Source organism: Erithacus rubecula, assembly GCF_903797595.1.
Source record: "Erithacus rubecula genome assembly, chromosome: 1".
NCBI classification, from domain to species: Eukaryota; Metazoa; Chordata; class Aves; order Passeriformes; family Muscicapidae; genus Erithacus; species Erithacus rubecula.
The window spans coordinates 104,360,392-104,503,852 of NC_136658.1; the positions used below are offsets into that span (position 1 = coordinate 104,360,392).

General features: G+C 44.6%; 2 protein-coding genes across 4 annotated transcripts; both read left to right on the forward strand.

Annotated features, from left to right (window-relative positions):
• Window positions 1-12,354: 12,354 nt before the first annotated feature.
• On the forward strand, window positions 12,355-108,171 carry TSPAN7 (tetraspanin 7). The gene is made up of 8 exons (XM_079327383.1): window positions 12,355-12,816; window positions 90,068-90,256; window positions 92,973-93,047; window positions 94,388-94,483; window positions 96,175-96,330; window positions 101,103-101,186; window positions 106,657-106,729; window positions 107,030-108,171. The coding sequence occupies exons 1-7, from the start codon at window positions 12,736-12,738 to the stop codon at window positions 106,723-106,725; spliced, it is 750 nt and encodes a 249-aa protein (XP_079183509.1). The 5' UTR covers window positions 12,355-12,735; the 3' UTR covers window positions 106,726-106,729; window positions 107,030-108,171.
• A 30,982-nt stretch (window positions 108,172-139,153) lies between these two features.
• MID1IP1 (MID1 interacting protein 1) lies at window positions 139,154-140,838 on the forward strand. Of its 3 annotated transcripts, none has more exons than XM_079310222.1 (2): window positions 139,154-139,287; window positions 139,619-140,838. In XM_079310222.1, the coding sequence occupies exon 2, from the start codon at window positions 139,746-139,748 to the stop codon at window positions 140,238-140,240; it is 495 nt and encodes a 164-aa protein (XP_079166348.1). In that variant the 5' UTR covers window positions 139,154-139,287; window positions 139,619-139,745; the 3' UTR covers window positions 140,241-140,838. The 3 variants fall into 3 exon arrangements, with proteins under 3 accessions (XP_079166348.1, XP_079166350.1, XP_079166349.1); XM_079310224.1 differs by lacking the exon at window positions 139,154-139,287 and adding an exon at window positions 139,364-139,468 and having other exon boundaries at window positions 139,616-140,838; XM_079310223.1 differs by lacking the exon at window positions 139,154-139,287 and adding an exon at window positions 139,364-139,468.
• Window positions 140,839-143,461: the final 2,623 nt, after the last annotated feature.

A 143,461-nucleotide genomic window follows, 5' to 3' on the forward strand; every position in this document is an offset into this window, starting at 1 on the left:
AACTAATTTACATTAAGTGGTTTTCTTAGTCATCTGCCTGTTATGTTCCCATCTGGATATAATGCCACACCACGGACTGGGCTTTTTCTGTGGATTGGAAGTGGCTCATCATCACTCTGGGAGCTCACAACTGAGGTACCATTGAGGTCACAAAAACCACAGAAGGTTACAGCAACAATTACCACACCTCCAGTTATTTTAATTGAATTGTCCATGACATTCCCAACACACCTCCATGTGCTGTTGTTTGCATGTGCTAGAAATGATACTGCACTTTTCATAACCCAATAGCAGAACTGTGGTTGCTGGTTATTTCAGGCAGCATTGTCTCTGATGTTAGTCCTCAGTTTCCTTCTCAGCAGTTGTCATGGTGGACCTGAACATGATATTCTTCTTGGTCACAAGGTACTTGGCAATGAAACTGGTTAAAGCTGGCTTCAGTCCAAAGTAACTTTTCATAAAAAAAGCTCTTTTAAGCAAAATCAATGGGAAAGCATGTACTGGTTAAAGAGAAAAATGTAAACTGAATTGAAAAGCAAAAGCTAAGAGGAGAGGATATTCAGTCAAGACCTGACACACCCTGTGCCTGATCTGTGCTTTTCTTCACCACCTTTCTCTGGATAGGAAAAAGTGATGCACTTCTTGCTGTACCACCTGCACGTTACTCAGGGAGATAAAATTCCTCAATAAAAAATAAAATGCAAGGCTGTACACTTTCAGAGCTAAGCCTCATTTTTAAAATTCAAACTCCTCACATCTTCAAGCAAAATAGTATGCAGCATTTAATCTACAGACTTCTTATTCCTGTGTTTTGAATTAATATACCATGAACAATTCGACTGGAAGAAAAGACTGAACACCAGTGTTGCAGAATACACTCCTGGATGTGTACAGGTTTCTGAAGAGACTATCAGCATTTCCTTTTCTTGTTTTATTGTGCCTAACTAGAGGAAACCCCCCAAAATCAGATAAGCCATAAACCATACAGCCCTAAACTTCCCTTGTTATCTACTTTCCAAACCTAATTTTTCTCTGCCCTTTGGAACAAAGCAGGGCTTTAATAAGTGTTGATTACAAAATGCCCTGATCCCATCCTGCTTAGATTGCATGAATGGCCTATTGCTAGACTGTTCCAAACTTGACCCTCATTCTGCATCCAAATTCAGTGATACAGTCATTCATCAGCTTGATTTTGGCAGTGTTATACATGCCCTCTGAAACATTATTTTTGGCAGGCTCTCAAAGCACGAGTGACTTTCAGCATACAAATCTCATTTGCTGCATCGTCTCCTTCATGATCCTTGATCAGCAGGAGCTCAGGACCTCGGCTGACTAGCACAAAGCCAAAAATAGGGTGTTTGTCAGGGCAAGTCTGAATAACTATTAATATGTCACCTCAGTGACAACAGTTGGTGTGTGCATCTGTGCTGCTGGTTGTTGGTATGTGCTCTGTGGCTGCTTTTCTCCACCTGTGTTCATGTGGGCTGGTCAGCAGGAGGAAGGTGCCCTAAAAGCCCTTGCATCTGCTCCCTAAATGAAGCAAATGTTGCAGTAAGTTGATTTGTCCCACCAAGGATTGTCTGGAGATGGTAACTACAATCAGGCCCCTAAATTAAGGCCTTTTTTTTGGTTAGTAGTAATGACTCTGTGTATTTTTTTAAGCTTTGGAAAATTTTAGAAGCATTTCTATTGTTTTTGATGACCTGGAGTTGAATGTTAGTTACCCCTGTGCTACCTATAGGGAAAAGGCAGCACAAAACAAGCCTGGGGATCTCCTTGCCACTCAGATTTTCTTCTTGCAGGGCCAGTTCTCAGGCTTTTTCTAAGATTGCTGGATCTCACCCCTGTAAGTTCTTAAAGCCTGCAGCAAAAAGCACAAGGTGCCCTGGGTTCCCTGTGTGGATGGTGTGAGTGTCCCTGCAGCAGCTCTTTGGGAAAGCAGAAGGAAGTGTTTGACTGCTGCAGTGCCTTATGTAACCCAGCAATACTCACACACAAAGGCATTGATTCCCCCTAAGGGAAGAAATGGGGGGATCTGCTCAAGTCCACTGAGGCACAATAGACACCACTGCACCCCAAACACCCCTCTTCAGACACTCCTGCAGGGAAAAACCTGGAGGAGCTGCCTGGACCCTGGCACTGTCCTTTACTCCCCCAGAGGAAAACCTGAGGACAAGAAGTGATTCAGCAGAAGGGGATGCAGTGCAGGAGTGATTTGCTTGGCAGAGACCCCACTGCAGGTCTGAAGCTGCTGTTCTACAGCACCTCTTTCACTGAAAATCAGTAAAACCAAAACTTCTGCCTCTCACAGAAGGCAGACACCAAACACAAAGCCACATAGCATTGCTTGCTCTTAGATAATATCCCAGCCTAGCAAGCAGGAGTCAGATTTCACAGCTTTGCTCTTTCAGCCAGGCTCACTGGTGCTCCTCAGTGCTCTGAACCCAGCCCTTGCCAGAGCAGGTCTTTGTGCCCTTTAAATGACAGAAAAAAGAAGCACTCAGACTGCAAGTGTGATTCTTCACTGAGAAGTGCATATTTCATGCCAGTAAATAACTGTAGCAAAATCTATGTTCTAAGCCAGTAAAATCTATTTTGTGATGATGAGGGATCATGCTCAGTAAAACGTATCCAGAAATTAAACAAGTAAAACAGAGCAAACAGCTCTGCCCTATCAAGGTAATTTATATCCTGTTAACCACAAGAAAAAAAAAAACCAAAAAAACCCCAACCAACAAGCACAAGAGACATCTGGAAATGAAAATTAACTAAAACCAGACTAACGACATAAACAAGAGAGAAATACAGCCTCCAGATCTGTGTAGCTGAGCCTGATGTATATCAAAAACTAGATTGCTTGGGGTTTTTGTTTTTACAAGAACACAACAAATCAGGGAGGAAATTTTCCATTTAAAGCCATAACTTCTCAATTCAGACATTTGTGAGGGCATAAAAGACAGAAGCACAGAGGAAAAAAAATCATCTGCCAAGAGCTCTACATGCATGTTGGTCCCAGAACTAATTGAATAACAATAACCATCATTTGAGAATCATTTTGGTTGCCAAAATTGACAAATAATATTATTTACAATCTGGTATATTATGTATGTAAACCTGCAGATTTAACTGAATTTAAAAATACATACTAGCACATACACACATAAATTTGGAAAAATAGTTTTAATTTCAATTTAAATTTTAAAAAATGACAGTTAAGCAAGCACAATGTTTCTCTGTTGCAACATTGTCTTACACTAAAGGCATTTACCCCTCATTGTGAAAAAAGTTTTGGGTTTGGTGCATTTCCTCTAAATGTGTGAGAAGGCTGTACATGCTCCAGCTGAAGCAAATCTGGGCATGGTTTTCACCTCATCACTGACCTTGACTATTCTCTTGCCTATCTAGCTATGAAATCTTCATCCAAACTGCAGTGGGATCTGCCATCTGTTTGATTCCCCTGCAGATCTGGGCAGAGCAGTTTTATGATCTGTTTCCATGCCTATGATAGAGTTTTTTATAAAGATGACAAATGCTACTGGTTAAAAAACTAGGGGGATGTTGGCTTATTTTTTTTATTTTCAACATTTGAAAAACATCATTATGGAACTTTCATTAGCTCAAATTACCCAAAATCCCACCAAAACCAAACATTTGCTAAAATAATGGTAAGCTCAGCAAAGCAGAAAGGTTCAGGTTTTGAATTATATACCATTACATCTTAAACAATGCTGCCTGCCAAGTCCAGAGTCCACATCATTTTCAAGCATACAAGTAATTTTCAAATACCAGGCTAGTTTTGTAGTGCTGACAGACTAAAATTATCTCCTACTTCACTTAGAAGTTGACCCAGTTTGACAGAAAAATCTTCAGGAGAAAGCAAATGTAGAATTTTATATTTTATTTGATATTACTTTACTGACTACAGAAAAGCTCTGAAGGTCAGTAATGATATCCAGGCACTAAATACAAAATCCTACATCAAAACACATCCCAGGAAGATGTGCCTGGTTCTTTTATTCCTGCCTGGAAATGGTGAAGTCTTTCCTTATGGCACCCCTTCCATGGTGCACCCACCCCATGTCTTTATTGTCCTGCTCCTGCACAGAAATAATAATGTGTCAATAATTCCTAAGGATTATAGGGGCCCTTGCTGTGCTTGTGAAGTCACCAGAACCCAGGAAAAGGCAGTCTACAACCCAGATTGGGTTTGTGTGGCTTGTGCAGTCCTTGTAGCTCCTTTACTTGTGTACATCATGGAACTGCCCCATGAAACCTTCCCAAAGGTGCTCTGCAGGACAAAAGATCCTGTGCAGGTCTGCAGGCTGGGCTGGGGCTTGGAGAGCACTGTAAAATGCAAGGTAGAAGGAAAACACTGAAATGGAAAAAGAGTCAGAGAGACCTCATATTCTAAAGCCTGTAGGCTCTCAAGCACCACAGTGATGAGTGAGAGACTTCTGAGTTCTTCTTCCCCACCACAGGGACATTTCAAGTGTCACTGAGATATCTGCAGTGACCCCCAGGGACTGAGGGGATGTTATAGTGCTGACCTGTGATTCTTGGGGCAGAAGCCCCAGGAAGAGCTGGAAAACATAAGGAGATCTTCAGAGATTGTTCCCACAGTGTCTTCTTGTGGTGAGGTTCATGCAGCCCTGTTTTTATGTTCCCTTTTGTCATATGAAATTGAGTATTGAATACAAGTGACATCATTAAAAATATTTAAAATTAGTAAATAAACTATTTATCTCAGTTCCTAATACAGGTATATTTCTGGGGGTTGTCCAAAAAAAGAATAAATTTTAACAAATACATACAATTCAGGACAAATGTGGACACCACACATTTGAAAGGCAATAACCCAATATAAATTCTATCAGCCTCCACAATGCATGCTTAAAACAGAAAGCCCTAGTTGATTCCCTGTTAATTAAAAACCTGTGTATCCCTAGTCTGAGCCTGGATGCAGCAGGGCCATTGACAGGCCAGCAGTGCAGGCACCCTTTGTGCCAGGAGAGAGGAGAGGAGAGGAGAGGAGAGGAGAGGAGAGGAGAGGAGAGGAGAGGAGAGGAGAGGAGAGGAGAGGAGAGGAGGAGAGGAGAGGAGAGGAGGAGAGGAGAGGAGAGGAGAGGAGAGGAGAGGAGAGGAGAGGAGAGGAGAGGAGAGGAGAGGAGAGGAGAGGAGAGGAGAGGAGAGGAGAGGAGAGGAGAGGAGAGGAGGAGAGGAGAGGAGAGGAGAGGAGAGGAGAGGAGAGGAGAGGAGAGGAGAGGAGAGGAGAGGAGAGGAGAGGAGAGGAGAGGAGAGGAGAGAGGAGAGGAGAGGAGGAGAGGAGAGGAGAGGAGAGGAGAGGAGAGGAGAGGAGAGGAGAGGAGAGAGGAGAGGAATCACTGAATTATCCACTGGTGCCCATAAGGAGGGGGGGAGCATGGAGCAAGATGTCCTGGAGACTTCCCTGTGCACCTCCCTTGCCCTTCTGCTCTCAGCTCCCTGTGCCTTGGGCTGGTCCTTTGGCTCTGGCTGCTCGAGCATATGTGCTGTGCTGCCAGTGCCAGGGAGGCTTTGTGAGCAAGCTGTGTGTGCTCTTGCATTCCTGGACCTGAGTCCATCTCGGGTGGGTGGCCAGCCTGGAGCACAGGCATGGCTGCAATGTGGCTGCAGCACTACCAGGAGAGTGCCCAGCCCTAACAGCACCTCCAGAGACAAGGGCAGCCCTTCCACCTCCACCAAGGCTTCTCACAGTGTTTTCCCAAAGGAGCAGAGATGCTGAGGGTCAGACAGGTGGTGCTTGGCAGGCTGGCACAAACTGAGACACTGCCCTTTGCTGCTCTGTAATGGGGTGGTGTTTTGCACCACTTAATGAGAGGTTTGTCTGATGTTTTTTCTGTCTTCACTCAGAGCCAGGATTAAAAAACATGGAGATGGATTTTCTCGTGTTTGGGCTTGGTTGTTTATTAAATTTTATCTGAAGTACAGAGTTCAGCAACACTCCTTGCTACCAACTAGAAGAAAGCAAAATGGAGGAGAATCCAGCTGCTACAAGGTCTCTTAAAGCTAAACAGTCCAATAGAGAATTAGCACCTATATTATTTATACTTTTGACCCAATAACCTGTGACCCTCAATGCAGCACCAACTGTCCAACCAGAAATTACCACCTGAAAGCATGAAGAAGGAAGCAGAACACCGAAAGGAGACAACACCTAAAATCCTCCATCTTGCCCCATATCTATTACTATATTATAAAAACCTCAAATCAAAAACCCTTCACCATGTGAAATCACACACATCTTTTTAACTACACACTTGTGACTTTACCTCCATCAGTCAAATTTGGAAGCCCTTTCCAAGCTCTCAGGTCAAAAGCAGTGTTCTCTAGGGGGTCAGTACCAGAAAGCACAGAAAGCTCAAAAAACCCACATTTCTGGGATCCAACCCTGCTCCTCCACTTCCAGGAACAGAGTTCCTCACCCAATGGCTTAGGGACCTGCAGGATGGCTGTGGAGGAAACGAGGCTGCTCACTGAGGGACCCTGAGCAGTGAGTGTCTCCAGGGAACAGACTGCTCCTCCAGAGGGAAGGGATGTGGGCACCAAGCAAGAAAATCCTCCACAAGGGAGAAAGAGCTGCTCTCGTCCACCTCCCAGCTCATCTGAGAAAAAAAGCAGGGTCTGAGTGAGCAGTTCATGTCTGCTCCATTCCCAGCATCACAGTCTGGGGTCTGCCCCACAATGAGCAGCTGGGCCTCTCAGCTGGAGCCAGAGATTTTGAGTGCTCATGTAAGTGGTACCTGTATGCAACATGCAACAAGCTGTCCTTGAGAAACAAGGACTTTGCCTATTCTGGCACAAGTGGGCACAAGATGTGCTCTAAGCATCAGTCTTGTTTCTTTGGTTTTTAAGATTTGTTGTCATACACTTTACCCGTAATGAATTGTTTTTTAAAATGTTATTGCTTTATATGGTGTAATTCTATTTACTAAAACATGCTAATATTTTGTTGTCATTTTTTCTCTTTTCATCACTAGTATATTGTTGTAAGATACATGGCAGCTTTAAAAATCAATTATCTTGTCTTCTGAAGACAAGAAGAGGAGCAATTGTTTAGAGGAGGAGAAGGAAAACTAGACACCATATAAAGAGAAAACACATTGGATCAAAATCCATGCAATTACCTCAAATTCTTTCCATTATGTACATGATCTAATTTTACCATGAGCATGTGTTGCCTTTAGCATCTTTCACTGAAGAGCACTTGGTGTTCCCATAGCCTCTGTGGTGCTCTTCACACTGTCCCTTGGAATATCACATTCCAGACCTTAACCTCCCTCAGCAGCATCCATGTTGTCCATGGTTCATCACACCTGAGCTTTCCCCATCCTGCTGTCCACAAGGTGAGGACATCCAGATTTCCCTTTCTGCTCAAACAGCTGCACAAGACTTAGGTTATGGTTTCCTTTCCTCTGGAACTAGACCTGAGAGGGATACAAGGAAAAGCGAGGCTCAGGATAAAATGAAATTTTCTCAAACCTGTTTCCAAACTGTGACTGGAGTGGTCTCTGCTGGAAGTGTGTGAACACAAAAAAATGCAGAGTCTGCAGCTGGGGCAACAAGAGCAGAAGCACCCCAGGCAAGAGCTGAGGGTTCCCCCCCTGCACCACCTGTGATTGCTGTCACAGACAAGGGCCAGGGCCTGGCAGGTCCTGGCAGGTGGCCAGGCTGACCAGTGCCTTACCCAGCCCAGAAAACACCACACAATATGCAGGCAGACACTCTTATGTCAGCCAGGAGCCTGCATCTGTCACACTGGGGGTTGCTGCAGAACAGAAAAGCTGGAATTTGCTCTCCTGCCCCTATTTCTTACACAAACACCCAGAGACCAGCAGTTACAATGGGTAACTTCTGCCAGCACTGGAGAAGAGGCTGAGATCCTCAGTTCTGACTGCATTTGCTTCAGGGCACACAAAAGAGAAATCTAGTGGAAACAAATCATGGCACAGAAAGAAAGGAAAAGGAGGAAAATGCAAACAGGACTGAACACTTTGGTGTTCTCAGTTCAAGGTGCAGCCCAACCACACTTCTCGACAGAAGTTTAAAAACAGAAAACCGAGGAGAAGGGGAACCTCATAGATATTTGTTGGTCCCACACACTGACCTTTCCAGAAGAAGAAATTATCTAATTCCTCCAAGATTATTGTTAATTATCTACTGACCTTAAGAAGTATAGGTATTCCATGGACACACAGGACAGAATCTGGTGTTGTTATTCATAACTGCAAGGAGAAAATACAGTGTGGCAAACCAACTTGAGTGACTGGGCAAACGTGCAGGGTTAATTGTCACTTTATTGCTAAAGATGAAGATAATAAAATCGTATGGCTCCATTCTTCTTGCTGTGTGTAAAAACTCTCATCATTTGGAGATGTAATAATGCTTCTCCTGAAATAATATAGACCTGCTCTTTGTATATTTATATGTCCTTCATGTATTTTTCTGCTTTCTGACCTCTTATCTTTTCCAAGTCTCCACCCTCCCTTTGTAAATGTTGGTGGTCTGAATTTATCCTGTTGTGGTAGTTATGCTTAGTCACAAATGTATCTCTGTTCCATTCCCTTCAAGGGGACACTTTACAAAGCTTTGGAATAATCAGGAAAGTCATCACAGGCCATGAGAATTACCTGCCTACAAAACAGCTATAAACTTCCCTTTGAAATCAAGGAATTTCCTGAGAAATACAAAGAGTAATGAAAAGCTTAATTGTATCAAAGTTACTGACAAGAGCCAGATATTACATGCCTACTCTGAAGGGAAATGGGATAAAGCACATCTCTCTTTGGCCTAACTTAAGAGCATAAACTGAGCATAATTCATCAAGCATGAGGTACTTCCTATAAAGCATCCTAAAGACCTTCCTAAAAGGTTTAAGAAAGTTTCCTAGCATTACTCCTTTCTCTGCAAACATGTCCTGCTGCCCATCAGGGTAAGCACTATGATCTCAATGCTGCAGAGCCATCCCAAGAGCCCTTTTTGCTGAATCTGTGTTGAATATGAATTTCATCCTAACTCATACCTGCTGCCAAACTGCTGAAGCTGATGTCTGTATTTATCCCTTATGCCTGTGCTGCAGGAGACTGGGCCTTTATTTCCAAGTTGTGGTAAATGGAAATATCTTGGTTGACTTGGTCAACACAACATTCATCTCCTCTACAGGACCTTTTCTGGCAAATTGTTCTCTGGCACTGGTTTTGTAAGCTCATGTCTCTTCCTTGGGAACCTATAAAACCTGAGGCATCTTCAGAAGATACATTTTGGGGTATGGGCTGGCAGCTTGGTCCCCACTGATGCATCTGCCAAAAGCAGGCAGCCACCAGCCTTGTGACAAACTGGCTGCTGTGCAAGAGCTCTGCCTTTGAAAAGCTGAATTATGATGCAGAGGTGTCAGTGGGACCTGCATGGAGTTACCTGTGCCCTGTGAGTGCAGCAAAATTATCAGACACTTGTTTTTCTTCCTCTTCCCTGCATTTTGCCACAAAGCTTGTGGTTACTCTGCAATGGACTGATGCAGGCTGTGGGCTCTGCCAGCTGAGGACAGTGCTGGCAAAATTCAGGAAATCCAGGAAAGGCCATGAAGAGAACAAAGCACACATTTTTCATCTGCTATAATTGCAGAAAGGTGTGAGACCTTTACATTTTTACACCAGAAAGTTGCTATTTAACCATCAAATAGCCAAGATCAGCTTCATGTAAGGATGGAACTCCTCATTTTCACTTTCCATGGTACAGTGCTCTGCCATGGGATGAAGGAGCTCCTTCTAGACAGATGCTTTGCAAACAGACTTACTAAGACAGAGGATATTCCCTGTGCATTATGAAAAAAATGGAGCTTACAGATGAAGAAGAATCCCCTGCAAACTGCCAGTGTTTCTAAGAAATATTTTTCAAATGACACATTTAGGCAAAAATGTCCTGTTTTGAATAACTACAAGAATGTTCTCTCTGTGGGGAGATGTGAAGAACAATTTATGTTCCCAACTTTGCAAACAAGGCTTACAGGACTGAAAATGTGTTTTGTTTTAGAAAGGCTCGCTTTGATTTTGTTCAAGTAATACTTGAGAGACTGCCCTCCCAAATCTGCAAAACTATGATAAAAATAATTTTAAAAGGTAGATGTCTTTCCAAGCCATACATAAAGGCTAGCAATTGTTTGGTAATTCCACTTCAGCCTAAAATGTTTGATGGCTCAGTGCTCTTGTCATATTCTAATGGTATTTGCAGTAATCAGGCAGATTTTTGTTCACCTCTGTTCACACATTCTCATTTTTAATCCAAAATTTGCATCTACATCCTATAAAATATATGCTCCTTGACCGTATGCCAAAAAGCAACTCAGAGTTCCTCCAAAGACAGCCTCATGGGGAGACTGTAGGTTCAGGTGGAGATATCATGGAGCCTCACTCCTCAGGACATCCCCTCCAGGGCCTGACAATTGTGAAGAAAGGAGCTGTATTTCCTGATGTGGACTTTTCTTCTTGCACCACCTCTGTTTTCTCTCTGGTTCCCTGGTGCAAAATCCTATGAGTTTTACCACACTGCCAAGGGAGGCTTTGTAGGCACTCGTGCAGGTTAGATCCCCAACACATCCTTCTGAGAAGACTCAGGGGACGTATCTCAAATTAGGCACTATGGGACAGAGTGACCTAAAATCACATGCTATAGGCAGAAAATGTGAGTCTTTGTCAAAATCAGCATCTACCAAAATATCCATTCTGATTGATATTATAGTTTGTTTCATGCTTTCTTAAAAATAACTGAAGGGGAGGGGAAGTATAACCATAGCTTCTGAAATAAATGGCTGCTGTTCCCTGGGCTGTGACAGCAGCATTTATCTTTTCTACAGCCTGTGTGTGAGGGGAAGGAAGAGAATTCTCCAGCTCGTAGCTATTTTCTGTCAAAAATCTTAGTGTAATTTTTGTACAGTGAATATTTATAACTGTTGTTAGTGTCAATACAATTTTTTGCAGTTAGTGCACTTATTTACATTTTAATGGCCAAGCCAATAAAGATTTATGCACCTGTCATCTGAATTTTCCACAAAAGTGGTGATTGCTTAAAAAAACCCCAACATCTCCTGCAGAATACTCCCTCTCCAAGCATCATTTAGATGCCTTCATTGTTTTGGGAAACAGTAGGCTAACAGCTCTAAAAGTCATAAGTTAAACCCAGCAAAATCCTGCAGCAGTCTTCATGACAAAACTTCTGCATATTACAAAAGAACTGGCTCAGGAACCATTTTTTTCTCACTGTTTTTCAAACACTGTCTCTTGAATGACAAAGGCTGTTTCATCACTTTGATGTATCTCAACTGCACAAACTACATTATTTTTGTAGCTTGAGGAGATTGGCTTTTTAGCGTTGACCTTGTTTTGATTTTAACGCAGTTAAAGCCATAGTTCAGATCCCTGCTTTGTGGGGCATGCAGGCACACCACTCAGTGTGCAGTGCTCCAGCATCCATCCCCTGCACACAAAACCTCCTCCAAAATGTGAACTACGGAAAAAACACCCTGAAGGCTTCCCCTCTGTGCCTGCCCACAGCAGCCTGGGCTGCCAAGGCACATGTGTGCCCTCATTGTGGCCGTGCTTCTCCTGCAGGCAGCCAGCCCACCATTCCCACCACGCCATTTATTCCCACCCAGAATGCTGGTGAGACCCAGGGCAGTGCCTGGCTGCCAGGCTCTGCAGGATCCATCCCTGCCCATCCCAGACTGGCAGGGCTGTTCCCCTGCTGTCCATCCTTGCTGCATCTCCCACTGCCGGCGGCGACAAGGAGGAGAAGCAGGTTCTGTCTGGAGCTGTCACTCCAGGCAGAGCTGAGCCAGGTCCGAAGCTGAGGGTCTCAAAGATAGAAGTGAGTTCTGATCAGTTCAGCTGGGGTTCAATGTCCACTTTTAGCAGAGACTTGGCTGACACGAAGCCAAGGCCAGGGGCCAGGCCTCAGCAGCACCTCAGCTTCATGACCTGCTCTCCTAAGGCACCGTTCATAGGTCACAGCTCTGACTCCACAGCCGCCTGCACCCGAGCTGCAGAACCACAGGAGGCACGGGGAGCTGCAGGAGCCACAGGAGGCACGGGGAGCTGCAGGAGCCACAGGAGGCACGGGGAGCTGCAGGAGCCACAAATGGCACGGGGAGCTGCAGAGCCCCGGTCGCCCAGGAGGTTTCGGTGCAGAGCTCTGTCCCTCAGGCACAGCCCGGCTCGGCCACACTGTGTGTACCCACAGCACCGTCAAACCTGTGCTGCTCGCCCCTCTGTGGTCTCAGTATCTTTGCAGCTTTTAATCGTGACACTGAAAGATATTTTCTGCCGCACGTGCAATTCCCCCGGCAGCTCCGACCATGCAGCGCCTCCATGCCCACGACCCTGAGCAGCCCAAGCAACGCTTCCGAACACCTTCCCCAGAAAAGGGAGGGTGTTCTTTCACCTCATCTTTCACAGCCTCAAGCTTCCCTCGCCCCCGAGACATTCCAGTGAATGTGAGCCGGGCCGGTGATGCTGGAGCCCCTGTGCCCGGCCCTGGGCGGGGGTCCCCGGGCGGCATCGGCAGCAGCAGCGGCGGCAGGAGGCGCGGCGAGCCCGGCCGGGCGCTGAGCTCACCTCCCTCCGCCCCCCCGCTCCCTTCTCCCTCCCCCTGCCCTCCCTCCTCCTCCGCCTCCTCCCGCGCCCAGCCTGCAGCCGGGATCTCAGTATTATGGCATCGAGGAGAATGGAGACCAAACCCGTGATAACGTGTCTGAAAACCCTCCTCATCATCTACTCCTTCGTGTTCTGGGTGAGTGCGGCGCGGCGCGGCGCGGGCACACGGGGACCGCTGGGTACCCCCGGTACCCTCCGGTACCCCCGGTACCCTCCGGTACCCCCGGAAACCCCCGGAACCCCCCGGTACCCCCGGCTGGCACCGCCGGGCGAGCGGCACGGGGCATGTCCGCCGGAATATGGATCTGCACGCACGCACACATCTATATGAGCTCACACATATATACACACACGTATAAAAAATGATGGGTTTTGCCTCCTCTCGCGGCGAGCACATCCCCCCGAGCCCCCTCGGGGGAAAGTTGCGGGGTGTCCCCCAGAGCCTGTCCCCTCTCCGCCCTGGCCCGTGTCCCCGCTGCCCGTCCCTCCGCCCGAGCCCGCTACCTGCGGGCTGCGCTCGCCGCGGCCGCGGTACCCGCGTTTCGTAACCGCGCTCGGGCTCCCGCAAACCATTCTCCTGACCCAGATGCATTAATTGAGCCGCCGCGATTGCCTGCCGGGCAGCCCGGCCGTGTTTTTCGGGCGAGCCCGGGGGGCTGGAGGTTTTGGCGGCGCCCCGGCCTGTTAGTCAGCAGATCCGCGCAGGAGCCGCGGATCGCGGCGGCGGTGGCAGGTCGCGGACCCTTGGATGGCACACGGTGGCAGCGCACGGTGGCAGCGCACGGCGATGGCCCCGCCGTGTGCCGCCGGGACCGGCTCGCACATCATGGATGCTGCGCTCCGCTGCAGCGCGTTTGGCGCTTCCTCGCCGGGGGAGCTGCTTGTGCTCCCTCGGTTTGGTGGCTTTGTGCTGGGGAAAGTGTCTGTGAAACACAGTGACTCAAATCTTCATCTTTCTGCTTAAAAGGGCATTCGAAACAAAGAATTGCTTATTCATGGCAATAACGTTTGACATCCTTACCGAGAACGTAGTATTTCAACTGTTTCAACTTCATAGGCTTTCTTTATTTTATTTTTTTAAGCATAACCAAAACACATTTTGCTTATCCATACTTAGTACTTCGGTGTTGTTAGCCCCCTCGAACCTCCCCATATTTAACATAGACACCCCCCCCCACACTTATTTTTAAATAATTTTGGTGGCATCAGATGTGTCTGATGACTGAAACAGACAGAAAGCCGGAATCATCTGTTGAGTTTTTTTTGTTGGCAAGTAGATCCTTCACATTAGTCTCAAGGAGGTAGGTGGCTAAGTTTATATACTTAACACAGTTTCAAGATTCATCCTTTCCAGTCCTCAGTTCTCAGTGGATCTATAAGGAACCCCTCTTGATCCTGCGATGAATGAGCAGCTGCAGGAGCTCAGGCGAATTCATGGTATATTTCAAAATTGCTTTTTTGTTTATTTTTAAAGTGGTCGTTGTATCTGCCGTAGCCCGAATAAACAGAGGACATAGATCAGCATGCCCGTTGAGCTAGCACATTTCACCAACGCTAATCTCATTTAAAAAGAGAGAATTGTGCACTGAGCCAAGCAGCTGGCTGAGGGCATTTGTGCCGTAGGCTGTCACGATGCCAGGCCAGGTTGACAGCTGGGACCTCATAGGGTAAATAAATAAATAACACAGCTGAGCTCTGCTTTGGGCTCCAGCAGCACGGCTGTGCTGGTGGGATGCTCTGCTGCAAATTCTTTTCCTCTGAACCATGGGTCAGGCTCCTGTGTGTCTGATCTTCTCCAAGGCCATGGCTCACTATTCCAGCTACTTAACATTTGATGGTCGCCAGAGTCTGTTTGTCCTGTTCCTTGAGCCTGGAAAAGGAGCAGATCAGTGGTTGGGCACAGAATCCTGCGGCCATGATCAAAGGAGAATGAACAATCACGCCTGCTGTTGCATCTGGGTTCTCGAGGCACCAGCCTAGGGACACCTAGGCAGTCTCAGTGGGAGAAGACAGCAAAGGATTTGGTAAAGGTCCAGAGCATTTGACAGCAGATCCTAAATCTTTATCAGTTTTCAATGCTAAAAGAAAGAACAAAAACTAATTCACATTTTTGTCCCCTTTCTGGGTTCTGAATGAATTTAGGATAAATTGGAGTAGGATGCAGCTATTTCCACAAGGAGAGCAAAAACACGGTGTGCTCTGGCTGCATGTTAATTTTCTTTTTTTCAGGCAAGTTTGAGAGCCGAGAGGTGCATGAACTTGCCTCAAACACCTCCCCCTCCTTCCCCCCCCACCCCCCATTAAATTCAGGGGTGATTTTTGTACTTTTAGAGGCTGCTGGCTCCAGAGTCCGTGTAACTCAACTCAAGATCTTGTGAATTCTCAGAGCTGAAAATATGGGAAGGATTCTATTGGAGGAACTATTTTAAAAATTTGTTTCTTGGACCGATCTAAATACCAGAAGGAAACCGTGCCAGCGCCACAAATGGCTGGTTTGTAAATTTCTATTCTGACGGCTTCCCCACATTTTTTGGAAAGGTTGTAAGCTGATTTCTGAAGGAGAAAGCTCTGCGTTGCTTAGCTGCAGTTTGTATGGGGTTTTTTCTAGCTGTGGGAAGGGAGCTGCAATACAACACAGGGCAGAAACCCGTCCTGTGGCAGGGTGGTGTGTGGTGGCAACCCTTTGCCTGTTGGGTCAGGTGTTTACAGATGTGAGGGAGTGGGGAGAAGATGCTTCTTTGCATCCACTGAGCTGTTCTGAACCATCATGAAGGACTTCTGTGTGTTTCACATTGTTTATAAAATAAGAGAATCTGTGTACGCAGCATGTTCCCTCAACAAGGGATTTTTTTGTCATGGTTAAATATGAATTGCATTTGTATCTGTGGGACAGATGTGTATAGGTGAAGGCTTTTAGCACAAGCATTAAGTGAGGCTGCACGGGTTTCATGGGAGCTGTAGGACCATGATGAGACACAGTTCATTCAAATTTCATATTGCATAGCTTATTCCTCTCCAAAGAGGTTTTGTTTAATGTAACTTGTTATTGTGATAGCTTCCTCTCCTCCCCCTCACCATACTTCCCAACTTCTTTCCGTAAATGTATCAACATGGTAAAAAAAAATCCATAAACAGAGATAACAAGCTTTTTGTGTGCTCATATGTATTGTTATTCATAGAACACATTAAATGCCTAAGGTTACCACTTTTGGTTCTTAAGGGATGTAGTAATAAAAATTCAACAGCCATTTTTTTTCTAATCAGAATTCCGTACTGAATGCATCTGGCTTGGAACTAGTAGATTAAAAAAGGTGATAAAAGCTCTGCTTGGCTGTTAGCTATTTTTATTTTTTTCCTTTTGGGTATCATAAATTGCTTGCATAGAAATCCGAGCCTGTCATGTTTTTAAGAGAAGAAGAATTTTGGATTTGAATTCTAAGTGAATTTTTAATAGGAGAAAGAAACCTTGAAGCACCTCTCACTACTACCTTGTATTTCTCTAGTACTTAAGTAACCTTTGGTCTTAAAACATGTGTATAATTAATATTTCACTATAGCTTTCTAAATATATTTTGTTTCTAAATTAACTGCCTCCCTCTATGTGTTTTGGGAGGGAGCTTTAAGGCTGCATGCACTTGTCCTTAAAGTTATATGGTTGAGGAAAATGGGTTTTGCCTTCCATGCAAAGCTTGCTGTTGCCCCAAATAGGCACCATAGCAAAGTGATTACTGTCTGATCCTGGGCCCTGTGAGACACTTGGCACTCAAATGAGTGCTTTGTGTGTGCTGTCCTGCTGGAACTGGGTTTTCTTGCTGTCAGTTAATGTAATGAAAGCATGTAAGTAGAGTTTCCATTCAGATAATGTTCCAAGGTGTGTCACTGATCTAAAGAGCATCTTCTGAAATTTTTGGGGACTACATTCGGTTCTTAGAACTTGGTGTGTCTTTGGCTGTGTGACAAAATCAGAACTTAGGTAGCTACTCATAGTTAGTGGTAGTTTGGTTTTATGAGATTTTGTTGCTTTGAAAATAGACCTGTGCATCCTGGTGGGACCCCTTGGAAGTCAGCAAGTGGCAGGAGAGTGTGGGGCAGGTAAGTGTTGTTGGGCTGTGAGGCCACACCAGGACTGTGATTTTAAAAAAGCTTGAAATTGTGTGTTTTCATATGGTTCCTCTTCTTTTAGCCAGTTTCTCTGGCAATGTGGTGTCACTGGTGTGGAGATCAGGGGGTCTGGACATGCCCCATGGAGGGTGCTGGGCTCAGTGCCCCTCTGGCACGGGAGGTGTGGAAAGTCTTGGTGAGTGCTTTGAAGTGCCTCCCCCCATTTCCATCTTCTCAGAATTCCCCCAGAAGGTCACCTGTGGTGCTGGGAGTGGCTCTGCTGTTGGGACAGGCACCTCCTGGCAGGGGGGTGGAGGGAGAATTCCCCCACCATTCCAGGGGCTCACAAAGCTGTTTTCCAGGAAATGATGGAGACAAAGAGCAAGTGTGGCAGCCTGCTCTGGAACACAGATTTATGGCTCAACTCCTGACCCATCCTCAAATGCAGCCATCTGAGCTGTGCATTATAATGTGGGATTAAATATTCGTGTCCCTTTGAGTTACTAGTGGCATTAGTCATCTCCCCTGTAAGTGTCCAGCTGGGTTGCTGAAATAACTGGTTTTCTCCCCACATATTCTTCCCAGTGCTTCTGCATTTTGCTGGTCTTTTTAATACCTCTTACCATGCCTCTATTTCTTTTCTTTTAATTCTTTTAAAATATATGTTAGCAGATGGTTTTAAAGGAAATATTTTGGGAAACTTTTAGCTTTCCCATGTGGCTTAGATTGCTCAATCTCTTGGTGGTTCCATTTGATTGCAAAGTCAACATTAGTATACTTTTAGAAGGAAGTGTTATTACTCTTATGTAGTTACTTGAAATAAAAAAAAAACAAACAAAAAACCCCCAAAAACCAACAAAAAACAAGCTCTCAAAAATGCACAGTAACCCCCCCATCATGACAGATTTTAAGTGCTCCATTGTTCAGGCACAAACCTCATGCAGTTGCCTCTTTAAGTCAGTTTCCTGTTCTGTTCTCATAATGTTATACATGAAAGATTAAAGATAATGGTGTTTTATGGTAAGCATAGCCCAAGGTGAATTCTGTTGGATAAATAAATAGCTGGATTTAAGGGGGGAAAAAAAAAAAAAAAAAAGAAGAAAAAAAAGGCTAGATGGTGTTTGAAACCATAACTCCAGAATCAGCTTTCTGAGTTCCTTCCTGGGATGTGTACCCAGCTTGGCTTAGTTTGGTGGGGTTTCCATTGGGATTTTCACATTCTGGAAGTTGTGTGGTTTTGGTACAAATTAGCATTTTACACCTCATTTAATGGAATAATTGACTTTGCTGTTGGCTTGCTTTCTGTTTGTGGAGCTGTGCTTGCATCTGGGCAAGTGCAACCCCTTGACCTTGGAGCTGTATCAGGACAGTTTTGGAGTTTGAGAATGGTGGCATTTTCCCATTAATGGGTCAGTCTGGCCTGATGAGGGGGGACAGGGGTGACTGGAAGTTGTTTCAGTTGTGTTTGGGAAGGCATGGGATGCATTCATAGCCAAGCAGTGGCAGGAGCCCTTGTTTGTCACAGGGAAGGGGCTGAGTGCCACTGTGTGTGTAGTAAACATTTGGCTGTTCAGCATTCCCTCCTGCTCTGAGCAGCCTGTTGTGTGGCTTAAACAGGGGAAATAGAAATTCTAGGGAAAGGTGCTGGGGAGTCTTATTAGCACTTTTCCATGAAAACAGCAGTAGAGCCCTTGGATGCTGGTTCATCCCAGCCTTGCTTGTCAAGGAAATGGAAGGCAATTATCGTAGGTAAACCAAGGGAATTTAAAATGGATCCAATAATCTGATTTTATCTCTGATTCTGTGACTATTTATCAATTCCCTATGCTGTCAGGGAGGGAAATTAGGTTACCTGGTACCGTTAGTTGTCTCCATCTCTGGATTTTTATCATCATTTCTCCTGTTGTTGCAACTGTCCTACAAATTTACGTGCCAGTGAGTTAATAGATGAGTATCTAGAAAGGCTCTTTGTGCATGTGAGCTTGCAGAAACATCTCCCTCAATCTTTCACATGCTGTTTAAGCCCAGTGATGCTTGTTCCAGAGAAGCTGCCTTTGCTGTAGTGCTGAGTCTCTTCTGCAGCCACCAAATTTGCATTTTGCAGCCCTATGATCTCAGTGCCTTGCAAACCTCAGTGAGTGGAACTTTAGAATAAAATGCAGGATTCCAGAAGGGACGGTGGAGAGCACATGCCAGATAGTGTACGGCCATTTTCATTTGCATAATGTTCTTCTTTGAGCTAATTTCTATTAATTAGCATTTAATAATGTCTCAGGGAAGAGGTTCTTCACACGAGCAGAGCAGGCTTCTTTCCATTTTAGCTCTCTCTCACAGGGGTGGGCAGAGGTTCAAATGTTCTGTCTCTATTACAGTTCTGGGTTAGGAGAGGGAAGCATTTGAATTTCCCTTGCACTGAAGGGACTCTGAAGCATGGCACACTTGTGTCTTACTGGATTATTGTTACTTCATAGCTGAGCTGGTACTTTGAGCTCTGGGAGAAAGAAACAGGGTTTTTAGGAGCTATAATAAAAGAGGGGAAGTTAATGTTGTTAATACTAATTTTGTTGTAATTTCCACGCAGTGTTTTGCAAGATGTTTTCCAGATGTGCTTTTTCCATCTCTGTGTTTCTGGGGACTGTATTAAAACCTTTAAAAGAAGCAAGCAGCCCCCCTTCCCTCTCTGTTTCTTGTTTTTCCCATCTCCCACAATTGCTGTGCTGAGTTCACTTGGTGGCTGGTCACTGTGTGATGCTGGCAGTGATTCTCTCCAAAAACCAGGATTCACCACATTCACCAACAGCCTGGGCTGAGCAGAAGGTTGAAATTTTGTCATTCCATCATTTATTGCTGGGAGATATTTGCTGAGAGCTTTAAGGAAAGGTTGGATTTGGTTTGGGCTGAACGTGGATTTGGATGGATCAAAATGAAATGTTATTTTTTTTCTTTTTATATTCAAAAAGGGTCTTTTTTAAGAGTTTAATTGCTAGGAGAATGTGATGGGGGGAATAATGACGTGATGGATTTCATCTGCAGAAGCCTCTGGATTTTGGGAGCGAACCTAAGGAAAAGGTTGGCATGCTTAAAAGGTGCTGCAGTGAATTCAGAGAGGAGAAAAGAGAGTGAAACCCTCTAAATATCATAGAAAGAGAAGCACTTACATTTCCTTAAAACTGGGAAGAGAAGGAGGCCCCTGGTATCTGACCCACATAACCACTCAGAGCCTTAATGCCTCTGAACAGAAATATCAGCTCAGACCTGCTGCTGCCAAAGCACTGAAGCTACCAGTGAACTGACAAATTCCTCAGGATTCTTCCTGCCTGTGTTCCAGGCACTGCTTCAGAGAATGCAGTGCACAGGAACAGCAAATTGCACTGAATGCCACCAGCAAAGCATGTCTGCAACTCAGCACACGGGAAACTTACTGTAGGGACCTGACCACACCTCCTGCAACTGAAAATTCAGCTGGGCCATGCTGACTTAGTCATTTGAAAAGTTTTAAAAACATCATTTGGATGGAGTTTCTCATGGGTTAGCCTCCATCTGGAATGACTTTTAGGTGTCTGGAGAACTCCTTTTGGCACTTTTTGGCAAAAGAATATGAAAAATTTCTCATTTTGTATGTTTCTGAAAGTAAATGGGAGCTATATCAAAACCTGACATTTTTGATGGAGGTAGTGTTCTCAATGATAAAAACTTTGGGAAATTGCAAAAAAAAAAAAAAAGAAACTTTCAAAGAAATGAGAATTTCCTGAATATGCCAAGTAGCACAGAATTTTTTTTTTTTTTGTTTTTGTATCTGGACTTGAAACTGAGGCCAGTTTATGGCATCATAGGTTGTGTCATGGCATGTGTTGCATCATTGCAGTTGGGCAGTAACAGGTTGTGTCTGGGGCTTGAATCCCAGCCACAGGTGAGAGTCTGTGGCAGGGATGGGCACCTGGGGTCTGCAGATCCATGCAGCCTGCAGGGATGTGCACTGCACTGGGATTTTTGTGCATGCTTGAAGATAATACAGAGGTGCAGGGCAGTGTGCAGCTTGCTTGGACTGTACAGATACTCTGCTGTGACCTCTACCAAAGAAAAGGTGGAGGACATTGTAAACAGATTATGGAAACATGTCCAAGTCAATTCCAAAAGCTATTTGAGATGGAGGATTGCTGCAGATTTCCTGCAATGGAGAACCCATGTTTTTTTGTTGTCTTCTCTAATAGTCTCCTACCCAAAATATTTTTAATATAACTTGTTTTGCTCACCACTGAATCAAAAGACAGTCAACACACCAGAAATGTGTCACACAAGTTATGCCTTTTATTCTTGGGAGAATAGGTTAAGATAGAAGACACTTTCCAGGTATGCATTAACAGAAGAACAGATAGAAACTCAATCCTGTTTCACTTCAATAGTGCTTAACATCTAACTGGCTCTAATTAGGCTTGGAATGGGAACATAATTAAGTGCATGTCTGTTTCCCTTTGAAAACAAAGGAAAGAAACAAATACAGGTGGGTTACCCTCAGTACCTTGATGCTCTCCCTGATGGCTGCATCTTATGGCTGGGTTCATTTTCACTGGTGCATCTGCCCTGTGCTGGATGCAGCATTTATTGCTCTGTGGTGTGCACTGATTGCAGACAGAGCATGATTCAATTTACCTGCAAAATAATGTCTTAGAGGAAACCAGCAGCTGATATTACGATATGTTTTTGAGATTTTTTTTTTCAAATTTCCTCTGTTTTCAGGTCATTGATGCTATGCTAGAGCTTCTTTTTTGTACAGCTGAATCTTTGAGTCAGTTAAAGCTGATTCACTGTGCAGTTGTTGAGTGTTTCCTGGAATTGAATTCTTCTTTCCAGTATACTTCAGGAAAACTGCTAAATTAAATTGTGTGGGTTAAATAATCTAGAGGCTTAAATTGATCTCTGTTGTCCCAGGATAACCTGTAGACCATCTGTGTATCACCTGCAGTCTTCAGGGCTTTGGTTTTATTCTATGCAAGTGTGATCTAAAACTGCCTGAAGAAAGAACCAGAACCTCAAGATGCTGGAGAGCCAACTCTCAGGAAAGTTTCCCTATTATTTTCTGGAACATACAAGCCAACCCTCGAAACATTCCTTGCTTCGTATTCTCACAAAACAGGAGCTGATGCAAAGGGATTGAATCAGGATTTTCCAACAGAAGGTCGCACCATTTAAAAAGAAAATAATGTAGTTCATGGAGATGATCTTACAGGTTTATTTCTGTCATGGCAGGTGGGACTGGGACACATAACAGCCTTTTAGGGAGGCAGCACGACCTTGCTGCATTTTCTGAATATGTGCAGGATGTCTGTGCAGCTTTCAGAGCACTCTGCAAAATTCTTACTGCAGGATGGGGCAGCTGCTGGTTTTGCCCATGGCCTTGTAGATAAATAGTTCCTTATGAAAAAAACACTTCTTTTTAAACCTTTCCCTTTGCAACTTCCAAGTGATGCTTTCACTGCATCCTCCTAGCATGGAAAGGGCAGCTCAGTGCCCTCTGTGCCCTGCTCAGCACTGACTGCACCCACCCTCAGCTGTGTTTATGGCATTCTCACCACATAGATGTGCAGGACAGGGCCATTGGTCCTTGTCCCATCCAGGGAGGTCCCTGCCACAGCCAGGGCACAGCCAGCAGCCTCCTGGCCAGCAGGAGAGCCCTGCCAGGCAGCTCTGGGGTGGGCTCTCCCTCTGTGCTCACCAGCCAGTGAAATTGCAAACTGCAGGAGATGTGCTGGACCAGCCAGTGCTGGTAATAAACAGCATTTCATCCAGCACTTGTGTAATTTTCAACCGAAACTAGCAACAAAAATAAAACCTCCCACTCCCAGCCAGGACTTTTGTGTTTTGTAAGCAGCAGCTAGTTGCTTTGTGACAAGGTGGTTTGTACTCAAAATAGGTATGTCTGTGGTAGAGAGAATTTTCATCTCATGGAATTGATCAGAATGATATGGAAAAGTTGCCTCAGTTTCTGTTAGCTAACATGATATGCATGTAATACTCTTTAACACAAAACAAACTGGTTCTTGTTGTGCAGAAACATGAACATGCTGCACCATAGCTGTTTTTTAACAGAAGTATCAGATTTAATGTGTTCCCTTCCCTCCTGCTCACTGACCTCAGATTGCTGGGGGACCAGACAGGATTAATCCCTGTGCCATGAAGAATATCCAATATTAAAGCAAGGAGCCTGTTGTTTCCTAGAGCAATGCAATCCCCAAATGATAAAGAATATAAGTGAACCAAAACCACTTAGTTGATTTCTTCTCTCGATTTCACTTAATTTCCAGTGTCATACCAGGTGTTAGACCAAAATTAATTTCTATTTTTTACAGCATTATTGAATATGAAAAATATTTGAGATTGCAGACCTCTAAATCTGAAGGATATAGAGAAGAATTTTGTGCTAAGTCTTAGCTCTTAGGCAATCAATCAAGTTACTAATGATATCAGTGAGGAGCAGACAATTACCCAGTTTTTTTTCTAGTACCATTAACCAGTTTATCAGTTGCACCCCAAGCCTGAGTCTGTATGCACTAAAATTCTCATTTTGAAAACATATTTGCTCTAGATCATATGTTGTGCTATACTGGTAAGCAAAAGAACATGAAACAAAAAGACATATCAAAAAGAATCATATCAGCTCTGGTTGATGGGCACGTGGGTGGACTCAGCTTGGTCCATATGAAAGGTGTAAAATGTCTTTCAATAAAATCTTGCTCTCCTTAAATTCAGTGGGAAGCAAATATGACCAAATTGTCTTATGCAGTCAGGCAATGGTTTTTGAAACTCGCCTGTGCTTAATATTCATGTTGAGTGAAACAGAGAGTTACTTTGGCTTGGATTCCACAAAATTCTCATGGAATGTGGTTGGAAGTGTTTGTCATTCATTTGTGTGCTGGATATCTCAACAGGAAAAACTTTCTTTCCCTTCCTCTGTCAAGTTAAGTTCTGCCTCTGGTCTCCACTCTTGCTTTGGTTGCCTCATGATTTTGCAGCACAACATCATTTTACAAGAAGATATGTGATCCTCTGGTGTGGTGGTTCCACTGAAGCTTAGATGGACCCTAAAAGAGGTAAAGTTGTGTTTGAAATTTTGCAGCTTCTGTGAAAACTAAGCCTAAACTAAAAGAATACAAGAGCAAGAGACTTATCTCTATGTTGATGAGATGGTGTAGTGTGAGACCACATGAGTCAGCTGGTGGAAGAATAAATGCTGACTGTTATGGCTGGCATTAGAGGACATGACAGAGTGCATATTGTTTGGATTAAATTCATAAAAAACAGACTCTGGATGCACCCTGTGTGTTGATAAGATGGGAGGTTTTTTTCAGCATTGATAGCTGTATGTTGTATTTTCTCTGTTCTTAAGAACCATTGTGTATTTACTTATGGCAGCACTAAAGGTTTGATTTATTTACCAGTGGTAGTCCTTAAAAAATAATAGTTGGCATGTCCATTTGATAAGACACTTGCAGTGATGCAAGTCAAGCATCTTAGTACATCTGTGCTAAGATGTGGCACAGCTGTGAGTTAGTTATTTTAAGTCCCTAACTGTAATAATTATTATGTTGTAGCATTCACTTTGACATCTTACTTCAATTGCAGGAGTAGCAAGCTGAAATAAAAATTAGGGTTACCTGAGGTTTCTTGTAGAGTATGGGAATGCTTTTGAGAAGTTTAATGAATACTGCTTGTGGAGACAGATTAAGATGGAGCAGCTGGCTGTATCTGAGCTATGAAATTGATACACCATGATACTTCTTTATTCTGAAGATGCATAGGCAATGCTCTGAAAAAGCCTTTCAGGGAGAGGGAGTGGAGCTGCTGTGCATGGGAGCAAGCCCCAAGGTGAGTGGGCTGGGAATGATCCACACAACTTCCCTGGCTTCACAGACCAGGCAAGCCCTTTTGTGGGGGGAAAAAAATCCTGTCACACAGGGTGTAAATGGGATAGTTTTTCTTCAGGGAAAGAGCTGCACATTCCTGTAGATGGATATCCACCTTTATTTTGGAAGATGTTTTGGCTGGGGCACAAGCATGCTGACACACTTCCCCATGGAGAGGAGACTTGGTGTACCTGCTTAGGAATGTCCTCATCCTCTCTGTGCTGAGTGCCAGTGATCTGTTATCTCCATGGTATGTTCCAAGTGTGGCAGGCAGGATCAAATTTAAGTGGTGACCTCCAGAAAAAGGTGGTTGACAGACATGAAGAGACACAGAAAGGTTGTGCTAATGGGGGGTTCTGGTTAAAGACCAGTATGCAGAATTTTGTGATTTGTGGGTTCTGCCAGGTTTTGTGGGTGGGATTGTCACGTGCTTCTAGGAACTGGACTAACTTCTTATCTCAAGAAGGATTTCTCTCTGGTTTATTTGTGCATTGGGTATGATGACAGCTGCAAAGAGTTGTTGGCAGTTTTGTTTGATGAATTGTAATCAGGCAGCTGAACAGCATTCTGTGTAGGGATGCAGCTCTCAGGACTCTTAGCACAGGAAGAGAGCACTAGCACCTGCTGGGGCAGAGGCTGTGCTGGGAAGGACAGTGGGGGCTGCCCAAGCTGTCATTTAAGGCTAGAACATGTTACAAGGAAAAGGATATCAGGTAATTTACTGCTCGGAGGAAACTTTTGATTTGGGGATTTCTTCAAGTAGAAGGGAGTTTGTTCATGCTGAGAACCTATTTTTGTGCTTGTGCTTTCTCCCACTCCTCAGTGAGACCCTTCTGGAAGAAATGAATGCTGGCTGCTCTTGGTTTTGTGTCAGAGTTAAATTAAGGCTTTCCACTAGCCTGGATTAAGGTGTATTTTGGTGTTTGGTGGGTGTAGGCGGTGACAGCTCATGGAAAGATGTGATCATTCATCCTAGCATGCATCTTGGATCTGAGTGGGTGAATGACAGGCTGGGTGTCTTCTGATGGCCCTGTGCAGTTCTATCTGAAATCCCTTGTAATGGCTATTGCCCAGCTGGTCAGGCTGAGAGCAGAGCAGAATGGCTTAGAGCAGTCACTGCTTTGTTCTTATCCTCTCTGTGGCTTGGTGAACAAGAGGGCAAAGGGCTCAGCAGGGACTCAGCAGAAGGTAATTAATTTCTCTGGCATTCCTGGACCATGCTGCTTTTAGGCAGAGAGAATTTTCAGGTTAGCCACAGCATGATTTCTGTTTCCCACTTCTCCTTCCCCCTGAGTGGGTATCATGTAGGGACAGAGATTGCTCTGTGGCTTAGTTCATGCTTTGTTTTCTTTTATCACCTTATGTGGTGCAGTTTAAATTACACTTTTCAAATGGTAAATTGCTTAGGAAAGACTTCTTAATGCCATTTTTCCTGGCAGTTTATTTCATACTTTTCATGCAAGTCGTACCAATCAAGTGTCTGGCGGGGCTGCCTGCTAAGCAGTAACAGATGGCCTGTGCTAGTGAGGACAGGAAGGATCACAGGGTAGGAGCCAGTGTTATCTATATGTGTGTTTTGGATTGCATCATGAATGCTTCCCAGGAGGAAGCACAGCTGGCCCTGGAATTGCAGAGATGTGATTTTTGATATTCTCTATTCCGAGTTTTGGCATATGTGAAAATCAAGTTCATGTCGGGATAGATCAATAATATTGAAATTATGCCTCTTTTTTTTTTTTTCTTTTCCTTATCCTCTAATCAAAATACTGTGTGAGAAAATACACAAAAGAGAGCAGCCAGGTCCATGATACAATTTTGCTTCCATGTGTGCTCTACCACAGGATGGCCTGAAAATGAAGCAACTAGTGTGAAACTGAAGGAAGAAAACCAGAATTAATCATAGATGGTTTGACCAGTATTTCCCCCTCTGGCTTGCTCTGGCACTAAAATACTTGGGCACCATGATAGGCAAAAGGCCAAAGTGGAGAGGGGATGTGTCAGAAAGTGGCTGCCTTGCAGAGCTCCTCTTCTGGGAAAGTCTCTTCCTCCTGCTGGGCTGGCAGCATCCCCTGAGCTTCAACTTGCTTTTCATCTGTAGCAGTGGGCACATCTCCAAGGGGGCAGGGAAAAAGCATGAATGAAGAAAGCTGTGATCTTAAACACAGCCTGTGGAGGCCAAACTTTGATTCTGCTAAGGTGGCCAGGGCTTAGCCATAGCCACCTTGGCTTTGAGTACTGTATTATATTGGATATTTGTCCAGGTGCCAGCAGGAAAAGGCCAAGAGATCCTAGACATAAGATTTGGCACATAAGGCCTTTCAGAGGAATCTTAGAGTCTATATTGGTACCTGTCTTCTCTTGACACTAAAACACAACATGAATAAAAATGTGAGAAACTTCTTACAGAAAAATTCATTGTCAGACAGTCATGGGAAATTCATTATTTTGTGGTTTGGTTTTTTTTGCTTTTTGTTGTTGTTTCTGTCCTAGAAGCTTTCAGTTTAGAAGATAACATTTCATTTGGTTCTGACATTTAAATAATTTTTCTTCCCCTGCATAGACAGAGGCTAGGCAGTCCGTGCTTTGTGTAAGGCAGCTAGAGCTTGTGTCAGTCCTGGGGTCATGCAATCATGGAATCACAGAATGGTTTGGATTGGAAGGAACCTGAAAGATACTCTGGTTCCAATCCCCCACTGAGGGCAGGGATGTCACCTGCTCGACCAGGTTGCTCAAAACTCTACCCAGCCTGGCCTTGGACTCTGGGGCAGCCACAGTTTCTCTGGGCAAACTCTTCCAGTGCCTCTACTCCCTCTGACTTCTATTCCCACCAGCAGGACAGTAACCTGTAGTAGGTAAAACACATTACAACTGCCCAGAGAATGATGTGGAAGATGTGGGGAAGATAACCTAATGCAGTTATGTCAGGATATGCCTTTATCCTTGGGCAGCTGGGCAAGAGGAAGATCCGAGGGGAAGATCCTTCTTGTCAGCCTGGCCTGGAAGGATTTGTCTCACAAATCTCTTTGTCTCTTGCCTTATGAATTTTGCACTTTCCTAGTGCTACATCACTGTGTTGACCATGGTTCCTGCTGTCTTGATGTGTGTCTTTTGAGCATAAGCAGAAGATGTTGGCAATGTGTCAGGAAAAAATCCATGAGAAATGCCTCTAAAATGCCCTGGGAGAGAAGAGAAAACCAAGTAAGGTGATGAAAATTCCTCTTCTCCCCCTGGCCCATGTACACAAACTTGCTTGGGTCCAGGGTCAAGCCAGATTCTGCATTCACTTAAAAGCTTTTCCACCAACAACTTTGTGTGTGGAGACAGGACTAGAAGCACACTGCTGGTCATTCAAGGGAAGGAAAAATAATTTTATCCCCACTTTCTCCAGGAGACATGGAATACATGGCTGTGCAGGATGGTCAAGTAAGTTCATTTACCCTTGATGGAGGTGGCAGCTGGGTGTTCCCTGGTTCTCCTGTTCCCTCTTAGCTCTGGAGTGGAGTCCCATGGAATTCCTTGTGGAGGACAGCAAAGGAGGGAGCACCTGCTTTTGTGCATAAGCTGCTGAAGGGATCAGAGTACTTAATGATAACTCTCCCTTGCACTTCCCTCCCTTAAGCTCTGTTCTTGAGAAACAGCTCATTAATTTGTTAGTGGCTTGATGAGAAAGGAGGGGGTGGAAAGCCACTAACAAAGGCTTTGGTCTAGGTCAGGTCTCTCTATAGCAGGAGGAACCTGCTCTTTCCCCCCTGGTTCCAGGGGAGAGATCAGGAGCTGGATGGTGATGAAGTTGTTTCCATTATTATTCCATAGACTAGTTTGGCTGCTGCTCATACACAGACTGCTATATATAAAATTTCTTCTTGATGGATATGACAAGTTACCTAAGAAATGATGTAAGGGCTGTAGAACTTCCACAGATTCCAAAGTTAACTGCCACCTTCCTCCCAAAACTTCACACCAGACTTCAAATGTGGAACCTTTCTATCCTTTTCAAATATCTGTGTGTATATCACAAGTCAACAGGCAAAAAAAAAAATCTTTATCATAATACTTTGACCTCAAAAATCAGTCTTGCAGACAGATAGAAATTGACAGGTTGCTTTTGTATGGGATTGGCAGGCTCTGCTAGAGGAAAAGGCAGTTCATTAACTCCTTAGGAAGGAGAATATCCTTGTCATAACACTATCCATTGCTGGCCTTGTCTCTGGCTCACTGTTGCAATAAACCATGAATTTTTTACCTTTTACTTTGAAACTGGCAAGAAAACCACAGAATGACTGTGAAATATAAATGTTTGTACTTGGTTCCTGTTTTAGGAAGGCATGGATTTTTACATTACATATTTCAAATTGGTCAGAGAAGGAGAGGAGGCCTGTAGAAGATTTTACTGTGCTTTCTGTTAACAGCAAATATGTGAAAGATGATTAATATATAAAAGTTGGAAGAATTTAGGTAACTTAATCTGATGATGTCAGTATTTGAATGAAGAAAAACTCTAGCATTGTTTGTTTTGAAACTCTCTTTATGAAGGGACATAGTTGCTCACAAGTATCACACTACTGAAGTTTTATATGTCTTTATATGTCAGGCTCCTGACAGACCTGCCAGTGTTTCTACAGCACACATGGGTTGCAAGCTCCCATCTTTAGGAGTAGAAGAAAAATGGTGAACAATTTGTCTTGAAACACTAAATGATAAAATGTATTTGTGTTTATATCTAACTCAAATACTAACAACAGAAACAATATTTAACATCCTGGATGTAATCCCAAAGTTCAGAGTTCACTCTGCTTCTGATACTTCTAGCAGAAACAGTTATCCCATTTTTAATATTTCTCTTTGGCTAACCAGCAGGTTCCCTCTGATTTTATGACCTGCTCCACAGGGAATGCCTCATCCTACACACCGTGTGCTCTTGCACTTTTCCTTTATTTAAAAATCTGATTAAATAATCTCTCTCTTGTTATTATTCCTCCCCTCCACCCCACAGTTTAAAGGTTTACCAAGTGTTTTTGGTTTAAAAAACCTTGTCTTTCCCTTTGAGGTCTCCCTCTATTTGCAACTCTACCTAGCTTGTCAGAAGTCCATATGCTGGGACTTTCAGGTTGTGATACAGTCTGGGGATCCAAACCCTCACTTGCAGGCTGTTTTCCCTTTGCTTTTGTCCTTGTTCAGCATTCTGGGAGGGATCTGCCTCTTGGGAACTGCTAAAACAAGAGAGGGGGCAGCTGCACTGCAGTGGCAGGGGATTCAGCTTCAGGGCATGGAGGGGTTATACCAGTGCTGAGTAGCACAACCACACTAAATCCATCCTGTGCCAGCTGTATCTGGGATTTTTAATGCTCTCCCAATGAGGCTGCAGTTATTTACTGTGAGGCTGACTGCCCTGCCCTCATCAGCACCTGTGCCCTGAGCAGCATTGCACAACCTGCACACCCTGAACACCCTCCTGCTCTGCCCGTCAGGGGTGTTGGTTTGATGTTTTTCCTTCATCCAGCAGTGTGCAGGGAAAAGAAGGAAAAAAAATGAAAGGAAGAAAAGGCTGCATTTCACTTAAAAAAAGGAGAGGAAGGAGTGAGAACTGAAAAAATGGAAAATAAAAGCATGAAGTGAGGTGCAAAAGCATAGACCTTGGTGCACTGTGTGCTGACACAGAGGGGAATGGCATCAGGTGAGGCACCAGCATGCAGAGATGTCAGGAGTGCAAATTGGGCTGCACTCCTGACATCTCTGACATCTCATTCACAGCCAACCCCCGACAGCACAGTCTCCCTGTGCATAGATGAGCTCTCACTCACTGTGTGATTATTGGCAGCAGCACCCAGGTATTCCCCAGAGGTGCTGGGCAGGCTGCCTGTGGCTCACACCCTAGTGTTTTTTGGCATCCAAGCATCTCCCCCTGTGCCCAGGCAAGGCAAAGCTCATTTTGAAAACAAACAAGTCGAGGCCAGGGCTGCCTTGTGTGCTCCTGTGTTATCCTCCAGCAGGCAGGGAATAGGGAATGCTGCTGGTCTCTCTGCCAGGTGGCTCTGGTGGGGCAGCAGCCCTTTGCTTGCCCCCTGTGCAAGGTGGGAGCCAGGCTGCATCAGGGATCCCTGCCCCTCAACCCCTGATGCCATTTTCAGACTTTCCCTAAGGCCATAATAGCATGTAATGCCTTTGGGTAGGAATTCCTCCTGCCTTTCCTTTGGGCTTTTCTTCCTTCAGGCAGCTTCTTCTGCCATGAGTGTGGGTGTTGGTGCTGATGGCTGCCTGTTTCTAGCTGTGTGAAATGTGGGCAACAACAAGGGACTAAATTTGGTTGTACAGGCAAAGATGCCACAGCAGAAATGGTGTGTTAACAGAAAAAGAGAAGGGAGAAAGAGAAGGAAGGCAGAAGTTAATGGAGTAGGGCAAAGGGAAACAGGTAATTGAGGCAACCAACCAGTCAATTGTTGGCCAGTAAAATAAGTGGCTGGGCAGAATAAATCAGGAAGGTGAAAGAGGAGATAAGGCTGGCAAGGCCTTCTGTTTTATGGCTCTGTTCACTTTGCTTTCTGGGGCATTTCACTTCTGTGTCAAGGGGTTTGGTGCTTCACTGTGGGGCCTATTTATGCCTCTGTCTAATCCCCCTTTGGCTCCTTGTGTCTCAGGGTGAGGAGCTGCTGCCCCACTGCCCCACTCTTTGGTGGGGGGAGGAGAAGGGGAAATGGTGTGGGAGCAGGATGGTTTGTGAGATTGGTACATCTCAGGGGTTGTGCTGGGAGAGAAGAACCCTGGGAAATGGATAGGGGAACACATCCCTGTGCTTCTTTTCCGCTTGCCCTCATGGCATAAAACCCCTTTATCAGGCTTAGTCTCTGCAGCAGAACCAGAGGGGCTGGTGGGAGGGGAGGCAGCATGGCACTGAGGGCAGGGAGGGAAATTCCCCGTTGGGTGATGCAAAACTCCTATCAGTCCCTTTCCCAAACAGCTTCCTAATGTTATGGAATCAAGATTCACAGTGTTTTCACCAGCAAATCAATGATGCCAATGGCACTGGCCATGAACATTGTCACTACAAGGGCACCTGTGCCTTGAATCCTGCCCCACACCTTTGGATATGTCTGTGTGGCTGGATTTCAAAGCTTTTTGTGCATGAAAAGGGAGTTCATATCAAGGACACTTAGGAAACATCTCTGGCTGGAAGAACTTATATCATCTTCTGGGGGACTCATCACAAAGCCAGCTACAGCAACATCTTTGTCCATCAGTCACATTGCTGTTAATGAGTGTGAGCCCTGAACCCCCCCAATGAGCCAAGCACTTCACTGCCTGCTCCTCATGTGTCTGTTCCATGTGCTGAAGGTGTTTGTGCAGTGGGACTGGGGCTTTAGTGCAGTCCTAAAGCCAAGGGGTTCCACATGTCCAGGCAGCTGTGCAGGAGAGCAAGCTTCAAGGGTCTTACTTTCTATTCCTATCAAAATTCAGTCTTCTCCCACTTCCTTTTCTTCTACTGAATTAAAAAGCCAGTATCACTAATAATCCTATTTTTAAATATAAATTTCAGAAATTCATGAGCTGCCTGAGTGGGATAGAGCATCTCTTTTGTTTACAGGTGCAAATCATTAGATCTTTGCCAGACCATGCCTGATGTGGAGTAGCTTAAAAAGACTTTTCTGGTGACATTGAGGCACAGAATATTGAGACACCCTACAATAATGGAGTTGAGCTTATGGTGAGCAAGTCTGTGCTCAGAGAAGAGGACTGCTTCAGAGCATTTGTACTAATGAACTTTCTTTGTGCTCTGCTTGTTTGTCTGCTTTGTTCTCTTAAATGATGGTGCATTACTGGATAATTTCCTCTGCTGGTGAGCTACCCCCATCAAGTTGAAAGTTGTCTATTTTTAAAATGCCAGCTGCCTCTTGGATAAAAAAGCCAGTGCTGATGTACCGTTGCTTGCAATGCATTATTCAAAGTCCTTTTTAGACTCTCTCAAATAAAGAGCTTCATTAATATTTCAGCGGTCGCTGTGATTCTCTCCAAGGGGGCTCCATTCCTTTCTCTCACTTGACACCCCTCTATTTCTCTGTGTAGTGAGGATGATTGGATTTCGAGTTGCTTTGGTAGAGCAAACTCATCGTTTTCTGGGAGAAGTGGATCTTAAAAGGAAATTTGACCTTGAGATTGGTGCTAAGCAGATACTTGGCATAGCCAGAATCTTCTCAGAGCCCTCAGGAATGGGAGTGGTTTGGGAGTGGAGGGGCTGTTTTGTGTACTAAACACCAACTGCTGTGCACCATCATTCTGATCATTCTAGCTGGCTTTGCTAGCTTAGAGGGGAGGTGGGGAGGGGGATTGGAAAAGGAGAATCACAACAGGTTGGATATCTAGGCAAAGATTTACTTAATGAGGTTTTCTTATTTAAATATTAACTGCATTTGCACTGATTTCACAACCACACTAAGTGGTTGGGTTTTTTTTCCCTCTGTTAGGTTCAGAACCTGTGATAAAGCTCGGCTTTTGACCAAGAACAAAGTGATTTCCTCACTGGAGGTAGTGATGGAAAATTGGTAGCAGGCAGGTCTGGAAAAAGTGGGTTTAGCTCTAAAGAAGAAAGGCTGAGACAGAAAATGCCAACTATTCCAAACTCACTGCAGTGAGAGCAGTTTTCTTAATTTATAGGGCTCTTCTTTCCTTGTGATGCCACAAATAAAGATTCCTTTGGCTTGATTGTTTTGATGCTGGGAGGTGGGGATAGTGATACAGAGCTGCGTAATAATTTTAAGAGGTAGTTTCTCAATACATCAAGCAATTAAGTGTCTGAGGGGAAGACAGGCATTCAAAGCTGCTGCTCACACGTGAAACAAGAGCAGGAGAGAGAGAATGGGTACTGGAAATCAGCACTGCATCCCCTGATTGCACAGGAGCTGCAGGCTGGGGTCTCCCCAGTGAGTGGAGGCACTGGAGGAAGGGATGATGAAGAGGTGGAGGCAGGGGAGGAAGGGGTGATAATCTAAGTAGGGTGGGGATCATCAGTTATCAAAGAAATAAAACAACCACAAGCATAGAGGGGATTCACACTGTGGATACCTGGACTCTGTGTTGGCTGCCTTCAGCATGCCTGGTTTGCATGTCAGGAGCTCTTTCACTGTCAGAGCTCTTCTCAGGACACTGGGAAAGGGGAATCCTGTGGCTTTGCTTGCAAAATACTAAAAATGCTGCAAGCTGCTGTTGCTGAGCATCCAGAAACTTAAATTCTGCTTTGCTGTTGAAGAAAATGACTGTGACCAGGCTGGTTAAGAATAGCTTGATGTTTCTGCCCTGATTCAGCAGTAAAGTGATATTCTGGACAAGAAATAAGTCTTTGGTTTGGGGGGGGTTTGTGTTTGGGGTTTTTTTCTGTGGGTACTGCTGTGTTTTGAAATACTGTAAAATTCAATTTCCTTTAGTTTCATGAGGTGAACTACAGTATCTAAAAGTCGCGATTCTGCTTTCCCAAAATATACAGAAGGGTTTCTTGTTCCTTTAGGATGCAAGTAGCAGCTGCTGTTCTCAGAAAATCAAGATTTCCCCACTCCCCTCAAGACACACTTCAGTGGGATCATTCATGACTTTTCTGATATAATTTGTTTAAGATTTTAAAAAGGATCTTGAAAAGGATCTTGGTTTACAAGCTGTTCAGAAGGTACAGGAGGTACATGTTGCAGGTTATGAGTTTGACCCTCACACAGGGCTCCAGTGTATTTTGTTGGTTTTTTGGGTTTTTTTAACAGGGTCGAGATTTTAATTAAATGTTTGAGATGGGATTTCTTGTTCGGACTCAAATGTTTATTAATTCTTGTTTCTATTACAGTGAGTTTTACAGCACTTCAAGGTAATGAGCTAAAAATGGAGATGTATCTTTTTCTCTACAAGGCCTTTTAAGAGCCAACTGTCCAACTAAGAAAAGCTACTTAAATTATTTTTATTTTTAACTTATTAAATAATCACCTGTGGCTTGCAATGCAGATTTTTTTTTATTCAAGTAAACAAGATCACTTAGACGTGTGAAGAAGAAGGTGAAGAAACTTTCACCCTAAAATTTAATTTTGCTTTACATATATGTTAGCATATTCTAAAACCTTAAATTTTTAGTTTTCTACTTTTACACACTTCTATTTAAACTACACACTTGTGATTCCAGTTTTAACATTTAATTTTGGAAGCTTTCTACACAGCCTCAGGTCAAATGCAGTGTTTTCTAGGGGGTCAGTGCCTGTCAGCACAGAAAGTCTAAAATTTTCAGTTTCCAGGGTTCCAACAGTCCAGCACCCCATGGAGGTCACACCATGGAGGATTTGTGCCATGTCCCTGTCACAGCACAGAGATGCTGTGGGGCAGGACAGGATTTGTACCATGTCCCTGCCATAGCACAGAGATGCTGTGGTGCTGTGCAGGACAGGATTTGTGCCGTGTCCCTGTCACAGTGTGGTGGTGCAGGACAGGATTTGTGCTGTGTCTCTGTCACGGTGTGGTGATGCTGTGGTGCAGGACAGGATTTGTGCCGTGTCCCTGTCACAGTGTGGTGATGCTGTGGTGCTGTGCAGGACAGGATTTGTGCCATGTCCCTGTCACAGTGTGGTGATGCTGTGGTGCAGGACAGGATTTGTGCCGTGTCCCTGTCACAGTGTGGTGATGCTGTGGTGCTGTGCAGGACAGGATTTGTGCCATGTCCCTGTCACAGTGTGGTGATGCTGTGGTGCAGGACAGGATTTGTGCTGTGTCTCTGTCACAGTGTGGTGATGCTGTGGTGCTGTGCAGGACAGGATTTGTGCCGTGTCCCTGTCACAGTGTGGTGATGCTGTGGTGCAGGACAGGATTTGTGCCATGTCCCTGCCACAGTGTGGTGATGCTGTGGTGCAGGACAGGATTTGTGCTGTGTCCCTGTCACAGTGTGGTGATGCTGTGGTGCAGGACAGGATTTGTGCCATGTCCCTGTCACAGCACAGTGATGCTGTGGTGCAGGACAGGATTTGTGCTGTGTCCCTGTGCAGATTATCCTGTCACGCGCTCTCAGGCTGACCTTAATCTGCCTAATCCGGGCTCGCTGTCCCTGGGAGGGACAGGGACCATCCCCGGTGTCCCTGATGCTGCTGCTGATGCCATAACCGAGCCCGTAGCTCCGTGAGGAAGCGCTCGCAGGGCACTGAGACACACAGGATGGAAAGAGTGCCCTGGGGAAAAGGAGAGATGGGACTGCTTCCTAATTTCCCTCCTGTGTGTCCATCAGGGCTTTTGGAATTAATCTGGCTGCTGGAAGTTACTCCTTCTAAGAGTGCTTTTCCTGGGTGAGACGCCTTTTCCCCATTACAGCAGAGCTCCCGAGGTACAGCTGGCTGCTGTTTGCTCTTTTAAATCTCTGCAGATCTCAGCTTCTTGTTCCCTGTTCCAGGAAGGAGGGAGAACATCTCTTCCCTTTGTGTCCTGGCCCTACTACCACTGCCTTTCCCTCACAAACTGTTAATTACAATTAAATGCCTGTTACCAGTCCCTGTGTAATAATAGATGATTTACTTCTGCAAGAGTTGCAGAAGGGTCCCAGCCCAAGGGACCTGTCTGAATGGTGTTTGGAGCTGATGCTCCCATCTGGTTGTTAAACATTGGCACTCATTATTTTACCTAAATGGTGGCTGCTGGAGAAACTTGGGCTGGTGTGTTCAAGGACTGACTGATGGGGGAGCAGATGCTCAAAGGGAAAAATGGGTGCTTGGGCCTGCCTGACCTTAGAAATGGCTTATCTTGGGAAACAGGAGCCAAATCTCTTCCAAAAGTCTGTAACATTTGCTAATAGTGAATCTTTTTTCCAGCATGGGAAGCAAACACTGTGTGTAGAAGTGGGGAAAGGGCAGTGACCAAAAAGCAGAACTGGAGCCCAAATTGCCCGGGCAGATTTTTGATCTGCAATTTTTTTTGATCCAGTGTCTTAGGGGATCAGGTTAGCGCATAGAAATGCCTTTTTGTAGCTTTAGCCACTTACTTTAGTTGTGAGTTTTCTGGAACAGATTTCAGTGTGCTACAACATTCAATATCAGCTCTGATTAGCTTCACATACCACCCAAATTTGGAAGGCTGAGATTTACATAGAGGGACAAAGGTTTTATGACTCTTAATGATGTCATGCATGGTTTCCTGTCCATTTTCCTTTCCTTCTTCCAAGCCATTTCAGAAAAAGGTCTCCAGGATTGCTTTTTTTCTGTTTCTTGGTGTTTTGGTTTTTTGGTTTTTTGGTTTTTTTTTATTTTTGGTTGAATCCCCCTCCCACTAGGAAGAAGACTTTCTGCAAGCCTCCTGACTCCTATTTGCTCAGAGAGAGACCAGGAGATTTAGTCAGAAAAGCTGGTGTGGTTGGAGGGCAGCCAAGCAAACAGACACTCACACAAATCAGTGCTGCTGATAGAGTGAGGCTCTGCTAGAAGTGACTCAGAGGAATTGGCTAATATGTCCTGCAGCTACAAAGAAGTGCTCAGAGCAGAATGTTGTTGTCAGCAGAACGTCTGATGATGCAGTAGGTAAACTTGTTTTTAATGGAAACTGGGAAGTAAAGCTTGGAAAAATGTCAGGGGCAGCCTTGTAGGTAGAAATTGAATGCTGTATTCTTGGATGTTTGCAAGACTGTAATGATTCTTTAAGAGAGTAGAAAGTTAATTTGTTAATTAAATGTTCTGTCATCTTGCTCCTCAGTGCCAGCTTGTCTGAGTCACCACTTATCAGTCCAGCCTCCCTTCCTACAAGTGTCAAAAGCTTCATTTTTTACCACAGCTTGATCTTCATGTACTAGAAACTGCACTCTACTCGTTTAAACCTGTGCAAATATAAATGTTGCCTGTACCATACCCAGTGTGGTTAAAATTACCTCTTTTGTGGGAGACATGTCAAAATTGGCTTTGATTTTCTTCTGGGAACAACGCTGATGGCACTGCAGAAACTCTGTTGGGTTGTACCAATGGACAAGCAGAAAAGGAAAGTGTTGTCAGGGTTTGCTGGGTCTTTGGGAGCCCCAGAGAGCCCAACTGCTGCAGTGTGAAGCAGAGAAATGGCACATCACAAGTGTCTGTAGTGCAGTGTCTGCATTTCCTTCTGGTTTTTTCATCCATGCCCTGGAGCTGGGGGCTTTGCCAGGCATCAGTGCAGCCCCAAGCAGCTGCAGCCTCTTCTCAGCCAAGTTTTCAGTGGAGATCCCAGCAGGGAAAGCTTATGGGAGGCTCAAACATGTAACTGGGAGCAATGAGAAAATCCACGAGGCATCTGTCATGCTGCCTCTTGCCTGGACAAATGTCTGGTTTTAAATCTCTTTGGGAGGATGTCTGTTTGGAGCTGGGCTCTCCCAGCTCTGGGGTTCTCTGGCTCAAAGAGCTCCTTGCTCATGCAGCACAGCAGAAAGGAGGGTTTTTGCTTCTGGAGCTGCATAAGCCAAGAAGCTTTTGCAGAAGGATGCTGAGGAGAGCCTGTCCTTCCACTGGGAGCTGGGCACCTTGCTGCCCTCCAAAGGTGCCATCACCACTGTCAGAATGCTCTTGCTTTGCTGCTCTCAGCAGCCCATGGCCTCTTGCAAAAGCAAAATCCTGCTTGTTTGCCTCTCTGGCATTAGGTGAGGTGTTGGTTAAGTGTGTGCTGATTTGCTGCCCCTACAAGAGCATCAGTAAATGAGGGCACGTAATTTTGCTAAGTTTGTGCATAGCTACCTCAGTCAAAGGCTCACAGGCTGGAAGTTTCTTCCAGACAAGAAAGTGAGCCTCCTGTCCTGCAGGCTTTTCAGTAATGCCTCCAAGGGAACATTTCACTGGGACAAAATGGCTCTTTGTGATAAGTACAGTGATAGTGCTATTACTGCACAGTAAATTAGTCTTGGGTCTGAAATTAAGCTGTTTGGACTTTTTAACATTATTAATAGGGGAGATTCAAAGGCTTTTTCGCTCTTTTCTTTTTCTGCTATTTTCACCCCTTCCTTTCCCATCTTTGCTTTTACATCTGAAATGATTTAAAATTGCCACAGATGGACTTTCTGGGCAAAATTATCCAGATCTGGGCAGCATAAAGAATGACTCCTTGTTCTTGTGCCCATTAGTCTAATGGGAGTGAGGAGTGAAACTCTTTGCCAGGCTTTGCAAATGTACCTCTGTGCCTGTTTATTATGTGTCCTGTGGAGTCTTTACCTTCCATGGGTGTCTTCTGCTTATGCAGGGGCAGCTCTCTGGCCCACCTGAGATCTTGTGTGTTCAGACCTGGACTGGGGAAGCCACTCTGCCTCGCAGGGTCACTAAACCAAGTGTTCAGCTCTGAAGGAGCTGTGTTGCAATTTCTTCTCTGCCCACGATGCCCAGAGTGAGGCAGCTGGGATGCTGTGCAGGGTTAGGCTGGTTTTCTGTGCATGAACCAGAGGCTGGGTTTTATGGTCATTTCTTTGCTCCCACCCCTCCTCTGGATGCATGACTGCTGCTGATTCCCAGTGTGCACAGGCCATTCTCTAGAGCTTTATCACCCTCACTTTATGTAATTGCTTGTTGAAATGTGGGTCTTGATGAGATTTGCTTAAATAATAATACCACAGCACTAAAATATTGAATTATTCTTAAAATAATTATTGAGTCATTAAAATAAAATCAGAAAAAAACTTCTCTGTAAGATCTGTAGGGTAAACAGGTAAGAAATCCAATAGTACAGCTAAGGAGAAGGAAAAAATTCAATTGTTCTGGTTTTCATTCTTCTGTAAGAAACTGCTTCATTTTGCAAAAGATTAATTGCTTCCTAGCAATTCCTGTTGACCTAGAGAGCCTCAGACAGTGACTGTCCAACTGCTGATGTGTCTGTGTTTTGCTGGTTTTCAGGAGAACCCCTGAATGCAGCAGGTGATTGTCTCAAGGCACTGAAGCCCATCTGTGGAGAGGACACAGCAGTGCCCCTGCATGGCCTCATGCCCTCAGCATTAAGTGGTTTTTGGAAAATGTAGCTCCTTGATTGTGGGGAGAGGAGGACTGACTGCCTTAGGAAGCTGCACAAATGTCTAGCTGCAAAATACAATTTACCATCAGTGCACTCCTCTGCAAAACCATGGTCCCTGGCATAATTTGTCCTTAAATAACTAGTGACATTAACTTTAATGGCTTGCATAATCAAGCTCTCACATTATCCTACCCCACACTGTATTTTAGTTTAGTTCTCATTCTCCTGCAAGCCCATGAAGAATGGTATGTTTTGGATGACACAGGTATAAGTGCACAGGCTCCACTTCTCTTGGCCATTTGGACACCAAAGAAGCAAGGTTGATAGGTTTATTAATTTACCCTAGACAACCTATGGAAGCATGTTTTACACTGGAGGTAATGTCAGGGTTCATATTTCTGTTCTCAGGCACTGTCAGCATCAGTAAAAAACAAGGGTTATGACCAGTAAAGGATTTGTGTGATGTGCACCCAGCACTGGGGAATAATGGGAGCACTGGCCATAGTCCAGGAGAAATGTGACCCAGTAAACTTCTTAAAAGACCATTCAATCACTCTCTTTATTATGCTGGAGCATACAGGCTGTGCACAGGATGAATGGCATTTTCATAACTGCTGCCAAAGGAAACATTTTCTGTGCTGTGTATAGTAATTTTCTCTACTTTGGAGTCTGGGCTGGCAGCAAAAAAGGGCTGCTCCTCACCTGCTCACAGGGTGAGTGGCAATGGTGCACCTTGAACTGGACCAGCCAGTGATTTAATTCCATCAAGCCTAAGCACAGCTTCACTGGTCTGTGTCCTTGCAGAGGAATCCACTGCCTTTCTGCAGTCATACAGACCAGGAGAGAAATACTAGAGGGAAAAAAGGTTCTATTTGAAGAAAAGCAGTACAGACCATGGATATCTGGGTGGGAACAGCAGTGGGGTTGCTTGGCTGGAGGTGCAGTGAGGCACCTGAGAACTGTGGCTGCTCTTGTAGGAGGGCTGGAGCTCGTACAGCTCCTGCAGGCTCCTTCCCAAAAAACTCCTCAATAACATCAGAAATAGCACAGTGTCTCCAGGTGGGGGTTTTTTATGCCTCTATCCTTTTTTCTAGCCTTTGCCCTTCCCTGTGGTTTATTGCTTTCCCAAAATAGGTTTCCTGGGAAAAAAATTTTCCACTAGATTTACTCTGAAGCCAGAGCGACAAGCTGTTTATTTATTTAATTGGTTTTATGTTCCTACCAATAAATTAATCTCCTCTGTGTTTGATTTTGGAGCAAGCAAAGCTAAAAGAAGGGGGAGTGCATACCAGAGATGTGGGGTTCTCTTTTTCATATTTTGTCAGCTCTTTCTTTAAATAAAAAGCTTAATTAAGCCAGTTTCTCATTACAGTCTGTGTAAATGTGGCACCTAGAGAACGTGAACTGGGCTTTAGAACAGTTTGCTATTCCTGTGCAGCCCATCATTTTCTTTATGAGAACAATTTCTGCCTGTAATAATTCTGTTATCCCAGTGTATTTATCTTTTACATCTTCATACATGACTCTTGGAGGTTTTCCTGGCATTGTGACAGCCTGAGATTATCCAGCACTCAGACTGTGTATTTCTCACAAGCTTCTGAAACTGCATTAGATTTGATTTTTTTTCCTTACTTTTTACTTACTACATTTGTTTTTTATGCATCATAAGCCACAGTGCTCACAGTTGTGTGTACAACCCATCTGCACACAAAACAAGAATGAAATATACAGGGTTCATTAGTCAGATTTGGTGAATGGCTTGAAATGTTTAATTAAAGAAAAAACACAAAAGGCCCAGTGAATCAGATGTTCACAGAGCAATAGAAGTGGGGGAAAAAGCTTCCTGAATAATTGCTATTTAAATGTAGGCTTTCTTATTTGCCCACAGTTAGTTCTCACCCTTTTTTTTTTTTTTTTTGCAAGGAAATTCAGTCAGTAAAAATATATGACATCAACTTTTTTATTTCTAATGGAAATTCTGCTATGCTAATTATTTTGCCTTGATGTTAGATCTTTTGTCCTTAATCTATTTTAAAGCTAAGCATTGCTGGATTCTACAATGTACCTTTGTTTAAGAATGTAATGCCCATATATTTCCTAGCAATGGCATGGTTGTTTTGTCTTAGAACTGAAGCTTTGGAAAACTCTCTTCCCACTTAGGATGAGTCTTTTCCCACTTAGCTCTGATGAACTAGCTCGCAAAACCAAACTGGCGACATCCTTGCTAATCAGCCCTTGCAAGATGTAAAGAAAAAAAAAGCACAAAGAAAAAGCAAGAGCTTTATGTCTCTTGTCATTGCTGTTAAATTTGGGTGTATTTTTAAACCTTTCCTGACGATTCATGCTTTTTGTGCTTCATCAGTGGCAAAGCTGCACAGAATAGAGGTTATTTCAGCTAATTACAGGGTGACGTTATAGCTTGAAATGGAGGATGAGGGATGAACAAGCACTCTGAGAGCTCTGCCCATATTCCATTCTGTGCAGGCATGTTAATAGCCCTATCTGTTAGTATATTTTTAAGGCTGTGTTCAGTCTCAATAGGGTGATGTTTGTCTGTGGGCCCCCCTCTCAGTCTGTTTGTGCCCAGTGTATTTGTGACAATGCCTGCACTGTCTGTGTGCCCTGAGCCGAATGGGTGCCTTGTGAAGGGGACTGGGATGTTGGACTGGGCTGTCAGTGATGCTCTTCATTTGTATTCTGCTCAGGGGGCCAAGCCACTGAGGAGGAGACGTGCCAGAGTGCTTTCCTCACAAGATCCCCTGCTCTCTTTAATTTTCCTTTGCATTTCTTTACCCCAGCAAACCTTTCTCTTCCAAGGTGTGACTGTTTCTGCAGCATGGAGCTTGGCTGTAGGTGATGGAACAGATAGGATGTGCAGTATCTACAAACCAGTGAGTTGTTTGGGGCTGGTTTATTTTTGGCTGTGAAATGTTGCATTAGGAAACAGAGAGCTGCATTGAGAGCATCTGGTGCCTGCCCTCTTCCAGCCTGAGAGGGGGGTTTCGTGTGGGCAGAGAAATGTGAAGTACATTGTGGGAGTATGGCCTGTGCAGGGCTGACTCTGAAGCAATAGCCAGCTCAGCTTTTTAGGGAATGGCACATACTCTTGGAAACTCATGAATGAGAAGATCCCAAAATGCTGTTGTTTTAAACCAAAAATTCTGGGTTTGCTCCAAATCCAAAAGGCTGCTCGTTTGAGACCTGACATGTTAATGCAGTGTTCTTCTCCTAAATGGTGCAGTGATGCACCCTTGGTGCTGGGGGAATGTGCAGAGATTGTGTGTCCTCACCTGCTCTGCTGCTGAGAAGTGCCAGCCTTTGGGGAGAAGGAAGGATGTTTTAACAATATGAAGTAATTTTGCTACTGAATTCATGAGTACCTTCCTGTTCAAGATCTTCTGAGTTTGCTGTGTGGTTTTCTGTGAAGACAAGAGTGCTGCTTTTACATCCTGTCATTTTACATCTTTCCTTGCTTTAACTGCAGCAGTTTCCAAGTCTGTTGTGCCATGGTCCTGTTTTTGGGACTGCTGATGCAGCACATCCCCATGGCAGCAGAAACCAGCAGCACCCTTGAGCGATTTCTTGTGCTGCACTCTGACAGAGCCAGGCTACTCCAGCTCCTCTCCTGGCAGCCAGTCATTAATGCAAAGTTCAACAGCACCAACTTTCATCTTTGCCATGTGAGCTGTCCCCAGCAGCAAGAGAAAGGTCTGTCTGTTCCTCTGTGGGCTCCAGCCTGTGTTGCTGTCCACATGCTGGTGTGACTTTTCTCTCCTCCATCCTTCCTGCAGTTCCTTTTGCCCTCTGCCCTTGGAGACTCCTGTGTGAAGGTGAGATCAAACAGTCACCCTGAAGGGAAAAGGCAGAACAGAGAAAAGGCAGTTTTGGTGAGGATGGCAGGTCATATGCCAGGTCAAATCAGTCCCTGATGGAGACAGCAAAGAAAATGTAACATTGCAAGAGCAAATGTGGTTTTGCTGAGGAAAGGTTCGTGGCTGGTTTTCATTGCTTCAGGGTTATCTGCATGGCTGCCTGCAAACCCTCTCTGCATTTAAACTCATGTGGTGCCAAACTCTTTCAAGTGAGGAAAATGAAGATCAGGAGGAGGTTGCTGGACACTGGCCAGGGCGAGTGCCTGACCATTTGTGTGAGCCAAGTCAGGAATAGGACGAAGCAGCTCCTGCCTTGGCATCCCAGGGAGTGCCATGACATGAATGAAGTGCATTTCTTGTTCTGTACTATTATTTTCCTCTGAGCTTCCCATTGTCTGCCCCCTTGTCCTGGAAGATAAAGATCTAATTCTAGATTTAGACAGTCACAGGTCGAATCACAGCCAGTTGCAAACTCCTGGGTATATTCCTAAAGAAAACTGTTTTCTCCTTTTCACTTCTCTGGGTTTTTTTGCTTTCTTCCTCAGTTTCACCAACTTTGGTTTGGTGGGCACTGCAGGAGACTTGAGGAGCATTTGGATGAAGTTCTGGTAACCAAAAGAAAGTTCAAATAAATTCAGCAAATACTATATCCTGAAGCCATGCTAAACCAACACACATGGTGGCAGAGCTAGCACTTATCTCCCTGGCCTATGAATGAATAAAAGTGACTCCTAATTTCAAAACAAAGAGGAAACTAACAGAAAACCAGATATTTGTTGTATTCTAGTGGGAATGTGGATCCTGTACACAGAGCTAGAACAATCATGCAGTAAATTGTGTTACCTCATTTCCTTCATTACTGATGGATGCAGGGAAGCAAACTGAAAGGAAGCCACATCACAGCAAGTGAAGCAAGGCAGAAATAGCAGCTGGACCTCTTTGGTGCCTAATGTATTTGGAACTGAGTATCAAAAAGAGAGGTCCCAGCATCCTGTGAACAGAGTGGGGTGATCTGCTAAAGTCCCAAAGCACTGTTGTTCCCCTGCAGTACACATTTGTTCTTGTTGCAGCAATCACCATGTCAGTAGAATTTTCTTACATAATTAGGAGGAATGTGGTCACCTTCAACCCTTAGAGCAAATGAGCTTCTGCAGCAGCAATTCCCATTCATGTGTGCACTGCATACCAAGGGGAAGAGGAATACAATGGATTTTATGTGTTTAAGCAGAACACAGTCTGCAACTGGAAATGCCACTTCTTTGTGAAGCAGTTTTATGTGCTGATGACTGGACATTTTTCATTTGAAATTAAATTCCTCTTGGCCCTGCTGCATATTGGGGTTTGGATTGATGAGTAATTTCTCACAAATCTGTGCATCATCTCTGTTTTGCATCTCCCCTTTCTGCTGCTCCAAACACTGCAAATTGATGGCAAGAAGAGAGGATGACTCAAATTGTTATTTGTTAAGCCTTCTGGTTTTCTCTCATATAGGAATTTTGCTATTTGAAAGTTAATCTTTGAACCATAACTAGACCTGTGCAAAATTGATAAGCAGGAATCAACCTGTCCCAGCAACAGGCCAGCAAATACAGTTTGTGGTACTGCCTGAGCAAAGCCTGTGAATTAACTACATTTTAATCAAGTGAAGTGGGGAGCTTGGGTTTGCTCTGGGACAAGTGTTTGAGTAAGGGATCAGCTTTCTGTTTCTCAGTATTTTCAGCAAGTTTAGGAAGACATTCTGGAATTAAACAGGCAACCTTCCCCCAAATGCTGTCCTGACTGCAAGCTTTCTAGATCCTTAAGCATGATCTCACTGCCTCTTTCTCACACTTCTGCTTCTGACTAGACTGAGCCTCTGATGCAGATGTCAGCATGTTCCCAATTGTTATGGCAATGTCCTTGAATGAAGCCATCTCCAGTCAGAAAAATCTGTAGAGTTGAATATAGCAAAGTGCTATTTCAATTCAAGTTTGGCTTTCTTCCAGCTGACATAGCATTTGTTCCCAAAGTCAATTCCAGGACAATTTTTTTTTTCCTTTTATCTTTTTTCTCCTTTCTCTGTTCCTTCCCTCCAAAGCCATTTCAGGGAAGAGAAGTCACATAAGTTGTATTGACATCTGAAAGATGCAGCTGAATATGAATTTGTGGTTATTTTTCAGTTGATTTCTGTGCCATTTTTATCAGAAATCTTTTTCAAAGACTCATCTATGAGAAGAGGGGGGATATCTGAATGCAGTTCATTTGGAATTTTCATATTTAGAAGTTTGCCCTTCTTCCCCCTTAGAGATAGCTGAGTTGTCTGACTGGCTGTAATGTATCTGTTGGCATTACTGCACTGAAAAACAGAAAAATGTCTCTGTTCTTGCCTGATAATGGCTCTTTTGCTGTGAAGAATTTTTGCCAGAATCAACCCATCTCATATTGCCGTGTGAAGTTTCCAGAATAATAATGGATGCTGACTTCCAAATATTTAGAGTTCTCTAATTAGAAGAAATTATCTCTGTGCTCCACAGTAGGGGAATTGTGTTTGCCTTCCTCTCCCTCCCATCCCCAAGGGGGCTGGAATGAATGCTGGGGTGTAAGAAGGCAACTCCTGCACCCTGCAAAAGGCCCTGAGCTGTGGGACAGCACTGCCCTGGCTTTGTTATGGTCTCCACCAGGAGAAAGGCCAGTGCAAATGGGGACACCCCAAACCTGAACTGTAATCTGAAGGGTTTTGCTTTTCTGACTTGCAAGAAGCTGAGCCTAATGTTCCAGTGAGGATATCACATGAGCTGTTCCTGTCTGGTGGCTTCCCAAGTTGTGTCTTGGAAAAATAAAATAAAATAAAAAGATTCTGTATCCAGGGCTAATGGTACATCTTTCAAAGAAGTGTTTCTCTAAAAATATGCTGACATCCCATATGGAGTAACATCATTGAGAATCCTGAAGCATGTTGGGATGCTCTGCTCCCTTGTGTAGTAAAGGTTATAGCCAAAATCTTTTTAGAAGAGAAATATAAAATCCACCTGAGACCTCAGGTGCCAGTGCTGTGCAGCATCTTCTCTGGCTGCACTGGTCAGGAAGTTTCTGGAAGTGTCAGTGTGGGTTTCTGGTTGAGGGGCTGGATGCACAGGGACTGTTTCAGTGCACACAGACAAATCATTCTGCATTACCTGTGCATGAAATCTCACAGTTCAGCCAAGCCCTGAGCTAGTGCCTGCCCAGCCAGCACAGGGCACACCCCTGACACAGCCTTTATCCCAAAGCAGGTGTTGACCATGGGTACTTGTCTCTGTTGACTCTGCCAGGGGCTGAGAGGGATATGTGCTGAAATTTCTCTTCTTCTGCCTATCCTGTGTCAGCTGAATCATGCCCTTAGTAAAAGGCACTTCCCTCCATCACATTGACCAGACAGCAAAAACCATTTGTGATTTAATGGTTGGTATTAATGCATGTAAACTCCACTGAGGTTTGTGGTAGCCCTTATGGTTATAATACTGTTGTAGCTCTTAGTGCTTATAGTTGTACAGCTTGAGATTCATGGAAAACTGGAAAAAATGGGGTGGAGGGAGAATGCCATGAGGTTGCCAGGGTCCTCTTCCTGCTGCTGGGTATGATGAACAGTGCTTCAGTGTTGCCCCACTGCTGTTAATTCACCCTGTGTTTGGAGAGCTCTGAATAAAATCTATTCCTGTGATTTTTTTATTATCATATGTAGTTTTTATAATGTTTGATCTGAGTCATTCTTGTTCCAATTTCAGCCCATTACTCCTTATCTGCCGTGGTTGTGGAGAACAGATTGTTCTATTGACTTTTGTAGCATGTTTCTATGTGCACAGCAGTCCTTTATTACCCTGCTCATAGCATTCTCCTCACTTGATAAAAACAATGCCATTTTCTGTAACACCTACTGACAAGTCGTATTTTCTAGATGTCTTTCCTGGTTTTTGTACTCTCTTCCTTTGGTCCCCCTTTATTTACTTAAAGTACTCAGTGTGGGAGATAATACTTCATCCAAGGACTTGGAAAGCTGAGCAGAGCATAAGAGTGACTTACATTGTAGGTGATGTGGGCTCCTGTATTTATTAATCTTAGCTTGCTCAGCTTTCATAACAGTATGACTTCACCAAGGCATGTTCTCCTTAGAGTCTGCTGCACTCCAAATCTTTCTCTGAAGAGCTGTTCTGAACAGTTTTCCCCAACATCTCTTTGTTGGTTGCTCCTGAGTGCCTGTATTAACTGTACTTCTGGCCGTGTTGAATTTCAAAGCATGTCTTCAAATGATGAAATAATCTCATATAATCTTGTCCTCTGGTGTAATTGTGTTCCCTCCAGGCTTGTGTGCTGCAAATTTCAATAAGCATGTCCTCTACTTCCTCCTCTCCTTCACTAATGTTAGTGGGGAATAGAACCAAGAGCAAGGAAAAAAAGGAGGAAACTTACTTGACATCTCTTTTTGCTTTTACAGTGTCCCATTAATGCCACCCATGTGGGTCCTCCATTTGTTCCTGGTTTCAAGACTCTGCTTCCCTGGTTGCTTATTGAAACATATGTGAATGCAGCATCCAAGGAAGTGTGACATACATGAAATAAAAACTATAAAAATATTTTTGTACAGGGCTATCTGGAGCTCTCCTGCAGAAGTGAAAACTCATGGGCTGCTAATATACTCTCTTCCTCTTCAGTTTGGTTGTAGTCAAGTTGCAACAGCAAGTGATTGTCCAAAACAATGGGGATATAAGTGCAGGTTCTTCACATGAGAATCTTCATATGAGATAAAAATCATGCACAGAAGTGTGAATCAGTCATAAACATAAGGTTTATAGTACCAGACATTGGATTTGCCATACTCCTGGTTTTAAATGTTCAAAACCAGTAACTAGGTGCTGGCATTCAGGAAGATTGGCATTGAAAGCTTTCATATTAAAAGACTTCATAGACTTGAAAACTAAATTATTTCACAGACTGAAGGCAAATGTAGGTTCAAGTGCTATGTAGGTCCCCAAATCCCTTGTCAGTGTGTGGGTTTTGCTGTGGGTTCTTTTCATAGTACATTTGCACTTCTCCATGTGTGACAGCTGGGGAGAAAATGGAGATGGGGTGTGTGGCACCGACAAGTGCTCAAACCGAAATAATCCTGAGAAGAGAATCTTTGTGCCACTTTCTCTCTGGGTTTCTGATGAGCACAGCAGATGTCTGCAGGGATGGGAGATGCAGGCTCCTGCTGTGAAAGACTGTAATAATGAGCAGCATTTGATGAGCTGTGTTTCATTCTTACTGATGAGTTGATACTTTAAGTATACAAATTATTACAGAAACTTTGATCAGATTTCGTTTAGGTGCAACTACAATTGCTTCCAAGAGAGGCAGCTTGCGTGGATAGAAAAGTAACTAAGATGTGCTATCTTGCTGGCTTTATTTTTCATTCCTTCCTCATCCCTGTTTCCCCATCTACTTAGCACTGATTTTATGTTAAGTATCTCTTTAGAATTATCTTGTTCTGCAGTCTTTAATGTTTAAGGTTGTGTGGCATCTTTTTGGATGCCTGGTTATCACAAGTATAGGGAAAACAGTCTTCTTGTTAAATATGAGTTTTACAGAGATACTCTGGCAGAGTCAAATTGCAAATCCATGTGTGCCTTGTTGCTTGGCTCTGTATGGAAAGGACCTTGAGAGAGCTGTGCTGGGTGAGAAATGCAGAGGCTGGGGTAATGCTGCCCTTCAGAGCAGTCATTGGGGCTGCTGGACTGGAACACTTCCAGGAAAAGGGTACTGATACCAAAGTATCTTCACACATCGCTGCTAATACTGGGAAGGAAAGTGCCTGAGGGAAGGACAAAACTCTGTAAACAACCCTGAGATGGAAATACGTGCAGCAGCCCTTTTGATTGCTTTGACCAAGGGCAGGCCAGCAGGAAGTCTGTAGCAAGCTGTTGCTTTCTCCAGGTCAAGGAAAACATTTGAGGAATAACCTCCCTGTTTTGTTTCTCTTCTCATTCTTAGGAAACAGTGGGGTTGGAGAATAAAGGTGCAGCAGTGATAGTTGGTGGGCAGTGCCCCAGGGAGGTGGGTGCAGCCAGGTGGCTGTGCTGGTCACCTGCCTTCCTGGGGAATCTGCTGCAGGCAGCTCGTGCCCTGCCAACTCTGGCTGCACATCTCCAAAAGACTCCACAGGGCTGCAGTGACAGGGAATATATATCCCTTTCCACATGCCATAAGGTCTTGCCCTGAGCTTTCTTACATCAAGGAGGGCCAGGTGCTCCCTGTCAGTGCAGCACAGCTGTGAGGACATGGGGGTGGAGGAGCTGCCATGGGCCAGCACTCCAAGAGCTACTGATGCCATGGGCCAGCACTCCCAGAGATGGCGATGCCATGGCCCAACACTCTCAGTGATGGTGGTGCCATGGGCCAGCACTCTCAGGCTGCTGATGCCATGGGCCAGCACTCTCAGTGATGGTGGTGCCGCAGGCCAGCACTCTCAGTGATGGTGGTGCCATGGCCCAACACTCTCAGTGATGGTGATGCCCTTGGCCAGCACTCTCAGTGATGGTGGTGCCGCAGGCCAGCACTCTCAGTGATGGTGGTGCCATGGCCCAACACTCTCAGTGATGGTGATGCCCTTGGCCAGCACTCTCAGTGATGGTGGTGCCGCAGGCCAGCACTCTCAGTGATGGTGATGCCATGGCCCAGCACTCTCAGTGATGGTGATGCCCTTGGCCAGCACTCTCAGTGATGGTGGTGCCATGGCCCAGCACTCTCAGAGATGGTGATGCCATGGGCCAGCACTCTCAGTGATGGTGGTGCCATGGCCCAGCACTCTCAGTGATGGTGATGCCATGGCCCAGCACTCTCAGGCTACTGATGCCATGGCCCAGCACTCTCAGTGATGGTGATGCCATGGGCCAGCACTCTCAGTGATGGTGGTGCCATGGCCCAGCACTCTCAGTGATGGTGATGCCATGGACTAGCACTCCCAGAGATGGTGATGCCATGGCCCAGCACTCTCAGTGATGGTGATGCCATGGGCCAGCACTCTGAGTGATGGTGGTGCCATGGCCCAGCACTCTCAGTGATGGTGATGCCATGGCCCAGCACTCTCAGTGATGGTGATGCCCTTGGCCAGCACTCTCAGTGATGGTGGTGCCCTTGGCCAGCACTCTCAGTGATGGTGATGCCATGGCCCAGCACTCTCAGAGATGGTGATGCCATGGGCCAGCACTCTCAGTGATGGTGGTGCCATGGGCCAGCACTCTCAGGCTGCTGATGCCCTTGGCCAGCACTCTCACACTGGTGGCTCCTGTGCTGTTCCCAGCAGGGCTGGGGTTGAAGGGTGGCTGTGAGCTGGAGGCAGGCAGGTGCAGGTCATTTTTGGAGAGCTGCTGGTGAATGTGTCATGGAGCTGCTGCCTGCACACCGCCCCAGCAGCCAGCCCTGCCTGAGCCCAGTGCTATAATTAGCTGGTGGCAATCATGAGCTCTTGCTGCTGTCACAGGCATTCAGACTGACTGGAGTGGCACCAGCTATGGTGCTGGTGCTTCAATGACTGCATTCTCCTGGTGCCAAGGCCAGCTGACTTTGCAGCCTGGATTTCGGACTGATTCGTGGCTTTATTTTTGTAATTCAGGAATGGATGGTCTTTGTTTTCCCCAAGTAAATTCTAGGAGATATGCTGAAGCATTAATAGGCCTTACTGACATTTCTGTGCAGCCCCTTGAATTTACAGGAAGCTTTCATCAATTAAAAGACCTCACTGATTAAGATATGTGCAGATCTGTTTCTGGAGACAGCCTCAGTAGATTCCTTTAACCCATGTCCTTAACCACATTAGCTCACTCTGCTTGAACCACTTGGGAAGGAACCCTTCTTGGGTTTGAAGTTCTGCTTTCTGAAGTTATTTCTTTATGTCAGAAGATCCTGGGTCTCTTTTAGCTAAGATTGCTCTCAGCACTGCTCAATTGGCAAAATTATGGATCCCTCTGACCTTCTGACCTGCATAATCTACCTGAGAGGGAGGATGGAGTAGAGATTTGTGACACCACCAAATGTTTCTATGGGAGCCAAAGCTAGGAAAGGAGGATACTGCATTCTGTTCACTCTATTTTTATTTATAACATGATAAGCCAGTGCATCAAGATTGTACTGGCTTTTAATAGATTTTGGGAGTGCAGTTAACTTCAACTGTTCTCAATTAAAGTACCTGCCTCCTCTGGCACACTATCCATTTCAATGATTTTGTTCTGTGGTGGTAGGAAATGTGCTTCTCCTCTCTGAAAATGATCTCTGTATCTAATGTTTGGGGTTTTTTGCTGGTAAGTCAATATACAGCATAAGCACTTCTCTGGCAGTTTTTAAGGGCTTGACTGTGGGAAGGGAGAATGAGGTCTCACATCCTGGTGAGCGGGGTAGGATCCAGAAATCTGCATTACGTCAGACTGAGCAAGACTGATTTTGACCTGATTCTATCAAACTCAAGTGCTGGCAGTAGGAGCTGGAAACATGAACTCCTTTTAGTGCCTACAGTTGCAGGTTACAATCAGCCTGCCCTGTATTTGGCTAGAGTGCTGGAAAACAGTGTCTGGAAATAAACTGGGCACTAACAAATTTGTGGGCTTCTTTTTTGAAGGTGGAGTTTTTTCCTCAAGCTATCAAACAATTTCAAGTTTGCTCATTGAAGGATTTGTAGTGTGCCCTGACAGCCCTCCTTTGCAGCTGGATCAGCCCTTGGAGCACAGCTCTCCAGGCTTCACCTTTAATTCAAATTACTGGTTTGCATGGAGTCTCCTCTAATGCCTTCATGCAGCCTCCTGCTCTCCTACACAGGGATAAAACCATTTATGTGAAAAAGCCCACAGCAAACTCAGCAGGTCTGTGCCTGGATCTCTGTGGTGAGGCTCTGAACCACTAATCTCTCCTGTGGTTGCTGATGTGCATTTGGAAGAGTGAAATGACATCATAAGGCTTTCAAGACAACTGTGCAGTCTTATCTTTCAAAGTCAAAAGTTTTTTCTTCAAATACATATACATGTTAGAATCCTGAACACCTTGTTTGTACCCATCTCTTCCCTTTGTCTGCCCTCTTCCCTGAATTACTCGCTGATTTATAAATAAATAAGGATGAAAGTACATTTTGGGGGATTTTTCCAACGTTATTTTTAGAATAAATTTGTTTGGTACAAAAGACAGCTCTGAAAAGCATTTGGCATCCCATAACAAGACTGCAATCCTAAGGACCTGCTTCACACCCAAGCTGCTATAACCTGAAGGAATTTTTAGGAGGCAGTACTGCTTGCAGTGTGTGATACTAGAAGTGTCTGCTGCTGACTGTACTGTGGGGCTAAGGCACAGCCTCAGTGGCTGTATTTATAGATGCAACAGCCAGATCCACCACAGCAAGCAGAACTGCTCTTCAGTGTCATGGCATTTCCTCAGGGTTATGGTTTAGCAGAAGGATGGGGACATCTCCTCACTGAGACAGTTTTCATTGGGCTGTGCCCTGTGCTGTGTGCACCGAGTGGTTTTTGCCAAGGCTGGCACAAACCAATTTGTTGACGCTCTGTTTTCCTTGTGCTCCATACTGTGCTCCAGAGAGGGAGGGCAAGCATTGTTCTGCTGCTCTCATCACCTGGGAGAGGGATTGTGAGGGGAAGCAGAGCAGGCAGCAGCTGGAGCTGTTGCCCATCCATCTCTTGCTGCTCGCAGGAGCGGTATTGCCGTGTTCAGCCCACGCCGCTCCATCGCTCCTGCTGCCTCTCCACCTGCCCCCAGCTCCTGGCACAGCCTTCCTGAGGAGCTGACACCAATCCAAGCCCTGAGGGCTGGCAGATTACCCCTTCAAAACACAGCTCCTTCCAGTTTTTGTGCTTGGATGTTGATGTGTATATTTATTTCATGCAATGTGTAAAATCATACATGCAGAACCCCTACAAAAAATTATTAATTTGTTGTATGCTATTGGCTGCTTTTCCAGGCTTCCCCTTCTTCTCCTGATCACTTTCAGCCCTATTTCAGCCTTGAGTGTTGTAAAGCCTTAGACATGTTTTTCAGTCAGTCAGTCTGCCATAGAAATGTTTTTCTCCTCTGGACCTCCAAGTTTCTCTGCCTGAAGTGAGTCACAGGTGTTATTTAAACAGCTCCATCTTTGAGCATGTTCTTGGACTGCTCCTCAACAGGATGTGCACTGCAAGAGAAGTCGGAGTTTTCCCCTTCCCTTGGGACTTGTAGCACTTCCATCTTACTTTGGAAAGGACCCAAGATACCAATTTTTAAAATTCTTACTCTCTTTACAGGAAAGTGTAAGTGTTCTACATCATGTAACAGACTTCAGCATGCTCCAAGCCTTCTATCCATCATATTGAAGTGGTACAAAAAATAGCTGTGTTAGGATTTGAAAAGCTGTCTGATACATTTCTAGAAAGGTGACATATGGGTGATACAGGGTAGCTCTTTTTTAACATTTCTGTCTTGCCATCCAAGCCCAGTTGTGGATTCACCACCTGTGAGCAATCCAAACTCATGCTGCAGTCACCTTGTATGCCCTTCCTCCCCATCACAAATTTCAATTCCTGCTCTCAGACTCTGCTACAGAGTGATTTGAAGGGAACTCTTCAATTTTGGCAGGAACAGTGTGGCTGCTATAGAGCTTCTAATGCATCCTTCTGCATTTTATTCATCACTGAAATAGGATTTGGAGAGGGTGGGGATTCTGAATAAAATGTGTAAAATTTTGCTGCCAACAGCATGATAATTAAAGGGAGAAGATAGCAGTACATGTAAAAATATTGCTACATGTGCACAAAGCAGGGCTGATCTTAGTGTTGGAAGCTGGATATTTCTGAGCCATGTGCCTTTAAGACCTACATAATGCTGCTACATTACCTGAGGGTTTTTCTTTTGAATTTCCAGCTTCAGAAAACCAAGCTTGATTTTCCTTTTTTCCTTCCATCCCCTGACAATGCTCTCAAAACCTGGGGGTGTTTATTTGAAAGAAGACTCCCTGCATGTAAGATATTACTGTGTGATAAGGCACAGTAAATAGGGGTGGAATCATGTGGACATCCCTGTCAGAGCTGGGTGATGTTACCTCCCCTTTGCAATGCCAGCTCCCTGATTTAGGGCAGCAACCACTAATTTTTCTCTATTGCTCCCTGACATCTCGTGGCAGCACCAGGTAATGCAGTTAATTGCTTAAAATTTTGCCAAGAGAGTAGCTCCAGCATGAGATTTTGAAGCTTCAGTAGCTTTGCTGGAAAAGAAACCAACTGAGCTGTTGGTATTGTGTTTTGGAGCTATTTTTCACCCCTGGGGAAGAGCATTTCTCTAGGGAAAGATTTTGAGCAGGCCAGAACTTCCAATAAATTGTGGAGGTATATATATATATATATATACATATATATACCTAGTGCTAGACATTAAATTAAAAACTTGAACTAACATAGTGTATTCTGTTTTAAAATGTTGCCAGTGAAATTTCACTAAGAACTTCTTTGATGCTTGGAGAGGAAGAGGGTGATGCTAGCAAATGCTGCAGAAGAGCTGAATGCTGCTGGCTGGCTCTTTGATATTTTCTTGCTCTAATGCTTAATTCCCCAAAAGAGTTAGAGTTTGCTGCTTAGCTTGGAGAAAATGGCAAAGACTGGGAACAAAATTATGCTACATTCTGAGCTATAGAAAGAAACATAATTTTGCTCGAAATAACTGAGTCTTTTCTATTTCTTTCCTTTCCTCACTTTCTTAAGTGGTGAATAAAGACAAAGATGAGGATAAAACCAGCAGAATGGGCAGTAAATGCACATGTTTGTGTGGCAGGTGCAACAAAACTTAAGAGTAAGACTCGATGATCCTTCTGGGTCCCCTCCAACTCAGACTATTCTGTGGTTTCTGTGATTTCAATATATGAGCTCACTGCAGCTCCAGCTTAGGGACTTGGGGTTTGTGTGTGGCTGCAATGAAGGTGTCAGTGAACCTCCCCCTGGTACTTAATGTGTCACTTAGAAATAGCAAGGTTCCTCAGTAGCAGGAATGGATGAAGCATTGCTAGTAGGAAGGGTGGTTTGCTCTGTAATGGTTTGTTTTCTGCACAGGTTTCCCTTGTAATACCTGGTTTTGCCTCCTCTCTGGGTAGGAGCAGTGAGACCTTGGTGGGGATGTAAACTGATAGTGATTAATTTTGTGTGGCACACTGCAGATTGGATTCCTGTTCTGATTTTAGGTAGAGTGCCTGAAAATCCATGTTTCTTTTCTTCTCCAATCTCCAGTCCCAAGGTAAGAAACCAGTCAGCTAACACTGGGAAATGCAATCCCCACAGCTTCTTACCCATGCAGTGAGTAGTGTGTTCCAGAAGGGGCTTTTCCACCATTTCTCCTAGTTTTGCATTCTGTGCCATCTTGGCAGTTCTTTTATATGGATGGCATGGAATTATCACCAGCTCCTCCCATCTTTCTCTGGCAATTTAATGAGGTAACAGCTACAGGTGTTTCCTTTTTATTCTCTTCCTTGTTTTTGGAGGTTTATTCTTTGCTTGTTCCAAACCTCCTCCATCCTGCATTTTGCCTAAGAGGTTTCCCACCTTCTCCTCTCAGGCACAATTGCCATTTGTTTATCTCCATGACTCCATGGCCACACATCCCAGCTTTGAGAGTTTGAAGGGAGGGCAGAACAGGAGCAGCAGCTGCTGGCAGCCCCCAAAAAACCTGAGGCAAGTGCCAAGGTTTATGTCCACTGGCATTTCAGGGCTGAATTCTTCACAGAAGAGACTTCAGGAAACACTGGCTTTGTTCAGCATGTGGGACAGTTCTGTGGCAGCCTGAATTTCACCAGAGACCCAGTGTCTCTGAAATACGTCCCATTCTATGTCCCACTGAAATACCTGTGAAGTCCCAACCTTCCAGCATCACAGAGGATGTTTTGGAGAGCAGAAAAGCTCCAGGACAGTAGGAGATATGTATGATGCCTCTGAACCAAGCATCTTGTCTTGGAGGGCAGCCCTTGCAGGGCTCAGGCTGTGATCAAAAGGAGTGAGTGCTCCAGAGAAAGGTGTCAGAGCCAGAAAAGAGAGCAACATGAGGATACCTTTGCTTTGTAAAGTTTTAACAGAAGCCATGTCACAGGAAAGTGCCCAAATTAGTGGTTCCTTCCCCCTTTGTCCTGTCATTGGTCAGAATATTAGTTTAGTCCATTATTTTGGAATTATTTTCCACAGGGACTTTGGTGATAAAAGCTAGACTGTTACAGAGTCATTTTATCCTTGTTCATGGTGTCAGTGTGCCATCCCATGTAGAAAATAAACCTCCTAAAATAAAAACCTGCACTTCACAAGGGTATTTGTAGTCTGAATTACACTCAAGTCCATTATAGCTTATCAGGTAGAATATTTACCATAGGTGTTTTCCCACTGGGAATGACAGCTAGACTGGATTAGGTGCTTAAATGCTCCTGTTTTGAGTGAGGAATCAAGGGGAGGCTCTTGGTTGGTGGCAGAGAGAGCATTAGGGGACAATATCAGCCTGTGAACTGCCACAGCATCTCCCAAGCAATAAAACTGCACTCTGCAATCTTTTGTGTTCAGGATGACTGAATCTTAACCTACATAGCAACAGTTTCCTGCTCACCAGTGAATGAGTGATCACATGAAAGTGCTCCATCCTTTTGTGGGGAAGGAGTGAGTGCAAAGATCTTGGGTTTGCAGTGAGCCCAGGGGACTCTGCCTCCTCCCTGGGAGAATGGTGTCCCCTCTTATCAAACACTCTCCTCTATGTGGCAGTGAGTAGTTTCTCCTCTCCTTCCTGACAGCTGGCTTTTGTGTGAAAGTGAAATAAACTCCTTGTGCTGAAGGTTTCATGCAGTGCAATGGCTCCAAATCCTGCAGCCCTTGCCTCAGCAGAGGAGTTGTTTCATGGCACTTCAGTATTGTGCAGCACCCCTGGGGTAGTTACAGCAGGCACCTCTGCACAAAAGTACTGATTTTGTGTCTTTTAACTGCATTTGCTGCAATTTAGCAATTTGTTGTAAATAGCATCAGGACAGCTCTGTGCTTGGTGTCACACAGGAGGAATGCCTTGGGAGCCAGCAGCTCAGCTTGTTTGTGGAAACATCCCAGCACTGCTGCCTGCCAGCATCACTCTGGGGTAAATGAGCTCAGGACCTGGCCACCACTGAGCCAGGAGGAGTTTGCTGCTTCCTTCTGTACAGAAAATGCCTCTGCAGTGGATAGATGATTTTGATTTAAAATCTTCATTTAACATTTGAGAGAGATTCTTTTTTCGTGCCTGGTTGTAATTGTTAAAGTAGGTCAAGGTTGAGATCCAGATCATCATAAATCACTCCCCTTTAAAGGCAAATGTTTTGCTTTGTGGCCTGAGGGACTGAAATCAAGTCTGACAAGGCTCACAGACCTGCATTTTATTCTTGGCTTTTCCGTGCTGCCTCTGTCATTTTTTTTCCCCATCTGGAGAGTGGTGCTTACCTTGCTCTGCTGTTGTGGGGATTAATTAATCCCTCTATTTGCACAGCACTTTGAACATGCCCAAACTGTTATTTTAATTGCCTCTGTGCATCCTCCTGTGACAGCAGAGGCTCAGGGACGAATGGATGGGCAGAGAAAGGCCCCTGGGCTACCCCATGTGCTGATTTCTGAGCCCTGCCTGCCACCTCCCAGCCAGCCCAGATGTGGGGACACCAGGAGTGACAGACAGAGCTGGGCAGAGGCTTGTGCAGTTCCTGGGCTGGTTTCTGTGCCCCATGGCTGGACCAGACTCCTCTTGCTGAGGAGTCTTCAGCAAGACTGGGCTGGCAGGTTACAGGTTGCTGTAATCTAGCACTGACTGATAAGAATTTAATATAAATTTAAGAGCCAAGTGGCTATCTTGAGCTGCCTGTTGGTGTTTGGAACCCATAAGGGGATTTGACCTCTACTTAGAAGATGTCAAACCACCACAGGATGACAGTGTAAGCATCATGTGCAAAGTGTCTAAGGATGAAATGGTCACTGCTATTGTAAATGTACAGTAACAGTTGTATGTGTAATCTACAAGGCATTTAAGGCCATAAAGCAGATTACTGGTTTTAGAGACTATTTCTTTTGTGTGCAGATTACTGGTTTTAGAGACTATTTCTTTTGTGTATTTTTTTGGCAGAGGGCCTTTTGATACACTTGTGATCTCACCTCCTAGAATTTTCTTTGTTTTACTGGTTCACAGTAAAACAGGGGCAGGTTAAAGGTGTAACAAGGGTATTGCCCAGCTGTAGTTACAGCAGGAAGCATTTGCATACCAGAGATTGATTTTTCCTAGCATCTCCTTCTAAAGAGATGCACCAGCAAAGCATGTAGGGCTTCACAGATGGGCTGTGAAAGAACAATAGGAACATTGTAGCCGTGTTTGCTGTGTCATTTCCTTCCATCTTTTCATTTGCTGTCTTACTCCATCACTCTTCTTTTTTTGTTTGGGTTTTTTTTTTTTTTTTCTGTCTTGTCAGTCCCTATTTGCTTTGCTCCTTGCTGGCAGAGTTATTTCGAGTGGAAGTGGATGGTTCACATCACATGCTGATGCTCATGCTGTAGTGCCCTCACCAGCCCAGCCAGCCTGGCTGCTTGAGAGCTGCAGAAAATCCACAACAAGAGATGGGAACCCAGAATTTACTCTGCTGCCATCATGACAGTGGATCATTTTCCAGTGAGGTATTCAGGACACTTGGATGCCAGTAGGAGGAAACAGAGAATAAAGAAAAACACAGAGGGAAAGGCCTCCAGAAAAACATTTGAGTTACTAATGATGTGCCAGGAAACAAATTTGGGAAGACAATGCTGCATGGACAGGTTGTCTCTGTCAGCCCAGGTGACCTGCTGGAGCAGTGCTGTGGGCTTCTCCCTGCAAGGGAGAGGGGTATGGAAAGGACACTTTCCTTAGGGGTTGCTTTTCTTAAGATTCCTAAGCAGAAGAGATGCTGCATAGGTGTAGCTTTCAGAAAATTCAGTTCAGGTGTGAAAGAGGAGCTTATGGAGAAAGCTGGAATAACTCCACTTGATCATAGCTACAAAAATCCATCCAGGAAAACCACGTTTCTGTGACAAAATGCAAATGCTGTTCTATCCATGAACATGCTTCCTGCATGTCTGAAAATATGCATTTTGATCCAGTAACAACTGGATTATGCTGCATTATACATTCCTGTTAACTGGAAGTTTTGGTGGCCATGGGAACTATGGCATAAGACCTGGATGTTTGCTGGGAAATCAGAGCTTGGAGCTGACAGACTCAGCCCATGCCTCACTTTGGAGTGATTTCCAGTGTGTTGTGAGGCATGGATTGCTGTCATTTCCATCTTTCTCCATGTGCCTTGCCACAATTTACGGGACTTAATGATGATACTTGGTATAAAGCAGCACCTGTAAGAGGGATAATTAGTCATCAGCACAGATGATTGTCCATGTATGTGTCACTGCAACATGTACTGACCTGCCTTCTTCATTTAAAGCCCTGTTCTCTCTGCTTGCTTCCTGCCACAGGCTACATTCCACAGAATAACCCAAAGCTTTTTTGAGGGCACTCTCTTAGTCATCAGTTTCCTATTGGCCATCCCTGGAGTTGCTTTATTTCTTCTTGCCAGCATCCCTCATGCTGGCTGCTCTGATGTAAGCTCCTCTTCCCCCCCGCAAAAAAAAAAAACAAAACAAAACAAAACAAAACAAAACAAAAAAAAACCAAAAAACAAAAAACAAAAAAAAAAACCCAGTTGCCTTGGGTAATGTTCATTCTGCTAATGAACATTGCTACGAGAAGAGGAATGACTGTCACTTGAGATTGCTGGAAAAGGAAATGAGGAATTTATTCAGTAGAGTGCAAATTGTATTTCTCTTCCAGGGAGCCAGCAGGTACCAGTGCTTGGTGTGAGGTGGAGAATGGCTTGGTGTTGGATATGTGACTATGGTCCTCACCGTGCACATGCTGTGCTTCATCATCCATTGCTTGCTTCTGTTTCCTCTTTCCCCATAAGTGAAAGGATAGAGGCCATTGTCTTTTATTCTCTGGCTGATGGAAAAGCAGCTTTTACACTTCTCTTCCTATGCATTGTGTCCTTGCTGTTAAAACCTCCTGTGCTGCCCTTCCTGCTCAGCCCAGCAGGGTCCCAGGGCTCCTTTCCATCATCCCTACCTGGGCTGCAGCCATGTCCTCAGCACACCTGACCTTGTGCCCTGAGTGTGGGAGGCTGAGCCTGCACTGGGGTTCTGCCACCTCTGGGGGAAACCAGTGTCCTGTGCAGCTGGGGCCCCTGGGGTGGGGAGGCAAGGTTTAATCTTGGCTTTCAGCAGAGATGCCCAGGCACTCACACACAGCTTTGGCTGCTGGCTCAGTTCTCACTGCCCTGGGTTGGGATTGGTTTGGTTTGGTTTGGTTTGGTTTGGTTTGGTTTGGTTTGGTTTGGTTTGGTTTGGAGGAGAGTAATCCCTGTGCCCTTGCATTACCCTTCCTCTGGCTTTACTCTTCCACGTGATGATTTTCCTTGGCTGCCTCAGCCTCAGTGGGGTGTGGGAGCTGTGAGCAGTGCTTGGACTGGAGTTGTCACTGCAGCCTTGCCAGGCTCTGCAGTTCCATCTGGGACTCCAGCAAGGCTGCACCATCAGTTTCGTACCTTCAGCCACCCTGTGCAGCTCCAAACCTGCCGGGTCCATCCTGTGCTCACTTGACCCACCAAAGCCTGGTTTCAATCTCCACTTTGCAGGATGAGAGGCCTTGGTCAGGTCTGTTTGACCAGGGACCATGACCTGAAGAAGGCAATTCCTTCCAGCAGGAACAGCCCTGCAGGCTCAGCCTTGGTGTCCCAGGTTGTTCTGGCTCTCACCTGGGTCTCCTCTCTGCTGCCCTGGGCAGCCCTGGGCTGGGACATGAGAAACACCCTCTTGTTTCAGACTGAGGTCCAGAACCAAGGCAGGACCTTAAGCCTTGAATATACTGATATTTTGTAGGAGAAAACCATTTGAACAAAGAACACTAGGCTTAGTTGTGAGTTTTTATAGGGTGAAAGGAATGGCTTCATGTTTAGTTTTGATCAAAATATTTTTAGAAGCAGGTCAATTACACAGAGCCTTCCCAAACTTTCATTTCCCTGTCAGTCATTAGAAATGTTGCATTTTTGTTGTCTTTCACCTCTAAATTGAAATAAAGGAATTAAATTTTCTTAGAGTTGATTTACCGTGTTCTCTGTCTACCTCTTACATGTTTAAAGTTGATTCAGAACTGAGTATTAATAATTGCATTGTATTCATTTATTTTAAACTTAACTCTAAGCCTGAAAGCAGCCAAGCAGAAAAAGTATTTAATAACCAACTAACTTAGAGGAGCAGAACACATAGCCCAGTGCTGTTAACATCCTTCAGCAAAAAAGATTAAGTACTGCTGTCGTCATTTAAGCTTTGGGGGGTGGGAGGGAGGGGGGAAGGGAGAGAGGAGATGTCTGATCCACTTAATGCAAAGTATAAATTGATGTCATTTTAATTTTCTTCTTATAAGATTTACCACTTTACATGTAAATACCAGGCAGCACTGTGGCTATACTGGATTTCTGATTCATGTGGAGAATGTGTTCATCTGCTGGAACTTAACTGATCACACTGAGTTAAGGGGAGGATAATAAAAATCTATGGAGTGAATAATGGAAGGATTTAAAAATGAGGCATGGGGGGCAGAAGATAGGATACAGAGTAATTTTGGAGGTAAAACTATAGTTGAGATTAACAATATATTTCTGGACATCTGGCTGATCTAAAGTCTGTCTGATGATTGTCCTTTAATTGTTAAACCTGCTACCTTTATGTGTGGGATTAGGTCTGCTTAAATATGCATGCAAAAGGCAGAATAGTTATTGATTCTGTGCAGCATAATTTGTGTGGAGTCAAATGGAGTTTATTTCTACTTTAGCTCACACATACTCGCTTCTTGTTTAGCTTTTTTCTCAAATTCTATATCAAAATGAGCATATGTGAGAAGCTTTGTAATAGGGAAAGAGTTTAAAATGAAAGTTACCATATTTAGAGGGATTGATTTTAAAGAGGAAAAATGAGCATCTTATTAGTTACTAAAAGTGTATCTTCTGAACAACTGTATGAAAGTTAGCATCTAATAATCCTGCATCTGTATTTAATCCCTTTCACTGCCAGAGATCTTTAATTAAAGCTATCTTTAGGCCAATTAGTTTGAGATCCCAACCTTTGTGCTTAACAGAAATGGTTGCAGCTCTGCTGACATCCTCAGTGCTGTTTGTAGAGAGAGAAAACTCCAGGAAAAACCCATCAATATCAGCCCCCATGGAAACACCCGAGCATTTCATTAGCAGTTGTGAGCTGGAGTGACAATAAGCTGGAGGGAAGGCTTTGTTAGGCCAGGGGTGGTAAATGGAAAATTGGCAGCAGAAAATCAAAGCTTGGTCATGAACAGCCCCTCACAAGAGCAGACAGCATCTCAGTGTTCATGCGTTTGCATTTCCACCGTGCCCTGCTCACAACTGTGTCAGGCCACGTAATAAATAAATAAATAACCCAACCTTCAGGAGCAAGGAAAAAACAATGTGATGGCTCAGAGCCAGCAGGAGCTGCTCTGCAGCCATCTGCTCAGCATCAGCCCAGCACCAGCCTGCATGCTGTGAGCAGGGAGCACAGATCATTCCCCACGGCCTCATGGTCAAAATGTCACTGATTTTATGTTCTTTGCTGAGTATATTTAATGTGATCTTTTCCTTACAGCAACCACCTCTGCTGGTGTTCTAGTTACATGTCTATATTAGAAATCCACTGTAAATATGTTCTGTCTATATTAACAGGCTGAGGGTAGGGAGCTGAAATACTGAATACTTTGATTTGCTGTTCTAAGATGGTTTAAATGGAAAAAAAAATGAAGCCAGGGGAGGTAAGAGAAGGGACAGAGAGTGATCAGAAAAGGTGATGTTTATGTAGAGTCACATTTCCATTTAGGTTCCTAGAAGTGCTGATAGGTCCTGGGGTTTTCAGGTGGTCAGGCTGCCCTGTGCAATGGAAATGTGCCTTTGGAAATGGGGTGTCTGTTTTCTGTTGCTTTGTTTCTTCTGAGTATCTTGGTGCTTTTGAAATGTCCTTATTTACAAGCTAGACTCTTTAATCTCTGGCAATCTGGTTTAAGTAGGTATGGAAGCAGCAGCCTCTGTGTTTTATCCTCTGCCCTGTGATGCCCATTCTTGGGTGCAGTCTTCATGCTTTAGTAGTGTTGACAACCAAAGTCAACACTGGGGTTTTGGACAAGAGATGGAAGAAGGAAGTGGAGGACATGGGAGCTCACAACTTTGGTTTAGGGTTTAGATACCTAAAATCTGTTAAAATAATCACCTGTAGTCTACAAAGTGGTTTTGTGGATGGAGAATTCTAAGCCTTTATTTCAGTGTTTCTGCTGTCAGTTCAGGCAATATTTTGTGGGCGTGGGTGCTCTTGTCCTTGGGGGAGCTAAATGCTCTTAGGTGTTAAAAAAGTAAAAGTGACACCTGAGAACTCTGTTCAAGTAATTCTGGGTGGATTTAGAGAGAGCCTTGTGCTTGATGCTTCAGAGATGGCGATTGAAAGCGTAGCAAAAATCATCAGGTGTAGCAGGAATTGTCAAGTTAGAACATAAAAGCTGTAAATGAGACTGAGGTCTATCTTTATTCTTTTTTTCCCCAGCTAGCTCTAATTTAAACTGGCTGTGTAACCCATTTTACATGTGATCCATAGAGTCACATAGGCCATGTGTACTTGCAAAAAGAAAAGAGTTAAGAGCATGATTGAAACCTGCCAATAAAACTCCTTAGACCTTGCTCTTGCACTGTCGTGAGCATGACTGGTGCTGCTGCTGAAGGAAGACAAGGAACCCCCTGAGCCTAGAAAACTGTGGTTTCTGCAGCAGTCATGGTGTGTTCCATCCTCACTCTGTAATAATCTGAACATGGACAGCTCGAATCATACTCTGCTCCAGAGAATATTTAATCAGGGTTTTGTTCTGTAATTCCCATTTTTCCATGTGCTGGAAGTGTACATAGTTTGCACAAGCGTTTTTCCCACCTGCTTTGCCCTATTAGCTAATACTCACATTCTGAGCAGCTGGTGCAGGTCTTCAATCTGTAATTCCTGAGCACTGAGAGCAGGTCTGTACACACACCCTCAGGACATTGCACAGTCATTCCAGTTCCTTATGTTTGGGTGTGAAATGCCTCCATTTCCTCCAGTGTCCTCTGTGTGACAGTGCTGGCCATTTTCATCCTCAGTAAACTTTCCTTAGGATGTCCCTCATTTTGAGACACTCAAAACAATTCAGTTCCAGTGCTTGCAGAATTTCTCCAGTAGCTCCTGCTGGCACGGGTGGCTGCAGCTTCCCCTGAGTTGCCAGCTCCTTTGTCATCAGGCTGTTTCAGTACAGATTTTTTGTGTTTTCCACAAAACCTGCTCTGTCAGCAGGTTTCCTGCAGGGAGCTCAGATGGTTCCAGCAGTATTTCTGTTGTATAAAAAGTGAGTCAGCTTTTCAGAAAGAGTTATTTGGGTTAATTTGCAATAACCAAGCTTCAGTGAGCCTTGCTTTCTGCATGGTTTTATCCCATTTCCTGCTTACCTCTCTGCCTTCATTTACTAAAGCAAGTAAGACAAGCTAGAAAAAAATATTTTAATGTCAATTTTTTTGTGGTCAAAATAGGACATCTGTTTAAATTAATAAAACATTGGGGTTTTTTTATTCCTTTACCTGCTGTTAAAGATGTTCACTGACCATCTGGATATGGAATTGAATGCTGGTTTAAGTTTTAAAAGGAATATTTTCATATTATGGCATTTTGATGGGACATTGGGAGTTTAAGAAATAACAGTGGAGATAATACTTTGTTGATTGCTTGGTTCAGGTGCCACCCATTCCAAGCAGTGGAGTCAATGGTTCATACCCAGTGGTATGGCCATGCCTGATGGTGGATGTTGCAAGAATACTATTTTATTTTCAATAGGTAGGCCCTAGTTTCTCATTTATATTGACATTTTATCAGCTTGTACAACGAAAACTATATTTACATTTACTTAACTTTTTTCCTAGTATTTCTAATATAATTGTTTTATTTTCTTCTTGTATTTGGATTCTTAAACAGTGCAGTTGCTGTAATGATGCATCAGGGGTGTGTTTACTTGTGCTGACATTAAAATTGCCATTTGAATGAGAAAATATTTTCCTCAACAGAAGTGCAAATGTGTTTTAGAAGCCCTTACATTCCTGTATTGATCAGCAAATTTGACTAAAGTAAATTCAGCTTACTTTGTCATGTTGACATAAAGCATTTGGCTCTGTTTGAGCAATTCTGTTGGGAAGAGGAAAATGTATGTAAAAAGAATATTTTTTCATTATAGTTTAAGCATTGCTTTGCTTGGGGGCATCTCTTGGGGTGCACTTGCCTGAGCTTTGTTTTTTAAATCAGCTTGCTCTCACAGAGGCATCATTTATCCCATGTGGAGTATTCCTGGGATGTGTTCCTATCTGGACACTCATTTATGCACTTGTGCCTTAGCATCCAGCCATAATTTTTTTGCCTCTATGAATGACATGAATCTAAATCTTTAAGTCCAGGTTGCTCTGCTAACCAAAGTGTCCAGCCCTGAGCCAGAGAGACCATCCAGACCTCCCAGACATCCCTGTCCTGCCTCTGGCAACACTCTGCTCTTGCAAGGGATGCACCAAGTCCCTTTTCCCTGTCTAGGACATGGATGTGGTTGGTTGGATGTTTCTTCTGTAATTTCTCTGGAAAGATGCAAAGTGAGAAGCTAGAAGGTAGATAATAAAAACATGGTGGCCTGAGAGACAAAAGTTTTTGCCTGATCTTTTTAAATGGTGGAATGGTAGAAGAGTTTAGTTCTAAGCAATTTGCATTTTGCAAAGAGCTTTGTAAGTCAGATTGATTGTCTTTCTTGCTATATTACAGAGTGGTATTTTTTCTTTAATTAACAAGGCATTCATCTGGTGTTTCATTCATGGTGTTTGGGTGACTTACAGGTCAGCAAGTTTCAGCTCTTCTGTGCTCAATTCACAGTGTATCTGGAATATCTTTTGAAAATTCACCCCTATTGTCACAAACAGAAGGAGATTAATTTTTGTTAATTTTAGATATTCACATCTCTTGATGTAGTATATTTTGGGATGCTTTCTACTGATCTTGATTCTGGGTTTCTACAGCAAAATGCATCAAGACTTTGCAGTGTGGAAACTTGGAACTGAAGTACCAAGATCAATGTAAATGAAGTGTGAATGGAGATGTCCATGTAGGAAACTCCCATAAGAAACAGCAGAATAAGGGTTAAAGGAACTTAATGATTTGGTGTAGAGGATCCTTTGTGTGAAATTCAATCAAGGAACCAAACAGCAAAACGATAAAGAATTATATTAGACTCTCAGAGAAGTTTGTGTTACTTGTTGGGTTGTGTCTTCTCCAGACACTAATTTTGGAGCATCCCCTGTCAGTAACACGTAGATGGGAATAGCATGTTCTGGTTTTGAAGAGGCAGAACTTGCTGGGTCTGTTTGACAGGACTGTCACAGCTGGAAGCAGCCTTTGTTTTCTCCCTGTGAATCCTAGGAAATGCACAATCCCCAGGCTTTGACCTCTGCAACATTCAGGCAGGAGAGCTCCCCAACAGCCTGGCATGTTGGAAGCTGTAGGATCTCCCTTATAATACAATCCATATCAAAATGCAGTCTTTATAATTTTGCATGTTAATTAAGCAGGAGGATGTGGTCCTTTTGTGTATGCCTGGAATTTGGAAGAGAACTACTGTGTGTTAACACTGGGATTGGCAACATGAGGTGGAAAAGGTGTGTCTGGTCTTTTCCCATATTATTTGGTGCCAGGGTTTTTAATTTTTCTGTAATTATTATTGTTACATATGGATGAGTGTAGTAATTTTATTTTTGTTTCCTTCCTTGCTGGTACTGCTGCTCTGTCATTCCTGCCAGGCTCTGATATCCTAAGCTTAGAGAGCCTGTTTGGTAAACCACCCTGGTGCTGGTGTGTCATCCTGGATTAACAGTGTGCATCAGCTACAGCCAGCAGGATGGCAAATTTGGGAGCTGCATCCCTGCCTGGAGCCACTCACAGCACTGTCCTAGTGACAGCTGCTGGCAGGGTATAGGAAGAGCTGGTGAAGTAAAAGAGGAAAGCTTGGTAGAGTAATCAACTAGGAATTTTTATGGCTCATGCTCAGCCTTTTACAGTTTTCTATTTTCTGTCATTAGTAGGTGGTTCCCCAAATTGGAACCTATAAAGAGCATAGATGAGGCTTGAATAAGATCAACTGGCAACAGTGCAAACATGAATTTTACAACAACCAGTCAAATGAAATAAAACAGAATGATGTGTATAATGATCATAACATTAGCTTGCCTTACTGCTCACATGAATGCTAGTAAGATAAATATTGAATATCTGTAAATAAACTAGCATTATACCAGCATGAAACCCCCCTTCAAACTGTAATTCTTCTCGAGAAAGATGCAGTGGTTTTCTTTAATCTTTTCAACAGGGGCTCTACTGTGAATCATTTCCTTTAATTGCTGTTCTGAAACACATAACAGGGTTTTTTTTTATGCCTGCTTTTTATATTTGTCTTTTTTCTTTCTGTTAATTGCAGTACTTCCATTCAAGCTTGAAAATGAAATTGCTTCCTCAACATATTTCTTCTCTGCTTTATGTAAACATAGGGGGGGTTATTAGCCCAATTTCCAGGGAGGATGGAAGTGCACTAACCCAACCTCACAGAGAGGCTTTTGCCAATTGTTGTAGTTACTTACAGTCACTTTAAAGAAAACTCAGAGGAGTTGCCAGGCAGAGCAAACCTCTCCTTCTCTCACTCTGTGGAGTTTGTCTCGTGCCTGGGGGACTGCAGAGCAGCACCAAAATCCAGTGGGATGTCTGCTCACCTCTCCTTCCCAGTGCCTGCTCCAACAGGCTCAGAAAGGCTTTGCAAGCTGCACTCTGGAGCTGTGTGCACCAAAGCCAAGCACCAGGCAAAGTCCTTCTTTTCCTTGCCTTTAAACAACCCACTTGCTTAATTAATTTGCATTGATTGCAGATTTGGCTAGCAAGAATGTTAACTCTATATCAAAACTTGATTAAAGCTGATGAGATTAACAGGAATAAAGAAGTCTGAAAGTATTTAAAAATGAATCATCTTCCATAGCAGTAAGATATGCAAAATACCATACAGTTTGGTCCATCTGTCATTTAGGACATCATAGCAGCTGTTTCAGGAAGAGAAAACTTGAAGAATTAAGCAGCAAGGTACTATATGTAGCAATCTAAAAGCTTGATTTAAAATCCAAGGATAATCCGTCCCTTCTGCAAATCTTACACTGCACCTCAAATAGCAGGAGCATTCCTGCTCAGCTTTGGGGTATTTTGGTGGTTTTGACAAAGGGTATTTTTGGTTTTGACAAAGGAGTTTGCAGATGGAAGCAGAACCCAGGGCTCTTCTGCAGGGTCTGGCAGAGCTCAGCCACAAATGACACTGGCACTTGTCCCTGTGCTCCCCCTGGGGCTGTGGCAGAGCTTCAGGGTGGGGTGAGGGAACCCTGCATGGTGATCCCACAGCTTCTGGAGCCATGCCAAAGGGTGAGTTTAACCATGGGAGACCGGTGGTTAAAAGGCTTTCCTGGCTTCATCACTGTCCTGATGGGGAAGAGAAGTACAGAGAGATTTTGTCTCAAAAGGGCATTAAAGTACCAGCAGTATTCATGGGTGTTAGCAGCAATATGGTAGTGTCACTCTGGTATTGTAATTATCTTCTGTATTTTACTGGTTTTGCTGTTGTGGGTTCTGGGGGTTTGTTGTTGTCATTTTTGTTGCTTGGGTTCTTTTGTGTTGCTTTGGTTTGGTTTGATTCTTTTGGTTGCTTTGCTTTTGCTTGGGTAATTTGTTTTGTTTTTTCTTGTAGTGTCGTTTTGCTTTTTTTAATAATCAAACATCTTGGTTGAAATTTTTAAAGTTTTGTTTCTGCTCTGGCTGACTTTTTTTGGTTTTCTTTCACCTGGAATTTAACAGTTTGAGTGCAGGCTACATAGAAACTTTTTTTTCCCCATGCAAGCACATACAGTCATACATACTCAAAGGTGTCAGTATTTCAATTAGGCAGCTCTGACATGTAGCAAAACCCAAGGAATATATGAGGAATATGCCTTTATTTTCAGACACTTACTCAAGTGAATGCCCACAAACAGGAACTTCAGTATCTCAACCGTTCAAGCACCAGTATATGTGTATGTATAGGAATATAAAACACAATTCAGTCATTTCATTACATCCAGTCAGTTTTGGTGAATGGTTACAGGTCCTAAACAATTTTGAAATCATATTTATAAGTCATGAATTTTGATTTTGAAATCCTGTTGGGATTTGGGACAGATATTTTCCTTCCTCTCTCAAAAAAAGCAACTTGTGGCTTTGACTTTGGCTCCTGTAGCAGGAGCAGCACATGAAAACCAGAGCTGTACACAAATGAACAGAGCAGTATGAAAGCTGTTGTGTAGATGGAGAACTAGAGTACTGGACCTTGGCTGGGCAAAACTGGGTTGTTTTAGAGTAGAACAAACCTTATTTTTGCCATCCTTAGTTTTGTTCCTTTTTCACTTCCTTGCCATGTTGCTGCTTGTGTTTGAGAGGACAGGCAGTAGCCAAGGTGGGGCAAATGCAGATGGTTGTGGACAGCATGGCTGGTTTTGAAGGACTGATTTGGGTACCCTGAACTGAGAACCTTTCATTTCTCATAGTGGGGATCCATCCTGTGTGCACTGCCTCCAAAAGCAGAGCACCAGAAAACACTGGAGCATGGTGATTGAAGAGCTTGAGAGGAGAACATGGCTCACATGAAAGGAGAAAGGAAAAGAACCAAAGTCTTAATGATGAAAGAAATGTGTCCTTTCTGGGGGAAAAAAATAAAACAGCCCCACAATAGGAATGGCAGTTCTCAGCTTATTCTGAGTGTGATTGGGAGAATGTAAATAACCAGTGATTTTCCCTAAAATGGGATCAGAACATGAGGGGCTTGGTTGCAATGATAAAATCCTTTTAAAACTTTGAACAAAACCTTATCATTACATGTGCCCCCAAGCTGATTTTTGGATGGACTGAACTGAAATTAATGCTGCAGCTGACGACCTTGTTTGCCAGAGGCAGCGTGGCTCTGCATGGATGGAGGGTGGATGGAGGGTGGATGGAGGCTGAGACCCTGCTGTCCCCCTTCCTCTTCACAGGCTCCAGCCTTTTGGGCATTCATTGGGACCCCCCAGCTCTCCATTTGCAGCTCCCATCCCACAGTGAAGGTTTGGAAGCTGCCCAGCTTCACCCTCTGCAGGCTTCACCTCCCTGTTCCCAGGAGGAGGCTGCTGCCACCCTCCCTGCCCTGATCTGCACCCCCAGTGCACTCACTGCTCCCTTTGCTCCCAGCTGGGCTGTGCTGTGCTGAGCCAGCTCTGTCTTGTCCTTGGAGGGTAATCCATCCCCTCACAGGCAGGTTTACATCCCCTCTCATCCCAGTTGGGAAGCCACGTGTCCCAGCTGCTGCTCAGGGACTCTGCAGTGCCTCCTCATCCCAGGAGTGCTGCCATGGACCTGCTCAGCAGCACCTCAGCTCCCTGCAAACAGCTCCCACTGCACATCCCTTGCCTTGGGAGATGCCCCTCTGTGCCTTCTGTATGTGTGTGCCATGAGGGGTTCCTCATAAACACCGTGCTCAGAAACCCTTTTCCTCCACTATTGTCTGCAAATTTGGGGACTTGAAACTGCTGGAATTGGTCCCAGCACCATGACCTTGCATTTGATACTGCTGAATTTATCATCTCACACCTCAGTGCCATATTCTGCTTTTTCTGAAGGTTATTAGGACTGTAGTTGCTTGAATAAAAAATGGTTCTGAAAGAGTTTCATGCCACTGCTGTTGTGTCCAGTGACTAATGAGCTTGTGCATCTCTTTTTAATTCTTTTCAAGTTTTCTTATTGCTAAATTCAAACCTTGTGAGGCTGTTACATGTGCTGGGAGGAATTTATGTGCTGATTGATCCACTGAAATTACCAAAACTCCTTGAGTGGGGTCTCTCTCAAAGTCTTTTCTGCCCTGGACAGTCCTGAGGAACAAAGGAGTCTTTCCACTGAAGTCTGACTCAGCCTGGGCATGGATTGCACTAGAGGCATTTTTCAGAGTGTTTCATTTTATTCCTTTACTTTGTTCACATAGAAATTATAGAAGTTTAGATTTTGCCTTGATTTATTAGGAGGCAAGCAAACAACAAGAGCATTTAAGAAACAATAAAATATTTTAAGTAGGGGATAGTCCTGTTTCAAAATATTTTATTGTCTTGCATTTTTTATTATTTGAAGTCTTATATCTCAGTAAAATAGGTGAACTGTTTCAAAATTTGAGGCCAAGCTTTGTCATGCTGTTCAAACAACATTTCTGTCACCCCTGTGTATTGCTACTGAAGGGATTTGAAAGTGTGACCATGAGGGACAGCTGCTGCATTTAAGCTTCCAAAAACTTTCAGGCCCACAGGTAAATATTCCCTGGCTGTATCACTTTGCTGATGATCAGTCAGTTGCTGCTGTTCTGTGTACTTGCAGACCTTCAAAAAAGCCACAGTTCCTCTGGCTAGGAGTGTGCCTCAGCCTTGCAGAGTGGGATGCTGCTTTTGAAGTCTCCACTCTCTAAGTTCTTTTCTCTGAGATATTCAGTCATGCATATTTAAAGCTACATTTCAAGAAATTAGGTCTGAAAATTCCCAGAAGAAATGTATTTTTGCGTTTTATTTTTATCCAGAGATGACCACATTTTTGTCTGCAAACTGGCTTAAAAGACACATCAATTAATAAAGCCACTGGTGACTAATCTGTAAAGCAGAATATCTTCTCTCATTTAATGAAGAGTCTTACATAAAAATAATTTTCATGATAAAGAACTTAATTTTACTGAGATTTCCAACTTTTTTTTCTGAAAGTACAAGGTGTCATAAAGCTACATCTTCAGCATAAGAATAAGGCTGTTTATTATAACTATTTATCACAGGCTTGATATTAGTATAGAGATCAGGTCCCAAATGTCCTTATTCTTCCTGACTCTTCCTACAAATGGCATGTAATCAATTCCTTGTAGAAAAATTCTCTAAGAATAGATATTTGCACTGTATTAGCAAGAAATCCTTAGTTTTGAGCAATGCTGCAAGGTTGTTTCCAAGTTCTTGTCTCCCCACTGCAGTCCTTGTTAGTGCTCCAAGGACTTTTTGGGCCATGTCCAATTTTTTATCCTGCAGCAAACAAAATTACTGTGATGTTTTCTTCCCTGCTGTTCATTAAATGATCATTGGCCTCTTCTGGTTGCGAGGAGGTGGCTGCACTCACCTCTATGTGATTTTTAATCTGTTTTCCATACCAAGTGATTCATTCCTGGTTGTCATTTCTGCCCCAGCCTGCAAGGAAAGCACTATTAGACCTTATTGTGTATGGATGGGTGGGGCTGCTGGGAAACACCTGGGCTGCTTATGAAATGTTCACTTCCTTTCAGAGGTCACTTAACTCTGTAGTTAATAGAGGCACTGCTAAAGTTAGGGATTAGTACACAGTCTTTTGTCTGCAGAGTTGGTGGTGAGTAGCCAGGTCATCTCCATGATAATTTGGCATTCACTTTGGCATCTGTGTGAGAATCAATATTTTAATTTATTTTCCTTTTTTTTTTTTTTTTACCAGCAGTATGGTTTGACCTCTGAGGACCTTAATTGGATGTCAGCTCACCTGGGACAACTGCTCATGTTCTTGTAATAGTGTCCCAGCTAGGACAAACACTGAGAATTAAAGATATTTCTGAAAAGGAAATAGGATAGTAGTCCACTTACGGGAAGGAACTGTGCAAGAGCAGGTTGTTAAGCTTGATATAAGTGTATCTAATAGAAATCTCCTCTGCTGTATTTTAGGGCAGACTCAGTGGTTGTCCCCTGACTTGGGTGCTCTGGACACTCAGCTCTGACCCAGTGGTGACATGAGGGCAGAGGCAGCATCCCCATTGCTGTGGTTTGCATGTGCTGGAATCCCTGGTGATGGTTTCCACAAGGAGGATGTGGACCAGGAGTTTAAATACACAGGAATCTCAGTTTTGCACAGAAACAGGAAGGGCTGTGGTGGATAATCAGTTTTGTGACAGCAGCTAGTTCTGGATGGATGCTGAGCAGCAGGGGTCATAACTCAAACAGGTTCCTGAGGTGAAGGGATGAAGCAATATCCATTGTGCTGGACGTTCCACACATGCAACAGGGAGAGGAAACCCTGAGCCCAAAGTGTGGCAGTCTGCCCAGGTGAGGCAGGCAGGGGATCTCAGGGAGGAATGAGAACTAATCTTAGGGCATTTTCCCTTTAAATCCTCTTGGCTGTGTCTTTTTAAGGAGGAATTTACATGGAAAACTGTAAGGAACAAAGAAGTTGAGGGACAGGCCTGAGTTAGAAGAGCAAAGGGACAAAATAATCTTGTTAGGTACTGGGGGATTTGTTAAGAAATGATGAAGTTAGGAACTAGAAGACACTAGAACAGTTACACACAAGAATGGCCACTGCAGGTGTTTTCTCCTAACACAGTGACCTTTACAGGCTGTCTCTCAGTTTGCAAAGGGGCCAGAAATGGTTATTTATTGGATGACAACTTGCTGCCTTTCCAACGATGCAGCTCATGGCATCTTCATTTCCTGTGCAGTGCAGCAGAGATCAGTCCTGTGCAGACCCAAGCTGGGTTTGCAGGTGTAGTCAAGATCAGCAGATGTGAGGACAGAGAATGCAGGTGTGTTGCTGGCTTACAGACATTTCCATGTTCTGTTGTATCTTAGTGCTTTGCCCCTGCCTGTGAAGAGCTGGCATTGAAGCTCAGAACAAGATTTATATTGGTTTTAGTCGTCCACCTGCCTGATGAGAGCCCAGGGGCTGAGGCAGAAGACTCAAAGCCAGCCACTCCCAGCCTGACAGGCTGTAAAGCAAGAACATTTTGAATGTGATCCATTGCCTATTTTGGGAAAGTTATAAAATTTTCAGAGGTAGGCCAGTTATTTTTAAGTCTCTCTGGACACGCTTTTAACGCAGGATTTGTTCTGGATGTTGTCAAGGTCGGACGTTTTCATCGTGGAAAAGTTCCCCTCCTTTGGGGAAATGTCTGGAAGAGCTAATTAGCTGTGTGCCTTGGTCCTCTCTCATTTCCTCACAGCCTGCTAAACATATTGCTAGCCCTTTAACTTCAGCCAAGATGGATTGAGACAGTTCTTGTCTGCCTTCTCCTGGTTCATCCATTTTCTGCACAGCCTTTCTCTCCTCTCTTTTGAGGAGAAGATTGCAGGAGAGCTGTGCAGAGACAGCATGCCTCTACCAAAATGCAGGGAGCCTGCTGCTTGGAAAAGGAAGTATTTGGAGCTGAGAAACTGGAAATACCAACAACATGGTTATTTTCCTTGTATCTGATTCTTTGCTGCTGCTTTGAATTTCTTTTGAGTTGCCCACATTTTACATTCATTTAGCAATGCTGAAAATATGAAATAGAAGAGTTATACCTACAGTGAGATCCTCATTAATGAAGCTGCCCTCCTGCAGCTCTGTTCTGTAGATAAAGTGTTGGTCCAGAGAAATGCTGAGCTCTTCCTGCTGCTTTTGGGAGTGGGAGGGATTGCTGTGTGCTCTGTGTATCAGCATTGGCTTCCAAGTTTTATTTTGACAGAGCTTGGAAATCAAAATAGCTCACATCAGTAATGAACAGGAGGACATGAATTTTGTGGACCAATAAACTAGCAATTCCTGCTGCACATTTCTCTTCACCTCTGTAATTGACAAACTTTAAATATTCTGTATGAATATAAATAAGGGTTTGAATTATGATCTTGAATCTTTGTGAATGCAAGGTGTAGAACCTTCCATGCCTCCTGTATCAGTAGCAGCAACCTTCACATCAAGCCACCAATACTCTGTGGCTTTTGGGGTATGAAGACAACAGACTCTTAGGAGTGGTGTGCATCCAGTTGAAAGGAGTACATATTGTTTTCCTGCCTAATCCTGACAGAATTAAAGACAGTGCACTTTCTGAAGTTATTTTATTAATACTCCTCTGCATGCTTTGCTGCTGTTACCTAGAAGAAAGGGGTTGATAGTTTAATCTTTGTTTAGGCACTATTAAAAAAAGTAATTCTCAGACATTTTTCTGTTGCCTTTTATTGAGAAACTGCATGTGTTTAATATTAGTTCTGATTTCAGCAATGCCCAGCATTACCAGGACATCCCTCCCCATGTCCTGTAAAGCTGTGGCACATACCCTTGTGTCAGTGCTGTTGGCCATGTCTTGTGTGTGTCTCTAAAAAGCTTTTTTTTTTTTTTTTTTTTTCTGGACAAGTGAAGTTCGAGCTGACAGTCAGTTCTGTTTTATTTCTGCCTACCTGTGGCATGGTAACTTTTCAAGCACATCCAGAATTGGGAGCAGTACTGCAGTAACATTGGGAACTGTATTGATGCTGAAGGAAGGTAGAAGGACAAGGAGCCTGCCTTGGACTGAAATCAGGGGCTGGTGGGATGTGCCTGTGGTACCATGCTCAAAGGGAGGCAAGAGGTAGAGCTGGGGGAGTTGGTTCACAGATTTTTTTTTTTTTTTTTTTTTTTTAAGCCAGAACAATCCATTACATCTAGATTAAAACATTCTGTGGGAACATCTTGATTTCAGTGGAGTTTTTCTTAGAAAATGTCCAGGTGGCCCACCTGCTTCATTTCCTGCCATCTCATCAGTCAAGGGCTTCTGGGGTGTGTTTGCTGAGCCTGAGCTCAGAGGCACTGAAATGTGAGACCTGCTAGGACTAAACAATGCATTTCTACTTGTGTGTAGCCTTCACAATCCTTGCCCAACCTAGATATCTCCTGTGTTTTTGTTGTTTTTTTTTTTTTTTTTCTTTCAACCTTTAAAATTTTTTACCTAAACGGGGGGCAGAACTAATAATGTTTTATGGAATGCCACATCTCAGGTTTCCTGGCTGAGGAAACATGAGTCCAGGGGCTTCCACTGCAGTGAACTTTTAGAAGGAGGATGAAATCCAGGATGAAATAGCTTTCTAATAATGCTGCAAACTAGAGAAAGAACACAGGAAAGAAACAGAAGGTGCAGGAGAAGTCCATCAAAACAGTGTGGGGGTCAGGACAGGGTGCCAGCATGGAAAAGAGACAACCAAAAACAGCACAAAAACATCACAAACCAAGCCCACTTGTGGACACAAAACCTGTCTGAGTTTCTGGGGCTTGTTATGGTCTTAGGAACTGGGTCTAAGCAAGGATAAATCAAGCCAGCCCTGGCTGCTGGCAGGAATCTCTCTGGTGATGTGGTATGGATATGAGCTTTGCCTGTGTTATCCAGGGTGAGTTTTACTGCTTAAATCAAGGCTTGTATAAAGTCCAAGGAAAGCTCCAAAGTTGTTTTCTGAATCAAAGACATTCAGTAAGTTTGTGACAGGCCTTGAAACCTGGTATTTGTGGTAGTTTTTCTCCTTTGCTCTTCCTTAAAAACACCCAAGGACATTGTAATGAATGTAGCAGGGCCAAGGCCTTTATTAAACAGCTCTTTATTAATGGGGGGTCACAGGGAGTAGGCCCTACGCCTGCTGCTGCTGCTGCCAGGCAACGCCGGGAGGAGGTCCTGCCGATCCCGACGAACGTAGGGATGGGAGTCTCAGCCTCACGGACACGTCCGAGATCTCAATAGTGGCTCATTGGTCTGGGGGTGTCATTCTTCTTAACTGCCCTTAAGGTTGTGGTGATTAAACAGTTACAAAGGACATATTGCAGGTGACTTGGCTTGTTAGTTGAGATGATCTGTGAACTTGGGTTTGGTGTTGGTTGACTATTTTTGTGAATCTTTTCTTCAACAACAACTTCCAGTAATGGTGGTACTGGGAAACTTCTGGAGATTTACATATAGGGTGTGGCTAACTTGATAGGCAGGCAGCAGCAGGCCGGAAATGAGGTAAGGGAAAGGGCGGAAATGGTAAGGCCGGAAATGAGGTAAGGGGAAGGGCGGAAGGAGGAAGTAACTGGGATAGGGGAAATACAATAAACCAGGGTTTGAATTACATAGGGACTACATTTAACTGGGGAAAAGAACATAACAACTTGATCAAAGAACCAACAAACGAATGAGTGGATAGAATGATAAGGTAAGCAACAATCTTTTTAACTCTTCTAGCAATGTTGTTTTATGGTTTTCAGCTAAGACTTTTTACCACAATCCCCCCTCTTTCTCTTTGATCGGGTCTTTGACCCGCATCAAATCACAATTTTCGGTTTCTTGGGGGTATAATTTTTGTAGTTCTAGAAATTGGTTTAAAATTTCTTTAGCTGAATCATGTTCTGGGTTTTGGGTTCCGATCATCAAAATTTTAGCTCTCGTTTGATCAGTCATATTCCTTATACTGGTTTGTATAGTGGTATTTATAAGCCTAATTAGGCATGGGAGTAGGCATGGTAAAAATAAAAAGCTTATGACTGCACTTGCAACTAAAAAGACTACTTTTTTCCACCATTTATTTTTTAGGGACCAGAAGTCATCCCACCAGCTAGTGTCCATTAGAGGGGTCCATTGTTGGTTTCCTACATATGCTATTTTTCGGATTTCTTTAGATATGTTTCGTATTACTTCGCTTTTATCATCAATTTCCAGGCAGCATTCGGATGTATTAAATTTTCCACAAATACCTCCTTCATCGGCCAATAAATAATCTACTGCAAGCCGAATTTGATAGACCACTGCTCGGGTCTGAGTTAACTGTTCGGTAATGTGGTCTAATGCGAGGGCTGTTCGATTAGATATTATTTCTAATACTGCTTGGAGTCTGATGATTCGGTTCAGCATATAAATGGGAGTACGGTATCCCCACGACCCATCCTGTGCCCACGTAGCTGGCCCATATACTTCCATGATGCGTTCAGGTGTCCACACTTGTCCTTTCCATTTTTGAGTACTTCTTAAATTAATCATACTCCTTTTCTTTCGGTTAGCCCTTTTCAAATCATCGTACAAGGGAATTCCTAATTTAGACCCCGAATTTTTGGGAAGTAGGAAGAATGAAGGTTTTATAATCCCAATTGTACAGCTCCCGGCCCAATCTCCTGGAAGATTGGTATATGCAGTGTCTCCGCATATCCAGAATAGATACTCGGGTGCTGTCCAAAAGGTTTGGTTGGTTTCGGTGGGACATGACCAATACTTGGATAATTCCTCTAATCCCCAAAAGGGATTTATTTTCTTTCCAGCACATTCATGTAAATCATATCCTTCGTGATAAACACATCCTTTTTCCTTTTGGTGTATTGTCCAATATTTGTTTGGCTCCTTAGGTATCCACCTTATAATTGACTTTTTTATAGTTAGGTACCTTTTGCAGGGCATAGTTCCTACAAATGTTCTATATGGGTTTCCAACTCTTTTAATACATTCTTCTCCAATAGGTTTATATTTTAAATTCCATTGTTCTTTCTTTCGTTTTTGCTTAGGTAATTGAGATGTTTGGTTAGTTTGCTTCCATTTTAGAATTTCCAATGGGCTTAAACTGATCCCTTCCCATGGCCAAATCTCAGACATTTGTGTATTACCGCATACCCAGCAATTGGTTATATTTAATTCTTTACTAATTCTTTCAACTAAATCTATGAATAAATTTTTCCCTAAAGGTATTTCCAATTCGTTTTCCTTTTTGGTATTTATTACTAATTGTTTTTCTTTGATCAAATCTATTAATTCTCCTTGATTATTCTCATGTTCAAAGCAAAACCAGGCTTCCCCTATAGGACATTCTCCGAGCAACCGCTGCCGAAAAGTGGCAGTATTCTTAGCAATCCAATACGTTTTTCCACTTTCTTGACAAGTGGAGATCTGGGAATGATTGAAACAGCTGGGATTCACGTTGGTGTGAATTCTTATTAGGGACTCTTGGGTCTCCCCATCATATATCCGATGGTAACACTTGCTGCATTTAACCTCTTCGCTGCTTATCAGGTTATTTGTTAGCAAGGCCAGCAACACTCCTCTCAAGAGTCCGGTATGAACTGCTTTCAGTCTCACCCGGGCTTGCCTCTTGGAGGTGGGGGTCCCCTTAGGTAAGATTTTACTTTCCCAGAGTTCTCTCATCCCCTTTTTATACTAATTTAGATGTTTTTAGAAAGTGTTCTGTAGGGGAATTGGTCTTTATGGTTTGGCAAACTTCTAATTTGAGGATTTCGACAGAGGATTGAATGATACTTACAATCGGAGAAGGATGTATGATACAGCAATTTTGTAACAACAAGAACTTTAGTGAACTACTGGGAACTTGAAAGACTACTGCAGGTGTGCAACAACAACGTTATAACAACAACTAGAGTTAACATAAACTGCGTACAGTAACACTTTGCTTTCAAATTGGAACTGTCTAAGTCTTTTCAGCTGTTTCTTTCTTTTCGCTTAAACTTAAGTTGGAGGTCTGTAGTTCCTTTTGTAATGGTCCATTCAGGTGCCTTTGGCTGAAATACTGTGGAGTCCGATTCACCAGGGGGAGGTGGAATTGGTCCTTTAATTTGTGATATGTGAGTCCAACCTTTTTCTTTTGTTCTTACAGCAGTGTGTGTAGTTAGGAGGACTAGGAAGGGGCCTTCATACCTAGGAGATAGAGATGTGTGACTTAAGGATTTAACAAGAACCCAGTCCCCAGGGTTGATCTGATGAGCATTTGAATCTAAGGGAGAGGTTTGGGGCAGGTATCCTTTTTTCTTTAGTTGCTTTATTGTTCTTCCAATGATTCTTAAATACTCTTGGGTGGCAGCTTCTCCTTCTAGATAGTTTGCAGAGCTAAAAGGGGTAATTAAAAAGGGAAGCCCAAACATCATTTCATAGGGTGAAACTCCTATGTCTGCACGCGGTCTGGTCCTAATGCGTAATAGGGCAAGAGGTAGGCATTTGAGCCAATTCATTTGGGTCTCTTCAATTAATTTTGTTAATACGTTTTTCAAGGTTTTGTTCATTCTTTCTACTCGGCCGGAACTTTGGGGATGCCATGGAGTATGCAACCTCCATTTCATTCCCAGTGCTTCAATGACTCGATGTAATATATGTGACGTAAAATGTGGGCCTCTATTAGAATCGATGTGATTAATTAATCCATATCTAGGAATAATTTGTTCAAGGATTATTTTTATGACCACTTCTGAGGTTTCTTTAATAGTGGGGAAGGCCTCCACCCAATGGGTAAGATGGTCCACAATAACTAATAAATGTTTATATTTTTGAACTGGGGGCATTTCGGTGAAGTCAATTTGAACACTTTGAAATGGTCTTAATGCTAATTCCCTTCCCCCATATTCAATTTTTCGCATAACTTTTTGATTAGCTTTTTGGCAGATTAAACACCCTTTAGTTATTGATTTAGCCAGATTATATATCCCAATACAAAAATTTTCTCTGAGGAAGTGGTCACATAATCCTTGAACACCCCAGTGGGTCAGTTCATGGATTTCTGCCAATACCTTTTTGGCTAGACTTTTGTTTAAAAATTTGCGCCCATCTTTCATTACCCATTCTCCTTGATTTCCTTGATGTATTTTTAACTTTTTTATTATCTTTAACTCTTCTTCACTAAAAATGGGCTTTGTAATTTGTGATTTCTCTGGTGTCTCATTTAATTTAAAGACTTCTATAGGCCCTTCGGAACTTAATGAGACTTCTTTGGCTATTTTGTCAGCATACCGATTTCCTCTTTCTTCTAAGGTATTTCCCTTTTGGTGCCCTCTTATGTGCACAACTGCAATTTCTGTTGGTTTGAGCAAGGATTCTAATACGGATTTTATTAAGGTTTTATGTACCAAATCTTTCCCCTTTGAGTTTAAATACCCGCGTTCTGCCCAGATTTTTCCAAATGTGTGGACTATTCCAAATGCATATTTTGAATCAGTGTAAATGGTTCCTGGTTTTCCTTCTAATGAGTCTAGACCTCTTTTTAACGCATAGATCTCACAACATTGTGCAGACCAATTGGATGGTAGCTTCCCCTTTTCTATCACTTCTAGCTCTTTTCCTTCTGCTCTTTTTACTACTGCATACCCAGATACCCTTTTTCCATCTACTACTCTAGATGAACCATCGGTAAACAATACTTCTCCATATGGCAACGGTGTACTTTGTAGATCTTCCCTTACTTTGGTTTGGAAATTTATAAGCTCCAGGCAATTGTGCTCTAGCTCTGGCAAGGGTTCCCCTGAGAGAAATTGAGCCGGATTAATACTTTTAGAGGTGGCCAATTCTAAATTACTTGCATTTATTAATATAATTTCATATTTTAGTATTCTGGCTTCTGTTAGCCATTGCTGGGCCCCTTGGCTGAGGATAGTCTTAATATCATGTGGAGTATATACTTTAAGTTTTTTCTGAAATGTTAGTTTTTGTGCGTCCTCTATCAAAATTACTGCAGCCGCAATTGCTTGGAGACATAGTGGCCATCCTTTTGCTACTGGATCTAATAATTTAGAGAGGTAAGCTATTGGCTTTCGACAACCCCCCCATTCCTGAGTTAGTACACCGTAAGCTACTCCCCTTTCAGTGTTCGTGAATAGTTCAAACTCCTTTGTGAGATCTGGTAAACTTAGGACTGGGGCCGAAGATAATTTCTCTTTTAATTCTTCTAATTGTTTTTCGTCTTGTGCAGTCCAATTTATGGGTTCAGGGTTTACTAATTTTTCATAAAGAAATTTTACACTTTGAGTATATTTGTCTAACCATAATTTACAGTATCCAAACAAGCCTAAAAGTTTTCGAATGTCATGTTTAGTTTTTGGGGTCGAAATGGCTAGTATGCCCGAAATTTTTTCGGGGCTTAACTTTTTGTATCTATTTCCAATTATATGACCAAGGTATGTCACTTCTGGTTCAACGAACTGCAATTTGTTCCGGGATACTTTTAGACCCTTTTCTCCCAGAAAGTTAAGGAGTTTTATACTAGTTGTTCTAACTAGCTGTTGTTCTTTTCCAGATATTAACAAATCATCTACATATTGGAGGATTCGTGTCTCATTTTCAGGGGTGAACTGGTCTAATAGTTCTTCTAGAGCCTGTCCGAAAAGATTGGGGAACTCAGTAAATCCTTGAGGTAGACGGGTCCACCTTAATTGTTGTTTTCTCTTCCCTCCTGGGTACTCCCACTCGAATGCAAACCAGTCACGGCATTCTTCTGCTAGCGGACACGCCTAAAAGGCATCTTTCAAATCTATGGTGGTGAACCATGCATGTTCCCTGGGAATTTTACTTAACAGAGTGTAAGGGTTAGACACCACAGGATGTCTAGCGATGATTTTTTTATTAATTTCTCTCAAATCTTGGACTAATCTATATTTTCCCTCTGCCTTTTTGACTGCTAAAATTGGGGTGTTATGGGGGGACATGCATGGTTCTAACACACCTTCCGCCAGAAGGTGGTCTATAATTGGGGCTAGTCCTTCTCTACCCTTTTCTGATATTGGGTACTGTTTTACCTTGACTGGGGTAGTTCCTTCTTGCATTTGCACTTTTATTGGCGTTATGTCTAAAAAGCCAGTTTTCCCTTCTTCTGCCCATACTTGGGGATTGATTTCACTTATATCTTTTTCGGTCAATTTCATAATACGCACAACCATCCTCCCATTTTCTGGAATAACTGCTATTCCTAACTTAACTTGTAAATCTCTCCCTAACAAATTCTTTTCTAAATGTGGTAAATAAATCATCTCTGCCACACACTGTTTAAAGTTTTCTTTTAACTCTACTCCTTCAATTATTGGTGCTTTGAAGGGTGTCCCTTCAGCTCCTATTACTTCGCACGTTCGATTACTAATATGGACTCCTACTGGAAGATCTTTCAAACTGGACCGATCAGCTCCCGTGTCAACTAAGAACTCAAAACTTAAATTCTGGGGACCAACATTGAGGTTTATCAAGGGCTCATCTAGATGTTTCATTGGGTCCCCTAAAGGGAAGAGCCCCTGACACCCCTAATCTTCCCCTCTCAGAATCTTTTCTAAATTTTCCTGTTCTTTTTCAATTGCTTCATCGATGGCAATCTTTTTACAGTACCTTTTGAGATGACCCACTTCACCACAGTAATAACATCTGCCCTGAAATTTTCCGACCTTCTGCCAAGGGTTGGCATTAGAACCTCCTGCGCCTGGCGCAATCTTAGGTTCTCCTTCTCTAGATCCACATGGCTTCTCTAGCTTATTTCCAGTTGCATTTATACATTCTCTAGCTATCGCTACCATCACTCGGGCGTTCGATTTCGCTTTCTCCTCTTCCCTTCTCAGATACACCCTTAGAGCCTCTTTAAGTAGTTCATTTATCCCTTTTTCCTGCCAGTCTTCCATCTTTTCTAATTTCCTTCGGATGTCAGGCCAAGATTTGGTGACAAAATGTACTTTTAATACTGCTTGGCCATCCGGACTATCAGGATCTATACTAGAGTACAGCTGAAAGTTCTTCCTTAACCGATTTAACCACGCGGATGGGGTTTCATCTTTTTTTTGTACTGCTCCAAAGGCCAATTTGGTGTTACTTTGGCGAGGAACAGACTCTCTTATTCCCCTAACTATTAAAGCTTGATAGTCAATCATATTCCGCCTCCCCTCTTCTTGGTTTGGGTTCCATCCCGGGTCTGTGAGAGGTAGTTTATAGTCACCCGGTGGTCCTTGCCGGTTTTCCCTCTCCCATATGCGTAGGCCGGCTTCTCTAATCATCCTAACTTCCTCTGGGTTGAATAGTATATTTATAACTGAATTCATTTCTCTCCAAGTATAAATGCTAGGTCCTAAGAACTGATCTACCTGTTCTGCAATGCTTACGGGATCTTCCACTAAATTCCCAATTTCTTTTTTAAATCCTTTCACTTCTGAGGCCGTCAACGGTGCGTCTACAAACCCAAGTCTGCCCTCTATTCCTCCCATAGGGACTTCCCTGAGTGGAAACATCCTTTCTGCTTTTGCTGCCCTTGACCTCGTATTATAATATGGTCCCTCTGCTTGTGCCGGTACAGGGTTCTGTTGATTACTGGAGGAAGAGCTACTGTTGGATGGAGATAGACTCAGTTCCCAATTGGAAGGAGGTGAAGGGACACCTATTGGTGGAGGGGCCTGAACCAAGGCAGGAGGAATTGGGGTTTGTGGAGATACTAGGGGTGAAGGCAGGTTGGGAAGTGGGCACATAGGTAAAAAAAGCTGATTTGGAATAGGGGTACTAAGGGAAGGTGGTGACAGGGGAGTTATGCTAGATGCTTGAGGAGGAGGAGGAGGAGAATTGACAAGTGGAACAGAAGAAGGAAAGTAAGTGGGGGTGTTGGTGGGTGGAGAGGAGGTAGGAGGAGAATTGACAGATGGAGCAGAAGGAAGGTTATTGGAAGCATTGGTGGGTAGAGAAACAGCAGGGGGTTCGAAGGAAGTAATGGACGGAAGAGGAGGAAGAGGAGGTTGAAGGGGAGTGACGGTCGGAGGAGGAGGAAGTGGGTAATCGGGGTTATTGACAGGCGGGGGAAGAGGGGGAAGATAATCAAGGGGGTCCCATTTACTTTTATTTTTCTCTTCCTCGTTCCTTTGTCCCTTTTTCTCTACTACTTTACATATTTTTATTGGTTCTTCTTTTGCTCTACTCCCTCTCCAACAAGCTGCGTATTCAAGTTGTTCCACATTTGATCCTCCCCAAGTCTTTAAATATTGATTCAGCATTGTACACATCCATGGATCTTGGGTACCGAACCATGGCCATGCTCCTGGTAAATCTAACTTTGGCCATACTTCAACACAATAATGGATCATTTTTATTTTATCTAACTTTTTAGTAGCTTCACAAGTATCCCACTTATTTAACATTATCGCCAAAGGGCTATCAGGAGGGATGTTCTTTACATTTTTGTTCTCTTTCGCTCTACTCTTTTGACTCATACAAGACCCCATAGTGATTTTTCAAACGGGCCTAACAGAAACTTACTGTGCCTCTACTCGAAAGGAAACAACTGACAGGCAACTAAAGACACACTCAACAAAAAATTTGGCCCTTTCTAACTTAACGTATAATTTCTTTCTTTAAAAAAAAAAAATATACGGTGCCCCTACTTCAAAGCAAATTTAATGACGGGCAACTAAAACAGGGCAAAGGAAAGAGCTGGTCACTACTGGGGTTTACCTATATCCCCCTCCCTATGCTCCTTCCTGGCCCACAGTTAAACTGAGATAGAGCCGGTCTCTAACGGGGCCCCGGTCGCCCCCTCCCTCTACTCTTCTCAGTTCCACCGGTGGGAGTCAGGTAAGGTCCCAGCGGGGCCCGGATACCCCTTCCTAAACCCTCGTCCCTGGGGGGCTCGGTCCCAGCGGGGCGCCGGCTGCCCCTTCCTGCACCCCCCCTTCTTTGAAAATAAACACAGTGGTGGGTCCTAGTGAGGTTCTAGAAAGCTGGGTCCTAGCGAAGGTTCTCCTTCTTCCCCAAGCAAGAGAAAGCTGGGTCCTAGCGAAGGTTCCCCTCCTTCCCCAACCGACAGAAAGCTGGGTCCTAGCGAAGGTTCTCCTCCTTCCCCAACCGACAGAAAGCTGGGTCCTAGCGAAGGTTCTCCTTCTTCCCCAAGCTTGGGCCTAGGCCCCAAGGAGGCGCCTCTTTCACGCTGTAGGCCTTGGTAGGCCTCACTCGCTTCCCCCTTTTCCCGGCCAGCCCCCTCGCGGGAGTCCGGAACCGCGGTACTCAGGGGTCCACACTCGCTTCGGGGGTCTGAGCTGCCAGCCCCCGTCTCATCCACACCACACTCGCTCGCCTCCCGTGCCCGCCACCGGTCTACTTACCGGTGCTCCAGGCGTTGTCCTGGTTCCGCGCAGCTCCGGGTCCGGGGTGGCCAGCTGTCCCAGAGGGCCTCTTCGGGGTGGCGCCTCCCCCTCCAACGTCCTCTTCTGGGCGTGGCCTATCCCGGACGAGCCCCCAAGTTGTAATGAATGTAGCAGGGCCAAGGCCTTTATTAAACAGCTCTTTATTAATGGGGGGTCACAGGGAGTAGGCCCTACGCCTGCTGCTGCTGCCGCCAGGCAACGCCGGGAGGAGGTCCTGCCGATCCCGACGAACGTAGGGATGGGAGTCTCAGCCTCACGGACACGTCCGAGATCTCAATAGTGGCTCATTGGTCTGGGGGTGTCATTCTTCTTAACTGCCCTTAAGGTTGTGGTGATTAAACAGTTACAAAGGACATATTGCAGGTGACTTGGCTTGTTAGTTGAGATGATCTGTGAACTTGGGTTTGGTGTTGGTTGACTATTTTTGTGAATCTTTTCTTCAACAACAACTTCCAGTAATGGTGGTACTGGGAAACTTCTGGAGATTTACATATAGGGTGTGGCTAACTTGATAGGCAGGCAGCAGCAGGCCGGAAATGAGGTAAGGGAAAGGGCGGAAATGGTAAGGCCGGAAATGAGGTAAGGGGAAGGGCGGAAGGAGGAAGTAACTGGGATAGGGGAAATACAATAAACCAGGGTTTGAATTACATAGGGACTACATTTAACTGGGGAAAAGAACATAACAACTTGATCAAAGAACCAACAAACGAATGAGTGGATAGAATGATAAGGTAAGCAACAATCTTTTTAACTCTTCTAGCAATGTTGTTTTATGGTTTTCAGCTAAGACTTTTTACCACAGACATGATCCCACACATCTGTGCATTTAGATAGGATGTCTCTGGCAGTTAGCTGCTTTTTAGAAGAAAACTATTTTTTTTTTTTTTTTCCTTTGCAAATGCTTGTGTTTCTGTACCACTCCAGATGTGTCATTTGAGGCATCCTGGGCTGTGCAGCTCCTGTTCATTTTTTCTGTGTGTGCTGAGGATCTGGAGTGGGGTTGTGACACTCTTTCCTCACAGGCTGTAGCTGTCATGGCATTTCCAGGACAAATCTTAAAATTCTTGCTGGGGCATATGAAGACCAGGTTTTGCTCTAGAAGTCCACTGGTGGAATTTTACTGCTGCTCTCCTGTGCTCCATGTGTGCTGGCTCTTCCAGGTGTTTGTAAATAAATTCCTTTGGATGCTGAATGCTCAGAGGGGCTCTCAAGGTCTAATGGCTGGTAATCACTGTCCTCTGACTGCCAGGATATCTGAAATACTTTGTACATCTCCTGTGTGATCATTGTCTAAATTGAAACTTCACAGTGAAAAGGCAGTAGGGAGGACTGGGATGGGATTGTGCATTGGAAAGGGTGCTCTGAGTTTCCTTTTAGACCTTTCAGGTGTAAATGGACCCACAGCACCCTGCTTTTGCAATGATTGAGCCTGACCCTCAGGTCACAGAAAGAGGCTGGTGGAGAGATTTTGTGTCAAAGGAAAGAGACAGGTAAAGGGAAGATGTGTGTACTGATGGTGAGTGTCAGGAGCAGTGTCTATTCCTGCTCTCTTGTTCTCAGGCCACCACTGGCCTGGTCTCTCTGCCCATGTCTCTCCTGCTTTTAAAGAAACATCTAAAAACCAAACCAGAAACCAGCACATTCATTGTTCCCTAATCTGTGTGATGGCACAGAGAGATAGTGATGAAAAGTGTGTCTTGGAAATGAGGAAATGAGGCTTGCCTTGGGGTGGAGGTAGGCATTAGTCATACCACTGCTAAATAAAGGTCAGGAAAAGGTTTGTAGGAGAGTCTTATGGTTTTTCATCTTCAAAAGCAGAATTCCAGCCAGCAGTGCTGCAACCCGAGGTGTATCTTCAGAGTGTCTTTGTGGAAACATCCCATCCCCTCTGCCAAGCTTGCTAGGGCTTGGACCTCCCAACAAACTCAGGGATTCCCTTAAATCCCTGTAAATCAGAGCTCTATTAGGAAGCAGAAGGGGAATAAACCACCAAGAGGCTTTCCTCCTTTTTTCCAAAGTCTGTGTGTGCCATAAATTGAATAGGCCCCCCCTGAGACCTGGGGAAACCAAACTCTTAAAACGCATAGTAAAGGGTTAGTAATTGTTTCAAACAGCCAACTAAAAATGCTTATTATTACGAGCCTTGAGCTCTCTTTCATATGTGAAGCTGCTTGTTCATTTTGGCAGTGAAGGCTGCCTTTATGCCTCCCAGGGGACAGTGGTAAAACTTTCAGCAGCTTAGGCACAGAAACCAGCCCTTTGTGGAATGGAGTCGAGAAACCAGAAGTTGTTCTATGGATTTCCCAGTCCCCTGCAGCTTGCTTTTGAGATTTTGCTGATTAATCCATTTTTGTTCAGGACAAGGAGAGGTGGAGATGGTTCTGTGCAGGAATGGGGCCAGACTTGGCAAGGGCATTTGATGTCTGTGGGTTGGTAGGCTCCTCAGTGATTTTTTCTGACATTCAGTTGTTGGGTGCAATGGCAGGGAATCACACTTTTCACGCAGTTGTGCTGAAAGATGAGCAAGAGCTGGATTTATTCTTATTGCCATTGTGAGCAGGAGAGCAGAAATCTCTGGTAATCCTGTCCCAAAGTGATCAGCAGAAATGCCAGCACCTGCTGAGGCTGATCAGGGGGAGCAGGGGACACTCAGACAGAGGGACATGTGGAGTTTCATGTCTCAGGGGGCTGTTCCTGCAGGTGCTCACTGCATCCTCCCTTGGCAGTGATTAGTCTTAAATGTTTGTCCTTCAGTGGCAGCCTTAAAAAAACATCCATCTGCTGGAGTTTAATTTTGTCTGTCTGTCCCTCTGGACTCGTAGAACTTGAGTCTTCCTCCTGCCAACAGCACAGCACCAGTGCATCCCTTCAGGATTGTGTGTTCTGGCTTTGGGGGCTCCCCCAGTGGCTCCTGACACATTTCTGCCCTTTGGAGACTCCCCCAGTGGCTCCTTGTGAGGTTAATAGCCTCCAGTGCTCTAGGCACCAACTTCGTCGAATTATCTTAAATGAGCAAGCAGCTAATAGTTGCTAAAAGGTTATTTATTACAAAGCACATCAGTCTCAAAAGGCAAGCAGAAAAGCAATGGCAAAAAGCAGATGGCAAATGGCAAGAGCACCAACTCTTCCCAATACATACTCTTATATAGGATTTTCCCAACAAGCTAAGACACAAACTCAGACCACCATTCCTTAGCCTGTTAGAATTCTAGTTTATTAACACACCAGGTTATGTATAGACTACTCATACAACCTATCTTGTTCTATCTAAAAAATATAAGTAATATTCTTACTATAGTTCTATTATATCTAAGTGCTGTCTACAACTGTGGTCCTAGAGCCTCTACTGAAAACATCTGCATGTTTTTCAACCTTCACTAGAACTCACACTTCTACTTTGGTATCTAAATCTTTTACTTGCTAAAAGCATTAGACCTCATACTAAAGCTTACTGACTTACATACTTAGCCTAAAACTTAAACTTACACCTCTGCCTTATGTGTGAGTGGCTTAATACACTTCAACCCATCCAAAGGCTTTACTTCAATCCCTGCACTCTGATTTCTCTCTGAAGAATTCAGTGACCCTCAACTCACTGACTCCAACAGCTCGTGAGACGTTTCTGCCCGTTCTTTAGAGACTTCCCAGTGGCTCTGACACGTTTCTCCCTTGCTCTGCAGATCACTGGTGTTATCCTTCTGGCAGTGGGCGTGTGGGGCAAGCTGACCCTTGGCACCTACATCTCTCTGATTGCTGAGAACTCCACCAATGCCCCGTACGTGCTCATCGGGACGGGCACCACCATCATCGTCTTCGGGCTCTTCGGCTGCTTTGCCACTTGTCGTGGCAGCCCATGGATGCTGAAACTGGTGAGCAGATATTAGTGGCACCACCTTGTTAGTGGCTCTACATATTAGTGGCTAGCTGCTTTTTTATTTTGCCTTTATTCAGAGTTTGGATTAAATGCACAAAAGATGGATTTTGTTGTTCCGACTTAGTTTTTTATTAAATCTTATTTATAGCACAGAGTGTTTTGTAGCACTTCTAGCTAACAACCAAAAAATGAGAAAATGTTGATGTATTTTGTTAGTTGCAAGGTCTTTTAAAGCCCAGCTATCCAATTGAAAGCTAGCATCTATATTATTTATACTTTTGACTCAATAACTAAACAACTGTGACCTACACTGCTGTACTTTCTAACCAACTAAAAACTAAAAACTACTAGCTGAAATCACAAAGAAGGAACAAGAAGAGCTACCACCTAAGAACCTTCATCTTGTTAAATACCTATTTACTATATTCTAAAACCCCAAATTCTAAACCTTTCACCATGTGATATTGCACACTTCTATTCAAATTACACACCAATGATTTTGACTCCACCACTCAAATTTGGAAGCCTTCTCCAAGGCCTCAAGTCAAAAGCAGTTTTCTCCTGAAGGTCAGTTCTAGAAAGCATAAAAAGTTCAAAACACCCTGACTTCAGTGTTCCAGCAAGCATACCCAAGTGCCTCAGGAGGGGAAGAGGGTTTTTTGATCAGTTGGGATTCCCCCCACCCCTGACAGATGTTCTTTTTTGTCACATGAGCTAGATTTTATTAATCTTGATGTTCAGCATGTGTGCCTCTAGGACAAAGAGGAAAACTTCACCAAAACCAGTTTCTCTGATTGACTGTGGCTCAGTTTTGCTCCACATGGTACATAGGCCCAAGTGTTTGGAGCACAGAGGAATGCTGCAGAATGGCTCTGTGAGTCATTCTGCAATCATTCTGGTTTTCTGTGAGCCAGACAGATAAATACATTTACAATCTTTAAGATGCCCAAAGTGTCATAAATGTGAAATTCTTTGGAACTGCATTTTAAGGGGTCAGTTTAATACCCTGATGTGAAGTTATGGAACAAATAGTTGGTATCTCATGAAAACCCTTCTTACTCTCCTAACATTCACTAGGATAGAATTCAACCCAAAAAGCAGAGCACTGTACAGTACCTCAAAAGCAGCAGGGGCTTGAGGTGCACTGGGCAGAGGGGAAGCTGTTATCCCTCAGTCCACTTCAACCTCTCTCTAGAGGAGTTTCTCTGAGTTTTCCAGCCCACCTTAAAATTCAAAATAACTACAGGTTAAACAAACTTACATGATAAACTGTCTCTAGGCACATTTAGGAGCAGAATGCTGCATGTGCAATGATTTGAAGGGTGGAAATAGCACTTGTGAAGCAGTGAACTAGTGAGAGAGGGCTTGACAGTACAATGCATCTCCTGCTACAGTATTTTGGTTTTCTGAGATGGGATGATTTTTCTCCAGTTCAAATTGCATTTTAAAAAAGAAAGGGCATGTTAAAGGGAGTTAATTTCCTCAAATGATGGCAGGGAGTGGAAGGGGAAGGGTAGCAGCTGCAATGCCATCAGCTGGTGCCCAGCTGGCAAATACCTCTCTGCTGTCTCTTGCTGTCAGGACATGTCCAGAGGCTTGCTGGAGCCACTGCAGTCCAGATGGGAAAGGAATAAAGGTGAATTGTGATATAAATCCATAGGAAATCAGGCTCTGCTAGCTGCTCCATAACTCATGTAACTTTCTTAAAGCTATGCCACTAGCAGTAGCATGTGGTGTTCCAAGCACGTGGGTTTATTTTCATTGTACCTATAAGAAATGTTCCTAAACTTCTTTTCTCTCCTGAACAGAGCAGCAATTTGACAGTTGCATTAATTGGACACATTTTTTTCCCCCAATTTCTGCCTTCACTTTTGTGCTCCTTACCCCAATAACCTTCCATTAAAGCTAAGTTTTCCTTTCTCCCCTAAATCCTGCTAGGACTGAACTTAATTTAAAGTGTTTTCTTTCTTAATTAACTGTTACTTAGCAGGTGAAGTAAAAATGTAATTTTTCCTCTGGAAGATTAAGCCTGAACTTCAAATTTTACTATCCCGCTTCACATTTTTTCTTTATCTTCTTTATTTCTGCTTAAATATATTTTTAGTACTTGGTGAGTGCCTACACTGAAAGCACTGTTTTCAAGGTTTATTTAACTCCTGATCCAAATGCTGCCTAAAGCTAAATATGGACTTTGGCTCAGCAAAGTGTTTGGGGCATATGTGTAGTGTTACTGTGAGAATATTTCCAGTGAAGGCAATATTTCAGTTCATTCATTGGAGAAACTTCAGGAATCAGGCAGCAAATCCCAGTCTGGCAGTGAGATAGACAAACACAAACCAAAACACCTGGGGAAGCCTGCTGACCTTAGCAGAGCACCATGCAAACAGGAGGGGTCTGTTTGTGTTCCTTATTGCAAGATCAGAACCTGAGTGACTCGGATTCACCTCTGGCATGTGAGTGTGTTTTAATTTATATAAGGATGCTAAGAAACGTGGGAACAGAAGTGTCAGAAAAGCCAGTAATTAAGCAATATATATATCAGTTGTGAGTTGTGTAAACACATGTATTACATTCAGGTCATAACCTGTGCATCTCCACTTTTGGTTTCTTAACATCTTTGAAGGGTGCCTAGAGGGGAAAGAGTTACATTTTATGTGATAATATCTGTGCTGAGACAAAAGCCTGACTTCTCTTGCCTCCTGCCTTTCCAGTATGCCATGTTCTTGTCCCTGGTGTTCCTGGCTGAGCTGGTGGCTGGCATTTCAGGGTTTGTCTTTCGCCACGAGGTAGGTGGAAACATGCTGAGCTCGCAGCTGGCAGCGCCTCCCTGGGCAGGAGCTGCTGAGAAGTTCCTGGAGCGTGGAGAATGTGCTCCAGCACATCTCCAGGGCTGTGCTGATGTGCAGCAAAAACTTGTACAGCTCTTAAAAACCAACGGGATGCCATATGAAGGGATTTAGCCAAAGCTCTTGCCCTCAGCTGCCTGATGATTTACTCTCGAGCTATCAGGTTTTGTGTGTCCACCATGTAAGATCTTCTTTACTCTTTTACATATGCTGAGGGCTGCAAAATAGATTAAATGCTTTTCTTAAACACAGCATCTGCAGCCAGGCAAATGCTGGTTTATGTAAGGCAGAGACAACTTCTGCATCACACCAGACTTGCTGTTTTGTAAATATTTTCCTTTTTTTGTGGGAGAGGGGGGGTGGGGAGGGAGTGGGATGGGATTTCATTTCTATCTTGAGAATAAGGAGAGATTAGAAGTAGAGTGAGGAAACTGGGACAGGAAGAAGCTTTAAACAAGCATGATGGTTTAGATTTGTAGTAACACTTCTGCTTTATCCACTGTAATCAGGTCTCTCTGCCTGTAAGTCCATGGACCTGCATGCCACTGGTGCTGAGCCAGAACAGCCCCAGAGACCCTCCTTGTCTCTTCTCTTTGTATTCTCTTTGTCTCTTCTGACATGGCATTTCCATTGCTATAGAGTTCCTTCTGTTCACCCAGTGTCAGCCTGCTCCTTTTGGGAGAGGCAGTCCCTTGTGAGGGCCACAGCCATTGTCTGCTTCCCAGCCCTTTTCCCACCCAGCCAAAGTGCCATTCCTGATGATGTGCCTGACATTTTCCAGCTGAGGGACCTCTTACCAAATCCCTTTGGTGCTGGGGCTGCCTGGTCAGGAAATTCATGTCTCACTTTGGTGCCACTGGCTTGTGTCCCCAGGGTATTTGCACAAGCTTTGGCTCCCACCTGGCATCCATGAGCAGGGAGAAGCATGCAGTGTCCTTCAGATTTAGTGCCAGAACAAAGTGTTAGGGGGAATAAGCATGAAACTATGCCTTTTTGATAGGTTAAATCATTTTATAGTATTTTTTAACATACCAGTTTGCTGGCATAGTTGTGTTTCTGTGCCTGATATCCCACTGGAAAAATGGTATTAATTATTCCTGACAGTTAAAAGGGAGCTCTACCAGCTCTAAAAACACCTTTAAAAACAACTGGGAAGGGCTAGTTTGGGTGTCTTGTTAGGAAATTTAGAAATGCATTTGCTTCCTGCAAAAACTGCTTCAGATGTTGTGCTTCTTGTTGCTCACATGGACTGTTTTTAGTGTTTTCCCTCCCCCTCACAGATCAAGGACACTTTCCTTAGGACATACACTGAAGCAATCCAGAATTACAACAAGAACGACGAGCGCAGCCATGCAGTGGATAATGTGCAGGAAAGTGTAAGTCTAAAACTGGATACCAAAAATTCTCAATAGAGAAAGCATGGATTTGATCCCAGAACATGAAGTTTTGATGGCTCAATCTGAAAGCTGTAATTTGCAAGCAAAATTAGAGGCTGGCAAAATTGATCTAAAGGAAAAGTATTTCAGCTGAGGTGCTGCCCAGGATGCCTAAACTTCAGTGAAAAAGCTGTCTGATAAAGGCAGGGCCTGTCCCACTGGCTTGTTGTTGGTACCAGATCTTGAATTAGGTTTAGGGGGCAGTTCTGTTGCTAAAAAACAACCTTGTTCCTAAGGGAATTTGCCAATAAGATTATAAAATGCTTTAAATTTGAGCTGGATGAGACAGGGTTTTATAATCTTGTGTCCTACATTACTGATAAACTGCAGCAGTTCTCCTCACTAGCACAGTGAGAAAAAACAACTGGGTGTATTTTCCCCAGAGGAAAATGGAGGGGAAAGCTGCTGAGGTTGTCAGTGAAAGCTGTGCTGGAGGGATGGAGTAGGAGATGGTGAAGAGGAGCCTTTGTCACCCTCAGGGCAGTGAGGGTTGCCTTGCCTTCTTGCAGGGCACAGGGCAGGGGCAAATGGCACATGGGGATGCCACCCACAAGAGACCAGCTACAGCACAGAGTGACAAAATTCACATTTAAATTTCCACTGGAAGCTCTACCATAGCAAGAAGCTATTCCTTCAGTATGCAGTACATTCTGTGAGCCAATTTCCTTTCCATATGATTGTAACTCAATGAATGGCTGAAATGCCAGTGTCATTGTATCAATGACTTCTAGACCTTTAGAAATTACATTTGACCCTTCAGCATGATTGAAACTGTGCTCTAACCTGGCTTCTCCTGGTTAGCAGATTACTGCAGTGCTCCCAACTGAGTATATTCTGCTGTCAGATTGTCTGTTTGCTTAATGTTAACCTGTATTTTAAATTTTTGATTCCTTGAAGATGACCAAATGAAATAGTTCTGAGTAGTTTTTTAGTGTTTCTGTTGTAGCAAAATGATCATTCCATTGATAGTTCTTTTTTTTACAGGAACTGCATCTATAGGCCCTTTCTTTGCAGAAGATTCAGCACATACTCCATACTTTTGAGTCCCTGTCTTCTAGCTTAGGATCTAAATCAGAATATCCTTCCCAATTTAGGGTTTTCTAGATTACTTCCTAGACACAGCCTGTGAACATATGGTCTCTTTCTATTCACAGCTCAGTTAATTGTGCTAGAAATTATTTTGGTGAGTTAGAGAGGCTTCATCTTTTTCACATTGATTTGTGCTAGTTTGTACCTGTATGTGTTGCATGTAATTCTGCGTAGTGCTTTGAGGTTTTGAATTTACAGGGTCATCTTTAATCACATAAAAAAGTAAGGAAAATAAACAAAAAACAGACGGTCAACTAAAGAAATGGGTTTATGGATGGACATTTGTCAAATGTTACCAATAATAGTTCTGCTCATAAAATACCTTCTTTTAAGTAGGTCATCTGCTCCCATGTTCTGTAGTTACATCCCTGGTACTTTTGTAATTAATGGGGCAGGGGTGGTATCTGCTTTTCAGAACCTGAGGTGCCCTGTCTTTATTTTGATTATGAGCTTACAAAGAGGGCTCACGAGATGATTCTGCTCTAGTTTTAATTCTGTGTTGTTTGTTGGTGTGTTTAAAACCTGCCTCTCATCCCCCCTAGCTGAGCTGCTGTGGCATTCAGAGCTACACCAACTGGAGCACCAGCCCTTACTTCTTCAAGCACGGCATCCCCACGAGCTGCTGCATGAACTCCAGTGACTGCAGCGCTCAGGATCTGCGCAACATGACCGTGGCTGCCACCAAAGTAAACCAGAAGGTACCAGTTAGTGTAGTGCCAGAGGCAGCTGTGGCACCACCCTGCACCCCAGTGGAGTGTGTGGCTGCTTGCAGCTGCTTGTCATTTCAAATGGTTGGTTGGTGATGTGCAAGTAAGGCTGGAGTGGTGGTAAGGATGGGCTTGGTCCTGCACTTGCTTTGTATTCTTTGAGCTGGCCTTTCTCCAATCCAATCCCAGATGCAGCAGTTCTGAGAAAACACAGGTGATTGGCAGTAAATGCTGTGGTTGGTGGGTACCTTTATTGTGAGTTAAAATCTTTGAACATATAGGTCTGCAAGCACAGCACAGCCAAAGTGACCCGTTCCCTGGGTCACCTGAAGGAGCAGGCTGGTGTAAATAGGTTAGCTGCACCACCTAATTAGTGGCTTGTCTTCATTTTCTTCCATCTTCACTCAGAGTCAAGATTAAAAACACAAAGGACATGAATTCTCTCCTGTTCAGACTTGGCTGTTTACTAAATCTTATCTAAAGTACAGAATTCTTCAACACTTCTTGCTACCAGCTAGAAGTGAGCAAAATGGAGACAAATCTAGTTAGTTACAAGGTCTTTTAAAGTTAAACAGTCCAATAAAGAATTAGCACCTTTATTATTTATGCTTGTGACCCAATAACCAAACTCCTGTGACTTGCAGTGCAGCATTAACTGTCCAACCATAAACCATGACCTGAAATCATGAAGAAGAAGGAAGACAGAAAGTGACAACACCCAAAAACCTGCATCTTGTCCTACACCTATCACTATATTCTAAAAATCCCAATTTCAAACCCCTTCACCATGTGAAAGCACACACTTCTATTCTAACTACACATCAGTGATTTTAACTCCATCACTCAATTTTGGAAGCCTTCTCCAAGGCCTCAAGTCAAAAGCAGTGTTTTCCTGGGGGGTCAGTGCCAAAAAGCACAGAGAGTTCAAAACTCCCAGGCTTCAGGGCTCCAACAAGTTGGGAAGACAAAAATAGGGTTTAGAAGGCAGGCTGGGAGAACAGGAAGAAAATGGATAATTAGAGAACAAATATGCAGAAAACACTAAAAAAAGGGAAGAATAAAGAGAAAATAATGCACCATCTATACATTAGATGGTGCAACTGTGCTGAAGAAGTGCAACTCAAAGTATTGCTTCAAGTGCTAGTGTGTCATCAGTTCTTTCTCACTTAAGATTTGCAAGACAGGGAGCAGTTTGTTAAGAGGAATGATATTCTGGCTAAATCACCATTCTAAGTTGTAACACAGCTTAATCAGACTTAAGGATTATTTTCTTTTCTGTTACTATTTTCAGAGATCTATTTAAAAATAAATAGAAGTCCTGAGCAGACAACAGGGAAAATGTGGAAATGCCTCTGTCTCTTCTGTTTCTGTCTTTTTCACCTCAGTCACTTGTGACTCAGAAGGTTGGACTCGTGGCTGAGCACAGCCTGAAACATCTTTGAAAACCAGTCAAGTATACAACATTTTCTGGCATGTATTGTAAAAGGGATAGTAGAGGATTATTTTCCACTAAGCCTTTCTGGTGTTTTGCAGTGGTTTAATGAGAGCCACTTGTCTGATGTTTGGAATGTTGGTGGTGCCCATTGGTTGAGTAACTCACAGCCACCACCAGCAGAGTAATCTTGTATTGTAATGAGTATAGAGAGTGAGCCACTCTGTTCAGTCACTCTTGGTGAGTTTGTGCTAACTGAATGTTTTTGCAGAAGTGGGAGGAAGGTGGGAGGCAGGGCAGGGTGGATCTAGGGCATGTGCAGCACCCACAGCAGGCATGGTGCCCCTGGGCAGCCCACCCTGAGTCCCTCTCCTCTGCCCAGCAGGAAAGCTTTCTGTGTGACTTTCTGTGTGACTTTCTGTGTGACTTTCTGTGTGACTTTCTGTGTGGCTGCTGCTCCACCAGCTTTGCACTTCAGGACAGCCCTGCACTCTGAGCCTTTCCTGGCTCATAACCATTTAGGTACCATTTGCACTCCCAGCATTTGTCTGCTGTTCCCCCAAGTGCCAGGCTTGTTCTGCAGAGAAATAAATCCCTGTCAGCTTCTGGGTTCCCCATGGCACAGGATGCCTGCTGAATCCTAGGAAGTGACTGAGGGATCAGTGTGTGCTAGTCCAGGTTAGTGACACATTTCAGCCATTCTTGCTCCTTCTCTCCTGTCAAATACACAAGTCACCTGACAGAAAAGGACTGCTGATTCCTCAGGAAATAGTTGAAGTAATTACTTGATTTAATTACTGAGAGGAAATGTGGATGTTTGGAAGTTCATGTGGTTTTGTCTCATTTTCTGACATAGCCATTGAAAACCAAAGCTGCAGATTTCTGTTCAGCAGTTGTGAGATCTTGGAGCTGTCACAGACATTTGAGCAAAGTGGAATGCTTCTCAAGGGAATAAAAAGCAAGAATGAGAAAATGTTGTTTGGCCCTATCCTTTCACTTCAGATAGGTGGCAAACATCATTGCCTCTGACCCAAGCCCCTTGTCCTGGAAACAGGCACTTTGCTCTCTGTGTGTTGGAGAAAAAGGAAAATAAATGTATTGCCTGTGTTGTGGAAGACCCTTCTCACTGTGCCTGTGGACAAATATATTTGGATTACATCTTTTGGTGGATCTTGCAAAACTGTCAGTAAGACAAGTTCTCTATGAGCTAATCAAATTACTAGCAGTTTCTGAGGACTAATAATGAATTAACCAAGGAGGATTAAACTAATAATATAATTACAGGACTAAAAGACAGAATTCCTGGATTTTCTTTGCCAATTCTGACCCTAACTTGCTTAGTGACCTTGGGTTAATTATTTAGGCTCTCTGTTTCTTCATCTCAGACAGCATTAATACCTAACTTTAAGAGCTGTCATTAGGATTAGCTAATTAATGTTCATCTAGTGCTTTTAATCACAGTTCTTTACCAAGAAACTTCAAGAACTATTCCTCTCTTAAATCTTAAGAAAGGAACAGATGCATGGAGTCAAGAGAGATCAGATCCTTTGTAAACTGTCCCTTCTGTGCCCTGGATCTCTGGATCAGCACCCAGAGGTGCTCACACAGTGCTCCACACACTTCTGTCCTGTGGGGGCTGCTTGCACTCTCAGTCCATGGCAAATGAGCCATATGAAAACAGTGTACTTCAGTAAACAGATTATTGTGGTTTGGGAAAGCAGAGTTTTCAAGAGAGGAGGGTGATCAAAACTCTGCCATTGCATGTTTTGTTGACAAGATCTTCTATCTCCCTCAAATTACCACTGTGCTTCAGTGTTGCATCTCTTGAAGGCTCTTCAGCAGAATAGATTTCAGAAGAGCTGGGAGAGCATTAAGCCATATCAGGCAGAATGAAAACACTGCTTGAGAAATCTAATCTCATTGCAGAATGTAAGCATGTAAACTATAGGTGCTTGATGGGTAAAATAAACAAGCTTGAGTTAGACTTACTGTACACTGTGGTAAAACATAGTTAATGTGTACACATAAACATTTCAGAAATTAATCAGGACCAGCTGTGCTGGTCCTCAGCTACCATTAGGTTCAGCACTTCATTACTCTCAGGATTAAATGTCTTGTGATGTTACAAAAGAAGTTAAAGTAATGGTACAGTTTATTTAATGAATGGCCTGTCTCTAATAAAGGACATTGTTGGTCCTTCTTGCTGTTATTTTTCACAAGCACCTGATGCTCTGAGGTCACAGAGAGTTCCTACAGTGCTTGCAGAATGAGGAGTTTATGGATGTTGGTGAAATGTGGAGACACCTCTCTCTTATGGGACTGGAGTCCAGACTGGGAAAGGCAACTCACTGTTATTTCTGTTTTCCAGTTTCTGATAAAGTGGATAAAGTTATGAAGTATAAAATTCCTCAGGACTGGCCTGAAGCCAGAGTGTTGCTCATTTGAGGAAGGTGGCAAAAGGGGCTGAGCAGTGACTCTGGATTGTGGGCACAGATGGGTTAATAATGAAAGAAAAAAAGAATGCTATCTTTCTCTTCATGCATCAAGTCACTTGCTTAGATTAATTTAGGTACCACAGACTAGGAGATAATTTCAAATGCTTTTTTGGGGGGTCAAATAGGTGAGGGGAGAAACTTGGCAAAGATTGTTGTATTGGGGGAGAACATCTGAAAAAAGTCTGTCCAAGAGAAGGGCAGATATTGTACATGAATCCTCTGGCCCCAGCCTGAGCTGTGAATTGAGCCTGAGAAAGCAAGGCAGAGAGAAAATTCAGTTTGGGGAGCAGGACAGGGAATTTTATGTCCAAGGGCAAATGAACCAAGAAAATTCATACAGAACCCTTGATAATTTTGTTACATGGTTTAAAGTTACATGCTGTTCAGTGCTTTGCCTGGTGTCCTTTGATGGGTAAAGGCAAGCAGAATGCCTCAAGGGACATTTTATTAAATATCAAGAGTATTAGGAAATCAGCATCATTTATTCATTTTTGACATCTGTATTGTATTATAACATTGGTGTATTGTTACTGGTTTGGTTTCAGGTCAAAGCTATATTGTTTTTTAACTGACTTTCTTTAAAAAGACCCATAAAATTGAGTGCAACATCATATTTAGATTTTGAAAGTATTGAAATGCATTTGTTTCTAGAAGGAGCTGGTTTTGCCACAACTCCACATCATTCACTCAGAATTGCTATTTTCAAGAAAGGTGACACTGTTGGAAATTACAGCAGAAATATTGTGCAGCCAGAGTTTGTTCTAAATGAGAAATTTGTATGTATGCATTCATGGCAGGGAAGGTCAGTACAAGGAATGATGATGTTTGTTTTCCAGGGCTGTTATGACTTGGTGACCAGTTTTATGGAGACAAATATGGGAATCATAGCTGGAGTGGCTTTTGGGATTGCATTCTCACAGGTAAGTGCATAAGCACTCCCCTTCCTCCCCTTTTCTTTTCCCCTCTTTTTCTTTACCTGGACTTCAAGGAAGGAAGGATTATGGAAAGGGACTGAACTCAGCATGCTCATTAGTCCTGAGGTCATCTGTTCATTGATTTTCCTTTTTTCAACTTAAATGAAGTTTCTCCTTGGGAATATCAGTTACGGTTGAGCTAATGACTAGCTCAAGGAAAACAACTTGTCCCTCCACTGGGTCAAATAGAGGTTAACCCAATAAAACATTGGCTTAAATGGAGCATAAACAGCTAAGAAGACAAATAGTTTATGCATTGTTTGGATAGGCTTCTATCTTCTAAGTACTCTTATTTGTTCTTAAGGGGCTCAAGAATTCAAACAGTGAACCCTCAGGCCTCCCCATCCTGGACTGGAGCCTGGAGGGGACACTTTGTGACCAATATTATTTATTTTCCCTCTAACACTGAACACTGAGAAATGTTAAGTTTACCAAAATCAGATTGTTAAACCACCTCCTTGTCTGCAGCAGTGTGCCATGAGAGCTACAAGAGGAGAGCTAAGAAGGGATTTTCTGCTCCAGGATATTCAAACTGCATTTATATAGACAGAAACTGGGGAAAATATAGGTCTGGTCAGATTGTTCTGATCAAGAAGGGGCAGGAAAACAGCTGCATCCTTCAACAAGATGCTGCTTTATACCAGTCACTTCATGTGTGACAGCAAGGACTGCTGGAAACATGCAAAAATGAGAGGGAAATGAGCACAATTCAAAACTGTCCCCAAGCCATGTGGAAAATGCCCCCCACATCCTCTCCATCAGCATACACACAGCCTGAGGGAGCCCTGAAACTGGACTCAGACTGGCTGACTGCCCTGCCTTGGGCATAGCTGGAAGCCTGAGACCCTGCAGCTAAGGTGTTGGATGTGAGGAGCCCATGGTTTGGTGTGGGTGGAAATTTGATTCATCACAATAACAGCTGCCCAGAGCATTACCTGCATGTCAGGTTTTTGGGATCCAGAAAAGGTGAACAATCTGGAGCTGTTTGTGCATGGATGAGGGGAGGTCAGGTTTTTTTTTTTAATGGGCTTTTCTGGTTCTTGTTGAGTGGTGACAGCATTGAAACTCCAGCCTTGAATATGACTTGATTACTGCTATAGGACTCCAAGCTCAGCTTTCAGTTTGGGTTCTAGATAGCCAGAAGGCTGTAAAGCATCTCTTTAAATGCCTTGTGTAAAGCTATCCAAAAGAAAAATGAGTAGAATTGTAAAATATGCTGCTGGGGGGAAAAGCCAGGACCAATACTGCCTGAAAGCCTTTACTGGGTTTCATGGCAGGCTGCAGGCAGCACTTTGTCCCTGTGACTGAGGGGGAAATGAGGTGTGTTGTGGTGTGGTGCTGGCATCCAGTGCTGCTGGTGGCACCATGAGCCCTGCTGCCAGGTGGGGATGTCACTGCCAGGCAGGCACTGGGCTCTGCCCCTGTGAGGACATGCCCAGCTGCTTGGGCTGTTAGTAAATGTGCAAAAAGGGGAAGGGAGAGGCTGCAGAGCAGAAAGATGCAGCTCTCCCAGGCTGTGAGGAATAGAAGGTGGCCAGTTGTAATTCACTGCCTAATCTGTTTTGCTGGGCCCAATCAGGGGCAGTGTTTACAAATTGATTTCAGGTTAACATGGATGGCAGCAAGGCCAGGCAGGGCTCCAGCTGTAGGGGAGGTGTTGCTGTTCCTATTGAGAATAGGTTTAATCTAAATAAAAGACAGATTAAATCTTGTTGCTCTTCTACAGTAAAGCATGCTCAAGGGCCTTTCCTTCACGTGATTTGTTAGGTGTTGACTAGCATGGGGAATGTGCTGATGCCCAGAAACAGGGAAGGTTGATGTAATGGCATTGCAAATCTTACAGGCCTGGCACAGATCTCCCCATCAGAGTCAGGAGTCTGTGTAAAAACACTGTGCTGCTGACCTTGTCTGCTCTGCTCCTCAGGTTTGAAATAATAACAAAGAAATAAAATTTGATTGTTTTTGGACTTGGATGCCAGTGTTGAATTCCAGCTTTAGCAGGTGCTCTTCAGAGCAGAAAAATTATTGCTGTGTTGTGCCCAACAGAGAGTAAAATTATGTGAACTGCATAGATGGTGGAGAGCTGTGCTTAGATAAAACTACAGTTCAGTCATTGGCTTAAGGAATGCAAGAAACACTGTCTGGAGGGGTTTATAGATTGTGAGCAGAGGAGACTCACTGCAATGTTCAGGTCACATTATCCCCCTTGTGCTGAAGAACTGAAAGTCTGGTGCCCTCCATATGCTCTAAACCAGTTGTTGGACACATACAGGTGGTCTCATCATTCTAAAATTCCCATGCATCCATGAAAATTCAAATTCTAATTCAGTTTCTTTCTCTTCAGTATAATGTGTAATAAATGTCATGCAGAACAGCTTCCAGGCAGTGGTAACTCCTACAGAATAAGTGTATTTAAAAGTCAGTTATCATGTGTACAGGAGGGACAAGACTGCTACAAAATATGCTGTGGATGGTTTTCAATGGTCAAAGCTAAGATGTGCCTGAGGTTGCTCCTAGAAGCCTTGAGAAATTCACTGTATTCTGCTTGCTGGAATGACCTGTGACCAACAGGATGGTAGAAGAAAAGACACACCTGAGGGGTGTGGGTTTCCCAGTTGTCTAAACCAAAGAATTTGTCAGCATTTTCAAGTTTCCTGTGGCAAGACCAGGGTGTGGAAAACTCTTCTTTCTAAATAGTAGCTCAGAACACCAAGACAATCTTAGGAAGAAAGGAAAAAAGTAAGAGAGAAGACAAATGCAGAACCAAGTCTGACATCTTAGCACTCCAAAATCAAGACAGTAAAATCAAATAAATGAGTAAGTGGATAAAAGTTGAGATGGGGCATTTGAGAGGCAGTGGGAGTGCAGGGAAATGAATGCAGCTCCCAGCAGCAGTTTCTTTGTGGGAATCCTTTAACACCAATTCTTCTGGTTTTTCAAAGGAGCTGCAGGGACCTGGTGCACAATAGGATGAGGAGCTTCCTCCTGCCTGAAGAGCAGAGGAGGCAAGTGGGGGAACAAATGCAGAGAGCAAGGCAGGGTGGAGAGTGCTGATTTGTGCTGCACAGTCTGGGAGCCTGTAGCCTGACTTAGATGCAGAGAACTGTAGTTATGCCTGTAATGAAAGAGCACCATGAAGGAAATTCAGCAGCTCAGTGCAATATTGCTTCTTTTTGGCTACAGGAGGAACTGCTCTTGTGGTGAAATGTGGAAGTCAACACATTGAAAAGCACATATTTTTATATGCATTCAAAGTATTTATAGAATATTTATTATAGCTCTGCTAGGTCCTAGTAATACTTAGAAATCCTGAATAAAATGTGTGTGCAATGGCTTGATATGCGTGCCATTATTTTTGAAATACAGAGTTAAATATTATGTCACTATAATCACTTAAATACCTAAACCAGCCTAAGGTCAGAGCCAGCAATCAATAAGTGGGCCAAAGATCATGAAGATACATTCATGAGTGACCTGCCATTTGTTTTGGGAGTGAGCTGAGTAAAACAAAACACCAATACCTGCCTGCAGATGCTCCAAAGTTTAGACAGACTGATTATTAGTTACAGCCTGCACAGAGCAGAAGAATCCCTAATTAAGAGTTATCTGGGGAAGTCTGCTCCAGCTGAAGGGGGAAGGGAACGTCTGTGGGTCCCTGTTTGTGGAGGCTACAGCATCTTTCCACTTGCAAACCTGATACAAGCAGCAGATTGTGGTTGAGAGCAGTGGCTGTAATCTGGGTGCTTGTGATGGGGAAAATAAACAACTTCAATGTACATGCATTCTTGGCCATTGTAGAGAGGAACTGATTTGGGTCTGGGCTGGAATTTGCTCAGGGAAAATAATTTGGATTAAATTCACTGCAAAGTTCATCTTTCTGAAAAACACATTAAGGCAGAGAAGTAACTTCTGAGTCCAGCCAAGGAAGGTGAAGAAAGACTAAAAGTCACCACAAATATAGAAAAGCAGCAGTGAAGGAGGTGGGACAGGGCCACACAGGAGCACTCACTCTGTTCAGCCTGTCAGAGCATGGAGAAATCCATGGCACTGTCCAAAACAGAAATCTGATTCTCCAGAATTGAACTGAGCTAAAGAAACAGTTCATGAGTCAGCTGCAGCAGTGTCATGGAACCTGTAGAGTGTGATTGGTTTTCAGCAACACATTCAGCAGTTCATTAAATCACCCTCCAGTGATGGGTAGGAAAGGCAACAAAATGGCTAAAATGTCATCTTGGTATGGAGTGAGAATTTCAGAGCTGAGGAGGATTTTCACCATGCACATACCATTTTGGAAACTAAAACTAAGCCCCTGGACCCTGGCAGCTTTGGGTTTTGTTGGAGTTTGGTCAGGAGGTGGTACCAGTGCCCCACAGTTGTAACCAAGGCAGTGCCATCCCTGGTGCCAAAATCAAGGTGCATGTGAGGAACAGGAGGGTTCACCCTGCTTTTAAATGTGACTCTGTGCCCTTTGGAATTCCCAGAACAGCCCTGGTGGCCACTGAAATAGGAAACTGAGGGAATTTCTGGCAAAAGAAGTGTGACCTGACAAGGACTGAGACATCTTAGAGATTGTAAACAGTTTATCCAGATTTGAGTTACCCTGCTTGGCCTTGCTCTGGGCTGGTCTGGTACAGAAGATGTGTTTTGATGATGATTGTGTTAACAGGGAGCACTGCCTGCTCTAAGGGAAGGGACACACAATCCAGAGGAGTGGAATAGGAGAAGCCAGTTTGGATGGGCAGCCAGGAAGTCATACCCAGGCATGCTCTTGATATGCTCAGGAGTTAATTAATTGACCAACCCCAATGAGAAAAGCAAGGTTGAATTATTTACAGCATATTAACACTGCTGGCACATGCAGGGAGCTCTAAAAAACTGCAGTAGACAAAACATTGAAAAGACTGAGTGCTTATTGATGACTGGAAGCCTGGGATCTGTTTTCAATAGTCTGTGTGACAGCCAAGGCAATAGTGAATGACTTTTTAAAAAGTTATTTCCAGATTTATGGCACTCATTTCTACAGTGCTGCATCACTTTTAAAGGAAGCATAACCACTCTGGGACATGAGGAAGGTTTTCCCTGGCACAGTGATAAAGAAGTTAAAGGCACCAGCTCTCAGGGCTGATGGGTGGTGAGGGATCCAGGTGAAACACAGTATGGCCAGACATTGACAGGGGACTGAAAAATACCAAAATACCATGCTGCATGTCAAATAAATGATAAAAATGAAGAGGAAGATCTGACAAAGAAAGCTGACAGATTTCAGTGCTGTTTTTTCTAATTAGAACAGTCCTTAAAATAGGGCATAAATACATTGTGCATAATAACTCCAAAACATAAAATACATGTTTACCCATGCTCTGCATTGATGTAATTTAACCTAAATTCTGTTCTGTCTCTGTCTTGTGTGGAGCAGTTGATTGGGATGCTGCTGGCATGCTGTCTGTCCCGGTTTATTACTGCTAACCAGTATGAGATGGTGTAACAAGGTGAGCTGCTCCCATTTTCCACCTGGTAAAACTGCAAGAGCCTTGCTGTGTGGTGGCTGTGCTCTGCTGAAGGCAGCCAGCAAGTTTTTACATTCTGAGCATGTTCATCGAGAATTAAGCTTCCCATGGGCTTCTCTGCTTTGGGACTTTCATCCCAATTTTGTGTGTGGTGGGGAAAAAAGGGGGGGAAGGGGGAAATGCATTGTTCTTGGAAAGAGAGAGCAAAACACCTGCTGCGAATACCATCAGCAACCCACTTGTTGGTTTGTTTGTTTTTCTTTCATCCTCCGCGCTCTCCAGTCTTTCAAGAAGTGTGGAGTCCAGAGCCTGTGTGACCACCAGGAGCTGCAGAGCTGGAGAAAGACTGACATGAATGTTCTAGCACACACTGTCTCTCGCACGCACGCACACCCCCACGAGCGACCCCGTGCGCGCGCCGCGCCCACTCCCCGTCCCATGCGTAGTGTCCCATCCTGTGAACTTCCACGGTGCCCCAAGAGCCCAGGGGGTGCCCCAAGAGCCCAGGGGGTGCCCCAAGAGCCCAGGGGGTGCCCCCGGCCTGCAGAGCCCGGCCCAGGCTGGCACTGTCTCTGTTCTTGGTCACACACTAGTTGCATCGTAAGTTAACAAAGGTAACTCATTAACAGCATTGATCGGGCTGTGCATGTAGTGACTGGAGGGCATAATTAGCCTTTCACCATGGTTAATAAGTGTTGCACACGTTCATATAAACCGGTATATGAAATATATATTCTTTTGGGTTTATCTTTAATTTCTTGTTTTGTTTCTTGCTTTACTAAGGTTTCCATCCTTTCCCCCCCCCCTTGCGCCTGTCCCCCTTTCCCCGAAAACAAAGGAATCGGTAACATAACATAAAGATACTTGAAAATGATGTTAAAATGTTGTGCTTGAAGGGAACTGTTATTCCTGATGTTCTTCTACATCTTTGATTCTTACTCAGTGTTGTATGCCTAGTGCGTATCCCGGTAGGCTTTGTCTAGTGCATTTTGCCTCAGAACCTGATCCTGTGTAATACTGTTATTAAGCTGTGTTGTTGCTTACTGTGAAGGCAGAAATTTTTGCTCCCTATATTTTTATTACGTAGCTATGAACTAATTGAACTGTGCTGTACTGCGGCCTTCATACTTTTTTTCCTGTTCTTTCTTTTTCTTTCTTTCTTTTTGCATTGAGGTTGCAGCCACCAAATACATTGTTGAATCAAATCGAAATAAAATCACACACAGAGACACACAAAAAAAAAAAATCACAAAAAAAAATCCAGTCATATGAAATATTTTTGGGGGAAAGCAAAAGTTTAAAACCTTTTTAAAAAAATAGGACTTTTTTAATAATGCCTCTGTCTAGCATGCCAACGAGAATGCATTGATATTGTGAGTATTTGTGATATACGTATTAATAAATGGAACCATTACAGATTTCTAGCTGCTTCCTTCTCATTCTTTAATTATAAGAAAACTTTCTTTGGGAGTGGGGAAAGTGAACATGAAACACCTGGGCACAGCTTGGAGTGATACGTCTTTATGTGGTTTTTTTATCAACTAATTTGCTTATAAAATAAAAATGTTGCTATGCTGGGAAAAAAAAGAGAAAGAGCTGGAATTGTTTCAAAACTTCTACAGCTGGTTGCACCATGTGACAAATACATATCCTCTTCTTTGCAATTTTTCCTCTTGTAATTGTTAAAAATCTGCAGTGTTTCATTATCCCATCCTTAGTGCTGTGAGTGATTTTGATATTGAACATTTCTCTCTTGATTTTGGTGAGAAAGGAGAGCAGAGAGCTTTGGGGTGGCTGGTGGAAAGGCAGACAGTTAATCTCTTTCTCACTTGAATAAGTGAAACGTCACAGATCTGATAGAAAACTTATGGAAGTTTAAACCTGGAAATTTTGGGCCAAGCCCTTAGGTTGTCAGTGTGGGCAGAGAGGGAGACCTGAGAAGTCCTGGAGCCTTCTGGTTGTGGGAGCTGTGCAGCTGCTGTCCAGTCCTTCCTCTGTCTGTCTGTCTGTCCATCAGTGCCCAGGGGCTGCCCTGCCTGGTGCCTCCATCACATCCTGGTGAACCTTGAGTGATGCTGGTGTGGTCAGGGCACTCCACCCACAGCTCTAAAAGAGTTCACAGGCAGAAACGTGCCAGCAGATCTTCAAAATCCTAGTAGCATCCTCTTTAGCTTTAATCAGAGAGCACTTCCAGAGCAGGAAAAAGAGCTTTGCAAATGGAAGAGGAATATGGTCCCTGAATTTAAATCTGCCCTTAATAAAATATCTGCCATGAAGAAGCAAGACATTTTTGATGGTGGAGATGCCAGTGCAGGTCCTGTATCTGTGCTGGCAGCCAGGCTGGATGGTGCTGGGGACAAAGGCACTGGGCAGCTCCAGCATCCATGTGCCATCTCCTCCCGGGGTTTCAGAGCAGGCACAGCCCCACTCAGGGCTGCACCATGCTGGAGCAGTGCCCTCCTCCTGTAGGCACAGGGTGTTCACACAGCCACGTTTTTCCATAGCAGGGAGAACTGTCCCACCAGCTGCCCCAGTTTCCCTCTGCTATTCACTCCCAGCCCCAGGAGGGGTGAGGCTGCCACCGCCTCCTCAGGAGCCGCCAGTGACCTCCCGGACTACAAAAGCACCAGCCTCTCCTTGGTTTTCTTTCCCCGTTTTTTTTTTTTTTTTTTTCTTTTCATTTTCCTGAAAGAAAGAGCTGTTTGTGCCAAGAGCTGTTCCTTTTGAAGATGCTGATGTTGGGTGACAGGTCAGCAGGCCCCCAAACGTGCCTGTCCCCATTCAGGAAAGCTGAATTGAGTCCATTCAGCAAAGCCCTGCAGTGCGTGGTCGATTGTTCCCCTCAGTGCAGCACCACTCCTGCTTCTATGGGGTAGGTGTGTTAATTGGGCTCCTGGCAGCTCCCCTGGAGAGGATCTGGCTGGTGGAGGAGCTGCCAGGGGCTTTCCTGGTGAAATCCCCCTGGCTCGGGCTGGGACCACACACAGGGGATGCTGGCTGGCATCCCCTGCCCCAGTGGAGCATCCCTGCTCTCCCTCCCCATCCTCCCTCCTGCCACTGGGGTAGTGGGCGTAGGAAACAAAGCTGGAGCTGCAGAGAGCTGGTCAGTGCCAGCCAGGCACAAAATCACAGATTTTCCCTGCAGAGGTGAAGCTGCCACAGTGCCAGAGGTCTTTGCCTCGGGGGCTGCAGTCCCTCTGCTCCCTGTGCTATGAGCTGAAGGAGCTGCAGGGGAATCAGGCTCTGGCTGCTTCATCCCTCCCTGAGCAAACTGCTCTGTGCAATCAGGGAAGCAGCTGGGCCACAGAAGGGTGGGCAGGTGTGGCATGAAAGCAGAGGATGGGGCAACCAGGAGGGGTGGGAGGAATGGGGCATGGCTGGGGTCAAGGAGAATGGGGATAAGATCAGTCCCAGCACTGCCAAATCCACCACAAAACCATGACCACAGAGGAAGCAGGACTCTGGGAGGAGGAAGAAGGGGCTTGCTTTGGTCCCAGAGAGCTGCTAGCCTGGTTTGGCTGTCAGTGGACCAGCAGCCTCAGCTGGTGTGTGCTGTCCTGAGCTGCCTCCCAGGGCTTGTTTCTGCAGAGGAGAGCAGCCCTGAGCCTGCTGAGAGGACAGACAGTGTGTGCTGGGGAGGTGATGTTCACAGTGGCAGCTCTTGGAGGCATTGTTGCCATCCTTGGTGAGCATCCCTGCAGAAGGGACTGGCTTTGCCCACAGCATTTCAGCCTGCTGCTCCTTGGAGGACCCAGTGCAGCCCCTAAGATGATTATTTTCTTCTGTGATTCCCCCCCTTGACTTTAATGGCTCATTACTGTTGAAGATAATTTTAAAGCTGAAAAATTAATTTGCTGCCAGCCTTGCAGAAAATACCTGGCATCCCACTGGAGGGGAAGGATTGATCAGAATGTCAGACTTCTACCAGGGCTGCATGAGCCTCCTTCACTAGGAACCTGCATCACAAAAATAAAAATCATCATGATTTGGCATAGAAATGACACTTATCGATTTTGTAAGTAAAAGTGTTTTGCCCTCCAAACATGTAAAGTATGGTCAGCTTTCTGCAAGCTGTTTCTACCAGCTTGGCTTGATTTTGAAGTAAAAAGCTGTTGCTTTTGCCTTTTTCCTGTCATTGCACCTGTTCCTGTTGCAACCAGAAAACATTTTATTCAGAAGTCATTTCAGTTTTGTCCAGTGTGACTGGAGATATTTGGTAAGTGCAGGCTCATTAAAAGCAGGCTGTGCTGAGGCAGCAAGTCCTCAAGCTGTGGAGTCTGTTCTGCTCCCTGGTAGCTGCACTGTGGTTATTTTTGGTGTCTGGACCTGGCTGTAGGTGGCACAGAGGACTTATGTTAAATTGTGATCCTCAGTGTCATCAATAACTGGGGAGTGTGTATTACAGACACAAAATATCCAGCCAGGTTGGACGGGGCAACCTCATCCAAGGGGGCAGTGGAACAAGATGATCTTTAAAGTCCTTTCTAATCCAAACCCTCCTGTAATTCTGGTGGACTGTACAACAGTGCAACCCCAAACATTCCCAAAGCAGCTACTGAAACACCTGAATGCTATTTTTTATTCACCAAACTTGGCCAAGACTTGCAGAAGCAGTAGATTCCAGGCAACCCCTGGAGGTGTTTCCAGAATGCTTTCAGAAGGTGCCAAATGACCAACTTCTTGTTAATCCAGCCCTCTCCAAACCTCTCAGGGCATTGAGAAGTCATTTCTGAAAGCCCCTTCTGTTCTTAAAATAGAGATTGTTCAACCAAGTTGAAAAGCATTGATACTTTTAAAACTCTAATTTCCAGTGGGAATACAGCTTTCAGTTTGCATATGGAGGGCATGGTTTGTGTGCTTTATCTTCTTGAGCAGAGAACCAGAAAGGATGATGTGAGAGAAGACTGAAGCCCTGAAGAACTGCTAGGGTGGGACAGGAGAAGAAAAAAAGAAGGAAAAAATTTTCTCCAGTCAGAGGGGTTGGAAATGGGAAGTATTTCAATCTGATGGTGTGTCTGACAGCAGCTCCAAGGTAAGTAGGCTGAGCAGCTCAGGTCTGAGGTCTGGAGGGGACTCTTTCCTGCCAGGACACCTCTTACATGCCCTGGCTGGTGAGAGCAGCCTTTTGTGGGAGTCTGTAGGTGTCACACAGCTAAAAACTGCTGCAGTGCACATCCAGTGAAAAACCCCTGGCACCTCCTGAGGCTCTGCAGGAGCCTTTGGATCCTGGCAGTTCCCACTCTGCCTCCCACAGGCTGACTGTACTTCTGTGGGATTTGCTTTTAGTGTAGCCTTTGTAAATTATTGCTTCCTCAGTAGAACTAAAAGGACTTGGTCAGTACTTGTGATTTTTTTTTTGTACCTTTAGCCCTGTAGTTATTTGTAAATAAAAGCAAACAAATGATTATCTGGAATTGTCTTTGTCTTGAAATGCAGTGTGACCCAGAGATCAGGTGAATGACTCTTCCTCCCAAGTGCAGGAACAGGCACACTGACCCCATGGGTTATTGCTGCTGCTATTCCTTTTGCCCTCATGCAGTCCTGGTGCTTGCAGGGCCAGGAATTGCCTTGTTCCTGCAGGCCAGGTGGGATTCAGCTCTGCAGGGAACCTGCCTGAGCCTTGTGCATTCCCTCTGCTCTGCCAGAGCAGAATGCTCTGAGGCCTGACAGAATCAGTGCTGTGCCTTGGGGGAGCACAGAAAACAGGTCTCCACCTGCTTGGTGGAACAGGAAGGTAAAAGACAGAAAATCCTGGCCAGCAGCACAGCAGCTTGAGCACTGAGCTGAGCATAGACTGCCATGGTCCACTGGTCTTTGTGATGGTGGGGGTTCCTCCCCATGCTCATCTGGATAACCTGGCTGTTCCCAGCTTCTCTGGACTATGCATTGAGTGTTACAATGTGAGAGGGAAATCAAAACCCAATCAAAATTATCTCTATGAGACCCATTCAATAAAATAGTTATTGGCAATTAGCACAGATTTTTTATAAAGAAGTAATTAGCCCTCCTGCCCTGAGCATTAATGAATGCTTTCATTACACCCCAAGGGGTAGTCAAACCGATAATAATCCACTTCAACACAAATGTTGTTATAAAACAATGTTGTTTGACAACAGAGGCAGCAGGACAGTCACAAACAGGAGGCGATCCTGCTCTTGTGAGCACTGAACTGGTTGCATAAAAATGAAAGATCATTAATAATTTGCTTGGATTGGTGCTGTGGACTTGTCTTCTTACTCCTAAAGGAAATGAAGCAATGGATACAAAACTCCAGGGTCTCGTTTCTCTGGGTGAAAGCTGAGAAAGCCAGTGGAGATGCAGCAGTGCTGGCCACAGCCTTGTATTGGTGGTGCCTGTAGAGCCTGGCAGGGTGGAGCAGGATTGTCTGCAAGGAGATGGTGATTTTATTGTCTGGAGCTCTTCAGCTTTTAGTGGCTCCACCTATTAGTGGCTGGCTTCTTCTTTCTTCTGCCTTCACTCAGTATTGAAGCATGAGATGGGTTTTTGTGTTTGGACTCAGTTATTTCTTAATTCTTATCTATAGTTCAGGGAGTTCTGCAGCACTTTTAGCTAACAAGCTAAAAGCAAGAAAATGGAGCTGTATCTTGCTCATTACAAGGTCTTTTAAAGGCAAACAGCCCAATTAAAAGCTAACACCTATACTATTTATAATTTTGACTCAATGGCCAAACACCTGTCACCCACACTGTGGATATTCTGTCCAACCAAAAAGTACTAGCTAAAACCAAGAAGAAGGAACAAGAGGGAAGAAAGAGACAATGCCCAAGAATGTCCTTCTTGTCCCATACCTATTACTATATTCTAAAACCCTTCACCATGTGATATTACACACTTTTATTCAAATTACACACCAGTGACTTTAACTCCATCACTCAAATTTGGCCTTCTCCAAGGCCTCAGGTGAAAAGCAGTGCTCCTTTAAGGGTCAGTGCCAGAAAGCACAGGGAATTCAAAACTCTCAGGCTTCAGGGTTCCAACATCCAGCAGCCAAATGGCAGAGGGCTGTGTGTCCCTGCAGTCCCTGCTTAACACTGTGGCACTACAGGGAATGGGCACCTGGTGCAGCACCCCTTCCCCATGCTCCTGTTTGATTGTTGGCATTTTCTGAGATATGTGCTAGTGCAGATGCAAAAATCACATTGATTCTCAATTCAGTGGTTTCCTGCTCTGACAGCCCATCCTGGTTCTGCTCAGGGTGGTGAGCACAGCACGGGCAGGGCTGTCTGTCAGGAGAAAGCCCTCACAGACTAAGCAGAGGAACCATCAATTCCCCTTCCCCTGCTCTGGGAACATCCTTGCTGCTCCTCCCTGGCCCCTCTGCAGCCCTTGCCCAGCCTGGCTCTGGTGGGAAGCCCAGCTGCCACTGCTGACAGGCACTGCTGGCACAGCCAGGCTGTAAAGGCATCCCTGTGCCATTCACCTGGGGGCTCAGCTGAATCCTCCCCTCCAAGCTGGGCTGTCAGATTAGGTAAAGTGGTCCAGGATGATGCTGGGGAGCTTGGCCCCAAGGCTTTTCCCTGTGGAAAGAGAGTGGGTAATGGGAGGTGTAGTCAGGGAGGCAAACAGCACATTTGCATGTGCTCAGGAAAAATCTTCCTTGCACACACCTCCCTCTGCTATTTCACAGTTACTGTCTGGGGAGCCCATTCTCACTCTGAAGCAAAACGATGCCTGCAGCCTCTCCTCCTTTCCAGCTATCCCGTGGATATCTGGGTCCCGGGGAGCAGTGGCAGTCCATCCCACAGTGGGGATCAGGGCTGCTCAGAGGCAGTGCCACAGCCCCTGGGACAACTCGTGGCTCTGGAGCAGCCCAGGCTGCAGCAGGCAGCTTTGCCAAGCCCTCTGTGGTGGGCACAGCTTGGCTGCTCCACTGTGTGCAGGGAGCAGGAGTTGTGGGTTTTGCTCATCCTGCAGTGTGGGGCAGCATCAGAGCACAATCCCCTGCATATCTCAGGGGAATCCAGCCATGGCAAGGAGCTAGGGCTGTAGGTGTGAGGGTGGGAACAAACAAGGGCAGAGAACTCCTTGTGGGTCCCTTCCAGCTTGGAATATTCCATGGGGAAAAAAAAAAAAAATAGAAAAAGAAAAAGATTACTAGGCAGTGTGGAGGCTGTTGGGATCAGGACAACGAGCACAGAGCTGCCTTAGACTTGCTTTAGGCAATCTTGATTTTGGCATTTGGCAGATTATGGGTGCCTAATTTCACAGCTGTAAGCTTCTTTGAGCACACATTTGTTTTGATGTAATTACTTCACTTCAAAAACAAAGTACGTGGAGGAAAATATTTTTTTTTTCTCATGGAACCATCACCACCCTCTGAGGTCCCCTTAGCAGGGCTGCAATCCCTGCATCAGCCCTCCAGTGCCTGTCTCACCTGCCCTTTATGGGATGGGAGGTGGGATTGCTCAGCTCCTGGCCCAAAGGAAAAGCTGCCAGAGCTGTGGAGTGATTAAGGGAATGCTTAGAGCAGGGGGCTCCCTGGGGAGGCTGGCTTCCATGCTGTGTCATGATTTTAGTATAAAGAGGAAAAAAGGTCCCTCTGTTTAATACTCACTGGAGTTTTATTCTCTGTTATTGCTGGAAGGGTTGGCAGACCCCTAGGGAAAGTTTTATGGGGGGAAAAACTGATTTTTTCCAATGCAGGAGTTTCCAGAACTCCAACAATCTGTAATTAGCTTTGAAACATAAACTAGGAATCACTTAAATGCTACATTTAAAGTATCTGAGGGCAAGGATTACATTTTTTGGTAATATGATTATATTTTATATTAATGCGAATGTATTTGCAGCTTTCACTTTTTAGCAATTTTTTGGGTTGTATGCCTTGTTTTTCTTGGATTTTTTCTCTCTCTGCCTTTTAATTACAATTATTATTAATATTAGTATTGTTTTTATTGATTTTTAATATTTTACTTTGTTTTGATTATTAATCCATTTTGACCCAAATGAAGTTACATTTTAGTTTTCTTTCCCAATTCTCCTGGGGTGGGTGGGGAGTGAGTGAGTGAGTGAGTAAGTGGTGATTTGGTGCTCAATTTCCAGCTGGGTGAAACCATTACACTGTCCCAGGAGGGTTTCAAATGCTGGACACCCTGCACAGTTACAACAGTCAGGAGGCAAATTCTACCTGGGGGACAAATGAGCTGTTGTGTTTGTTACTGACTTATTTCCAAACTGGAAAATCTATGGCTGTGACTGTTCCTCAGCCTTCCTAATTCTCTTGTCTTGTATTTGAGAAAAGCTGGACTCTCTTTTTTAATAAGTAGGGTACATTTTTCAAGGCCATGTGAGTCCTCTCCTCGTGGTCAAATGCTATCTGCACAGGTACCCAAAAAATCACAGCAAACTCTGTCACGTCTCTGGGGAAAAAATAAGCTGCTTTTAAGACATGGTTTGCAACAAGGCACTACATGAAGTGGGGCTCTGAGAAACCCCTTCAAGCTGGAGATGCCCCTGCTCATTGCAGAGGGGTTGAACTAGATGATCTTTATGGTCCCTTCCAATCCAAACCATTCTGTGACTGTGGTTCCATAATTCCATGATCCCTGCTGCCTGAGGAAGGGCATGTTTAGGAGGTGAAACAGGAGGGCTCTACATCCCTAGAGCCTCATTTATCCCATGATGGGGCTGCACTCCTCCAAAGGGTGGCTGTGCAACATCCACAATTCACTCCAGCCTGTGATGCACCAGCACTGTGGGAAGCAGCTGAGAGATGGCCAGGGAGGGCTCACATCTCCCCTCCCACAGGAGTTTGGATCCCTTCCCTGGCTGCTGGAGAGCACAGTTTCACCTGGTGGTGTTATGGGTCCCAGCACACAAAAGACATTGAAAATTCCTCCCTTCTGCATGCCCACCAAGATGCTGTGGGTGCAAGAAGGAGCTGACCTGGCTTTCCTGCCCTGCTGCAGTCAGTCCAACCCACCTGCCTAAACCTGAGTCATGCTGTGGAGACACAACCAGCTGCCAAGCTCTGCAGGAACTGCATTTCCCAGTCCCATGTTGATACTGACAGTGCAATTTTCAGTACTACATTCCAGGGCCAAGCTTTTTGTAATTTCTCCACCAATTAATGTTTTCAACGTTTTGATTTCTTGAGAAAATGTGTGTCTGTGCCACCTGGGGAAGGTACTAGTGAGGGAGCACATCTCTTCATCTAAGGCACAGTCTCAAGACAGCTCAACAACCCATGGCTGATTGATTTAAATAATAAACTGAATGCATTAGTGGCAACCTAGTGAACTGGCCTGTACCATCATGAAAGTGGAAGATGGGCATCATACCCCAGCCCTTCATGTGAACCATATCTTCTTTGTTTTATGCAGGTTATTGAGCAGAAGATCCCATGGAAAACACTATAAACACTTTCAAATTCATCAGTGTTTATTATTTTTACCAATTACCCTTCACAGTAAAAATATGATCAGATGAACTGTGCTTAGGTGATAGTTCATATACTGAAAATTTTCTATAATGTGAGCACGTGGTGGCACTCACATCTGTGCACGTGTAAAAAAGACAGCTATTATGCCATTTATCATCATCATCATCATTATCATCATCATATTGTATAATATACCTGTATAACTTACACTCTGATTGAAATTGAATACATTTTGTGCCTTGTGGGAAGGAAGAGAGTGTGGCAAGTTACAAGTGTCTGGGTGCTTTTCAAGCTGGTCTCTGAGACACAGCTCCCCAGGGCAGCAGAGATTTGATACCTCACCACAGTGGTCCCAAGCACTTTGTTTGAGGTATTGCCACTCAGAACAGTCCTGTGCTTATTCTGGACTGTAAACAAGGCCAGTGCTGGGTTTCACAAGTTCAGGGCTGTTGCATCCTTGATGTCACCATGAGGTGCACCACCAGAGGAGCCCTGGGTGCAATGTGACATTGCACCCACGCAGGAGATGGGGAGGTCACATTCCACTGCAAGCTGTGACAGTGTCCCTTTCAGCACTATTGCAGTGACACCTGTTACACCACCTCTCTTCATCCCCACTTAATGTCCTGTGGTGGTGTGGCAATGACAGCTGACAGATCCCCAGATCAGCTCCTGTGCTTGCTAATCGGATCATGCTCTTGTTTTGGTGGTGCTCGTGTTTGTCTCTGCTAAATCACAAGCAGCAGCTCGTGTTCTGCTTTCTGGCACTTCCCTTTCAAGTTCACAGCTGCCATTTCACCTTGTGCCTGAATCAAAGTTGAGGCAGCAGCAGGAGGATGCTCAGGGGCGTCCCTGGGTTCACCTGGAGCCTGCAGCCCTGTCAGCCTTCCACCAAGGGATCCATGGCAAACAAAGTCACATGAAACCCATCCCCGTTTGGTTTCTGCTGATTGATCAGGCAGCTCCACCAGGAGAAAACAGGTTATGCTGGATGATTATTTGTGGGTGCACTCCCTTCATGGCAGGAGTGCTTTTAATCAGGGTCCAGGGAGATAAATGAAGGAAGAGAGGACCCCTGTCTCCAGCAGTGGCTGTTCCTGTAAGTCAGCTCTTACTAATGAGTCCAGGTGTAAATGAGGTACTGCTGAAATGCACAATTAGGCACACTGATCATCAGGGGAACTTGATACAAACATTTCTGCTCCAAACCCACAAGGTTAAAAAAGATTTCTCTTTATATAGTTAGGATCAGGTGAAAACATGAGGATTTAGATATCCTTCTGTTAAACAAGTTGGCTCACCAGCACCTGAAGCCCAGAAGAGCTCCAGCCTCTCCCAGGCAGGGCTGGTTCAGGGCTCTGGTGGCAGAGCCTGAACTCCATCCAGCCCAGTGCTTGGGAGAAGAGTGGCTAATCAAGGAAAGGTGCAATTAATAGATTGTCTTTGTGTGTGGGATCAGAGCAACGAATACTAGAACTTGATAATAGAATTCCCCACCTTGGCACAGACTGCAGATATCTCATTTAGAGCAGGCTGAAGAGCCCCTGCAGGGCAAGGCTGAGTCTCTGCCCACAGCAGAAGATCCCAGGTTATCTCCAGGGGAGTGTTAAGCCCAGCAGCAATTCTGAGCCACTCTGTCTCCTCCTGGGTCACTGTGGGACACTGAGTTTCCAGCTGACTTTGGCAGGGCTTTGAACACAGAGCTGGGGAGCAGCTCCAAAATGCACCCAGACTGGAGCACAGTGGTCTTGGAGGGCTGTGTGAATTTACTTTGTTTACTTTAGAAATATTACTACAGATCAGCCACTGGGTGTAAAAAATTAAATATTGGGAACATGGAAGCATGCCATGAAAAATAAATCAGATAAAGGCCTGCCTCTTGGTAGGAAAATGGGAAAGAGCACAGTCAGTGTCACTTTTTGTTGGTTTTAGTGGGAGTTGAGAGCTGAGAGTGAGGGTAAGAAGGGAAGAACATTACTTCAGAAATTATACATTTTACATAAATGATCTACCTAAGATCAATGTTCTGCATACAAAGTCAGAGATTTAAAAAAATCCTACATATTTAAAACAGACTTAAAATAAATAATTAGCCTTGTTAGTCTAGTACATTAAAGAAACTCCATAACTTCAAAACTGATCAGCTCTTGACACATCTTCTTTTAGCATCCTACAGGCATTGAGAATGTCTCCTGTTGGGCTATAGAAAATAAAGATAATAGAAAATAAAGATACAGGGCAGCTTCTGTGTGGGTGCAGAGATCACTGGGCAAAGCAGAACTGAACAAACACATCTGTAATGTGGTGCCTAGAAAGCATCAAAAAGCATGTGGATGGAAACCTCAGAGTAAAGCAGACAGAGGAAAAATGCACAAAAAGGGGGAAAGGGGGAATCCTTTCCTACAAGGAGTGATAACAAGAAAGATGGGATGAATACTTTGAAGAGCTTCCAACCAGAAAGAATCACAAGAAGCTCAAAATGGGAAAAGCTGGAGGTGAAGGTTAAGGGTGGATGGTCTTTACAGGAAAGATAGGAGCAACTTCAAGCATAGTGAGAAGATAATCTGTCAACTTTTAAGGCTCTCACTTGTGAAAGACAGTCAGTGCTGACCATGGCCAAGCAAGCAAGCACGGGACCCCAAAATTCAGGAAATTTAGTATAAGGATTGAAACTGGCCATGCCAAACTTTCCAATGAGTGACATCTCTAGATTGGGTACGTGTGATTTAATCCAGTAAAGTCAATGAACTTGACAAAGAAAAGCTGTAAATTGTGACACTGAGCTGTTAGGCTTGACACCAAGAGGGTGTACATCACCAAAAGCTATAACAATAAAAAGCAAAGGGCCAACTGCATCCATAGGAAAAGCACAGGGCTGTTCACCAGAAACACAAGAGTATGTCATGGAAATGATGAACCCTGCTCTTGTCACCACCTGCAATCTTTCACAAACCTGAAATTAAGGGATTAAAGGAAGCATTGCAGATGAAGAGTGCAGATAGCACAGCTTGTAACACACGAAATGAGAGAGAGCTCCACAACAGTGTGCTGGTTTGGCTGGGGTAGGGTTAAATTTCTTCACAGTGGCTGGTGTGGGGATTTGCTGAAACAGTGCTGATAGTACAGAGGTGTTTCTGTCATTGCTGAGCAGCACTTGCACAGCACTGGTCACTGACCTCAAGTGACCAGAAGGATGTCCTGTGACATGGCATCATGACCAGCATACAGAGCTGAGGAAGAAGGAAGGGGCAGATGTTACAAGTGATGCTGTTTGTCTCCCCAAGTCACCATGACCTGTGATGGAGCCCTGCTGTCCTGGGGATGGCTGAACACCTGCCCAGCCATGGCAAGTGGTGCACAAATTCCACAGTTTGCTTTGCTGGCACACAAGGCTTTTGTTATTGAACTGTCTGTATCTCAATCCATGAGTTCTCTAACTTTTACTCTTCTGATTCTCTCCCCCATCCCACTGCTGGGGAGTGAGTGAGTGAATGAGTGAGGGAGCAGCTGTTTGGGGCTCAGCTGTCAGTCTGGGTTAAGCCATAAGAAACAGCAGAGGAGAAGAGAGGCACAGGAGAGGAACCAGGTCTTGCTTTGACCCTTTGGCAAGATCACAGACAGCAGGAAGAAACCAAATTCTTCCATGAATCAGCTTTTTGTCAGAATTTTATCAGCTAGTGAAAAACCATGGGACACTCCAAACGAGACCTTTGGCTGGGTGTGAAGGTGCAGACACCAGCCTGGAGAGCTCACAGCCCTCCTGCAGAGGGATGGGGACCCTTTGAAATTCCTCTAGCTCAGTGCAGCCCTGCTGGAGGCTCCAGCATGCACAACAGCTGAGGCTGCCTTGAAATAACCTTCCAGAGAGCTCTGGAGCCAGAAACACTTGACTGGGTTATTGCAGCACAAGGGAGCCTTCAGGAATGAAAGCACCCATTGAGGATGTGCCATGCCCAGGCAGGCAGTGATCAGAATCCCAAATCAGGGAGGACATTGAGGCAGCCAAGAAGATGCAACCCAAACCTCAGCAGAGCCAGATGTCAATCGCAGACAGTTTAATTGTGTCTGGAGAAACCAACCACAGAGGCAGTAAAGCCTGCTGATTACAAGCAACAGTGAACAAGCTGACAATGAAAGGGGTAAACAGGGAAATTTAGAAATTGCAAAGGAGGCTGAAATAGGTCAGTCTGTTCACACCCAGCCTTGCAACTCAAGCCACTTGCTAAAGAAAGTGCATTGCTCAGGTACAGAGTAATTACCAGAGCTGGAGCAGTGGACATGGTCCCTTCCAGCCTTGTCCATTGTGTGATTCTGAGACACAGGGACCTGAAGCATTTACAAGCATCATCAGTATTCCTCCTCCTCCTCCCTCCTGCCACTACTCAGGCTCATGCTGCAGGGCAAAATGCAGCTGTAAATAAATAATAGGACTTTGCCAAGCTGTGTCAATGACTGCAAAATGTTCCATGCTCTGCAGTTCCCACCTTCACAAGTGTCTCTTTCATTAGGATGGCCATATTTTCCCTCTTAAACTATAATCCATCAAGCAGTGTGACATCTGTTGATGTGCAGCACAGACTTAACGTGCTTGGTGAAGCTGAGAGGATGATCAAGTGTCTCTGTCTTTGGAAAGCTGCTAATGTGAAAAAAAAATGAAAAAGAACAGGATGTCCACAGGGAGAACTGAAGAGAAGAGACGTGGTTTGTCACCCAAAAAATACAGGCTTGACTACCTCTAGCCTATAGTGGACTTCACATGAGGCACAGCAAGGATGGGACAAGTTTGGGAAGATGTGCCAGGCCATGTAGGTCACTGAACATTCTTTTGATGGCCATCCCCTCACTCTGTGGCACCCTAATATAAATTGCACCTAAACCACTACATTACACAAAAGGAAAAGACTGGGAGTAGCACCTTGGCAGGTATAGCAGGTTGAAAATCTGGATGAAAAAGCATGTCAATTCAAAAGAGCAGCCAGCATTCCACATGGTTATTGTCAGTGTGTTCAGCCTGATGAGATACAAATGGTTTGGAGAAAGCAGAAGCCTCCCGTGTGAGCATGATAAGGTCTAATGTGCTGTATCTCCAGCAAAAAGGAGAAAGAAATGCAGTCAAAGAGGAAATACTGTAACAGCAACAAACCCTCAAAGTGCAGGATGGTGAAACTGATCCCCCCACACGAACATTCAGTCATTTAGAGAATATTCATGAAAAGTGTGGGCACAGCATTTCCCACAGTGCTGGAAAGGAAGGAGTGGAAGGGGGAGTGTGGGAAAGCTCTTTGCAGTGACTCTGCTCCCTGACATTGAAATGGAGAGAAAATAGCCTGGAAGTTGCAGGGTGGGCAGGCAGAGGGACTGTGTGTGAGCCCTGAAAGGCAGCCAGGTGTGTTTCACAGGGCTCTGAAACCCCTCCTGGTGCTGCTCCTCACTCATCCCGAGTGTTCCAGTTCTCTCCTGCCCAAACAGCCCAGCAGTGCCCAGGAAATAATTCCTATCTGAGGCACAGCAGATCTGTGTAGTTACACAAACAGTTTACACACTTCATGTCAGGCTGTGAGCACACATTACCCACAGCTTTTTAAAGTCCAATCTGCTGGGATTTTATCACAGCCAGAGTATCACTGTCCTTTCCAACTACCCAAATCTGACTTCTGAAAAGGGCTCCATCTGTCTTCCATCTTACTTTAATTTACTAAGTTGTGCCATATCCCCATCTGGCTATTGGCTGGAATTTTGTTTTGTTTTTGTCCCCTTGAGTTATTCAAGGAGACACAGAGCTGGCTGAGTACATTAGATCATTATATGTCTCTTAAACTAGTTGTTGGATTTATTTGAATAGGGATTAGCAAGATTAAGAATGTTTTCTTTAAATTACTATAGTAGCCTACAATTTTCAAATGGTAATTTTGTCTATTATATTGATTTGTATTTAAAGGACTTTGATGTTTTTCACTACAGTACAAAGAGGGCAGTTAAGCAATGCTCCTGTGAAAACCAACAGTTTTAGAATTTTGTTCAAGACTGAAATAACAGATGCCCAAATCCCATTAAAATTCGATGGAAATTGACCTCACACCTCTCTAAGTTGCTTGAAAAGCTCATTTATAAAACTTCCAGAAGTAGTTTTACACACAATTGGTGTTTCCTACCAAACATTCTTCATACATCTCTGCATATTGTTATTTTGGAGAGAAAAATAAAGAGCATTCCTGGACAGCATTACTGACATGGAAAAGTGCTCCAGTCCTTTCCTTATTTTTGTCTCTCAAAAGTGTTGGACCTCAGTTTAGCTATCTGTGCTGATTGCACCAACAAGGTACAGAAGGAAGCCTCAGTGTAATTTATCCTTCTATCATCTCAATTCCACCTCCAGCCACACCCATTGTTTCATTAAAAAACAAACAAGCAAAAAAAACAAACCAAAACCAAAACCAAACAAACTCAGCCCCCTGCTACACACTGGCACACAGGGAAGGCCTAAGCTGAGCTGTCAGGAAAGAATGTTTAATTATTTGCTGCTTGTCCCCTGCCCAAAGCTCTGTGTGAAAACCATGGGATTTTATTCTCCTTTCTGGAGGGAACAAGATGGAGGGAAATGAAGTGCTTAGAAATCCTTTTCTTTCCTAATCATGCTTTGTCTGCCCAAATTATTTAGTGATTCTCTGTGCACACTCTAATAACAACAATAACAATAATAATACCTTAATTATACTGTAAAGATCAACTAATTAATAAGTGTTATAGTAACCTTTCTGCATGTTTTGCAGACAATCATTGTCTCTGTGCTGATAGCAGGCAAGTTCAGCCTCCCCTCAATGTGTAACTGCCATCAATTTTAGAATCTCTAAAGTATAAAGTATTCAGTAATTTTTTCTCTCTGTCTCTTTGTATGCATATCCCAGTACATGCAGAGACTCCACAGATCACATTTTTGTAAGAATACAAGCAAATATCCTGCCCCAAAAGTTAAAGTGAGCCACAGCTCAGCAGCAATCCTTTCAAAAGCTTTTCAATGGCCTGTTCTCTGCCTTTGAACACATCTTTGGCATTCAAGTCCTCAGAAGAGAGGCATTTACTAGTTTGGATCTGAGGAATTATCTGGTGTGTGCTCAGGATGTTTTAGGATCTGTGTGATTGCACATCACTGCACATCTCACAAAATCAACATTTCTGTGCTTCTGTACTCACAGTGAACCTCTGATCCAAACTCAGCTCCTGGTACTGACAGCAGATTGGCTTTGGGGTGTCTCACCTACAATGATGCTCTAAGTCTAGCAAAAAAAACCACTGAATAAGATATCTACTGTCTATCTTCCTTGCTTTGATATGAAAGAAGCCCTGGCATTTTATGAGAAAGCAGGAATCTATCTGAATTGTCTCTGCCTAAAGTTTCCTCTCCCTCCATTGACGTGAAGTGCTGCAATCCATGTGATTGCCTTTGTCCTATCCAAAAAGGGATTGGGCTATTGTAACACTCAAAAAAAAAAAATGCAATGAATTTTGAGAGAATTACTCTGATAGTGGAGAAAAGAAGCTGAAAAGCACTTTGAGATGTAAGCTATTACGTAAAAGCTCAGCTGTTATTTTTATAACTTTATTAGTCATTATTGTTGATAATGATGGAAATGCTTGGCAGGCTTAGAAAAGGTCATCCTTTCTGCTGCAATAGAATCCTTTCTTGAAGGCTGAAGTCTTTATCCCTCCAACTCTGTGTTGAATAACTTGAGTTTGCTGAGGAAAACAGAATAATTCAAGCCATTTGTTGACTTTTAGTCCAGGTAATCTCAACAGTTTTCAAATTTACCACCCAATTTAATTACATGTGACAGAGGGCCAAAGATGTGCAAGTCAGACATTTCCTGTGGGTTGCATGAAAGCAGGAAGGTGGATAGAAAAGATCTTATTAATATTCCCAGCTGAGGGAAAGGGTACAGTGTGGGCATGAGTGCTGTTACACAGTACAAATTCCTCCTAGGTGCTCAGCCTCAAGCCATGAATCTGCAGAAAACCAGCTCTCGCTGGATCTTGTCTTCAAATACCTCTTTGTTATTCCCTCTTGATAGCAAACCAAATAAAAGTGAAGATTTGAATTGTAGATGACAATCTAGCCTGTGCTGGCATGTAAAATGAAACTTTGGTATTATTCATAGCTCACCAAGCCTACAGGGTGTGGCATGGCTTTACCTGAAACCTGCCAAGTTTTCTTTGTGGTGGCACATCTGTTGCCCTGTTTTCCTGTGCAGCAGGAGAGGCACTTTGAAAACATTACTTTATTATTATTAACTTTACCCTTTCTGACTGTCTCAGTCTCCAACTTAATTCACTCTCCTTTTGCTTTGCCTCATCATTATCTGCTTTTTAAGCTACTTGGCACACAGTTGGTGTGCTTGTCCTTTGCCCAAGCCAACTCCTCCCTATGACAATTTCTTAGGCCTGTAAAGATGTTTGTGTGGATCTAACTGCTGAAGGAAGTTTTACATAACAAAACCAGAAATTATTTCTAAAGTTCCTCTGGAAACTGGTTGCCAACAAAAAGATTGTTTTTTTCTCCTTTAAGGAAATGGTGTTCTAAGTCCAAACCTGTCTCTGTTAAATTCAGTTCATGAAGCATGAGACCTTTTAGTTCTACATGCTGGGAACTGATTGTGAGGCAGCCAAACTCACTTATCCATGCCCTCTCTATTTCAGAGGTGACTAGAATTTGTTGAAATTAAACCTAAAATGAAAAGGTTCAGCAAATATTAATTTGTGCTTTATGGGAAATTAGGTTGGATTTGCATTTCAGGCATTTTTTCACACCTAGTTATAGTCTTTAAAATGTCACAGCCCCGAAGTTTGTAGACACAGCACTCTCTAAATGAACAGGGGAGAATTATTTCAGAGAGTAAATCAGAAATTCATAAATGTGAGTAAGACCTGTGTGTCTGGACCAAAAGGCTTAGCACAGTGTTCCTGTGCTTCCAGTCAACCAGCTATAATTCCTGTGACTCCAGGATCTGCCTGCACATCCTTTAGGGGATGTCCTATGATCACTGAAACTTTTGACCCAGAAATTTAGAAGAATGAGTTAATGTGAGAAAATTATCACCTACCCGTGGACAGTTTCCAGGTGGGAAGGAGGGTCCAAAAGCCGATGGGATCATTGCTCGGTGTCAGTGGAATGGATTCGCCTGGCTCTGCTCCCAAACCTTCCCCTGTAAATCGTGTCCCTCTCAGCCTCATTTGCCAGCGTCCTCACAGTTTCACCCTGAATCAGGAGATCCCAATGACACTAAATATCCACTCTTGGGGACTGTAAATCAGCGAGGGGAGGGTTTCCCAGCGAGCTGAGGCAGCTCGTGTGGCCGCCAGTGATTTATTCCCTTCTGCTACGGACCGCACGAGAAGCGCCTACACAGCCAATGAGGCACGTAAAATATCGATGCGAATTAATGCTGAAAAAACCCAAAGCAGCCCAAACTGAAGTTCCGGTTCTTCCGTCCGGGCCATAGAGCTGTTTTTCCGTGCGATGCCGGCCCTTGCAATCCGGACGTGAGGCACTAGATGGCAAAGCAGCGCCAGGTTTGGCAGCGCAGCCTCCCCCAGCCCGGCAGGGTCCGGACCCATGGGCACCGAGGAGAGCTGAGCATCCCTATCCTGTCCCTCTGCATCCCTCCCCATGGGCACGGCACCGAGGAGGGCTGAGCATCCCTGTCCTGTCCCTCTGCATCCCTTCCCATGGGCACGGCACCGAGGAGGGCTGAGCATCCCTGTCCTGTCCCTCTGCATCCCTCCCCATGGGCACGGCACCGAGGAGGGCTGAGCATCCCTGTCCTGTCCCTCTGCATCCCTCCCCATGGGCACAGCACCGAGGAGAGCTGAGCATCCCTGTTCTGTCCCTCTGCATCCCTCCCATGGGCACGGCACCGAGGAGGGCTGAGCATCCCTGTCCTGTCCCTCTGCATCCCTCCCCATGGGCACAGCACCGAGGAGAGCTGAGCATCCCTGTTCTGTCCCTCTGCATCCCTCCCATGGGCACGGCACCGAGGAGGGCTGAGCATCCCTGTCCTGTCCCTCTGCATCCCTCCCCATGGGCACGGCACCGAGGAGCGCTGAGCATCCCTGTCCTGCCTCCTGTCCCCATGGGCACGGCACCGAGGAGCGCTGAGCATCCCTGCCCTGCCCTGCCTCTCTGCATGCCCTGTCTCCCTCCCTACGAGCACGGCACCAAGGAAGGGCTGAGCACCCCTGTCCTGCCCCTCTGCACGCCCTGCCTCCCTCCCTCCTACAGTGAACTCCAGGGATCAAAAGATCGGGTGCAGCCCATTAACACCGGAGGTGAGCAGACTGTAAGGATGTAGACATGGCTGGTTTTCTTATTGCTGGTTTTCTTTGCACTTGCTGGCATTAGTAGCTTGAGCTTCAGTTGCTCTCAGGATCTCAAGATGCTGTGCAGGACAAGCAGTGCTTGCTCCAAAACAGATTACACAGCAAGTGAGTGGCAAAACTTGTCTCATCCCCTTATTGAACAAAAAAGAGATTTACATTTAGTAGTCCCAAGTGGAAACACCTCTCCTTTCAATCTCATGCCAGTCTATGCATTGGGTGTTTTACTGTGTAAAACAGGGAAGCTGCCACCTATGAACTTAAGGTGTGAAGTATTTTTATTAGGAGTATGTTCTCCCTTTATCCTTGTGTGCAGATAATATGTGTTTATGCTAAAAGGAGTTACAGAGGCAGAGGTGGAGTCCTCAGGATCCAGTTTTGGATCAAATAACAAAAATCTTTTAAGTCCAAATAAAAAAAAAAATCTCTGGGCAGGTCTGCAAATCTCTCTCTGTTTTTTGTAAGGGAGTGACATGGTTTAATCACTCCCTTAATAAGGAGTTAAGGTCATGTCAATAAACTTATCCTCACAACTGCAACACTACAAATGATACCATTTCAGGTACCTCTGTTATACCTACCTGTTATATCTAGGTATATATATATATATATATATATATATATATATATATATAGATATCTACCTGTTATATGTACCTGTTAGACTCCAAGGATCAACTTAAGTTGGAGATTGCAACGTTTACAGTTTCATCAGAAGGGGATATCCAAACTTCTCTGCCCTTTCAATGCTTGTGAACACAGGACTGATGGCAGGAGTGTTCCTCCTCTCCCCAGCAGCTGCAAGAGAGTGTTTAAGGCTCTGGATGCTAATGGTCATGATGTCACCCTGTTGGGGGTGCTTTATGCATGGTTCCCTTCTTGGGAGCAGCTCAGCCCATGATGCTGAAACATGATGTTCAAAAAAGAGCTTTCACTCAAAGTCTTGCAGAAGCTTTGAGCTTTGATCGTGACTTTAATTTTTCACTCCATCCTTGCAATGTTCAATCCTTCCCCCTCTCCCTTGCCTTCTATCAGCTGCTGGTGACAGTCCCAAAACAAGCTAGGAATCTCAGAGAACTCTTCTTTAAATGACAGTGCTCTACCAAGTCCCAAACCTTGCACTTGGGGATAAAAGGGCAGCAGTGAGCCTAAGTGTGCTGATAGGAGAGCATTTGTTCTTCAGGGTTGAAAGAAGTCAAGATACTTGCCAAATCTAGAATATTTCTACCTTCAGGACAGAACAAGACTGACATGAAAAAAATCTTGCTTTCTGCAGATGTGGGCTTTTAGTAAGATGTATCACTCTTGTCCTTGACTATTTAAATAACACTGTCTCACTCTGTATAAACCACCTTACAATATGAATGAAAAAAAAAAAGCTATGGATTGTGAAGCAAGTGGGAATGGATAATCAATTTTTATCACTAATATTGTGTGTATGACCAATAACTCTGAATGAGTTATGAAAGCCTTTGCCCTGAGCAGATGTGTCTCTTTTCAAAGCAGTCTCTTTCTGGCACAGCCTTAATAACAGAAAAGTGTTGAAAACTAAACAAATATGTATTTTCATTGTCCAATATATTTTTTCTTAAAATGTAGGAATATGAAATTCTCAAAGGTGGGCTGGCTGTGGCAGGCACAACAACACTGGTTTACAAAAGCTTTCAGCTTTACAAACATGAGTTCAAATCAAGCTTAAGTAAGTGACAGGCAAAATGGGGCTATTGATTTCCTTCCAGTCCCATTTGGCTAGAGCAAAAACTGGGCATAACAGTGTCTTAACACTTAAACGGATGGCATCAGCCAAAAGATAAAGCTTCTGCAGGAGAACATTTGCAGTGTTATTTATAGCAATTGAGATTATTGGATAGAGCTGAAAGACATCAGAGAGTAAATTCACATCCCCCCATTTTGGGAGGTGTGCTTGCTTTCTGGGTTTGGCTGTGCTTTCTGGCACCCCTGTGCCCAAAGCTCCTTTCCAGTTACCTGACAGAGCAGCCATGATCCATGTGTGCAGGTCAGCCTGGGAAATGTGTTCTCCTTGCAACAGGCCTGTCAAAGAAAAAGATTTACATTGAGTCAAAAATCCTCTGCTGGCCAGGAACCAGCCTGCCAGGCAAGTGATCAGCCTGCTGATTTCCCTTCCTGCCCATGCACTCATGCTAGGAGAAAGCCCCAACAGATCCTTGAAGCAAATGCTGTGTGTCCTTGCAGGTGACAACATCAGGAGCCAGGCCTTGCTGTGACTGAGAGGTGTCACAGGTAGAGCTGTAATTGGGGTGATCACAGCTCCACCAGGAGCTTGTATGATCAGACCTGAGGGATCCTTCCTCAAAAGCTCCAGCAGGCACACCAGGACTTGGTCTTTGAACCCCTGGATGCTCTTAGGGTGTGTTGGTCAGGCCAAGGGCTCAGCAAGGAGTACAGGAAGCTCTGTGCAAAGCCTGGCCTGCACTCTGGCTGGTTAACACCCCAAAGTCTGGCCCAGGGTGACTGACTCAGGACCCCTGAGAGAGCCAGGGCTGAAATGCAGGAGTTTCTTACTCCTGTACTGCTCTTCTACCTTTCTGAATTAGGTGCACCTCTCCTGTTGCTATTTAAAGACACAGCAGGGCTCAGTGAAGGTTGTGTGGCTGCCCTCTCCATTTCCTTACATCAGGGGATTTGTGTCAGAAGTTCAGCATTGCCAAATGTCATTTTGAATGATTTTGTAGTTCTAGGTCAATAAACTGCTTACCATCATAGGGGAACTGAACCATGAATTACTCCGATTGCTACAGTGCATCTTTTTTTTTTTAGCCATGTACACATAGTGTGCAGTTCAGGATGATTCTCAATAGCCCTACATTTTCTGATTCACATTTTTAATTAAATAAAATTTTCTTTCTTTTGTTTCTAAATGGGCATGCTGTATTGTTATATCTCAAGGACCACCAAGACAAAAATGTTTCAAGACTTCATGGGAAAGCTACATTCTTTTTGCAGAGAATAAAATATCAGAGAATAGTGAAATAGAAGGGCAGAGAGCAAGAATGTTCTCTGTGTGCTTTTTTTTTTTTTTTTTTTGTTAAATTACAGGGATAAACATCCTATTAGTTCAAAGTCTTTTTGTAGTGACCTCTCTTCAACATTATCTGAAGATTATGTTCATTTCTTATTTAGTAAGGCTCCACTTCAGAGGAGGAATAGAGTGAAAACCCCTCCCAACCTGGGGAGAACCAGGATGAGAATAAAATATTTGCTGGTGATACTGTCTACTGTGTAGTAGGGAGCAGTAGTATGTGGATGTACCTTCCCACACATGTAAGAAGGGTGGATTCACAATCTTCTGAAAATTATCTAAACCACATGCAATATTATGTTTTACACTCATACATCATTTCCTTAATGCTGTGGAAGACAAATACCCAGTGATGGCAAAGATCCCTTTAGGTGCCTTGGGCTGCTGAACACCCCATGTTTCTCCTCTCAACCCACCACATCCTCCAGTTTGAGGCAAGGAACACAGTTTATAATTTTTCACTGACTTTCCTAGGTGTGAGCCAGGCACAATGGCTGTGATTTACTTCCCCGTGGTGTCCTTTCCCTTGGAAGCTGAGGAGCTGCCAGCTTTTGTTGTGAATCCCACAGCAGGGATGGGAAGTGTGGCTGCTCCTCTGCCCATTCCCATTCCTTCCTGCAGGCACCACGTTATATATCCCTCACTAGCCTGACCACAGCTCTCAGAAACATCCAATAAATCAACAGTTAAAAGGGAAGAGTAGACATGGGGAGCAGGTGCTTATTATGTGTGCATCTCTGGAGAAGAATAACCCACAGTGTATTTCCATGCCCATTTGAAATGGAATACGACCATGACCCTGCAAGTGGCTCTGCTTGAATTGTTCCTGGCATGATGTTTTACTCCTAATATTTTCATTGTCTGCCTCCATCAGTTTTACCTCCCACTGTAGCATTAATTTTGTATGTGAATATGGAGGCTGTGCTTTAAATAATACAGCATATGCTTTTTATTTGCCATGTAGAATAATATTTTTTTGGCTGATTTATGTTCTGCCTGGACAAAATTATTTTTTATGATGGGTTTATTTCATTTATTTCCACATCCCCAAATGGGGGTGTGGGGTGTGGGGGGGGAGAGAAATCTTGTAAACCACCGATAATGATGGACACAAAAATCTGCTTTGAAATACAAATTTACTGCAAAAACAGATTCTCTCTAGCCATGTAAATGAAAAAAATGCTGTTGTAATAATTTTCAGGCTGCAAATGCATGTTACTACTGGAGAGAGTACTATTCAGGCTCTTGTGTCATCCCTTACACAATGCTGGGAGTATGGAGAAATTCACTGACAGCTATAAGCTATTCCAGTAGAACAAAATTGCACATATGGCTGGAGCATGGATTTAATTTAGCTCTTTTCAGAACTTCATCAAAGCCAGGACAAAACCCTGTGGTCTTTCGGTTTAGAGATTTGCCCCAGAACTTCTTAGGCTAAGCTGCCAAATCTACCTTATTTCCAGTTTTCACAAGGATTGTGGAAAAATATGTTACTTGCCATTGAAACAAATTCATTTCAAACAGATAATCTGAATTTCAATTAAAAAAATAATATATGATGTACCTTGTGTTTTACAACCCTGAAAAACCAGCAGCATTTTTATGTTAATCTATCAGTTACAGAAATATGTGCTATGAATAGATATATTAAAAAAAAAAAAAAAAAAAAAAAAAAGTTTTATGCAGTCCTTAGCACAACTTTGTTCTGATTTTAACTTCCAGCTTTGGGTGCTTTTTGTAGAGCAACTAAATATTAATCCTACAAATTCATAATAGTCATAGCATTCGGGAAGCTCTGGTACTATTTTTGGTTGTAATAGTCATCTTTAACCACACAGCATCCTCCAGCCAAAACCACACTATAATAGGAGTGCTTATAATAAGGACACGTAACGCCTCCATGTCAGCTCTGAACTACAGAGCCAGGAAAAGTAGGATATTCTTTCAGAGCAGCTTCTCTCATAATGCTGAACGTGAAATGAAGAGATAGGAGTTTCACAGGAAAATTCTGTTGCTTCTAGCCCAAATTCTGCTTCTTCTAGTCCAAATTCTGCTGCTTGTAGTCTAAATTCTGTTGCTTCTAGTCCAAATTCTGCTGCTTCTAGTCCAAATTCTGCTGTCTGTAGTCCCACTCTCTGGGTCCCCATCAGTCAGTAGATATCCAAGCTGGTATCTTCTCCTTGGCATTTTCTGGCACAAGCAGATTCGTTCCTGGGCAGGTCCCTCCTCCCGTCACAGAGCTCTCCTCCAGCCCCTCGTCCTGCCGTGTCCCCAAAGCTTCAGTGCCCACCTTTGTTCTGCTCCTTCTCCTTCTTGAAGCGCCGGCAAGTGAAGAATTCATCCAGCCAGGCGCTGAAAATCGGTGACTGGTTTACAACGAGGAATTACAATTCGTAGGACTGTATGAAGGCGTACTGTATTTGTTTCACCATCTGGACAGCTCTGGGCCTTTCAAACGAAACCGGAGCTCCCGTTTTTCCGCCAGCTCTTTGGGATGAAGGGGAGGCAGTCCCAGAAAAGCGCAGTAGATGGAGCCGGAGGGATGCGGCAGAGCCCGCGCGTCACCTGAGGATACCTGCGAGATCTCCCCCTCCGCTAAAGCGGGCTGGAAAATGTGCAATTTAGATTTATCAGTTCAGGAGGGAGATTCAGATAAAAACAGTTGAGCCGGCGAGATTATTAAATGCAGAGCCCCATGCCGAAACGACCGTAAGGGGGAAATAGGGCACTGGCATCGCCACCCAGTCACACGGGAACAAGGGGATGGAAGGAGAGGGGGAACGGACAGAGCCCTTCCTCCACCCACGAACGCCTTCAGATGGCACCTTTGGGATGGGGACGGCAGAAGCAGCAGGAATGCTGCGGGTTTGGGCCAGGGGGAAGCACAGATGGGCATCTCCTGGCCGGTAATGTCACAGGAAGGTGCCTCGTGTATTTAATTTCATCGGGCAGAACTCTGATACACGTTGTGCTCAGTTCAGCGCTCCCGTGCAGATTTACTCGGCGCTTTAGCATGCGTGCTGCCTCGCTGACAGAGATTAAAGGCTCTCCTCAGAGCCCCAGGTATTACGCTCAAACGTATAAATCAGGGCTTAATATATAATATTTGTCCATAAAAATATATCACAGTGGCATTCGTTTGCCTATCTGCATATTAAATACCATTACAGAAAAGTCCTGAGCTTTTTGAGGATTACTTTGCTTTACCAGCAAAGTCTCCAGCCATCCTAAACGGGTTTCTTTCCTTCCAGAGCGTGGCTGAGAGGCAAAGAGGAAGGGGCAGGTTTTGCTGACACAGTTTGTGACCCCAGCCATGCAGAGCTGTGCCAGGAACACGCTCCAGGCAGGCCCTGCTCTCTGGATCGCTGGCACTGGCCAGGCAGGGCAGGGATCACGGTGCAGATGACACCGCAAGCCTCTAAAGGAGAAAATTGCATGATGCATCACCACTCACCAGCGCCCGCCAGAGAGCTGTTTAGAGTGAGATTACAGTCTCAGAGGAGACTCTCATGCCTCTTGGTCACAGGGTTACTAAGATGATGCAGTTGTAACTTGCATGTGGGAGGTAGGAGGGATTTATGCGATGGCCAGAATGAAAAGCTGGATCAAACCTCCACAAACTGTACTCAGATTAACCCAGATTCCTGAGTCCCCAGCTTTGAGGGACTTGAAATCAGCCAAATTGCTTCTTTTCCCTTGAACAGAAGACAAAAAAATGTGAGAGAGATGATAAAGTTTATACTTGGGCCACAAGTTTATGAGCAGCATTTTAGAATGAACAGAAACAAAGCTCCCCAAAATAAGAGTTTGTGCAGTACAGAGGTCTCAATCCTGCTCATGCCAATTCCATATTAGCACAGCTATAAGGATTTCTCTGCATTTGCTGCTGACTTACAGAGATGCAAGGCAGAAGAAATCAGACCCGGTTGCAATCTTTTCCCTTCATCCTCTTCATATTCAAGCTCTTTTCTTTTTTTTTTCTTCTAAGTTCCTATTATTAACACAGGAGAAAAAAAAAGAAAAGAATCCCTGGGATCCCTGGTGCATCCTTGGAGTGGCTGCAGCCTCATCATGGATGACTAGACAACTGCCACTGTGCCACATAATGAGGAGCACACATGCTGCACCGGGAGATACTAATGAGGGAGCTACAGCCCCCTTAGCCCTCTCCAGTAAATCCGTGTCTGCAAGCCATGTTTTATTTATCAGGCTTATTATGGCAGCACTAAGGAGCCATTTGAAAAGGGCTGCTGCTGTCCTGGGCACTGCACACTGCAGTGCCTGCTCAGACCAGCTTCCAGGGAAGATGGATGAGGCTGGCAGGAGATAGGGGAGAGGGATGCTATGCACATGCCATGCAAACAATCTGTGGCAGCATTTATCCCACCAGCTCCTTTAAGGAGGAAGAGGATTCAGCCTGTTTCCACCTCACAGCACCAGCTAGATGATCCCAGGCCCTGGAAGTGCACAGTAACTGGCAAACAGATTGAAGCTGTGCGTGTAATGATTTCCAGGAAAGCTGAGGAAGCAAGGACTTGACAGACCTGGAGAGACCAGGCATCTCAGAGGGGCTCTGCAGGAGCTCAGCTGCCTACCTGCCCAGCACTGCTCCCTGATCCCACTGCCAGCAGAATTCCCGTTGGATCCCACACCTTTCACCACACACTGCTGCTCTGGGCTGGGATGTGAGGATGCAAAGCTCTTGGGCTGCTCCTGGCAGTGCAGTCTCGTGCAGATCTGTGCGTGTGCCAGAGTGAAAGGGATTTACCATCACTGCTGCCTTCTCCAAATATCCTCCTGACCCCTCTGCACATCCTCACAGAGCTTCTGTGCACTTCAGAGAACCACTCCACTTGCAGAGGATCAACAGAAAAAGGAGTAAAAGGCACCTAAGTGAAAGGTAGGAGAGAGATGAGTAAATCTTTGCAAAACTTACACTGCAGGTCTCAGCAGGGCTCAGACAAATTGGTCTGCATTCCTTTAATATATTAGATTTCTACTTACCCTGTTCATTAGCATGTTAAGCTACAAGGGCTGATTATATGAACCTCATGGAGAGGCATCAATTAAGATGATAAATTTACATACATTCCTTCTGGATGAGAGATGATGGGTTTCCCCAGTTCACTGTTTCATACAACTGGACTCGCTTTCAGAAAGAGAAAGAAGTGTTAAATGCGTGCATCTGTACTGCTTCCCAAAATGATGGGAGCAGTTCACAAGTCTGAGCAAAAATATATGTCAAATAGGAATAGAAGGAAACAACTTGCAGTTTCCAAGGCTGAACTCTAATCTGCCGTGTCACATTGACAACAGATTATGAGAGGAAGTGAAATTCCCAGGAGATGCTGCCCTTACAAGGCTGGCCCAAATGGCGCTCCCAGCCTGAAGAATGCAACGCTAAATATTTGCACATATTTATCACTTCTTGCCCATACAAGATCTCATCTTATTTTGCAAACACTGTGCAGCAGAACAACTTCATAGCCACCAAAGTGTAGCCATTTCTGGTCTGCAGCATGCCAGTGGCACCTCTTTCATGCCAGCACGTGTCTTGGGCAAACTGTGAACAAAGACGGTTTGTTATCCTGTTGCCACTGAACAGAGAAATTAGATAGGCCTCGCAAATGGTATGAGAACCCACGCAAGCTGACAGAATCATCTGTCTTTACTTGGAAAACACTGCACAGCTGCTAATGTTGCCAGAGGAGACAGGTCAGTAGCAGCTCTGTTCCTACAGCTAACCTTTGTAGCACTAAACTCAGTGCTCCTGAGGCTGAAGACTGGTTTGCAGCTAAGTCAAACAGTTAATGCCATTAATAGTTCAGTAACAGGAACAGCTAAATAACAACAGCTATAGCTCATCCCTGCTCGTCTTCAGGAAGAAGAAAACAGCCTCTTGTCCAGAAAGGGCTGAACACCAACAGCCCTCATTCATTTCAGAGAAAATTAAAGGTTTTTCAGCTAATACAGTAACTTTTATGTGACTCCTGCTTTCCTGAATAGCAGAGTCAAGTTTGTTTGAGCAGAAAGGTGTTTTCACCTCACACTTCTGGGCTCGTACATCAGGAGTGCTCCATCCAGCTGAGGTGCTGGATAAAGATTACTGTTGCATGTTGTCATGTTGGTCTCCTTATCCAGCACCATGCTGGGCAAAGGTACACATTTACACTTTCTTGGACTGCCAGATAGCAAATGTGCAAACTTCCTCATTGCTCAGGGCACGATAAGGGGTTTCCATCTGATTCCCCTGCCAGGGCCTGCATGGCCACGATAACCAGATCATTCTGAAGAGGACACATTTCAAACAAATCCCACTTGCATATATAAGTTTTTGCCTTAATTGGAATGATCTTTTCCTCAAGAGGAGTGGAAAAAGTGCCATTTCTTTTTCTTTCATGTGCACAGCCATGTCAATTACATACCACTAGAGTAAGCAATGTGTGCTCCTTTATTTTGTTTGAACCTAAGGGCAATCAAATCTACCCAGGCTTGTGTCCATGATGCACATCATATGTACCAGGGACATTTATTTCACATATCAAAATCAATCAGGACAAAAGGAAGGTAAAATAATAATAATTAAAAAAATAAACCAATTCCCTTATGCTGCTAAGTTTGACTTGAATATTATCTGTCTCAGCCTAATGGGTGAGGCACACACCTCACTAAAATAAGGAAAAATTTACAACCAGGATGGAAGCAGAATGTATGGCTGCATCTTTTGGGAAACAAGGAGATAGGTGTGGGTTCAAATTGTTTCATGCTCAGGCCCTAATTCATATAATACCACCACACTGAAGACTCAGGTACTTTCCCTCCCTTTGTACTCCAAGCTGGGTTGTATCTGCCAACTCTTCCTCTTCCCCAGCCAATATGTTGTAACCTCAGGTAAAGACTTCAGTTTTAATTTGTTCAAATGTTTAATTGTTTTAATTCAGAAATTTGGACAATAAAGCATTTCCCCTTGTTTCTAAAGATTTATTGCTTTTTCCAATTTATTGAACGTTCAGCGCAGGCTGTATTTCAATTAAAGGCAGCAAAACTGTTAATGGTCTATTAACGACACATTGCATCTATATAAAGACGCAAATATAAGTCGCGGCCAATTTTCTGGCCCGGTGAGATAATTTCTTCTTTTCCCCGTTGCGAATTATCTGCGAACAACTCATCATTTTATACCAGCCCATACATCTGGCTACCATTTAAACGCCAGTATCTGCAGCACACGAGATGCCCGCGGTCCCATCCCTCGCACAGACGGTTTGTCACTCAGGGAAGCGGCTTCCAGCCTTCAGGCCGGGGCTGGGCAGTGCTGGTCCCTCCCAGGCCGGTGCTGGGCAGTGCTGGGCAGTGCTGGGCAGTGCTGGGCAGTGCTGGTCTCTCCCAGGCCGGTGTTGGGCAGTGCTGGTCTCTCCCAGGCCGGTGTTGGGCAGTGCTGGGCAGTGCTGGTCCCTCTCAGGCTGGTGTTGGGCAGTGCTGGTCTCTCCCAGGCCGGTGTTGGGCAGTGCTGGGCAGTGCTGGGCAGTGCTGGTCTCTCCCAGGCCGGTGCTGGGCAGTGCTGGGCAGTGCTGGTCTCTCCCGGGCAGTGCTGGTCTCTCCCAGGCCGGTGTTGGGCAGTGCTGGGCAGTGCTGGTCTCTCTCAGGCCGGTGTTGGGCAGTGCTGGTCTCTCCCGGGCAGTGCTGGTCTCTCCCAGGCCGGTGTTGGGCAGTGCTGGTCTCTCCCAGGCCGGTGCTCGTTCGCGGCATCCCCGAGTGATGCTCCAGCCGTTGCCACGGCAACCGCCCTCCTCATCCCGCGCCGCTCGGCCCCACGTGACCCGCGGCGGCGCTCGCGGCCAGCCCGCCTGTTACCAGGGCGGGGGCGCGCGGGGGGGCGCTCTTGTTTGCCATTGGCTGCTGCCGCCGCTCGCTGATTGGCGGGGGGCGGACGGGCCGCGCGCCGATTGGAGGGGCGCGGAGGTGAGGCTGTGGGGTGATGCCGGCTGCCCCGCGCAGCGCCGGCACACAGACAAAGGCTGTCCGGAGGCTGCCTGAGCTCCCCCCGTGCCTCCCCGGGGCTGGCGTGGCGCGGGAGGCCCGCGGGGGAGCCGCGGCTCTTGGGAGGTGGCAACGCGAGCCTGGCCGGGTGCCCGCAGGCCCCGCCGCCTCCCCGCGCGGCCGCCCGCCCGCTCCAAGTGGCGCTGGAGCACGGGGAACACGGGGCGGGCGGAGCCGCTGTCACGCTCGTCGCGCGCCCGGCAGCCAATGGGCGGGCCGGGAGAACGCGGACTGCACGCGGGGCCCGCGTGTCCCCACGGCACGGGCTGTCAATCACCGCCAGGCACTCGCCCCGCCCGCCCGGCGCTGCTCCCTCACGGCGCCCCCGCCGCGACCCGCGCCCGGGGCGGCACCGCGCTGGGAGCGCTCTGCGCCCGCCGCTGCCTTGTCCCAGCGTTGGAAGGGCTCCCCCGGGGCTCAGCCCCGCTGTCCGCAAGCCGCTCGGCCCGGCCCCCTCGGGATGCCCGCGCTGCGGGCTCCGCTCCCGGCGCCCTCCCCCGGCGGGGGGGCGAGAGGCGGAGCCGCCTTGGCCGCCGCCCGCCGCCTTTATATGGCGTGGCGGTGCGGGGGGTGGCACTGGGAAACACCTTGTTGTAAGATACGCGGTATAAATTCGTCGCCGGGAATGGGAGCGCGGCCACGGGCGGCGGGGAGCAGCTCCGGAGCACGGTGGGTGCCTTCCCCGCGGCACGGCGGCTGGGGCCGCTTGAATTTTAATTCACCGGCGCGGTGCGGGGCTGCCATCCCCTGATTCCCGGGGGGAGTTGTGCGTTTTGCCTCCTTTCGTACGGAGGGGAGGCGGCAGCACCGAGCGCCGGCGGCTGCAGCGGGGCAGGCGGAGGAGCGGAGGGTGAGAGAACGGACGGGGAGGGGAAGGCTGAAGGAAGGACGCGGGGCTGGGGATAAAGGCGGCGGGGGAGGAGGAGAAGAAGGCGGGCTAGGGGAGGGAGGAGGGAGAGCAGCCTCTAACCCCGGCTCCTCCGTCGCCGCCTCCCAGCAGGACTCTGGTCGGCAGCAGCCGCTGAGCCCAGCCCGCGCAGGAGGGCGGCCGGTGCCGCTAGCGCCGAGGAGCAGGCAGGGGAAGAGGAGCCCCGCGCGTCGCTGAGCACGCCTGCCCGGCCGCCAGCATGATGCAGATCTGCGACTCGTACAGCCAGAAGTACTCCCTCTTCAACGCCATGAACCGCTTCATCGGCGCCGTCAACAACATGGACCAGACGGTGATGGTGCCGAGCCTGCTGCGCGACGTGCCGCTGCTGCTGGAGGAGCTGGACGCGGCGGGCGCCGTGTGCCCGCCCGGGGATGCTGCCCTGCCGCCCGGCGACCCCGGCGCCTATTTCTCCCGCAGGGACATGTACAGCCACTACATGCTGCTCAAGTCCATCCGCAACGACATCGAGTGGGGCGTGGTGCAGCCGCCGGCGGGCGAGGAGGCCGCCCGCAAGAAGGACAAGCTGGGCGGTGGGCCCGCCGAGGAGGGCGAGGGGGAGGAGGACCTGGAGCAGCAGTTCCACTACCACCTCAGCGGACTGCACTCGGTGCTCTCCAAGCTCACCCGCAAGGCCAACGTCCTCACCAACAGATACAAGCAGGAGATCGGCGTCAGCAGCTGGGGGCAGTGAGCGCCGGGGGGAGCGGGGAAGGGGCTCGGAGCCGGCGGGAGCGGCGCGTCCCCGCCCGGCGCTGCTGCTGCTGCGGTGCCCGAGCAGCGCCCCGGGCCGGGGCTTCCCTGCGCGCTCCCAGGACTGCAGCAGGTTTTCTACCAACGCACAAGCGAGAGAAAGAGATGTAAATTAATCAATACTAGTTTATTAATTATTTTGACCCCCTCCGTGGTTTTTGTTTTGTTTTTTTTTTCGTTGTACGGTCCGGGGCGAGCAGTCGCTGTGCCCGCCCCGGCGGGGAGGCTGAACCCGTACGTGTACGAGGGGTGGCATTGCTGGCTGATAAGGAGGCTCCACTCAAGCCGATGAACATAACGAAACTGGCACAGAATTGCTTCTGTCACCCCGGAGGGAACCTAGTGAGCTAAGGAGCATCCCTCTGTTCTGGGAGAGATGGCGGGTCCCATGGCTGTACATGTACTGGAGTTTATTTAAACTTTTTTACTCAGATGTAGAGTATATTCTAAAATAAATGCAAATGTATTAACTAAGAGTGACTTAAACTTTTGGTATGATTTATCTTTCTTTAATTAAATGATATTTTTAACATCTGGAATTCTTCTGTTTTTCTTCTATGTTACATTCCAAGTTGCCTTAGTAGATACAGCAATCTGTGTGTACAAGAGAGGGTTTTGTGGCTTTGTTTTTTTTCCATCAAAGCAATTAGGCAGTGATGATAACTTGGCGTATCTAAAATGTTTGAATAACCATATGAAACTTAACCGTACATGGCCTGAGTTTTGGTAAGCTGTTCCCAGAGCAGTTGCTCTGTGAGTGTTGGCTTGAAGGTCAGTGTCTCTTTAACAAAATCTGAGAAGATCGAGTCATGGTTACTCTGCAGGCAGCGATTCATGGAAGTTGGAGCAAAGCCGAGGAATGACTCTTGCTTTTTTCGGGAAGTATCTTAATGTACTGTGGGGAGTTCTTTTCTCTCCCTCTGAATAGGTCTGGCAGACTTGCCTCCCCAGTCTCTTGCATTTCTTTCCTCTAGTCCTCCTTAGATACCAGGAATTAATCGGTTTTATGTTATCCAGATTGTATTGATTTCTTTCTCTCTATTCTTTTTTTCATTTCGTGAAGTAAAATACCACAGAATTAGGTGTCTATATTGTGTTCTAGTATTAAGTTCTGATATTAAAGTGCACTTGTGATTGTGATATAATATACAACAGAGGATAAATGCTTAATAAGTATGTAAATCCTTACATTATGTAAGTGTTCTTCTAAGGCACTGAAATTCCAAGTTTGTAGACCTCATATACTGAGATTTCACTTTGTATTACTGTCATCAAATTTAGAGCTTGTTTGGTAGTGTTGGTTTGGGATTTTTTCCTTCTAAAAATAGAAGAATTTTTCTCTCGACTTCAAGGATATTTTTGTTTAAATTCAGATACTCCTTAGCACTTTTTCAGCCCAACTGTTAGGACATTGTAGTAAAGCATGAGCACTCCAGACATGGTACTAGTTGGCAGATGTTTGTGTATGTTAAAACACCCAGCCTAAATCTGTGTTTAAAAATAATGTATTTTGAAAGGTTTTTCCCTTGTGGGGTAAAGAAGAGCTTTGTAAGGCTGGGTAATTTTTAGTTTGGCGATGCTTGTTCTTTTTGTAATGTTTTTAACTCCTCTTCCCCTCCTCTCTTGGGAAGATGCCAGGAAAAAGTCAGGAACTAGGAGAGGGATTACCCTGGTTTCCTAACATGTCAGCTTGCCAGTCTTTCCGCGGTTAAACTGATGCAATGCAACAGAAGCAGCGCCCTGTGCTGGATGGTGAAGTTTGCTCTGAAGTGAGAGGTGAGAGGGAGAACCTGTTCTGCTGTGTGGCTCCTTCTGGCCCTGCACTCCTTCAGCTGGATCCACATTACAGCCTCTGCTGGGGAGCGCCGGCGAAACCTCAGACAGAAGCAGCTCATGCAGTTTCACCCCTGAGCCTTTTGATTTCCTGGTAACTTCTCCCGGAATGGGTTTAGACAATACCGTGTAAATGTTGCACAAGAGACAATGTGATGCTGATTTAGGCTGTGAGTAATGTCAGAAAAACAGTGTTACATTAGTGCAGCACGGCCGTGAGTATGGCATCCATTCCAAAAAAAGCACAAGAGAGAGGTTTTGGTGGGAAAGCAGCTGAAATCCAGCGCTATGGGGCAGCAAAGGTGGCATTTCCTTGCAGGTAAAGCTTGGGGTGAGAGGAGGAGGAGGACTCTGTGACTCAGGGGTTTGCCTTGGCTCTCTGTGACTAAGCTGGGGCTGCTGAACTGCTCGTGGCTCCTGTGTGGGGGCCCAGCTCTGGGCTGGCAGCAGCCTGATAATCCCAACACAGCCATGAAAACCTGCTGGAGTCACAGCAGCTGAGGAGACTCCTGCCACCTCCCCCTTGGGAGCTGCTGTAGGATTTCCCCTTCTCAAGGTCATGGGAGAGGATTGAGGCTCTTGGGATCAAGAAAGTGATCTCTTAATGCAGGGGGAAGACAACAACAGATAAAGCCAGGGCTGTATTTCTCATGCAAAGGACAAGGGATGGGACTGTGCTGCTGGCTGCTGTGTAAAACAACTTGGCCTAAAAGGTGGGGTGGTCATGCAATTATGTAAATGCTGACTTCTGGCATTGCGGTAAGCAAAGATGAGATTGCAGATTTTGTATGTTAGATGCTGAATTGGGAAAAAATTCCATCAGCAGATGGAAATACAAATATTTATAAATATTAATATCTATTTATATTTTATAATGTTTTTATATTTATAATATATTAAGTTTAATAAATTAAGTTTATTATTAAGGAGTTATGTTTCTTTTTGAGGGACTAGATCATTTAAAGTCTCCCAGTTGTATAAAGAGTTCAGCAAACCTTTAGGCTGCTCTGGTAAATTGATTGTGGTACTTGTGTTAATGACAAATCACATCAGTCCAATGTAAAAAAGTATCTTTATGAACTCAAATACTTTGGGAAATTATTAATTTCTTAGTCACACACAGGCAAAAAGCCAACTTGCCAAACTGCCTCAGCCATGCTCAAAACAGGGGATATGCAGAGTGTGAAGCAGTTGTCATTTTTAGCTCACTTAAGTGCAATAGACTCCATATACAGTAAGGCAGACATCAGAAGTGCAGTAAATAATGAGATTCAGAGCTGTTTGCACTAACAAATTGATTACAGCAGAAGTTATTTTACAGCCAAGGAG

Excerpts from the sequence above, each read along its gene's own strand:
- MID1IP1 (XM_079310222.1), top strand. The coding sequence starts at position 139,746 with ATGATGCAGATCTGCGACTCGTACAGCCAGAAGTACTCCCTCTTCAAC.
- TSPAN7 (XM_079327383.1), top strand. The coding sequence starts at position 12,736 with ATGGCATCGAGGAGAATGGAGACCAAACCCGTGATAACGTGTCTGAAA. Across the intron at positions 93,048-94,387 it reads GGTTTGTCTTTCGCCACGAG|ATCAAGGACACTTTCCTTAG; the intron begins GTAGGTGGAAAC and ends TCCCCCTCACAG. Across the intron at positions 96,331-101,102 it reads CCACCAAAGTAAACCAGAAG|GGCTGTTATGACTTGGTGAC; the intron begins GTACCAGTTAGT and ends TTTGTTTTCCAG.